The sequence below is a fragment of the Enhydra lutris genome, unplaced genomic scaffold (genome assembly GCF_002288905.1).
Source record: "Enhydra lutris kenyoni isolate GAN:26980312 unplaced genomic scaffold, ASM228890v2 scaffoldscaffold71, whole genome shotgun sequence".
Classification (NCBI taxonomy): Eukaryota; Metazoa; Chordata; class Mammalia; order Carnivora; family Mustelidae; genus Enhydra; species Enhydra lutris.
In genome coordinates, this window is record NW_019154155.1 from 828,753 (window position 1) to 967,583 (window position 138,831).

At 36.9% G+C, this 138,831-nt stretch overlaps 1 protein-coding gene across 3 annotated transcripts; it reads right to left on the bottom strand.

The window, feature by feature from the left end:
• Positions 1-6,403: 6,403 nt before the first annotated feature.
• LOC111159923 (cyclin dependent kinase 8) lies at positions 6,404-120,645 on the bottom strand. 3 transcript variants are annotated; one of them, XM_022522608.1, is made up of 13 exons: positions 120,487-120,645; positions 66,224-66,299; positions 54,368-54,478; positions 49,791-49,931; positions 26,577-26,634; positions 24,254-24,385; positions 17,142-17,285; positions 14,670-14,739; positions 13,820-13,892; positions 11,018-11,115; positions 10,227-10,305; positions 9,949-10,104; positions 6,404-6,957 (listed from the first exon to the last, which is right to left on the bottom strand). In XM_022522608.1, the coding sequence occupies exons 1-13, from the start codon at positions 120,612-120,614 to the stop codon at positions 6,832-6,834; spliced, it is 1,392 nt and encodes a 463-aa protein (XP_022378316.1). In that variant the 5' UTR covers positions 120,615-120,645; the 3' UTR covers positions 6,404-6,831. The 3 variants fall into 3 exon arrangements, with proteins under 3 accessions (XP_022378316.1, XP_022378315.1, XP_022378314.1); XM_022522607.1 differs by having other exon boundaries at positions 9,949-10,107; XM_022522606.1 differs by having other exon boundaries at positions 10,215-10,305.
• Between the last annotated feature and the right edge of the window lie 18,186 nt (positions 120,646-138,831).

Consider the following 138,831-nt stretch of genomic DNA (forward strand, 5'->3'; position numbering starts at 1 on the left):
CCAGGTAATGCATCCTCTAGGTTCTAGTTCTTTTGCTTCGCCATATAAATTTGAGAAAAAGTTTATTGATATCTACCAAATATTCTCTTGGAAAAACATATAACCTCCTAGAACTGAATCAGGAAAAAATAGAAAATTTGAGGGATTGCCAGCAATGAAACTGAATCAGTAGTTAAAAAACTCAAGAAAAAAAATGCGGAACCAAGATGGTTTCACAGGTGAATTCTACAAAACATTTAAAGAAGAATTAATACCTATTTTTCTCAAACTATTCCAAAATATTAGGAAATTGAATCCAATAATACATTTAAAAAAATCATTCACCACAATCAAGTGGGATTTATTCCTGGTATGAGTGAGTGCTTCAATACTTACAAGTCAATCAGTGTGATACATTACATTAATGAGAGAAAGGATAAAAACTGAATGATCATTTTAACAGATGGAGAAAAAGCATCTGACAAAGTATAACACCCATTCATGGTAAAAACCCTCAACAGAGTAGGTTTAGTGGGAACATACCTCAACAGAATAAAGTCCATGTATGAAAAACCCACAGTTAAAATCATACTAAATGGAGACCTTTTCCCCTATGATCCCACAAGACAAGGAAGTCTACTCTCACCACTTGTATTCCACCTAGCCACAGCAATCAGACAAAAAGAAATAAAAGACATTCAAATTGGTAAGGAAGAAGTAAACTTTCATTGTTTGCAGGTGACATGATACAATATGTATTAAAAAAAAAACCTTAAAACTCTATCAAAAAACTACTAGAACTGATAAATGAATTCAGTAAGGTTGTAGCTAGCATACAAAATCCACTGCATTTCTATACAGTAATAATGAAGTAGCAGGGAGAGAAATTAAGAAAACAATTCCATTTTCATTTATATCAAAAAGAATAAAATACCTAGGACTAAACTTAACCAATGAGGTGAAAGACCTGTATTCCAAAAACTGTAAAACACCGATAAAAGAAACTGAAGACACAAACATATGGAACAATACTCCCTCATGGACTGAAAGAACCACTATAGTTAAAATGTGCACACTAGCCAAAGCAATCTACAGATTTAATGCAAGCCTTTTAAAACACCAAGAGTATTTTTCACAGAACTAGAATAATCCTAAAGTTTGTACGGAACCACAAAAGAACCCAAATAGCCAAAGCAGTCTTGAAAAAGAAGAACAAAGCTGGAGGCATCACAATCCCAGATTTCAAGATTTACTACAAAACTACACTAATCAAGACACTACGGTACTAGCACTAAAAACAGACACATAGTTCAATGGATCAGAATAGAGACCCCAGAAATAGACCCATGCTTATATGGTCAATCTTTGACAAAGGAGGCAAGAATATGCAATGAGAGGGGCGCCTGGGTGGCTCAGTGGGTTAAAGCCTCTGCCTTCAGCTCAGGTCATGATCCCAGGGTCCTGGGATCGAGCCCCACATCGGGCTCTCTGCTCAGCAGGGAGCCTGCTTCCTTCTCTCTCTGACTGCCTCTCTGCCTACTTGTGATCTCTGTCAAATAAATAAATAAAATCTTAAAAAAAAAAGAATATGCAATGAGAAAAGGCAGTCTCTTTAATAAATGATGTTGAAAACTGGACAGCCACATGGAAAAGAATGAAACTGGAGCAATTTCTTATTCTATATACAAAAAATAAACTCAAAAATGGATTAAAGACCTAAATGAGAGACCTGAAACCATAAAAGTCCTAGAAGAGAACACAGGCAGCAATTTCTCTGACATCAGCTATAGCAACATTTTTCTAGATATGTCTCCAGATGCAAGGAATACAAAAACATAAATGAACAATTGGGACTACGTCAAAATAAGAAGGAAACAATCAGCAAAACTAAGGGCGACCTACAGAATGGGAAAAATATACTTGCAAATGACATATCCAAAAAAGGGCTAGTGTCCAAAATATATAAAGAATAACTACAACTCAATACCCCCAAAACAAATAACCCAATTAAAAAATGGGCTGAAGAGATGAACAGACATGTTTCCAAAGAAGACATCCAGATGGCCAAAAGACATATGAAAAGGTATTCAACATCACTCATCATCACGGAAATGCAAAACAAAACCACAATGGGATATCGCCTTACACCTGTCAGAATGGCTGAATCAAAAATACAAGAAACAAGTGTTGGCAAGGATGTGGAGGGAAAGAAACCCTCCTGCACTGTTGGTGGGAATGCAAATTGGCGCAGCCACTGAGGAAAACAGTATGGAGATTCCTCAAAAAGTTAAAAATACAATTACCATATGATTCAGCAATTCCACTACTGGGTATTTACCCGAAGAATATGAGAACACTAATTTGAAAAGACACATACACTTTTACTGCAGCATTATTTACAACAGCCAAACTATGGAAGCAGCCCACGTGCCCATGGATAGATGAATGGATAAAGATGTGATACACACACACACAGGAATATTACTCAGCCATAAAAAAGAATGAAATCTTGCCATTTCAACAACATGGGGGTGTAATGCCAAGGCACAGCAAGGAAAACAAAGGAGTCTAAAGTAATTGGAGTAGCGTCATCGATGGGGAGGGAGAGAGTAAATGAGAACGGAGAGGAACCCAACAAACCAGAGTATTTAGACAATGTTGAGAAACTGACTTGATTCTAAGTATGATGGGAAGCCACTGAAGGATTAAGAGCATGTACAATGACCATTCTAGTTTATCTTTAAAAGGATAACAAAGTCTTCACCTCCACAGGGGAGACAGACAATAAACAAATAAAAAAACATATATGTATAAAAATGCCAAGTAGTAAGCACTGTTCTGAGGGGAAAGGATCACTGCTATGTGGAAGGCAGGCTACAGAAAGGTGTGGGGGGAAGCATGAGCAGGAGCCAGGCACCAGTTCAGAAGATAGATGGTAGCTAGGGAGAGAAAATGAAAAGTTCTCTTTTAGATATGCTGCGTTTGAGATGCTATTTGACATCCAAATACAAAGTCACTTATGCACTCGTTCATTCACTCAGTAAATATTTATAAGACTATTGTGTGCCAGACGCTCTTGCAGTTGCTGGGATTATTGTAGTACATAAAAAGCCTGCCTAGAGGTGCCAGCTAACTGTGGAGGAGATCACGTTGCAATACTGGAGTATATCCAATCAACACCTCTCACCCCCCAAACGAACACCATGTTACGTGTCAGTGACATCTCAGTGAAAAAAGGCTGCCTTTGTGGAGTTTATCTTCTGGTAGGGTGGGGAGAAACAATAAACAAGTATAAATTAGTGGGGTCAGTGCTGGGCGGGGAAGATGAAGTTGGGTGAAGGAGATAGGGAATGGGAAAGTAGAGAGCAGGCTGCTATTTCAGAATGGAAAGGATAAGCCTCCCTAAGATAAGACCTAAAGAGGCCTGAAGAAGTGAGGGAGGGAGCCCAGAACTGGTGGGGGAGAGCAGGGGGCAGATGCAGACAGAATAGAGCCTAAGAGCCGTGAGACAAGACGTGCTTGACAGGCTCGAGGAACAGTAAAGGACAGCACAGAAGACAGTCATAAGAAATAGGAGGCCACCATGTGCAGGGACTTGCCTGGCTTTCACTGAGCCAGAAGCACTGGAGGGATGAGAGCAGGGGAGGGCCATGAGCTGTGTTAAAATCGTCACTTAGACTGCTCTGCGTGGGGGTGGGGTGGGGTGGGTGCGGGGGCGCTGAGGGAGTTTAGGGCGGAAACAGGCAGGAAGCTTGTGTAAGAGTTCAGGGAAGAGGGGCACCTGGGTGGCTCAGTCATTAAATGTCTGCCTTTGGCCTGAGTCGTGATCCCGGGGACCTGGGATTGAGCCCTGAATTGGGTTCCCTGCTTGGCGGGAAGCCTGCTTCTCCCTCTCTCTCTGCTTGTGTTCCTTCTCTCGCTGTGTCTCTCTCTGTCAAATAAATAAACAAAATCTTTAAAAAAAAAAAAAAAAAGAGTCCAGGGAAGAGATGGATAGCTGTGGTTTGGCACAGGGTGACAGTAAAGGTGGTGAGGGCAGTTCGATTGGGGATAGAAAGGGAAAGCACCCAAGATTTGTATGTAGAATGGATTTGGTGTGTGTGAGAGGGGATGGTGCCAAGGTTTCTGTGTGGCTTGGATGACTGGGAGGGAGGGGGTTCCTAGTCACTGAGTCACTGGGACGGTTAAGTCTGTAAAAGGAGCAGGGGGGGTGGCAGAGCCAGGAGTCCTCTTTGGATGTCTTCAGTCTAGAGCCCATCTTCAATAATGAGTCAGATACAGCAGGTAGGTCAGGATGGGAAATCTGGCAACCATCAGCCTACACAAGTCCTGAGCCTGGGTGAGACCACCTGGGAGCAAATGGAAAGAGGAGAGGCTGAGATGGAACAGGGATCCTTCCACGGAGCTTCCATTCTATAGGGAAGAGACAGAAAATGGTCAAAAATAGGTGATGGGTGCAATGTAGAGAAAAAGGCCAAGGAATGCACTGGAGGATGGTGGTTGGTCTGGGTATGTTATTTGTCTATGTGTCACAGATGCAATTAAATATATGAATCAGGAACTATATATGAAATAGTCTGGAAATATAAATTTGATAGTCCTCAACATGTTGAACTCAAGACTGGACAGAGCACGCCAAGAAAGGAGGCTGATAAATTTAAAAATCAGAGAACTGAGCCCCAGGAGTTTCCAACATTTACAGTGGAACTTGCGGTAATGGGTTTTGCTTTCTGAAATTTATGCAGGAGAAAGTGGGTTGTCAACAGGGCAGCCCTCTCTCCAAGCCACTGACTGAAATGTTGCTGTTTGCTCAACCTTCAGACCAGCTTGGAGGTGTTCTCCCCGTGTATTCCTCAGACTCCTACATCAGAACCAACTGAGGAGCTTGTTAAAAATGAAGATTCCATGTCCCTCCCCACTCCCCCAAACTGTCCTCTGGGACTAGATCCAGAGAAAACAAATTGCAGATGATCTGCATGCCCATGAAGGCTGGAAGCCACTGTATCAAAGGCAGGGAGGCAAAACAGAAGACAATCCAAGTGGCGGGAAACAAGAAGACATAGTTAGGTAAGACCCACTCAGTCCGTGGCCAGAGGGGAGCTCCTGAAGGTGCTGAGGACAGAGCTCTAGGATCAGATCCTTATACCGTGTGGAGGAGCTGGGGGAGGGGGGGAGAACGCGGAAATGCAGATTTGGCTCCTGAATTGTTCTTACTGCCAATAGGGCTATCGGGATTGGAATTCCTCAGTTCTTCAAATGTTTTAGAATTTTTTTATAGGAATGAGCTGACTTTTTAAGAAAAAAACTATGTTAGCTTTTTAAATCTGCTCTGTTTTGTGCTGAAGGAGGGAGGAAAAATAATTATTTGGGCTAAAACAAATTGTTCCCAGCATACTGAATTAGACTTTATTCTAGAAATGGAAGGCTCATCATAATTCTTTCAATTAGAAAGGTAGTCTAGTTGACATCTTCTATTATAGTGCTAAGTGCAACACAGCAAAGAATCCATATCTAAATCATAAGTCATTACTCCACTCCACTCTGGAGGCAGAATATATAGACATTACTAAGGAAAACAACTGAAGAGATTTAGTTAGAGGCCACTTGTTAAGGAGTACTTTAAAACACCTATGTGTATATAAAAATAGAGCCGACTTCATATTTTGATTTATGAAAAATAAATTTATTACATAACACCTTGTTTTTAACAATGTTCAATTTTTTTTAAAATTCAGAATACTTGTGTCATTCATGTAAAATAGTTTGATACAGTACATTGTATGTTATAGGTTTTTTTTTCCTCAAAAATTCTAAGGCTCTCCTACTCCTTCTCCTTTGCTGAAGTAAGGGCACCCTAAACAACGTGCGAACAAGTTTTAAAAAGGAAAATTAACTGAACAAAATTTTAATAGCACTACACCAACCAGCTTTAAAATCAGGACAAAATATCTGAATGGGATGCCGCACCTTTCAGAGGAAGTTATCATTCATGCTTTTTTCATCTTAAAGCATGCTCACTAATCAGCAACACCAACAGGAAAAATAAAACACTGTCTATGACAATCATTTCAGTTTGTTTGCCGAACCAAACAGGTTTATATCAATGACAACATATTTAATTACTATCAAATAGCAGCTTTAATACCAGTCAAGTCATAGATTGAAAATAAAAACAAACTTATAAGTTGGAAATTAATCTTTGGGAGTTTTGAAACCTTTCTGGAAAAACTATGTGGCTTTTGTACTTTCAAAAAAACCCAAGCAATAGCCTTGGTCGAAAAACACTGATTAATGTAGAAAATGAATCAACCCACTGATAAGACACTAAAATGAAAGGTGTACCAAAATAATCTCACTTTGAGTCTTTGTTATTTTGTTGAGTTAACATATACTGTATGTTTCAAGTACCAGTTAAACTTTTGTGTGTGTGTGTGTGTGTGTGTGTGTGTGTGTGTGTGTGTGTACTATTGGTCAGATAATGTTGTTACACTGAAAGAATTCACCACATACAACGACAAATGCTCGCCCCTAGCACATTTCACAGCTTCAACTGCTACAGACTGTCACTGAAAAAAATGCATTGGTCAGTCTGAACCATGTCAAGTAAACTATGGAAGTAGCAAATCCACAACACAAACTGTGCTAGCACTTTCTTTCAAGTCTAACTCCAAAACAGGTACAACTTGGAAGCCACTACCCCGGTCTGTGAAAAGTGGTGGAACTTGGCTACCGGACAGTTTGAGGATGTGGGTGTACAGTACATTCCCATGGCCCATACCAGGTTCCCGCAGAGAGCTGCACCGTCAGTCCTGCAGCGCTAGCAACAGTGCATCGACAACATTCCAGTGCAGCTCAGTACCGGTGTGTCTGATGTGAGTACTGTGGAGGCTGCTGGGAGGTAGCTGAGTATCCCATGCTGCTCTGTGGCTGTGATGTGCTTGGTCCGGGGTTGGGATAGGCAGCATGTGGATTGGAACGCTGCAAAAGAACGAGCGAGGAAGCAGAGTCAGGTGTTTCTAAGAGTTGGCTCTATCCCAAGCTGGCAAGGCTTAGGTTTGCAAGGTCATTTATTTAGACGCAGTAAGAATTTAAAAGTCTTGTGCCATGTACTAGCTTTAGAATGAAAATGACAAAAACCCCCAATCTTTTAATGTCAGCTAAGGTCCGAAGTATTGCCAGGAAATAATACTAAGCTGAGTCTCATGACTCTGCTGTGCAGTTCATTGTTTTTCTATAGCAGTAATCCCCTTTTTAAGCTGTTTTGTAACCACCTGATAAGTAATAATTAATTTGCTTGAGATGTTTATACGTGAACTTAATGATATATACACGAAGACATTCAAAGCTAATTTACATGCTGGTTTCTTCAACAGAAGAAGCCTCCCAGCACATGTGTGACTAAAGAATAAAAATGAACAGGACAAGAAAAGGTACTGCAGAGTCATTTTCTTAGGCATTTAAATATTTTTATTCCCTTTAATGAATCTTATTTTCTGCAACAAGTTATATACAAAATTAAGCTTATAATTATAGAAACGTAAGAACAATGTTATTCTCAATTCTAAAAACTGCACAAAGGGAAAGAACAGAGATAGAGTTGAGAGTCCTGTGATTTTGATCTGTTATATTGCTATTCCCTTCCTGCACCTCTCTCTCTTATTATTAGCTCCCAAGACAAACATAATAACTGATTAACCATAATTTACTACCTCCTTCTTTCAAAGCATATTCAATAAATCATATAATTCTAAATTCTACCAACTCTAGCAAGATAACATTTTTTTTTTTTTTTTTTAGAGAGAGAGAGAGAGAGAGAGATATCACAAGTAGGCATAGAGGCAGGCAGAGAGAGAGGGGAGGAAGCAGGCTCCCTGCGGAGCAGAGAGCCCGATGCGGGGCTCGATCCCAGGACCCTGAGATCATGACCCGAGCCGAAGGCAGAGGCTTTAACCCACTGAGCCACCCAGGCGCCCCGCAAGATAACATTTTTAAAAGAGTAGACACATGAAATGACAGTCACTACAAAAACCACCCATCAGATGATGACGTCAAGAAACAAGGAAGTACAGCAGTTTTCTTGGTTTCAATAGCAAAGGTCTGAGCACTGCCCTGCTTCATTGCAAGGATGCCATCACCTTAGCAAGCAAACACATTCTTGAGCCAAGAGGGATGCACTCTTCCCACCCGGAGAGGGACAAAAAGATGCTGGAACAAACAATAGCCCCCAGAGATGTCTGTCCTTGATTTCGTTGTTTAGTTTCCCGGAAAAGAGTTACTTACTGCCCAGGCAGACAAGAATTTCTATGGTTTGGTAGACTGGACCTTTCCTTAACCAAAGCAAAGAGTTAAGATCTCATTTCTGAAGGGTCATAGCAGGCTCTGGGAACCTTATTAGTTTAGTAAGATCTCCTTTTCTCTTTCAGTAGGTAAATAACTTTACTTGGTCCAGTTTCCAGTTTCCTCCCCACACTGAGACCCAGGTGAGCTGGCAATATTAGAATAAGCAGGGAGGTGGTAAATGATTTTCCAAGCGGTCTTCCTGCAAAGAAACTGACAATGCCACGTGAGGGGATCCACAAGCAGGCAACGGAGCAGCCTTGGTTGTCAGATCTAAGCCTGTGTCCTGGGTCTACCCCCAGCTTGGCAGGTGAACACGTGGAAGTTACCTCACCTCTCTGAGCATCTCTGGAATGACAATGATCACTCTTACCTCACAGGGTTACCACAATGATCAAAGGAAATATGTAGGTTTCATGCTTGGTATAAAAGCTGGCATAGTAAGCACCCAACAAGCTCTTATTATTACAGTCATCACTAGCACCACCACCACCACTTAAAGAAGTGCTTACTGTGGGGGCGCCTGGGTGGCTCAGTGGGTTAAAGCCTCTGCCTTCAGCTCAGGTCATGATCCCAGAGTCCTGGGATTGAGCCCCGCATCGGGGCATCGGGCTCTCTGCTAGGCAGGGAGCCTGCTTCCTCCTCTCTCTCTCTCTGCCTGCCTCTCCGCCTACTTGCGAAATCTCTCTCTGTCAAATAAATAAATAAAATCTTTAAAAACAAAAAAAAGTGCTTACTGTGTACTATGAATGCTACTAAGAATTTTAATGATGGTAATGGTAATAAAAGCAGACAAAAAAGCAGTAACCTCTGTTAAGCACTACAGCAGGCTAGCCACTGTGCCTTAGCATATGTCCTCTCATTTAATCCTTAGCTCCACCTCACACTTGCCATCAACCACTTCTGCAAATAAGGAAACAGAACATCTGAATTACTTACTTAAGGTTACCCAAAGCCAGCGGCTGGGATCTGAAAGCCTGTGTTTTTTTTGTTTTTTTTTTTTTTAAGATATTATTTATTTACTTAAGAGAGAGCAAGCAAGAGAGGCCACAGGCTGGGGTGGGGGTTGGGGGGTGCTACAGAGGGAGAGGGAGAAGCAGACTCTCTGTTGAGTAGGGAGCCCAACTTGGGGCTTTATCCCAGGACCCCGGGATCGTGACCTGAGCCAAAGGCAGACACTGAACTGACTGAACCACCCAGGAACCCCTGAAAGCCTGTGTTCTTAATCATTCCTGGTATACTATACACAGCCTTGATTAAACTCCTACCACAAATCAGGGGCTAGGATTTATTACATCTACTCCTATTACAACTATAAATAAGGCTTGGCCAGGCTCATTTACAGATGAAAAACTAAAGCCAGGAAATGTTATATTATTTGTCCAAGGTCACACAGTTAATAAATGGCATAACTTAAGTTTGATCATTCCAGGTCTGTCTAATTCAAAAGTCAGTAAGTACCCTGTTCTGTACCATAGTCAGTACTTTTCCATGTCAGTAACACTCACGTCAACATATTTCCCCAGGTACATAAAGGTCAGCATTTTCTTAGTTATACTGCATTTTCCAAAGGTCAGAAACCCATATACAAATACTGATATGTCAAGTAAGTACAAAATAAACTGGAAATACCTGATAGTCTGAGGTCATGATTAGTCCACCTGAGGTAGTGGTAGGAGGAACAACTCTCACTTTTTTCAACGGGGGTCCCTGTGTATGACTGCTGTCTTGATTCCCTGGGTGACCAGTTCCATTAGTATGGTTATTGCCCTGCTGCTGCTGCTGGTTCTTCTCAATTGGTTAAACAGAAAAATAAAGTTCAACTCAGAAGGAGAACCAAATACAAACAAGAAAATGTTACCGTAGCATTGAATAAAACAAGAAGCAGCCAAACGTACTTTAATACTTACTTTGTCTCCTTTGTCATCAGGTTCTTCTTCTGTTAAAAATTCTCGTTTTGGGTAAGGGATTTGACAACCGGCAAAAACACTGCTCAGGAGAAAAAAGAAAAATGATTTCTGGTATGCCAATCAATATTTCAGATTCTTCATTTTATTCTTTCAAGACAGATTTTGTTTCCATATTTGTAAAATAAGTACCTTTCAACTGTGCAACTGTGACAAGATGAATCTTTTCTTCTAATCAGTGACATTACAGCAGGCCATGGGAGGGATTTCATTGTATAAAAATAATCAATAATCATCAAATATGACTCAACTTTCTTTTATTCCGGCCTCACTCATTTAGTATTACAACCCAAATATAGACTCCAGCGGAAATGTCACTATTTGAACACAATTTTTTTTTAACTCTCCCTTCTACATATAAAAGATGACACAGGAAACAAATTTATTTGGGAACAGAATTTGCTACTGGAACATAAAACTGTAATTGCAAGCAGCGGACAATCTCCGTGAGTCTGAGTGAGCCACAGCACACATAATCAACCCGCCACTGTGTACCTGGAGCCCCTCTGAAGCCCAAGCTGGCCATGTTTCATCAAGGAACACAGGAACAGGAGTGCCTCTTACCTCTAAAAGCCTGAAATGATACCTCAGTCATCAGAACTGAGTTTTTGCTTATCATTGGGATTTCCCTGGGTCCCCAGGTAGGAGGAGTGGCAACTTGGGAGATGACAACTCAAACAATCGTGCTCCAAAAAATTCTACCATGGTGGTGAGTTAATACATTGATCACTTACTCTGATGTAGGAAGTGGATCTTCTAAGAAATAGGGATCCTGCATAGCCTGTTCTGAGGTAATTCGCTTTATTGGGTCCATGGTAAGTAACTTCTGAAGCTGAAACCATAAATCATAAAAACATTACTGTGTTACTTCTCATAGTTTTATATCCTTGGGCATATGTGGGACATATATGCTTTTTGATGAAAACAGCACAATCTGAAGGGAATTTATTCCCCCAAATTAACAAAAGGAAAAACTTAACTATTACATTTGATGTAGTAATTCACATTTAGTTGTTCTAATAATCAGGATCTTACTTGGTTCTCCTATAAGAGGCTACTAAACTTACTTCTTACTCTAACTATCTACATTATGCAAAGTGCTTTGTACAATTTAAAACAGGACTAAAATCTTGTATTTTCTATTCCTTTTCTATTAAGGGGAAAATTATTATAGCACAAATAATACACTAGTCACATGTGGCTATTTAGATTTAAAACCTAATTAACTAAAACCAAATTAAGCTTAAAAAATCAATTTCTCATTCATATCAGGTACAACTGCAGAGCTCAAGAGCCACAGGTGGCTAATGTGCTCCCTACTAGACAGTGCAGATCATCAGAGAAAGTTTTCCGGGCCAGTGCTATCCTAGTCTAAATAAATACGATGCTTGATACAGAACTTGTTTAGTACAGAGGGATTATGAATGGAGACTTGAAGGTACTGCTTGGGTTCAAGACTTCACCTGACATTTATTAGGTGAATGACTTCGGACAAGTTGCCTAATCTCTCTGTAACCTCATTTGTCAAACGGAGATTAGAAATAGCGCCTACTACCATAGGTTTGCTTTCAAAATTAAATGAGGAAATACATGGAAAGCAATTCTAGTGGTACCCAACACAAAGAAAGCACTATGTGTTAGCTGCCATTATTAGTATTATTTTAATTATTTTGTTACCTATAGAAATGTCACGCTAATGTGGAAATTCAGTATTTTTTCATTAAAACATAGTTCACTTAAGACTTTATGAACTAGAATATTTGATTTATTTTTATTTATTTTAGAACATTTGATTTTAGTAGGTGATTTAAGAGCTTATCTAAATAGTGGTCTCTCAGCTTATCCTCTTTGATCTAATGTCGTGGTTTTCAGACCTCAGGGTACATCAGAAGTACCCCGGGAGCACCTCTCAAAGCAGAGTGCTAGGCCTCACTCCCAGAGCTCTGACTGGGATATCTGTGCAGGAGTCTGAAGAGCGGCCTTTCTACCAAGTTCCCTGGGGATTCTACTGCTAAGGACCAGGATCACACTTGAAAACCAACAGATGCATTGAGACTTGATGGGAGATGACACAATCAGAGGACAGACATAAAATATTTAAAAATACAGAGGAAACGCTGGGATGGGAAGATTTAAATTTAATTATGATGATCTGATATTTCAGTGGAAGCACAACTTTAATTTTAGAGGTGAAAGGAAAAGCATGGGTTTGCCATTTAAAATGCTCAACAGTTTTAATGGAGTTACGTTAGAGCTTTCAGATGGGCCCACACAAGATAGGTCACCGTGGTAAAAACAAGCAACTAAGCTGCAAGGGAAATATATCTCTAGGATTTCAGTGGTGATGGTTGTGAGAGTCACTGCAGACTACACCAAATAGCAGCAAGTTGGGGGTAAGTAAGAGCAAGTCCCCTGAATTGTGACTCTGGGCCTACCACTATTATTATTTTATTAGAATAAATAACTGCGTAACTTTGAAGGCTCTAACTTACCTTCCTGTTTGGGTCCTGTTATAAGTACATTATAAGAAACCATTATTTGGATAATAATATATTGTGTGGCAATAAGATAGGTTAGGCCTTGCTTTTAAAGTTGCTGGTAAGATATGAAATATATGATATATGACATGAAATAAAAATAAACAGAAGGTGTAGAAGCAGAAGCAGAAGACAGAGAAGAAACAACCAAAATAGACGAAATGTTTGCAAGTGGCCTGCTATTATAACAAGGAAAATACAATACTTTTAAGACAAAGAAAATTCCCACTTAATGAACTCATTTAAAAATATTGAGAATAAAGGATGAAAAGAATTTTAAGCCAAATACAATACAACCTACTCCCTGAAATTTCCCCTTTGTATGTTATATAACTTTAAAAAACCCCCAGAATCATTTTTAATTGTTATGATGTAAAAATGGAAATTTTATTGTAAACAAATTTAAGGTGGCAAAGTTGACTATAATGTCATAAATTACAATAGTGCATGGATTCATTTAGATTCTAAAATAAACTATTTTTCCATTATACAGTAATAAATTCTGCATCTCTCATATTCTTCCAGAAAAAGCAAGTAATACACACCATCACCGAAGGACTTCTAATACCCAAGTTTGTAAGAGTATCTTGGGAGTTAAAAATTTTTAAAAATAATCTTTCAAAAAGTTGAAATACAAAATAATTTGTAAAAGCTACTTCTGAGTACTGGGATGGTTTTCTTTTAGATTCTTCTCTCAAATTGTTGAAATTTAAAAAAAAATCGATGAAAACCAATAAATGTAATTTTAAAAATGTTCTTGACAGACTTGGTACAAGCACTATCTTTAAAAAACCTAGTGTAACCATACATTAGTCTGTTAAACCATGTTATGGGTTTGGAAAAACAAGTTTTCATGCCTTTACTAATACGCAGCAACAAGATGTCTGGATTTATCATTAAAGTACTCTAAGAGTGTTAAATAACCGTTTAAACTGACCCCAAAACACCTCTGGTTAGCTAACCAGGGAAAAATTTTTATTATTGTTCTCTAAAGCTTACCAAGTGGAATGCTTTACTATCTGGTTTAACTTTATGTTTTTCCATATACTTGATAAGGCTGCAGTTGGTATACCTGAAAGAGAAATACTATGAAATATCTATATGAGATTTTGAGGTTAATTTTACATTGGCTGAAGTTTTTCCAAACAATCATTTTAATCACAGCCGATAAAGAGTATTTATTGAAAATGGCATAATTGGCATAGCATTAGCTCAATTTCATATTTTATTCAATATTCACACTAGTCACTTATGAATGGATACCACTGAGAAAACACAAGATAATTTCATAAATAATATATACCGAATAGCATTTTTTATAAGACTGTTATCTCAACAATTCTCTTAAATAACATATGGGTCAAATATTTAATTCAGCCTTACTAGTAGGTTTAAAACATATTTAAAATTTTTTAAAAAACTTGTTACAGGCCTTTAAACTGTCCTCTCCCAATGCTCCGATCTTACATTATAAATAAATGAAATATTCCTTCTTCTCTATGAAAACTTGATTAAAATGACTATATAATACAGGTGGGTGGGCAAGTGATGGCTAGCAAGGTTGCTTATTTCAGTCTCTGTCTGCTTCAGCTGTGATCCTTTCCACTGATGCTTGCTTCCAGAGAGTAATATGGAGTTTTTTTCTCATATCCAAATCAGCTGCTAAAACTAGCTGTTTACCTTCTTTATATGACTTAAATATCTTAAAAGATAAAATATTTATTAAGTAAAGAAGTAAAAGTATTTATTAGAATAAGCTTATGTTTAGTATTCCATTGAGTATTCAATCTTTGATAGAGGATTCTGGAAAAGCAGAAATCAACAAAGGTCTATTTTCTTTCCAACTTACGTATTTCTTCTGAAATCTTTCATTAATGTTGAATGTTCAGGCATCTTTTTTATATCTTCCCAATCTTTATCTGTGAAATATATTGATAAAATTTTATGTTGTCTAGGTTCCTATTCTCAAGAATTTCAATAAAAGTTACCTCAATTTTCATCACATGTCTTATATACTTTGACCCTCCATGAAAGCACAGACCTCAAATAAATGACTAGCTACAGTAAATATCTTATCTTGACCTATAAATACAATTCTCATCCCTTGTATAGCATTAGATCTCTATAAGTTTATCTTTTTAGGGCTTACTTTCTATGTAATTTACTATAATTTACCTCAATTTCTATAAGGAGAGAGGAATAAGTTATTAATAAATATTTCTATTTCTGTTTGTAGGACCACTTTTCCCCCCGTTCTACCCAATGTCTTGGTTACATCAGCAACCAGTCTCTTCAATGACAAATCTCCCCACTCTGTAGCTGTAAGATGCATTTTTTTAAACATGGACCTCCTTACGTTCACTTTATTAAATACACTGTTTTCCAGCAGCGATTGATGTAAGCAGCGACAACTGTCTGGAACAGAACAGGGTAGGACATAACTAGTATGCAAATAAGTCTGCTGGTGGCTTGGCAAGTTTCAGTAACATTAACAACCCCAGCTTACTTATATGAGGAAGAAAATGTTCCAGTTGGCTTGCTGGCCTTAGAGTTGCCTCAACAACATGTGCTACTAGATGGCTAGTTTTCTTCATCTCCATCAACGGACTTGTCCTGAAAGACCATCAGCTGTAGTACTACAGCAGGTAGCTTCACCGCACCGTTAGCTTTTCAATGACCTTTAGACATCTGCCTTCAATCTCCTTCCACGGAGATGTGCAACTTGCCTCTAAAGACACCACACTGTAAAGTCAACTAAATACATATGGGATTTTCTCAATTATTTCCTTGCTCTAACTTCTCTATTTTGTTAATTTCTCAAGCTAGACATCCTGGGATAATCTTTTACTTTTCCTTCAATTACATATAAAAAATTCTGTATTTGTCCTTTATTCTCCATCCTTTTTAACACTTTCCACCTGGAGTACTGCTATATAGGCAAACAGCTGGCTTTCCTGTCTTCAGTTACCTCTCTCTAATTGATTTTTACCTACCACAACCATACTAATCTTTCTAAAATATAACATAAACCATGTCCCTAGTTCTCAAGAACTTATCATGGATTCTCATTCTTTTGTGCATTAAATCTAAACCCTACTGCCTGCTTTTCAACTATCTTATAATCTGAGCTTCCCCTAACTGTTGAACTATACATTAAGAATCATCTCTTGCAGAGGCCACCCCCCTCTTCCAATGCCTTGTAAACCACATTCCTTTCTCTCAGGCCTTAGAAATGGTGGACACATTCAGAAGTGGGAAGAAAAGGCCATTCTTCTCCATCTACTCAAACCATAGCTATTATTTAAACATTCTACTTCAAGTAGTACAATACAAATTCCAAGTAAGCAAGAATCATGCCAGTTATATCAACATTATTTTATGCATAACACAAGGCCTGGCACATGGCAAGTATTCAAATATTTAGTGAATAAATAAACTTCTCATCACAAAAAGGCAGTATTCACAGACCCATTGACCAATTCTGCAGAAAGTATCTGTGTTAACACTCTTACAAGGAAATGTGAAATTAGAACTCCCAGATATTTCTGTATTAGTCTTGAGCTACCCTGACCTGATAGAAATTCCTAGTAAGAAATAATTTCTAATAAATACCTGACTAGCCAATATTATGTAGGTTTTTAAAGCAAAATGTCATTATTCTAGACCTCTGGGCAGAGTTTTTAGATACTGAGGAACTACCACGCCATGGCGTAACAAGGGATGGGGATGTCGCTGAAAAACTAAGGGGTCTGGCGCCTGAGATGAGACACCTCAACAACTGTCTCCCTGCTACCAATCAGCGTAGGCACAGTTGCTGTTCTAACAGAACACTTAAAAGAATGTTCTCACTGACGAGGGTTATAGGGTAAAAAATTCTATTATTTAATATAATGTGATTCTGTATAGTGCCCTAAATATAAATAATGTTCAAAATTTGTATTTAAATACCAAGTAATGGCATATGTGCTGCCAGACAAAAATACATACTACTGAATTTTATTTGTAAGAACTAAAGGTACCTTTTAATACAGATATTGCAAATATTTTATCATTTTGAATATTAAACAACAAAACAAAACAAAAGAATAAAATGAAACAAAAATATACTCCTCAAATTCAGAAAACCCACAAATATCTTTATGCTAATTTGTGAACTCTATAAATTTTGCTATTTCTAAGGATCTTTGATTAATGCAACCCATAAATATAAAGAATTGAGTAAGAGCAGCTTTCATCGGCTAAAGATATACACCTTTCCAATGAAGATATCTAAGTTCAAACAACAGTGATTTAAAAACAAAAACAAAAACATAATGTGTACCTGCAGGAAATCCCATTACATTGAATATTCTGTCCAGCTGGTCATGGTGATAAGGATTACTAGTTTTGATGTCCTCTTGTCGACAGTGAAATATTGGTTCTGACGTTAGTAGTTCTGCAAATATACACCCTATAGCCCAAATATCTTTAAAACAAAAAGAAAAAAAAAGAAAAGAAAAAAAAAGGAAAGGAAAAAAGAAAAAGAAAGGAGGAAAATAAAGTGGTTCTTTCCAAAAGAAAATGCATTTTTATCTTGGTGGGGACTGTTTTTTCTATCTTTTCTTTTCCTAATAAGTCATATTAATTCCTAAAGCAATTATCATTAAAAATATCATGGAATATTGCTTGTAAATATATACTCCCACCCGACACATTCCAATTTTTTCATTCCCTATTATACCTTCATTCCACCCAGGGGCTTCATTCCAAGTTCAAATCAAGTAAGCTAAAATTTTGGCAATTTTTAAATGGATCAAACATTACCTTATCTGTGAAATACATACAAAGCTGCATATGGAGCACAGGAGCCACAAACAAACAAAATCAAACAGAAAATAAAACAAAAACAGAAAACCCAAATAGCTTTTGAAATTGGGCATACTTGCCAAAAACAATCAGCATAATTTTTTGAGGTAAAAATATTTTTTCTTTATCTAGTCTATGTATTTGCTAATTTGTAAAGTCTAATAATTATCCTTTCATGCTAGCACGAGTTAGCAAGGTGTGATTACAGCAGGAGAAAGATAATGCCTGATCTCAAATATTCTAATGAAACTGCATTTCTACTTGAACAGTTTTTTGTTCAAAGTATTTCTTTATGCTACAGTGGAGTCAGATTTTGCAATTTAATAAGGATAAGAAAATAGGGAGCAAAATACTACCTTTACGATAGGTATAAATTCACTAGAATTACTCATAAAAGCCAGGCAAAATGGATTCCTCGAGTACAACAAATTCTTCTCATTCACTTTAAGATATAAGCTAACTTTCATTTATATTAAACTTTTACTCAATAGAACTGTTATTAATAGAGGAAAGATCTACATGCCACTTCAGAATTTAAAACTGAAATTATTCAGTTCCTACTTTAACAAAGCCCTAAACCAGCAAAGTTAACTTCTCTATGCTAAGTACAATGGTGTGAACACAGCAGACACTCAATCAGTCGTTTCTGATTGATCTAACCAATACCTGTGGTAAATATAAACAACTATAGAGGGAAAAATAAAAACCACTATTTTATTAAAGCCAATTGTTCAGGTATGTTAATAATTGTCACATAAATAGAAAATGTGAAGCAGATCTTAATTTATAAAATAACTCAGAATTCCTAAAATCTAAAATTAGAATATAGATAATTAAGGTAAAATTATCACATTTATAGATTTCAGAATAACAAGTTAATCATCTATTTATTAAGATTATACACCATAACTACAAGCAAGTGATTTTTAAAAAGGACACGGTTCACATATCCGTTTTCTCCCACATCATGAGAACCAAGTTAGCCAATACCAGCATATAGAAAAGTATGAAGACATACTAGCCAAGCTATTTTGTTTTTAGTATCAGAAAGTAAATGGAGAAATTATTTTGTGATTATTCTTTTGATGTATGTACCCCATGTGATAACTTGACTTATGATCATCTTAATCAAAGGAAAAGATATGCAAGCTAAGGAGCATCACAAAAAGGGCCAATGGGTTAATTTGCATGTTTAAAACTCTACTCATAGCATCCAGAAGACACCATAACAACTCATTCTGGTTAGCTATGAAAAATACTAAAGAAAACTAACATGTAAGGAAGATGAGAGGTAAGTAAGTAGTGTAGCTATATCCTTAAAGTGACGAACTGCTTCTAAAATATAAGGTCAGAAAGTAGGAAGAAATAGTTTATTCGACTTTGTTTACTCTTACCCTTATAACCTTCTTCTCTTTATCTTTTCTATTCTCTCTTACCTTTTGGCAATCTCATCACCATCCTTCCTTTCTTCAAAATCCTGATCCAGACATTAATCATGAAGTTAGCTAAACAGGTTATTATTTTAGAAAAATTTCTAAATCTATGTACATAAGTCTCTCCTAACTATCTTAACTGCCCCCCCCCCCCCCCCCCCAGAATGTGCCAAGTTCATGGAAAAGTCCTTTCCTGGTCACCTACCTGCCTACTTTACTTCCTTCTAGCACTTTCCAAAGTAAAAACATATAAATCTCATCTACTTCTCAAACTCTGCGATGCTTTGTGCAGCTATTGAGCTAACTAGACAAAGTAGATAGCAATTAGCAGACTAATTGGACCCAAATTGGGGGGGAGCTTGTTAAATAATGTATTAATCAATAGATGTATTAACAGCAAGTTTCTACCTTAATAAAAGAGTAAATTCTCATTCTCCCTATCTTATTTCTCACTTAATAGAATGCCACGTAATTAGTGGGCATTCAGTTATTTGAGAACAAACATCTGAGTTTAAAAGTCCACACTTTAGTAAAACTTTAAGACTGCTTCAGTGATGATTAATTAAAGACTGAAACTCCCTTTTCAGGTTTCTCCATGAAGTCAACCAAACAAAACCCCCAAATACTCAAAACTGAATTAAACTTTGTCATTGGGAGTACAATGTTTACTGACCTATTATTTACTCTCTTTGGCTTAATGATTCAGCTTGTAGTTTTGTACAAGTGAATAAAAGACTGCAGCACTAAAGTCTGTTTGGAATAGAGGATGGGAACATTTTTTCCCGGTGCTCTTTGGCTGCTTCTTAGTAGCCTTCAGTTTAACATAATCCACCAAACTGCACTAGCAGATTTTGCCCTTCTAAATGATGCCCTTAAAATGAACTAGTGAATAAGTAATCTGTGCACTGAACTACAAAAGTTCTTCTATTAGCTGCTCAAACTACAACCATCTGACAGGGAAGTAAAAATGCTAGGCAAGTTCTTGGTAAGTAGCTTTCACTGTGGTGTGGGGAATTTGTACTTTAATGGACCCTCAGGCTACTTACATAAGTAACAGGTAGAATGGGATTGTGTGGGAAAGACTGGAATCATGGAAGAGGTTTTCATTTTTATTCCTTTATTCTATTCTTTAAAATTTATATTAAAAATGGTTTACATATACTTTCTCTCTCTCAGAAAAAGAAGTAATTGGAAAGATACCCATATTCAACATTTTTGAGCCAATGTCTTCATAAAGGAAAAGTGTTTTAAAGATTGCTCTTGGCCAAGTGAGGTGTTCATAGGGCAGGGATCACCACCGCAGAGGGTCTGGCCTGACTTGGTTTCAGTCATCTGCACCCCAGTTTGTTCCCTCTATATTCTTCCTGTCTCAGAAGCGACTGTTTTATCCAGGGTCACAGAACTTTTGGAGTTGAAGAGGACCTAAGAGATGATTCAGTCTAAATTCTCACTTTCAAACAATGAGGCTGAAGAACTAAATGTTTTACATGGGGGTGAGCATGTGTGCGAACGTGAGCAAGCACACACACACATCCCACCCTGAGTGACAACGCTAAGGCTATAAGTCGGATTAATTTGCATACATTTTGGTTTCTCTTAAGTTTTCAAAGTTTAGCTAATAGTTATCCAATAAATTTGGATGATGAGAAGGAGGAAGAGAGGAAAAATAGGAAGAAAGGCCTTCTCTTTTGCAAACTATAAAGCCATTTGAACAAGGGAATCTACCTAACTGCTAGTAGTTTAGCTTTGTGATAAATAGTCCTGCATCAAAACTGCCGACTGCAGCTTGTCCTAGTGAATAACAGGTTATACAAAGTGCAATGTTCACAACAAAATATAAGTTTCTTGAGAAAAAGATAATAGAGTCAGAGTCTCTAGCTTCTGTGATGGCATACTTTTTACTTAATTTAAATCAATTCAAAGTTTTCAGTGGATAACAGCTAAGATTAGGCAATCTTTTTTTTTTTTTTAATATTTTAGTTGTTTGTCAGGGAGAAAGAGAGAGAGAGCATAAGCAAGGGAAGTAGCAGGCAGAGGGAGAAGCAGACTCCCCACTGAACAGGGAGCCTGATGTGGGGCTCGATCCCTGGACCCTAGGATCATGACCTGAGCCAAAGGCAGAGGCTTAACTAACTGAGCCACCCAGGCGTCCCAGGCAATCACTACCTTATCTGTGTAGTCTGTTAATATGTCTTATCAAAAATAACAATGCTTTTGAATATTCATTTCCTAGGTGGAAAAAATAGTTATGCATCATATTAGTTTATATTCTAAGCACTCAGAATATACTTATAAAAAAGATAACCAAATGTATGTGTAGGTAATAACATAGCTTCAGTAATTTTTACTTTTCCTTCTAATTGATTTTTTAAAAAATAAGCATTTTATTTTGGAGTAATTTTAGACTTAAAGAAAAGTTGCAAAGATAGTATAGAGAAGTCTTCTATCTAACTGACTTAACTTTATCTGCCTTTACTTTTTTATAAAATGAAATATGATCTCAAAGCAGTTATGAACATTAGTGAACATAAAGATTTTCTGAAGAAAGACATGTTGGGTTAAGGATTAATATGGGGGAATGATCACAAGCATTTCTTCTTTCCCTTCTTGAGTATACACTGAAATGGCAGCAAAGTAAGAAAGGTTAATAGTAATCCACAGTAATAAAAAGAACAGGAGGAGATCACTGGGGATAAGACTGACTGATTCATTCATTCATTCACTCATTCAACAAAGAGTACTGAGTTCTCACTGCATACAGTGCCTACTAGGGTGACCAGCTAGGCAAGGTCTATCTATTTTAGTGGATTTTAGATACTATACAATGCTAACAAGACAGTAAGATGGAAGTGGGTTGGGGAAGGCTGAATGACTACTTTAGACTGCGTGATCATTGAGGTTCTCTCTGAAGAAGTAGTGTTTTGACTAAGAACTGAATAAAAAAAAAGAGAGAGAGAGAGAGAGAGAGACTGGCCATATGAAGACCTGATCTAGGCAGAGATACATAAGAACACTTTACTTCGGGAAGACGGAAGGCAGATGGAACAGCTCAGAGAAGGCCCCAGGCCACAATATTATTGCTGAGTGTGAAGCAGAATTGTCCTGTACAATTCTGGAAGATTCTGTCCTTAGAGGACTAGCTACAAAGTCTGTATTATTTTTTCTTCCTAACGTCTGTGTTTTGAATAGTTGATTCTCCTTCTCCTGCTCTCCTCCACTGCCCTGAAGCTACCAGGTACAAAACTAGGACCTAAAGTTGGAAGACTCTTCCCTTAAAGAATCTGAATGGCCTCAGGACAAAGGCTTGTGCATGCTAGCACTTGGGGATCCCCCTCTTAACGGTAGTTCTCTGCTAGATCACTCTGAAATCTGCCACTCAACGAGCCCTATGATCTATGTCCACAAAGTTCCCAAGCACTTTTCTGTAAGCTGATTCTTAAATATGAAGAGATAATCGAGGGTCAACAAATAGTGGACGAACACTTGCCACATGGAAGGGAGAAACCGAGACATATAAATAAAAAGAGAGCCTATAAAGAAAACACCTAATTATTTCAGGAAAACAGCAAATTACAAACAATTAAAAAGCACTGTTATCACCATCCTCACAGATAGCTGAGATGCTTTTTTTCCCCCATAAAATAATACAAAAAACTAATAGAGAATAAGAAGGGGTTCTTAGAGAAAAAAAGACAAAGGCAGAAAAACATAGGAAAAGTGATATCAAGTAGTCCAGTAAGTAGTCCAACATATGCCCACACTCAGTTTAGGAAAGACAGGCACAGAAAACAGAGAGGAAGAAATCAAAGACTAGTTTAAGAGTTTTCCACAGACATGGGCTGTGCAATACGAATTTCAGACTGAATGTGCCTACCAAGTGGTCAGCACATTACTGTGAAACAGAAGGATAAGAAATCCTATTTGTTTTCAGAAAGAAAAAATTTGTTTTCAGGTAAGCCACCAAGGAATGAGTACAAGACTGGCATGAATCTTCATTAGCAACACTGATGCTATAAGCCAATGGAAGAGCATCATCAAATACTGAAGGAAAGTTATTTTGTACTTAGAATTTTAAACCTGGCCAAACTGCATGATATAGTTAGACACAGACATCTTTCAGAAATACAAGAACAAGAAAATTTACCTCCAAGACACCTTTCCAAAGCAAGCTGAGAATATGCTACTGCAAAATAATAAAGCACAGAAGGAAATACGTCCAACTCAGAGGAATTAAAAAAAAAAAAAAAAGAAAAGAAAAGAAAAGAAAAGCCAGGATGAAAATCAGTCCAGAATACAGCATAGCATAGAAGACTTGTGGATGGAATCAACCAAGAAAAACAAAAGCAGGCTTAATGCTATTCTGGAGAACACAGCAAGTTAGGTAAACAGTAAAGACATATAACAACGGGAAAAAGAAAAGAAAAGCACATAAGAAAAGAACACGAAAAAATTCAATGAAATAAAATAAGGCACAATAAAGATGTCAGTAATGGGAAAGGTGTGGAAAAAGGACTGTGGTAGTTTAGCACTGAATCTGTTACAATATATAATCTGAGTATAAACTGTGGGAATTATGGTTTGTAAATAGAAAATAAATGTTGTAAACATCAACAAAGTAGTAATAATAATAACGACAACAATATTTCTAACACAGCTTATAAATTGGGAGGTTGAAGAAGTAAAAGAGCACTAATTTCCCAATTCTTAATAGTACGGAGGTAATGAACATAATCAAAAACTGAAAAGTGAATTAAGATATCCTAAACTATTTTTTCCATAATTTTTCTCCTTAACTCCAAGGGGATCTTTTAGAAGTATTTCTTCTGGTGAAAAAAACATTTGTCTGAAGTTTAATGGTTTAGAAATTTTACTGTGCTTATTTCTCTTCTCAAGTAAAATTTAAAATATATTTTTACTTAGAATGCACAGTATGATCCCATATATTTAAGAAGTTTTAAAATATCTATAAGAGAGAGATGTTTAGAATAATACATTACTAATGCTCATAATGGTGTTTCTAAGTAGTGGAATTTTAGGACACTTTTTGTTCTTATTTTTATAGTTTTCTGTATTATTTAATACACAGAAATATGTATATTTTACAATAACAAAGCCACTTTTAAAATGCCATGGAATTTTAATTAGTTATACTCACCAATAGCTTTGGTATAATGTCTCGCTCCAAGAAGTAATTCTGGGGCTCGGTACCAGAATGTTACAACTACTGGATCCAAATCTGCTAAAGGCTTCAAAGGTGAATTAAATAATCGGGCAAAGCCCATATCAGCTGTAAATAAAGATAATAATAATGTTAAGTCAATATATTTTTACAAATTTAACTGATTAATTTTACCACTGCTAAGATAGGGAAAATGTGCGGAATTCTTCACCTGGGTTATAGATATGCTTGCTGCAGAGGTCAAGGGTGACCCTATACTCCGGGCAGATTTCTTTCTGCCTGTCACGCTACCACTGGGGACAGGGTTGTTAAACTTCATGTCCATTCTTTGTATTGGTTATAAGCACTGAGAAACTAGTTGAGTTATAGTAAGGCTTTCCATTATTTGCATCAATAAGCCTGGTCACTGGGATAATCATGACTATACAGTATGTTAATACCACTATCTCCCCCCATTTATTTAGGTTGAATTTTATTAACTGAAAGAATCATAGTAATTTTTTCAAGCTGGAAAAGACCTTCTAAAAGGTCATATAGTTCAATCACCTCCTTTTTCAGGAGGAAAAAAGAAAAAATTTTCAAAAGAAGAAATTAAATGATTTGACAAATGTCATAAACTCCTACCTCAGAACTGGAGCTGTGGCATTTGACACAGTTTAATATGTTGTGTAGTTATTCAGGCATGACTGTTTACCCTATTAAACTGTAATCCTAAAGGCAAAAACTGTCTTTTTTCATCTCTTTTAGTATCTATCTAGTGTCATTACACATAGCTTTTATCAAATACACATTGAATGATCACCTATTCATACCACCTATCAAAAATTTCAAGATTCATCCACCATTTGTTTGGTTTTGCTCTCCTAATATACATTTTTAATGAAGGAGGCTCTCATCTAACCTTCTTAATTACGGAGGTTAAAAAAAACCAACACAGAAATTTGGTAAAGAATTAAAACCATGACTCAGATTACTAAATACTGGCTTATAGAAGAACTAATATTTCTTCTTAAATGTGAATGCTTTAAGCCTTTAGTATCCCCCAAACCTGCTCACATCATATGCATTACATATAATTCCAAACTAGATTATTTTGTTATATAAAATTTCTCCAAATCTTAGTAAAAAAATATGTCTGTAACTACTGTTTGGCTGGGTCTTATTTTGCACACTTTGAACTTATATTTGAAGAACTTGATACAACCAAATTGGGCTTTTTAAAACACAAGTCAGGACTCACAAGGCATTTGGTGACCCTATAGAGTTAAGTACTGACAGGGTCTGGCTGTCAAAGGGAGTCAATGCCTAGGAGTACTCCGAGGTACATCAAACGTTTGTGATACTAAAAAACCTTGTGAGGTTTGCATGATAAAAGAGTATTCTGAGGGTCTAATTAAAAGTGGAAAGTGAGATCTGGGGAATTTATAGGGGAGGATGGGGAAGAGGGGTTAGGAACATCTAGGTTTTTCTTTGTTAAATGGTACAAATTAGCTGATAATTTGAATTTATATTAAATGTTGCAATCAGAAAGTACTCTTTTTTTATATACTCCCACAACCCTGTTGCCTTTAAATTAACATAATTTAGTTACAACACTTCTTCTACCCACACACAAAACAAACTAAATAAATGTGACAAAGACAACTTAGAAATGACAATGAAAAAAAAAAAAAAAAACAGAATTTAAAAATTCAGTTTTATCCTTATAGGTACCAGACCAGAACTGGGTAAAATTTTGCTCTGATATATAAGAAAACAGAGCTATTGGAAAACATGCCAAGGTACAGAATGCTTGTTACTTTCTTTTCCCTTTAGGCAGAGGCCTTCTAGAACTTAAGGTTCTGTACCTCTCCAGCCTCCGCAGTTTTCCTAGTTTGTAATTCCTAATGTTGAAAGGTCAACAGAGGCATATGTTCTGATCTCAACTGGCTCAGGTGAACAGAACTGATGCTGTTAATTACTAGTTTGCTTTATGCCTTTGTGACTAAAGGTGAGGCTGGCTTCTAACATGGAAAGAAGCCACTCACCTCCATAGGCTATTTTTAACGAAAGCAAAGGTTTCTAAGAAACTTCCCTGGCTTAATTTATAATTAGAACATTTCAACTCTAAAGATTGTCTGACACCTTTCAAGAATGTGAAACATTTTTCACTTTTAATGTAAACTCTTTAGAAATGGCTTTGATCAGAAGGAACTACATGAATATAGCATATCATTACAGCAAAAGTTAGAAGTGATATTGCTGTCTGCAAAAGTTTTAAAAGAGTGCTACACTGTGACTTATCAAAAATAAAACATACCAATTTTTACTCTTCCTCGCTCAGGACCTTCACCCATAACTAAAATATTAGCAGGTTTCTGTGGAAACAAAATAGTGTTTTTTTTTTCAGTAGACAGTAGTGGTTTCTTTTAAATAGACATTATGCCAATATAACATATCCACCTTTACAAAATCTCATTTACTCAAAAATTAAAATCAAACACAGGAAGTCACCAAAGAAACATTATGTGTATATATGCAAAGCAATGTGCAAACATTAGGAAGGCCCAAATATGACAGTGCTTTTCTCCAGGCAGAGCTAATAAAGCTATTCTTGGCTTATTTAGCCGAGTCTTTGTTCATTACTGTGGAGCATCTGACGGGAAGTTACAATGTTGAGGTTCCTTCCAACTCTTTCAATTGTAAAAAATGTCTTGCAACTTTAAGGGAAATGTGTCTTCAAAGATGACTTAATTCTAAATAGCAAAGGAAGGAGCCACCGGATATCTTTTTTCTTTTTTTTTGAAATGCCAAAGTGTGCATCTATGCTTTAACAAATAAATTTTAGAGAATCCGTTTATTAAAGTATTTTCTAAATGAGTTAGTGAAGAGGAATTTTTTATGACATGAACAGTTGTGAGATTTTTATGTTTAAATAAAGAGAATCTAAAACTTAAAGTGAGATTTTATAGAAGTAAAATTCTAGTGTTAAAGTCTCTAAAAATATACAGGATTAACTATCATCTACAATCTGCTACAGTGGTATGTACAATATTGACATGTGAGACTTATGCCCTCATCAGCAAGAAGGAAGAGAGGAAGAAGGAAGATAAGGGGGTTGGATGAACAGAGAGGAAAGGGTTGGGGAGAGCAACCCCCAAACTTTCTTATCCTACTAGGCTGTCTACTTGGTGTTTAATTTTGCCAGTCTGCTAAATAACAGTGAAACTAGATTAGAATACCCTTCAAATACAGATCAAACAACCTTAAAATTAAGGATTTTAATGAAGGCTGTTTACAGGGCTAACTAGTTCACAAGCTTCCCTAACCACATCTACTAATAGCCCCCATGCTCTTACTGACAAAATATAACTTACAGTATATTATTCTCTCAGCTACTACAGATCAAAAACATTTTTTATCCCTAGCCAAAAGAAAAAAGAATTGCTGAAATGGTGGCATACACATAATCAGAGGTTACAAGTTCTAGACTTTTAGGAAACTAGGCACCAGAGAGATTAAATGACTTGCCCTGTGAGCATAATCTACAAGACTGGGCAGCAGCAGCAGAATTTACCCCACGGCTTAAGTCTAGTGCTCCCTTCCTAATACATCATCTTGGAAAATAACTTTATGTAGCAAGTTTTTCAATTAATGTATACTAACATAATAAAAATAATAATAGTTTCATTCAAGAAAATTTTTTCAGAACCCCTATCATTCACACATACACGCATTGCTGACCCCTGGAAAAACCGCCCCGCGAAGTAGCTGAAGAAGTACATAACACGATTCCCCGTGCGCTTCCTGCAAGAGCTGCCTAACACAAGTAAAACTGCTTTCACACACTATGCTAACCCATCACTGGGTTAGACTCTGCAGAGACTCTCAGAGCTCAGCCTACTTCAAAATGAAATCAGATCTCTGAAACTAGCATAAAATATTGAAGGCAGAGGAGGGTTTCCAAAAGGAATCAGGCAGCATTTCTATCTGGCTGAGGAATAAGGCTTGCTCTCAACTACCAACGTGGGCTCAGGAAGAAACGTCCATGTCTGTGCTAGAACTCTCTTCTTATGGACCATTGGGGAAGAACTCCCTAAACATCTCTTGAACACATTCCCTATTCTTTAAGCCCATTATGATTCTTTTTCCATCCAATCCATCTCTGTAGTGTTGCCAGGGTAACCTTTCTGAAAGACAAAGCTGATCATATCACTCCTTTGCTTAAAATCTTCCATAGTAGTATCATGGAAAATTCTTGTAAGATTGGGTGAAAACAGAACACAAAATGATATACAGACTGCGATTACAAACAGGTTAAAAAAAAAAAAAGTATGATGGGTAAAGACTAGAAGAACAAAGAGTTAGTGACAGTGGTACAGATGAATCTTTTCAAAGGTAACTTTGAATGCTTTTGCTATGCTTTATTATTAGGCATATGTAGAGAAATATAATTTCTACTTTAATTAGTCTCTCATCACCTATGAATAAGATCCAAAGTCCTTAAGAGGGGATGCAAGGCACCTGCAAGCTCATTCCCATCAATCTGTCCTGCCCCACCTGCCACTGTCCACACTGCTCCTGCCATACTGGTTTTCAGTGTCCTGTGACACTTTCAAATCTGTTATCCCATTATTACTGCCCCAAAGACCCTTCCCCTGTTATTTGACAAAATCTGATTCTTTGCGCCCCCCCACTTGATGACATAAATAATACATGACTATATTCTGATTACAAACAATTCAACTATAAAGTCACATACAATTAAAACTTAAAGAGCCTTTCACCACCCATTGTCCTCCACCATGTCCCAAACCCCATTCCCTTCTCCAGAGGTGCAAAGTGATTAACTGGTTTGCTGTGATGGACTTTTCAAGCACTTAAGTGCTCAATCCTAAAATATCATCTCTGTATCTGGCAAGTGCAGAGCACAACATTGACATCTCTCTCCTCCTTTTATTTTACATGAAGTAGAAAAATCTGTCTCCTTTTTTGCTTTCTTACTCATTCAGCAGCTGGGCCCACATCTTAGAAAGTAAGGGTAAGTGGTACTGGTCTACCTGCTATGGAGTAACGAAAGAGAAACTCCCTCTTGTTTGTTTTGTTCGAGACATATCAGACTGTCAAGTTCTAAACCAGGGTTTTAGCACTGGTTGGGGGAATAAACAGTTTCTCTGTCAAAGATTTGGGGACAAAGCTCTAGTTAATAGTTAAAAATTGCTCTTCTAGGCAACTTGCTGCCTATTGTATGATCTGAAGCAGGTCTTGGGGCTAAAAGCCGTTACCAACACTACTTTTATAAGTGAACTTAAAATTCGGTTTGGGCATGCCATACAGTCACAAACAAGAATGGTGCTGTGTTGTTTCAGTACACTACTTATGAATGATGGGTCCTTCCTCATGTTATTTTTATGATGGCATTCTATATGCCTCAATATGCGATATTCTGATTTTAGTAGAGAAATCTAACACTAAATTTATTTTATGGATGCAATCTAATGGAAGTTTCAAAAGAAAAAGATAGAAAGGCTCTAACGATTGTGAATACTGTTTTGTCTCGTTGCTTAACCAGTATTAACTAAGGGAGGCTTCAGACTTAGTAATTTTTGTTTTAGTATTTAAGGCCATGCTGAAACAATATTCTCCAAAAAAGCTCATTGGGTAGTTTTTAGCTCTAGAGCCAAAACTTCCATTTTTTAATGACAATACACGAATCAATTGGTAATAACCATAACTATGGTAAACAGTCTGTGATCTTTTATATGCTATCCAAGATAATCACTTTGAAAGAACATATAAAAGTTTACATTTTAATGAGGCATACACTCCATTAACCATATTTCTGCTTATGGAGATCAGAGGTCCAACATGATTAGAAGTAGTATTACATCATAGCAACATCTTCAAATATGGCTATACTATGCAGACATGATTATAGAACACCTTTCACTGCCTGCTGAATGATGAAATAAATCAATGACACACTTGTCTGAAGTATACTTGTTGTTTGAAACTATGATGCCCTTCTCTTACTGCTGTTTTGTTTCTCCCAGGGCGGGGGGAGGGGGGAATGTGTTTGTAATTAAAAGAACACATCCTTGTTTTATATTACAGGCTCATGGTTTTTTTTGCTTTCTATTGTTATGCTCCCCCCAAAATTCACTGGTATTTCCTAAAGCAAGATGTTTGTATTGCAGAGAAAACCATTCATGTAGAGGCTTTCTGTCCTCTAGAATTTGTCATGCTGTGGAATAGTACACTGATGCCTTTGGTATATAGCAGAAATGGCGAACTGGTTTCATCTGAGGGGTCAGTCCTGATTTAAAAAAAAAAAAAAAAGGTAAGGACTATAGGCAGATCTGTCTTGAGAAAGACAGGAATTGGGCTGACTAGGAAACCACCATTATCAATCAGAGGCATCTGACATATGTGCAGATGTGAATGATGGCTCATCTGCCCAGGTAACTGCCAAGACCTTTTTACTCCAGGGGTAAAAATGGGGCCTTCATATGTGCACTAAGGTGTCAAGGCAAAATGAGAACTTGAGGCAACGCGAAAATTTCATTCTTGATAGATCTATGGAAAAAAAATAGCAGTCCATAAGAAACCACTATTAGGGGTGCCCCCAGTCAGTTAAGTGTCTGCCTTCAGCTCAGGTCATAATCCTAGGGTCCTGGGATCGGGCTCCCTGCTCAGTGGGGAGCCTGCTTCTCCTATTAACTCTGCTCCTCTGCTCCTGCTCTATCTCAAACAAATAAATAAAATCTTAAAAAAAAAAAAAAAAGAAAAAAAGAAACCACTGTTAGTGCTGTACTCTAAGATTTATTCAGAATTTAACTTTCACAAACACTATAAACAACACAACCCAGTAGCACATTTTCTAGATACTCCAAACTTTCAGTTTGGTTGTTAATCATTATGTTCTACAATACATGCTGAAAAATTAACGAATTCTATATATACATATGAGATTCAAACCTGGGTGGCAAAGTCTTAAATAGATATAGATTCAGTAATTTAAAAAATTGTTTTAATGAAATCTTCTAAGGAGTTGGGTTAGAAATTTGGAAATCCAGGGGCACCTTGGTGGCTCAGTGGTTTAAAGCCTCTGCTTTCGGCTCGGGTATGGTCCCGGGGTCCTGCGATCGAGCCCCGCATCGGGTTCTCTGAGCCTGCCTCCCCCTCTTTCTCTGCCTGCCTCTCTGCCTACTTGTGATCTCTGTCAAATAAATAAATAAAATCTTAAAAGAAAAAAAAAGAAATTTGGAAATCCAATGAATGAGATCTGGAAGATGTCTTTACATTACAGTTTTCAATTTTTCTTCCAAGCTACAAATTACATTTTTTACCTCTAATACTGAATTTTACCCAGCTGCTGCTAAATGAACACCTTTAAGCTAAAGAAGAAATTACCAACTTTTATTCTAGGAAAGTTGTTTTTTGTTCTTTGTATAGATCTAAAAAAATGCAAAATTTCTTAACAAATTCTGCTTCATGATTAGAAAGTAAATGTGACTTGTAACACGGAACTCCATCCCCTACAGTCAACAGTTCAAGTACTATACATTTACCCCTGTATATACTGAATTAAGAGGCACTGAAGCCTAGAGACCAACAAAGCAACAAGTCAACAGTTGCTGCCTCCAGAGAGGTCAGTTAGGTTAGACTAACGGGTGGGGTAAATTCAGGCAAGGAAAAACTTGGCAGAGGTGATGATCCCCAACCTGCCTGAAATGTGAAATCTCAGGAGCTGGTCTGGAAGATAAACAAGAGACAGTGCTTCAAGAATTCACTATCGTCTTTTACTAAACCTCCGCAGGGGTCTGTACCTCTCAAAGGATGGAGACAGTGCTCACTGGAGTATCAAAACACATGGGATGCTGACTCATCTTTCACTTACCTAAGAACTCCTCTCTTCTAGGGAGAATAGGAATTAGGTTCTCACAGTCAATGCAAATCGAGGTATTTTATGAGACAAGCATTTAACTACATGATAGTAATCACGTTAATAATAGATGACAATTCCTTTCATTAAGTCCCTCCCACTTTCCTCCAGTCCAGACTACTAGCTCTACTTCTTGCTTTTCCTCTAGTATCTCCTAGGTAATACAAAATCACATAAAATACCACGTGGTGAATATCATCATGAAAAGTGTTTCAAATAATAAACATGATCCACATTATTAGTTTAAAACTGGTAACTTTTAAAACTACAAATGTTGAGTTTTTAAAATTAAAAAATTCTTAACCTGCCCACTTAAGGCAGTTGGGATATAAAATACCAGTTTAAGTGCAATAAGATCAATTTAGAATTGATTGGAATTTGTTTCACTGAAACAAAGGTCATTTTCTTACTGTCATAGAGTACCAGAGGCAATATTCATTTCATCAACAATGAGACATGGGTGCACAGAACAGAAACATGGCAACAGAAATAAACTTTTAAATTTACAGGTGCAACTATATCTTTATTCCTAAGAATGTGTGTGCACATATTAATATATATGTGTATATTTTCTTGTAGATGGAAATGTATTTTCCAAGTTAGATTTGCTTAATTGTATTTTTGTAAAGCTGTAAGATGTGTTATAACAAAACAGTTCCAGTTAACCAAATTTTACAAAAAAAAAAAGCATAGTTTGTATTCAAATCTGAAAATCACTCTAATTCCAAATACTATTCTAAACAATATTAATTTATATAATTGTTAGTACAACAGTGATCAGTGGGTAGTATTGCTTTGTGCTCTATCTTCCCAAAATATTATCTTCTGGACACATCTGGATGTTTGTACATTACTTTTACTAATTACATTGTATTCCTCTATTAATAGACAGCTGGCTATATTTCCCCCACACCCCCACTTCTGGCACCAACCCTGATGATGCTCCCACTGACAATGTTTGTATAAATTATACTTGCCTCCCCACTATCCCCCGAAAACCCTGACACATTCAATAGGTAATTTCATTGGGATGAAATTTCCGTAGAATTATCAGATCAAATATCAATAGCTCTACTGTCCTAAAATTAGAAGTTTGCTTTGCTTAAGTCTCAAAGGTGGATACGTGTTCAATGGACATAACTTGGGAAATGAAGACAAGAACAATGTGCTTGATAATAGATGACTTTTATATCTATAAACTTTAAACTAATAGATGGACCACTATAAACATTTCAGGTTACCTTTTGTTTTTTCCCTCTTTATAAAACTAAAAAATGGCATCATACAACTATATTGTTTGTAACCTTTCCTCACTAGTATATCATGAAGATTTTTTTTTTAATTTGGAAATTACTTTTCTGATATAAACCTTAGGAATCCTATGGATTCATCAAAATTTTAGATCAATTACCTCCTATTAATTGTTTAGGTTGTTCCTAGTTCCTTAATTAAAGAAAAATGATGCTATAACAAACATTTCTGAAAGTGCCCGAGAAATTCCAAGAAAGTCAAATTGTTGGGTAAACGTTATAAACATTTTTAAGGTTTTTTGATAAACATTAACAGATTTGGCCCTTAAAACAGGTTCAAGTATCAATTTTATAAATTCAACATCCTTTTATAAAAAATACCATTAAGTATGATAAAACCAATCTGGAAAACAATGTATATATGCAATGTATATAACATTTTCTAATTTTTATTAGCTTCAATGATTATATAATAGGAACTTAAAACTTTGAGTATCTTTTACTGATAATCAAGTTCTGATTTGTTCTGTAGATTTGTTTTATTGAGGAGGCTCAGATGATTAAATTTACATATTCACCTCAATTCTCTATATTCTTTATAGAAAAGATATATTATTTTTATCATTTTTCTAGTGTGTTATTTTCCTCTTGCTAAAAACTTTACATTTTATATTCTCTAAGGGTATTTTTACTAGTGTTTTTACATTTCAGCTTGTCTACTATATCTTTAGTAATAGTTAGGAATTAACTTAGTTGGAAATTTATCTCCAGCTAAAGCTAGAATAAATATCCCAATTTTTAAAAATATATTTTGCTACTAAGATCCACGTGGGTTTCAGTGTAATTTTAAGAAATAAGTAACAAAAAATTTTATTAGAGACAAGAAAATACTTCTCCCTAATGATACTAAAGAGTGATGCTCTACTGTAAATAACTTATAGTTAATTACATAGTAAGTTCTTATAATAGTGCGAGTGTATTCATTCAATTTTTGTTAATCTCTGTGTCTTAAATGGCATAATTTTTCAATTGATGATGTCTAATAGTTAATTCTTTTATTTCTAGCTTTATTTTATGAATTTGTGACTTTGTGAGGTCTTACCACGAATCTAGTCTCTAGCACACACTGAACTTTTGTAGTATAATTTTGTGGGTGAATGTTTATTTAAAAAATACATTCTTGGGGCACCTGGGTGGCTCAGTGGGTTAAGCCTCTGCATTCTCCCCCACCCCGCCTGCCCCTCTGCCTACTGTGATCTCTGTCAAATAAATAAAAAAAATCTTTTAAAAAATAAAATAAAAATACATTCTTTTAGAAAGCTCTAAATGCCAAGCAACTATATTACATCACATTGCTTTATTCTACAATTTTTGTTCTTTATTTTAAAATTTTTGTCATAATCTGAGAGAAAAATGGCAAGGTATATAATTATATATATTTTTAAAAGATTTTATTTATTTATTTGACAGAAATCACAAGCAGAGAGGCAGGCAGAGAGAAAGAGAGAGGAGGAAGCAGGCTCCCTGCTGAGCAGAGAGCCCGATGTGGGGCTTGATCCCAGGACCCCGGGATCATGACCTGGGCCAAAGGCAGAGGCTTTAACCCACTGAGCCACCCAGGCACCCCTACAATTATATATTTCTACTTGTTTTGGTACAAACCACAAATTCTTTGTTGTACAGCAAAGAATTAATCATTAATTATTCATTAATCATTCTGCTATTATAAAATGTGTTTCAATCTTCTGAATTAAAAAATACTTTATCTGATACTATAAATTTGTTCTCTATTTGAAAAGATACAGACTTGAGACCAATGGTTCTCAACTATTTTCCTCCCCTAAACATCTGAGGAATATGATATGTTTATTTAAAAAATGAAGAAGTGGTTAAGAATAAGGCTGAAAACACTCAGGGGTGGCACCAGCTATTAAGTTGTGTGACTTTAATCTCCATTTCATCATTTATAAAATACAAATAAAAATAACAACCAAGTGTCGCTGCAGATATTAAATGTGACGAATGCTCATAAAAGAATTACAGCAAGATACTTGATATGTAAGATCCTAAATATATTATAATGGTAATTATGATGGCAGCTAGCACTATAATCTGTTAATGATGATTCACTGCTGTAGTCATTCTTAAGTAAATGCTTCCTGGGGGGTTGGTGCCCATGCTTAAGTGGACAGTGCCCCTAAGATCATTTTTCTATACCGCCCTATGAGACACCCCTAGTTGCTTTTGATTATCTTCTAGCTTTTAGTCATTTATACCTTTTAGAGATTAAAAAAACTGCCTATTCTTAGCATTAGCTGTTTAAAAAAATAAAAATACATTCTTGTAGAAAATTAAAATATATGAATATAGAAAGTAAAATTTACCTGAAATCTCATCTCACAGAGTTAAACCATTACAAACATTCTGATGGATAAAATTCTAGTTATCTCTAAATCTGTATTATTTATATTTAATACAAATGTCTTATAAAGGCTCTTTTGCTTTAACAGAGCTGCCCCTATCATAACTATTTAGGTTATTTCTGTACCAGAACACTGGTAGAGACAGAAGGTCAGAAGGTTAGTGGCTGTTGATTTTATATATATACTTTTCATGCTTGGAAGTTTCCTTCTTTTATTTTTAACAGGAATTTCAATCAGAAATGAATATTAAATTTTGTCAAATAATACTGCACATTGAATTTTGCTAAAGTTTTACATTTACAAATACTGAGATAACCACAGTGTTATTCTCTTAGCACCAGTAATATTGTGAAACCTGTTAATTGGCTTCCAAATACTAAATCATGCATTCTTAAATGAGCTTCATTTACTTAGAACACAGTATTCTTTCAGTGTCACTCTGGATCTTTTTTGTTAACATTTTTACTTAAGAAATATGCACAAATATTTACATGTGACACTGGTCCAGGCCTGTGTACATTATCTTCACCAGCTTTGTGTGACTGTTATGCTTTCTTCCTACAAAGTTACTAAGGAAACTTTCTTTTGCTCTAATATAGTTTATACAGTGTAGAATTAGCTGTTGCTTGAGAGGTGAAGCAACTGTGAAACCATTTGCTATTGCTACATATTGTGGAGGAAGACCTGTGACAAATGTCTTTATTTCTCTCATAGTTACTGGTCTCTTGAGTTTTTCTACCTCTTCTACCTCTTCCAGGGCAATTATGGTAAATTTTATTTATTTATTTATTTATTTATTTATTTATTTTAAAATGCTTGTTTATTCTTGGGTTTTATAGAACACCAGAATAGTTCATCAACCACTAAGCGGAATTTCACAGATGACTTTTACCAACCTTTCAAGAATAATTTCTATATTGTACACGCTATTTAAGAGACTAAAATAATTTTCTGAAACTGATGATCACAAAAACAAAACAAAGACAGTATACAAACAGATGATTACTGACCAAACTCACTTGTCAATAAAGATGAAATAAAATATTAGAAGGGAATCCAATAGTGACTGAAAAAAAAAGTCAAGACCAAGTAGAGTTGCTCCCATGAATGCAAGGATGGTTCAACTTCAAAAACAAAACAAAACCTTATAAATGTAAGTTTCCACATTAACAGATTAAAGGAAATAGCTATATGACCATCTCAAAAGATGCAGAACAAGCACTAAATAAAATCCACTTTTGATGTAGGAACAAACAACTTAACTAGATATAGAAGTAAGCACCTTTAACCTAATAAAAGGTATTTTTACCAAAACCCCAGAACAAACATATTTAATGGTGAAACTTGAGTTTTCATTAAAGCCAGAAAAAAACTGTCACCTCAATCACTTGCCACTGCACTAGTAAACAGGTCCTTGCCACTTATCATTACCACATAACAAGGGAAAAAATGCATTTCATACATTCCAATTTTTACTTTCCTTTAAAATTCTGTAATTCTGTAACTGGGTTCTATCTTATACCTACTGTGGGACAGTCAAATTAGCAAAATGTTTTTTTTCTTAGTAATATATAAAACAATGCTGCAGGCTTTCTGCTTCCCAGTCTGCAGTACAAAGAGGTAATATGGTATGTTTGGGATAGATTCTGTGTACCAGTCTCAGAGGTGGGAAGCTATAGAGGTACTTCAGGTAGTGGAATACAACATGGTTTACTTTTAAGAGGGCTCATTCTCAAGGCTATGTCGATATTAGACCATATAAACCGCAAGACTAAAATGTTAGATCGCTTGGGGAGTTTTTGCAGTAATCCAGGTGTCCTGGATTTGAACAGCAGTAATAGAAATGATAAGTAAAGCCACAAAGCAATAAGTGGAGTCCAAAAAATTCACCTGGAAGGTCAGGTTACTCTGGGGTAAATGAACAGAGATTAATGAGACAAATAAAGTCAGCCTAAAGAACTAGCAGTCCTGGAAGTCCACCTGGAAAATCCAAATCCATGTCCTGCCAGCAAAGAATTTTAGAATCTCCTTATTTGTGGCTCCTGATTTACTGCACTGATCTAGATACTGAACTACAAGAATGCAGACTCTCTGCCAAATTTGCCCTTCCCTTCACAATTCACTCTCCCCACAGCTTCTTCTCCCTGACAATAAGCACCGCAGTTTATTCTTCTTTGGGAAATGACACTAGTCAGATGAGTAGAACCAATGGCCAATGTGTTATATTCAAATCTGAGTTACTGGAGGGTCTTACTGTAGTCTGATCTGAGATATGTTTTGAAGATAGAGTTGACAAGAATCCATTTATTCATTCAATAAAAATTTGTTGTGCAACCAGTGTGTGTTATTCTGGGTACTAATGATATAGCAGTAAAAGAAATGGATAAAGTTCCTGCCCTTAAGTTATATTTATATTCCTAGGGCAACCTGACAATAAATTGGTAGTAAAATGTATTAAATGAACATTATTATGTGCCAATCATAGTCCTAATACTTTAAATGAAAACTCAGTAAAAAAGATAAAAATAGGGGCGCCTGAGTGGCTCAGTGGGTTAAAGCATCTCTCTCTCTCTCTCTCTCTCTCTCTCTCTGCCTTCGGCTCAGGTCATGGTCCCAGGGTCCTGGGATTGAGCCCCACATCGGGCTCTCTGCTCAGCGGGGAGCCTGTCTCCCTGTCTCTGCCTGCTTGTGGCCTCTTTCTCTCTCTCTGTCAAATAAATAAATAAAATCTTAAAAAAAAAAAAAAGATAAAAATAAAGGTTTGGTCTCATTTATAAATGAGGAAAGTAACACTTAGAGAAGTTAATCCTACCAAAAGTTATGTAATTAAATGGTAGACCAAGATTCGAACAAATCTTAGGCCCACTATAGTAGGGGCTTAATTTTTCAAGATGCATAACCTAAGATCCCTTATTGGTCCTTACCACATGCAACCATTTCTTGTTTTTTTTTCTTAATTATTCCTGTTGTTATTCTTTACTTCTTCCTACCTTTCAACTACTTCTTTTTTTTATTCTTGGATTCTCCTCTTCCTCCTTACCATAAAGGCCCAGAAAACATCTGATTTTACCAGTTGGTGTTAATCAGACAGAAAAAAAAATAAAATAAAAGAGAAGATCAATCAAAAGAAGAAAGGGGGCAAAGAATGAGTGTTATACATTCTGAAATTTTGACTCTACCTTCTAAGGAATACATCTGTGAAATAACAAGTCTAGTATAATAAGACAGAACACTAGTCACTATTGGAAACATTGAATGATGATGGGATGGTTATCTGCTGCACATATTATCAAGAATTACCACACCATGTAAGGGATGGGATTGGTCACTTCCAAGATGCCTTCCAACTTCATGGTCTATTAGTCTATGAAATTAAGGAAATAAAAAAATGGCCTTCATTTCAAATGGTACATGGTATTTATATAAACACATTTTTAAACTAAAAGATTAAAAAATTAGCAGTCTTTCTCCCATCATTTATGGTTTTATTAAACAGGCATCTTAAAGGCACTGACCTAAATTATGAGCCCTCTATAATCTGAAAAGACTATATATTCTAGAGAATTGAAACTAATCTCAGAAATTCAGACACCTATTATTTTTTAGAGAGACTATTTACTTTAGAGAGAGAATGTGCACGTGCAAGTTGGGGGAAGGGACAGAGGGAGAGAATCTTCCAGCAGACTCCCTGCTACGCCCAGAGCCTGCCACAGGGCTCAATCTCAGGACCCATGAGATCAAAATCTGAGCCTTAAAACAAGAGTCTGGATGCTTAACTGACAACTCACACAGGCACTCCTCACACATCTTAGTACGAGTTAGAAATCCTCACATTATATATCTACTTAAGAGTATTATATCTATGGCATGATATATGTCTGAAGGCAAATTATACATAAATTAAATAATAAAAACAGACCTTGGTGATTACAACAAAGTAATACTCTGAAGAAAAAGTAAAATTCCAGCTATATTGAGGGTAGGAAACTTTAATAAAGAAATATTTTTTCAATAGTTAATAACTATTACCAACTTAATATCTAATTGTACCTGAGGAAACTTTCATTTTTACTAAGTCTCAAAAAAAAAAAAAATTCCTATGTGTTGATTAGAATAGCATTTACAAGCATTTACACAAAATCTTGAGCTTTTATGTTGAACTGACTTTGAAATATGGCTAAATTGCATATGTTTGTTTCTTTAGGAAGACTTACTTTTCTCCTCCTATATGATCACTTCTCATTTGCTTTTATCTGGTAAAGACATATAGGAGTCAAACTGAAAAAGACTTACTGAAAGATATATATTGCCATGGGAGCCGGTGACAATTTTAGCTGAAATAAGACAAAACCTTATCTAATATATTCTATCTTTAAAGATTAAATTACTTTGACAAATATTCCTAAGTCTGGAAAAAAATATAATACTCTAATACTCTAAGGCCTGACTCTACTATTAGAAAGTGACTGGAATATTAATTTTTATATGGTCTTTCAGAGTATAATTCAGATCATTCTGAAATTTTTTTTAGAAAAACCTGTTCTCTGTATTTTGACTACAGATAGTGTATTTCTCCTTTCCTGATATAAAAGTCTAAAGGCCAAAAGAGAAAAAGTAGGGATTCACCACTAACACTATGTCCAGCAGTAATAACTTATATCAGATGCAGGCAGAGATCTGGGAAATTGTCTTTAATATGATTCAAAAGTCCTTTAAACAAAACCTTCCCAAATCTGTCCTGTTTTTAGAAACACACTGCTCTAGATGGTAGTATTTTGTTTATAAAATTTTATTTATAAAAATGGAAGCAGTTACATAAATGATAGAATGATGGATCACATCAATTATGTCAAAAGTAGAGAAAAGATAAACTCTTGATAGTCATCTATTTCTACGAAATTTTCAGGATCACTCAAAAATATTGTCTACACTCTTTAAAAAAACTCTTGATGAGATTATTTAGAATAACCCTTCTTGATTGGTGAGAAATTTGACTAAAAATATTCTAGTACTGCACTTATAAGTATCTGAAAAGATTCATTCAGAATGCAAGAAAAAGTGGCCTAAAAGCAATATACAAACCAAATGACAATATTTTTATTACCAACTTGTAACCTGCCCATATGAACTTGTATATTTGCAATTGTGCCGCTTAGTAAAATTAAATGGGCTACCTTTCATTATTTACAAGTAACAGAACATGGTCCATTGGGTATGTTCAATATTAATATCAAAATTAAGCAAAAGTAGCATTTGTCAATAAACCAAACAGACTGTTTACAAACAATCAAATATTTTCAAGGAAAATTGCCCAATTGGTCACTTAAGTAAACACACTTTAGAATAATATTCATAATATTAATTAAAATGAATGCAAACCTCATTTAAGTTTGCCTTAATCAGCTATCACCAGTAAAAACCATGTTTTATCCTCAAGCCTAAATTTCATGGATGCAATCTTAATGCTACACAATTAAACAACCGAGAAAACTTGAGTAAATATTTGGAGTTCCCAATAAATGAAGTAAATCTCAAGCAATAAGCATGATTAATTTCCCAAGCACGATATTTCCCAAAGCACTTTTCTTCCCAAAAGCTCTGGGTTTTTTGTTTGTTTGTTTTTTGGTTTGGGGGTTTTGTTTTGTTGTTCTTTAGATTTTATTTATTTATTTGAGAGAGGCCATGAGCACGGTGAGGGTAAGAGTGAGAAGCGGACTCCCCGCTGAGCAGGGAGCCCAATGCAGGACTGGATCCCAGAACACTGGGATCATGACCTGAGCCAAAGGCAGAGCTTATAGAGCTTAACAGAGTGGGCCACCCAGGCAGCCCTTTGTTTTTGTGAGATAGCAGGCAGCGGTGGCGGCAGGGGTGGCGGGTAATGGGGTGGGCAGAGGGAGAGGGAGAATCCTAAGCATGCTGCAGACGGGCTCCATCTCAGGACCCTGAAATCATGATCTGAGCAGAAATCAAGAGTCATACCCTTAACCAACTGAGCCACCTATACACACCACATCCTAAAGTTCTGTTTTAAAGAAACATGCTTAACATGTTCCCCACACTCATGGAGCTAAAGCACAGAGAAGGGGCAAAAAACCGAACGGAGGCTGCGAATGCAGGCTTCTTTCTTCCCAACTGTTCAATTATTTTGTTGTTCTTCCTGTTCCAGCATATGAGTATTCTCAAGTTTTTTTTTTTTTTTTTTTTAACCCCTAAAGAATTTACCGGCCCAGGACGCCTAGGTGGCTCAGTTGGTTAAGCCGCTGCCTTCGGCTCAGGTCAGGATCCCAGGGTCCTGGGATCGAGTGCCGCATCAGGCTCCTTGCTCAGCAGGGAGCCTGCTTCTCTCTCTGCCTTTGTCTGCCACGCTGCCTGCTTCTGCTTGTGTGCGCCCTCTCTCTCTCTCTCTCTCTCTCTAATAAGTAAATTAAATCTAAAAAAAAAAAAAAGAATTTACTGGCCCTTCTTTTTAGACAGAAAGAAATGTATGGACATATTTTCTTCCTTTCTTTCTTTCTTTTTTTAACAGCATCATCTTTAACAACATAAAAACACCCTAAGCCACACAGTAACAGCCTAACTATACATTTTCCTCAGTTTCTAGTCTAGATAAAACACTTTTTTCTGATTATATCAATAATATATGTTAACTGCAAACTATTCAGACAATTTAGAAGTTATTAAAGGAAGAAAGTGAAAATTGCCTAGAATTCTCCCACCCGTAAATAAACCCTACTTAGAAAAATGTATTCCCTAAAGGCAGCTGTTATTCAAAATAATTTAAACATCACTGTCAAGAAGTTTGTGTAAAACATTTAAGTACTTACAATTTGGGACCAAGTATTTTCTAAAGATTTGAGTAAGTTTTTTCTTATCTTCCTAACCATATCAAATACCTTTCAAGAAATAGTAAAGTGCAGTGGCTTTCAAACCTTTCTGAAGACAATCCACAGGAAGAAAATCATTTAATATTAAATGACAATATTCACATATAAACATATATAAGTGAAACAAGTAACTGCCCTTAATACATAATGTACTGATTTCTTAAAAATTCTGTCCCATTAAAAAAATAAAAAATGAAAAGGCTGGTTGTGTTGTGTGCTCTCTTAATTCACTTACGGCTTACAACCAGCAATTTAAAAATCACTGACCTAGAAGAAAAATTTCTACATTTAGTGATCCATCCAGCTGTTTCATAGTTCTCCAAGTAACCAGAATCAAGTCATTTAACCTCTTTGCCTCTCAGTTTTTTCACTTATTAGTGACAGAATTCAAGAGACAATAAAACATGCACCTAAAAACAAACCATATCACCATGAGCAAACATTAGTATTGGTAAGCAAAACCAATAAACCAGGCGATCTTTCACTCAAATAAAGAGAATCAGACCCAGAATACCCCATAATTCATCATGCTACCATCAATACATGACAAGATGCCTCGATAAAGAAGGCCCTCTGAAACTGAGTTTCAGTGCTTGGCTCACTCAGAGATTTTGATCTTATTTGATGGTTGCTAGGAAACCAACCCATCCTTCACTAAGGACAGCTGAAGCCCCACCAAGTGATTCCAAGTTATTGGAGATAATTAGAATTAACTGCAGGGCAACAGCACTATCAGATTTTTTAAAGTCAGATTAAAGCTTTGAAATGGCTTAAGCCTCTTTTAAATATGTATATAGAGTGGCCCACTGAACTATTTCTCACATGATACACTTCTCACAGTAGCACATCTCTACTGGCATAGCCCTAAAGGAAATCTCTGTAGAGATTTTTTTTTTTTTAATTTATTTATTTGAGAAAGAGTGAGTTAGACAGACAGAATGAGCTGGAGAGAGTGAGGGCCCAAGGGAGAGGGAGAAGCAAACTTCCTGCTGAGCAGGGAACCTGATGCGGGCCTCGATCCTAGGACCCTGGGATCATGACCCGAGGCAAAGGCAGACGCTTAACCCACTGTGCCACCCAGGCACCCCGAGATTTATTTTCTAAGAAAATTTACTGTGGCATAAAAAACTGTTTTGAATTAGTTTCGGGCAAGAGAAATTACAGCTGATAGATGCAATACTCCAACAAAACAAATTTCATATATAGCCTTGTAATTCAGCTTGAATTAAAAAAAAAAAAAGCTATGATGAAAAGTTACAATATCTCTCACTTAATATTACACTCCACTTAGTGCAACATTATGTGTCTGGTAGTTCCAAGTTAAATACCACTATGATAAAACCATTAAGCTAATAATTAAAATGAACTTTTGATTATCAGTTTAAAAAAAAAAAGTGGAACACATTAATGACCACATGAGAACTTGTTATATATTTAACAAAAATTAATGGTTCATTGGCCAATCATAATAACTACTTTCCTATGTTCCCTAGCAAATGTATTGAAAGCCCAAGTCTTTAATATTTAGAGTCTGATTTAAGTGTTAATCATTTCTGTGGTCTGATATGGCTGGATGAATATTTTCAGCCAAAAGCATAAAATTCAACCAACACTGAATGCACTAGAAAACTAAAAGTGAATAAATATTAGCTAGAAATTAAAGTATTTACATTGTGACTAGTAATGAACTGGTCACTTATGGTAAAACAGTGAAATATGAGAGTTTCAAGTTCAGAAGATAGGTACTGCTGCCTTATCTACAATTAAAGTATAATTCGCACAGAAGGGACTTTTAAGATGTGTTTGAAAAAAGTAAGGGACTTATGGTGGAGATTTTCTTATGTTAAGATTAAAGGAAAACATTGGAAAAAATACATTACATCAAAACATGAAAAAATAGTTAAAACAGGTTTCATGTGGTGCATAAACAATGAATTTTGGAACACTGAAAAAAATTTTAGTTAAAAAAAAAAAGAAATCAACAGATCAATACCATTGGCTGAATGGTCTTTGGACTGACAGCTAAGAGTCTAGTTCTTTTAGGTAGAAAGAGGGAGGCCACTGAAAAGAACTAAAAATATAGTATTAAGAGATCTTTTGCACTGCTCCACTGCAGTAAACCATAGCAGAGCTAAGAGGGTAGGTCAAAAGAAGAAATGTAACAGAGTAGTAGTAGGAGAAACATCAGGTAGCAGAAATAACCTATGGAGAATCACCTTGGAAGCCACTTTGTTTCTGTTACAAATGAGCTAGTTTATTCATTCAACAAATATAAGTAGTATCGTATACTCTGATTGTGTATTTTGCTAGGCACTGGGAGGGATACAAATACAAATTAAGCCAGTCTTTGTCCTCAAGAACTTATAATCAAATAAAGAACTTATTACCAAAACTAGTTTAAGTGCCCTTGATAGTTCAAAGTAGCTGCTATAGGACTTTAGATGTACACATTCTCACTTCCACTCACTTCCAGTGATTAGGGGGAGCTGTTTTGCTGAGGTAGCAGGAACAGAGCTTCAAAGGATGAACAGAATTTTAAACACCAGAGATGAAGAGAAGAAAGGATTCAGGTAGGCAGGGCAACCTTTGAGTTAGCTGGAAGTAGGTATACAGAGTGAGAAGAAGGAAAAAAAAAAAAAAAAAAGATTATAACTAGCTTTCACTTCAATTCACAAATACCGACATGCAGAGATTTTTAAATTTTAATCTACTCATGGACTTTTTCTTATTTAAAACAAACAAACAAACAAACAAAAATCACAGCCTGACTTTGAAATTTATTCCCAACTGCACAAGAAAACCAATCCTAAAATTAGAAGGTTATACCAAAAATATTCATTTCTACTGAAAGAGGGCAGAAAGAGAGTGAACTGGCCGGGTAGCTGGTGTCCTAAAATGGTCATAGTAGAGGCACTAGTAGTGACAGCTTCTCATGGCCTTGCCAAAGGGCTTTAACTCAGTCAGAGAGGACTATCATTTCAGAAGAAAGACTTCAGACACCATTGCCAAATCAAACTTTGGCTTCTACACAAAAAGTATCAAATATGATTTTGGTGCTTACTATCTTTTTATTTGTGCTCAGAAAAACCACCAAACTCAACCCAATCAGACTAATAAGACTTCAAACCTTTCCTTATTTTGAGTCATTTAAATAGTATCTTTATTTGAAGTTTTCATTAAGACTTAGTAGCAGGTAAAATATCTTAATATTCCTTAACCCAACACTCCTATTTTATATAAGCAGATAATTGAGGGTTAAAAAAACATGGTCCCATATTGTTTCAACTTTGTGCCTCTGTTTATTCATTTGTATAGGATGGTTATTTTCTGTGTCAGCTTGGCTGGGTCATGGTGCCCACATATTTGGCCAAACATTTTTCTGAATGTTTCTGTGAAGGCATTTTTCGATGAGATTAACATTTAAATTTGTAGACTTTGAGAAAAGCAGCTCACCCTCCATAACATTGATGGGCCTTATTCAATCAGTTGAAGACATTAATAGAACAGAGACTGATCTCCCCTGAACGAGAGGAAAAATTGTGACAGCATACTGCCATGGACTTAATGGCAACTGTTCCCTTTAGTCTCCAGCCTTCTCGCCTATCTTGCACTTTCTGGATTTACCAAGCCTCCACAATTTGCCTGAGGGAACTCCTTAAATTAAACTTTTCTTTTTCTCTTTCTGTGTGTATATGTGTGTGTGTGTGTGTGTGTGTGTGTGTGTGTGTGTACACACACTCTTACTGTTTCTCTGGAGAATCCTAATACGATGGTAATGCCAGAACAAGGAACAGAGCCTGTTGGTCAGACTATTCATTTCCCAAGGAGAGAACAAAGGAAGAAAGGGAAAGAAAGAGCAGTCAAAGGGAAGAACAAAGCATGCACCTTTGTTTTTATTTATCTCTACTTACAGCAAACAGATTAAGTGTAAAAGCAAACCAACTTATACATACATATTTTAATGTTCTAAAACTAAAAAATTTTGGCTTAGATCATAAATTATCTCACAAAAATAAATATTGCATGTGTTTTCTTTCAGGCCCATTCTTCTTAAAAATGCCACACACTTATGCATTTATTACCAACTTCAGTCCAACCAGAGTTTGAATTACTAAATCTCTATTTCCCACCATGGATGATAACCCCAGTTACAGATCTACTATGTGATAGTTAACAGTGACAAATTAATCTTTACTAAATAGGATTATTAATTGTTAAAGTTCAGCTTCATGTATCAAAGAACTTCGTAACTCTATCACCTCAAACCAGTAGGTCTATTAATAATGAAGACAATTTTTTAAGCAAAAGCTTCAGTAACATTCTGGGGCATTATTAAAATGATGTTTTTAGGGAGTCTGTGCCTATTATCCATCTTAGTATGATGTTTTTCATGGCAAGTTAGTAACTCAACCAACTAGTTCAATTCGTAAATTAGAAATCTATATAGGTCTTCTAAGGTCAATATATATTGCCACATTTCATCTAAATCTGAATGAAAAGAAGCAAGGAATGAAATGAACTATTAATTATATTTATTCTTATAGGGTAAATATTTCATCTGCAAATAATAACAAAGAGTTTAAAAAGCATACAGCTTCTGAAGAACATCTTGAAAGTAAATACTTTTTTACACTGGAGATTCATATATTAAAAAAAGTAGAATTCATATATGAATTTCTAATGTAACTATAGTTGAACATCATGACCTCAAAACTCCAAAATCTATTTTTCAGTTAGCAGAAGGTTGGTACATTAAAAAAAAAACCCACAAAATAAAACTCGATAACGAGTATTTCTTTAAAAATTGAGAACAAATTCAAGCGGTAAGCACCTGACCCAGTAAGATCCAGACTGGGGGCAGAGTTGACCACTTTAATGACACAACGGTTCAGTGCGCCCTTGTGGGCCTGTGATGCACAGAAGAGTTAGGTGTAAGGAGTCATACACAGATGATACAGGAACTCTCACTCCAAATGGAGAAATCAAAAAGGAAGCGTGACACAAATAATATATTACAGTTTAGAAAATATTTTGGATAAACTGACTACTAAACAGATAACAGTGGCATATAAAGGGGGTAGAGGAGTGGGAGTGGTTTGCTCTGTGTATGGGGATATTTTATCACTGATATTGTTCACAACTGCCAGCATATGGTGATAATACGCTGAAAATAACTACTTTTCATCTGTTTCATTATTATTTTTAAATCATCTCCAGAGAGTGTATCCCTCTGTTACTGCCATCTAGAATGCACTGCTTCCCCTGCCCCCACCTCCTGGCACACCACTAATAGACAGAGAACTTTGAAATAACATGTCCTACACCATCCCTGCCTGAGTCAAAGAGAACTCATTTAGGCTGCACCAATAGAAAGAGCTATCCCAAAAGAGAAATTTTAAAAAATTAAACTTTATAATTATTTTCACTACTGTAGTTAATATTACTGTAAGTGGTTTAAGTATATTATACATTAACAATTTAAATACTGGTTTATTTGTATTCATCTAATAAACATATTTTAATGATGAAAAAGAACTTACTGTGAAAAGCAAATGTTGTGTCATCTCAGCATAATTAGGGGAAAATGCCCTTTTGCCAGATTTTATTCTTTTAGAGATCATGAAAAAAGGTCAGTAGCTCAAAAGTAGTAATAATTTTTCCCTAAGTTGACTCCACCCATAAAGGTTGAATTTTTTTTTTTTTTTTATTTGTTTGACACAGAGGCGATAGAGCGTGTGCACATGCACAAGCAGGCAGAATAGCGGGGAGAGGGAGAGGGAGAAGTAGTCTCCCTGCTGAACAGGGAACCCAATGTGGGGCTCAATCCCCGGACCCTGAGATTATGACCTTAGTCGAAGGCAGATGCTTAATGACTGAGCCATCCAGAAGCCCCTTATTTTCATATTCATAAAGAGTCAATGGATTTGTCCTACTTCTGTTACATATATCAACTATGAGTTTTCCAGTAGTATTAAAAATAAAGAAGTTCTTTCAACCAAATTTCTGATGTTATTGGTCCCAGTCTAAATGCTTTCTAGGTATGAGAACTACAGATAAAATAAATACCATTAAACATATTGAAAGGAGATTTATTGAAGACAGAAGAAAGAACCAGAAATTATGACACTGGAACATCTGATCTGAAGGTATTGAATACACAGCAGCTTGGAAAGAATATGTACAAGGGGCAGATCAGCTCTGCCTCAAAGTCTACAGGGTTTTTTCCAATGTAACACATGTAAGTAGAGACCAAATCACCAGTTCCAGCATTGTGTTTATAATTGTTTGGAATGAAGGCATTGTTATAAATTTTACTATAGTTACCACCTTTACAAAGAAAAGAACAACAAAAGCACAATGTAATTATGCAATAAGGGGAATTTGAGATTTAAATTTACATCCATGAAGATTAATGAACAATGCACAATTTAATGAACATCTTTATCCTAGATGGGTTTTAAAAAGGTATAAATTATTCTGTCATGTAAAATAAAAATAAGTAAGCCAATTTCTGAAGCTTCCAAATTCTTAAAAATTCAATGTACCTTAACATGGCAAGGCTTCTGAATAAGGTACTCGATTACGATTAATAAATGTGCTACTAATATAGTGAGGCTTAAAAAAATCAGCAGATTGAATTAATATCTCCTCTTCTAATATGTAACTTAGTATATAGTAGGCTCCAAAAGTTTCATTTCCAAGTTATTCATAAATATATCAATTTCTAGAGTTTGCCTAGCACCTAATAAGCAAGCAAGCCAATACTTCATTTACAGTCTTAAAAGCAAACAAAAGCTTAGGAAAATAAATGTGCCCTCTTTCATTTCTTCAGTAAGTGTCGGCCAGGGTATGTCCGAGAAGTAGGATGTATCATATAAACAGCACAATGCTAGACTATATTATGAGACTATAGCACCCTCACTCCCTCTGTAAGGTGTGGAGGTCTACGCAGCACTAATATCTAGAAACAACTAGAAAATCGCCCAACTAGAAAGGCATCTTGCTAGCTTAGACCTAACTACATCAACTTACCAAATCCCTGTGCAACACCCAGTTAGCATGCAGGTAGTGAATCCCATCTAGGATCTGATATAATAGTGACTTCACCATTCCCCGAGGTAACTGAACTGGCTTCTTGTTTGCTTTAGAAGCTCTGTGAAACTTGATTATATGCTGAAAGAAAGAAAAATATCACCAGAAGCTTAAAAAAGAAAAGAGGGAAAGATAATTTGATGTATAATATAATCCTGCCAGAAAAAGAAACACTCAGGGATTCCCAAAGATATTGAAAATATAACCTTAGATTCTGCTGGGTAACATAAAATTTAGAGCTAAAGTTTCATTTCCTAAGCATGTAATCATGTCTCAGAAAATAAATGACTGCAACAGAGAAGCAAAGAATAATGTGATTTTATTTTGAAAGCATAATTAAAAATTATTTTCAGAGTATACTCAATCCCTGTTTACCTGGTGGAAATTTTCAAGAACAGAATCTTTTTTATCTGTAGTGATTAAATGAAAAGAAAAAAAAAAAAATAGAACAAATTTCAAGAGAGACTTCTGGGTTGGCTGACACAGCATAGATATGGTACCTAGTTATAATACATGAGTTATAAACAAAGCAAATAGGAAAATTATTTCAGTAAAATACACAGAAGCATAAAGAAATAACATGTAAATGACCAGTTCACACTGAAAATATTTAGAAACATGAAAGATTCAGAAAAAAAACAGCCTGTACTAACCATTGAAAGTGTTCCAGGAATAGTATCAGTGGACATCTGGTAAAACACAATACCACTTTATAAACAGAAAAATCACTTAAAAATTAAGGTACCCCAACAGAAACAAGATCCAATGTTTCAAACTCTCTTGACAGGTTTCTCCGTTTTAATTAAAGCACATTTAAACTGTAAGAACACCTACAATTCAGCTGAAGTCAATTTTGCTGTATGTAAAACATAGGTATATGCCTGGCACCTCATGTGAACGTGAAAAGACTCTTGAGCAGTAATTCTGAGTGAATATTAAGCATATTCTTGAAATTAATAAACATAACTAAGAGTGACTTATTTTATATTAGAGGTCAACATTTTCGCTTCCTATTTTCTGATGATATAAAAAGTGGAACATGGATAAGAAATAACTAGTAACTAATGAGTGAAGGAGTTTTACTTTCCAAAGAAAAAATATATAGCAAAGACTACCTGGTGGGAAGATAAATTATATCAGTTGGCATGCATATAGTATGATTAATCTATACTTTAACAGCAGCATTAACTATTTTAATTTTCTTCTCAGTTATTTTTCCAAAGTATTTAAAAACAGTCAAACAAAACAGAGCTACAACTCAATAATCTAGAATGTTCTGTCACCTATCCCAAGAAATGGTGTGACAATAAAGTCTGTTCACCTTAATAAGGGCTAGTGGTTCTCTGGAGCTTAATAAAAATATATTAAAATACATATTTTTAAAAATTAAAATTTGCCAGAGTAAGAATAATATGTAGGGGAGGTTAAAAAAATGATGCCATAGCATAGGCATTTCTTCAGTTAACACTTTCATTAAATTTTAACAAAATACTTTTTTTTTCTTAACCAATATTTTATAACTACAAAAAACTACACTGGGGAAATCTCTTACCTTCATTTTTATTTCAGGGCTATATAATAAATATGTGGTGTGATTATCATGAAATTTCACCAACATCTGAGTGATTTTTTTTTTTTAATGACTCTTTTTATTGGGACTGTTTTGTTACACTCTGCCACCTTACCCCAGCTAATTCACTTCAATATTCCAATTAAAATAAGAAAATCAAATGGATAAAGGAGGTTTTAGTAAAGTGAATTATTTGATTTTTATTAAAATGAACATTAAAAGTACTTACTTGACTTCAATGAATATTATTAATAAGATGACAACAAAGCCAATGATGACTATATATACACATATCTGGCAACACTGCATGCAGCATAATTTGTAAAAGTATAATTATTTATACCTACATGTAAAATTAGATATCACATACTAGCCTGTTAGGAATTATATTGAATATAATACTATCTCCTATGTTCAATTATTACAAATCACATTGTATTACAAATCATGATTATAAACCAGCCTAGAAATTTCTCATAAATTTGGGTCATATAATTTGATTTCATGTTAGGCTTGAGTATGAGTATTCAATTCAATACTGGCCACCCTAATTTAACAAATTTTTATTAACAGAATCCCACTTTGATTTGATTAGATTTATTTTAAAAGAACAGAAGCTACAACAACAAAAATATTTACAACCAGCATTGACTTTGGACAATAGTTTCGTAAAACAGAAAATTTGATGTCTACTTTCAGTTCAAAAGCAATTCCTTCCAGATAACATAAAAACAATTTGAATCAAACTGCATTTACTCATGGGAAACAGGAATCCACAGAGCAAATATATTTCTTATAAATCTGAAACTATATGAAACCCATGTAAGTTTCAATTTCTGAAATCTGTTGAAGCTGAAATTATGAAAATGAGGCTAGTTCTAGAAATTAGCAAAAGAGTTTAAAACTATTGTACTATTTTTAGAAGGCAAACTTATTTTTGAGCATTTTACTAGAATTTTTACTAGTTTTATTTCAAAATTTTGTATTTATATTTACAAACTACAGCTGAATGAAAAAATGTAAATTTTAAAGATATTTAAAATTGAGCCAGAAGATTATAATCCCTTGCATAGCAGTATCAGTGGTCCCGATTTACAATGGTTCAACTTACGATTTTTTGACTTTATGACAGAGTAAAAGCAATAAGCATTCAGCAGAAACCATACTTGGAATTTTGAAATTTGATCATTTCCCAGGCTGGTGGCATGCAGTGTAATGCTCGTTTGTGACTCCGGGCAAGGGCAGCTACTATACCCAGTCAGTAAGGGTAAACAGCCCATACATTTACAACCATTCCATACTCATACAGCCATTCTGTTTTTCATTTTCAGTACAGAATTCAATTACTAACATGAGATATTCAACACTTTATGGTAAAATAGGCTTGGTGTTAGATGATTTTGTCCAACTGGAGGTTGATATAAGCGTTCTCAGCATGTTTAAGGTAGGCTAGGCTATGCTGTGATGTTCCAGATTCTCAATTTGTGATGGGTTTACTAGGAATGTAACCCCATGTCAGTCAAGGAAGATCTGTATATATGTTTTCTCTGGTATTTACTTCAATAAATGCACAACCAATATATAAATATAAATATAGAACAGTATACAAAACACAGTGAAACACTTAAAGATCTTATTAAATTACTTATTAAATACTAGAAAAAATACAGGTCACAGAAATGAAGTACTTATTAACTTAATGTAATATTGCGTTTTTGTTCACTTGCTTTATTTTCTAAACTGTAGTCTGTGTTAACATGCTCTTTACACAAGACTGAACAGGATATAAGTTTTGTGAGTATATTTCAAAATTATTTTGGCTATACTGCTATTTTCTTTAGATATATCATAAACTCTTATCCCCAAGATGGCATTTCAGACTTCCAAAGAACATAAAGGAGTAAATTTTATAGTTACCCAAAACTTCTGTAAATACCAATTTAAAAAATGATCTAATGAGTAAATGCAAAATACTGAGTTAGCTGTTTGTAATTCAGCTATTTAGCTAAGATAAATTTAAATTCTCAGTTTAGTAATAATTTTTATCAATATAACATCATTTTTGTCATTGTATTAGCTAACCTAATAAAACTAATCTAATAGACTGTAATTACTTGACTTTGAGAATCTTCAAGGATTTAACTGGGAGCTCTCTTCCACAAACAATTCTTCCTATACAAGAACATGCCCAATTCAAGTAAGTACAACATTGAACTTCTGCTGATGGAAATAAGAAATGCATTAGAACATGGAGTATTAAATATGAAAAATATTCAATAAATGATTAATAGTATGTTACACTTGTATAGTACACTTAGTTTATAAAGTTTTTCAAATACAAAATTGCTCTTCAGAAAAATCCTGTAAAAAAGTAGGAAAAGTACCACATTTTACAAATGGGTTTGGGGGAACTGCAACTTCAGAGCCATTAAGAGACTTGCTTAATGTCATATGACAAAAAACAAATAGACAAAATGTCATATGACAAAAAACAGACAAAAAACCGTTAAGTCTCAGTCTAGTCTTCCAAATATAACATATTTATCTTCCTATATAAGGATAACACTTTCTCATTTTATATTCCTTTATAGAGTAAAAGGAAACATGCTGCCTTTAAAATTCTCTAACAAAATAGTTATTACAGTTACTTTTTAAAATTTTATCAAAAATCTACAGTTAGGAAACAATACTAAATAACTCTTATTCTTATACTCTTCAGATTGTACTATTTTTCTGTAGCATGTTACAAAGTTTACTCTGATAAGATCAAAATGTAGTAATACAAAGTAAAATACCCTAGACTTGGTAATTCATCAATCACATTCTATGAGGTCACTTTTATTTTTAAAATGTAAATCTCATAGTAAGATAAATTAAAATTGTTTCTAGTCACTCTTAATCCCTGACTGAAACCAATGGCTCGATGTCTACCAGCAATTCACCTTACCCAGAGGTCATGTTCAGCGTAGTCAAACAGAAGCCATACTTTCCTATCAGCATGAGACAGAAAAACCTTTTGAAGAGAGATGACATTTGGATGCTTAAGCTCTCGAAGTAACTGCAAAACAAGGAAGAGCAATTAAAAATCTTTGCCATGAAAATAATGTTAAATCATACATTTGTAATTCACAGAAATATAAACCCAATGGTAATCAATCCTAAAAATCTAGTAAGTACCCACACTATTTTGAAAGTGTCCAGATATGTGCTTCAGTAACAAATGCAGAAAAACTCTGGAGAAAAGATACTGAGACGATATAACTGAGTAAATCTGTTTTGTTGTTATTGCTTAGTTGGTTTTTACTTTTGTTTTGGTTTTTAATTGTGATAAAATATACAACATTAAAATCACCGTTTAAACAATTTTAAGTGTACAGTTCAATCAACAGCTTTTAAAAAACTGCAACATTAGAAAATATAACATTTGTCGATATCAAATATCAGATGAAAATTAAAATCTGTAATTCTGTGAGATATAGCATCTATTTTTTTAGGCACTAAATTATGCAGTTGATTAAGATTTTATAAATTTTAATAAAATAATAAAGAACTTATACAGACATAGGCATCTAAGCAGAACACATTTTTATGGCTTAACCTTTCTCATTTCCTAAAAGGACATTCTATTTAAAATCTTTTATTGCGGGGCGCCTGGGTGGCTGAGTGGGTTGGGCCTCTGCCTTCGGCTCAGGTCATGGTCCCAGGGTCCTGGGATAGAGCCCCTCATAGGGCTCCTTGCTCAGCAGGGAGCCTGCTTCCCTTCCTCTCTCTCTGCCTGCTGCTCTGCCTACTTGTGATCTCTCTCTCTGTGTCAAATGAATAAATAAAATCTTTAAAAAAAAAAACTTTTATTGCCTTATTTCATTCTCATTTATTAACCAAAGTGGGCCTAATAATCCATCAGTTAAAAACTATTCCTACTCTGCCAGGAAAAAAAAAAAAAAAAAAAAGGAACAACAGCAGTAACAATGTCAAGAAAAAATTTCTCAAGAAGCCTGATACTATGTCTTTATCAGTTAAAACCGAGTTACACAGTGCCTTCCAAATGTTTTCCAAATACATGACAGCCATGTGAGAAAGTCAAGGTTTTAGAACTTATGACTTTAGTACCTTTTATAAGAACACTGCTTCCAAAACAAGAATATAAATGCAATGTTAACAATATATTAGGGATTCTGAAATGAATTCAGCCAAGGAAAGACTATGAATGGACTATTATTAAATACTCATTTATATTAATCATTATTCTCTGGAAAGTGATAATTACTTTATTCAGGAGGAAGATTAAATTCAAGTTATAGATTTCTGCTTTTAGAATATAATTTCAAACTTACAAGACTTCAGAGATTGTACACAAAGCTTCAGAAACCTAAAGGTCAGTATCTAAGATTAACCATTTCCTAATTAATAAAGAAGGCAAAGAATCTGATAGGGAAAGTCTAGACTTCGGGATTACCCAGGATCATCCAGCTGGCTCCAGAACTAAACCCAGTGCTAAGTTCATCTTAGTTCTGGGTCAGTGTTTTCTCCATTACCTCATGATTGGAACACACTTCTCAGGCACTATTTCAAATCCTTTCTGGAAACTGGCAGGGTAGAAATTATAACAAACTCCAAAGCTCTGGCAAAAGTTCTCTCCAATTATTAGAAACCTACATAAAAAGCTATTCTTAGTATCTCCTCAATTTCACCTCCAAGATAAGGCTTAGCTCCTGTACTGGAAAACAAACAAACAAACAAACAAACAAAAAACAAAACAAAACCAGCAGCAACCATTTTATTAAGTTCTTCGTAAGTGCCAAGTATGGTGCTAAACATATGACATGCATTATGTCACTGAATCATGAATTACCCTATGAAATATTTATATTACTTCTAATTTAATAAATGAGGAAATAGTGGTTTGAGGGGATTAAATAACTTGCTCATGATCACAGTCCTAGGTAGTGGTTCAAATCAGGATTTTAATGCTTTTAAAATTAATTAATTGGGTTTTAAAGTACAAAGTCAGCACTCTAAGGTCTAATACCAACACTTTTTTTTAAAGATTTTATTTATTTGACAAGAGAGATAGAGAGCATAAGCAGGCACAGAGGCAGGCACGGGGAGAGTGAGAAGCAGGCTCTCAGCTGAGCTGGGAGACTGGTGCAGGGCTCGATCCCACGACCGAAGTCATGACCTGAGCTTAAGGCAGAGACTGAGCCACCTAGGTGCCCCAAATACCAACACTTTCTTAAGACCTAATACACTGGGGAACTATTTCTCCTTACATTCCAGAGGCACAGGTATTTTAAGTATATACTAGGTTGTGAACTGGCCAATGGCAGCTACATGTTTTGCTCACGATTGCTACCTTCTAGCACCCTGCCTAGGCACCTGGTAGGCACTCATTAAGTTTTTGGTGAATAATGAATTTGTGAATAAACAATACATACAAATTAAAAGGCATATACAACACACGCTTTGCTTCTGATCTGTGGACTAAGATCACTGCTTTTATCATAAAACCTTATTCCATTTCTTCAAAAAATCTACGTCTTAAAAAAGCTAATCCTCTTCTATTTTTAAACCATCCAGCTGACTAGTCAGACAACAAATCTTCCAGGGTAATGATTTAATAATATATTAACAATAAGAACTATCATTATTATAAGTAATTATAATCGTAAGTAAGTAAGTAAGTAACAGTGTTATGGACTGAATCTCCCCAAATTCTTGTTGAAGCCCTAACCCCCAGTACCTCAGAATGTGATTGTATTTGAGAACAAGGCCTTTATAGAGGCAACTGAGTTAAAATAAGGTCAGTAGGGTGGCCCTAATCCAATCTGAATGGTGACCTTCTAAGAGGAGGAGGTCAGGACACACAGAGAGACACCAGGGCAGCTTGTACAGATAGACAGCCACTGAAGAGGCCACAAGAGGGTGGTTGTCTGCAAGCCCAGGAGAAGCCGCAGAAGAAACCAACTCTGCAGACTCTGAGAAAGTAAGTTTCTGTTGTTTAAGTCACCCAGTTCATAGTATTTTGTTCTGGCAGCCTTGGCAAACTAATATAGTAAATAACTACTATTACTAAGTAAAACACTCTAATATTGGGTAGGGGAGATTTATCAGGAGATGGGTCGGTATGGGGTTAGAGATGGAAACTGAGTTTCGGTGGGGAATTACGTCTAAGTCAATATTTTTATTGAAGTACTTCCAAAAAATCAGGGAGCTGGGCTACATTTGGCAGGACTACCATTAAGCAAATGCCTCCTTCACGCCAGCCACTGTGGAGATGTACTAAGTCCTGGCATATAAAATGTGCTAAGACTTGCTGAAGTCCTCGAGTGGGAGACAAATGCAAGTAAGCACACAATCCTAATGCTGTGGCTGCAGCAGTGGTAACTGATGATTTATTGAGAGTAGCTAATATTTACCAAGAGTTTATCGGGCCCAAAGAAGTATGCTAAGTTCCTCACAATAAACCCCATGAGACACTATTATCATTTTACAAATGAGAGAACGAGAACACAAGGAAATTAAGTAACTTGTCTTGAGTCCTAAAAGCTGGTAAGTGGCAAAGCTAGGTAAAGCACCGGTAATCTGGCCAGGACTTTAAGTGCTACAGGCAGTACTTTAAGTCTGGTACTCTGACGCTGTGGAAACATCCCAAAGTTCTCCCAGCTGATGAAAAGCACTTCAGCATTTCATCACCACATAGAGCCAGCCCATAGCATGTAGATACCTTTTCTTTTTTTTTTTTTTTGGTCTTTCTGAGGATTTTATGTTAAAAAAAAATTTAAAGAAAAGGTTTGAATAAATTTAAGCAACGGTTTCTATCACAGAAATCACCTAAATTCTTTTAATTCTACTGGAAATAAAATCTTAAAATTTCCTGTACTAAGAGTACTACTAAAAATACAAATGTCTTAATACATCATTCTTTATCAACTTAATTCATTCCAGTTGTACCATACAATATCATACTTAATTTCAACCCTTAAAGTACAAATAAATAAAAAATAAATTAATAACATTTAAAACTGTATCTTGTCAATAAATAACACCTAGACCAGTGAGAAAATAGGATATAAAACTTCTGATATTCTCAAAATAACACCGGTTTCTAATATTAAAATGTTACAACATGGCAAAAATAATAAATTCTACATTTATGCCATGGGTATGATGATAGGTAAGTTGAAATTACTACAACAGTATACAGAATAATATTTCAAAATTATTTCAATTATTTTGTTAAAGCTGTGGAAAGTTTATTCAATCAAATTCTTGCGAGTTGTTAAGAATAAAACCAAAAGCAAACCCTGAGATGCCTAGATTAAAACAGATGTGAACTTTAAAAGTAGAGTCTGCAGTTTTACTTCTGCTTCCCTCGCTACCTTATTCCAGCTACAAGGCTGCCTCTTGGAATACTACTGATCGTCCACTGAAGCACAGTTTGAAAACCAATAAGCTTAAGGGATTCTACCTAGCAAGAAATTCTGGAAATACAAAACAAACCACAAACAATACAATGAGGATGAAGACATGCAATGCTCTTAACTTTAGAAGTGCTTGGAGTTCTTCCCACTCCCATTTACAGGTACTTACTGAACAAAGACTGTGTCACACCTAGCACACGCTGGTGAAGAAATATATTACAGTGTAGTGAAAATAGAAACCAACAAAAAGCAGTGTCTTGTAATTTATTATAAGTGCTATGAAAGAAAACAAACTGGGGGCAGACTGTAAGAGAATAGAGGAGATGGCTGGTGGGTAAAAAGGACTTCTCAGAGGAAGACTTAACGAAGGGAAGAGGACTGATAAGATGCACCAAGAGACGGGATATTTTTTTCTTTTGGATTTTTTATTATAGAATTTTTTAAACGTAAATAAAATAGAATAGTAAGGGGCGCCTGGGTGGCTTGGTGGGTTAAAGCCTCTGCCTTAGGCTCAGGTCATGATCCCAGGATCCCCGCATCAGGCTCTCTGCTCAGAGGGGAGCCTGCTTCCTCCTTTCTCTTTCTCTGCCTGTCTCTCTACTTGTGATCTCTGTCAACTAAATAAATAAAATCTTTAAAAAAAAATAGAGTAGTAAAACAGACTCCTGTGTTGATACAGCCTATCTCATTTTATCAACATTCATACCCCATCCTCCCACCTTAGCCTGAATTATTTTGAAATAAATCCTAGATCTGACATGATTTCACCTGTAAATATTTCAGTATATGTCTCTAAAATATAGGATCTCTTTGCTCTGGCCACATGGAAATAAATTAGCAATCAGCAATAAATTATCCCAAAAGACTCACATGTTTAAAAAAAATTTTATTAAGTTTTCTAATTATAATTCCAGCAGTTAACATAACAGCGTTATATTAGTTTCAGGTGCACAATACAGTGATTCAACAATTCTATATGTTACTCAGTGCTCATCATGGTAGTAAGTGTACTCTTTAATCCCCAACCCCTATTTCATCCATCTCCCACCCACTCCCCTCTAGTAATAGTTTGTTCTCTATAGTTACAGAGTCTATTTCTTGGTTTGACTCTTTCCCCTTTCGCTTGTTTTGTTTAATTCTAAATAGTAATATAATATGGTATTTGTCTTTCTCTAACTGACTTACTTCACTTAGTATTATATTCTCTAGCTCCATCCATATTGTTGCAAATGGCAAGATTCCATTCTTTTTTTATGGCTGAATATTTTTGTGTGCGTATGTGTGCACATGTGTGCACGTGCACGCACACACACACACACACACACACACACACACACACACTTTTCTCTATTCACTCATCTAGCAGTGGACACTTGGGCTGCTTCCATAATTTGGATATCAAAAGTGATATTGCAATAAACAGAGCGGTGCATGTATCCCTGTGAATTTCTGTGGTAAATATCCAGTAGTGTGATTACTGAACTGTAGAGTAGTTCTGTTTGGGACTTTTTGAGGAAAATCCATACTGTTTTCCACAGTAGCTGCACCAGTTTGTATTCTCACCAACAGTGCTCCAGGGTTCCTTCTTCTCCACAACCTCACCAACAGTTGTTATTTCTTGTATTTTTTATTTTAGCCATTCTGACAGGTATAAGGTAATATCTCATTGTAGTTTTGATTTGCATTTCCTGATGATGAGTGATGTTGGGCATCTTTTTTGTGTCTGTTGGCTATCTGGATGTCCTCTTTGGAAAAATGTTCATATTTTCTGTGCATTTTTTAATTGGGTTGTTTTTTGGGTGTTGAGCTGTATCAGTTCTTAATATATTTTGGATACTAGCCCTTTATCAGATATGTGATTTGCAAATACCTTTTTCTGTTAAGTTGATTGCCTTTTTAATTTTGTTAACTGTTTCTTTTGCTGTGCAAAAACCTTTTATTTTGATGTCGTCCCAATAGATTACTTTGGATTTCATATTTCTTGCTTCCAGAGACAGATCTGGAAAAATTATTCTATAGCCGATGACAGAGAAATCACTGCTGTACTCTCTTCAAGGATTTTTATGGTTTCAGATCTCACATTTAGGTCTTTAATTCATTTTGAGTTTATTTTTGTTTATAGTGAAAGTAGGTGGTCCAGTTTCATTCTTTTGCAAGTCCAGTTTAGCTGTCCAGTTTCCCTAACACCATTTGCTGAAGAGACTTTTTTCAATGGTATATTCATTCCTCCTTTGTCAAAAATCAACTGACCATATAATTATGGATTCATTTCTGGGTTTTCCATTCCATTCCATACATGTTTAAAAATTAACTATATATATGTTTTAAAATTTAATTAATTTATTCGAGAGACTGTGAGAAACAAAGAGTGTGTTGTGATAAGAGGAGCAGAGGAAGAGGGACAAGCAGAATCCACGGTGAGCATGGAGCCCAATGCAGGGCTCAATCTCACAACCTTGAGATCATGACCTTAGGCCAAATCAAGAGTCAGACACTTAGCCAACTGAGCCACCCAGGCACCCCTAAAATTAGACAACATATATATGTTTTAAAGATTTTATTTATTTGACACAGAGAGAGAGATGACAAGTAGGCAGAGAGAGAGGGGGCCCACTGAGCAGAGAGCCTGACGTGGGGCTCGATCCCACAACCCTAAGATCATGACCTGAGCAGAAGGCAGAGGCTTACCCCACTGAGACACCCAGGTGCCCCTAAACAATGTATTTCTAAATAATCCACAAATAAAAGACAAAAATCACAAAGAAAACTAAAAATATTCTGTACTAAATGACAATGAAAATACAACATAACAAAACTTATGGAATACAAGTAGAACACAGCTTAGTGGAAGATTTATAGTTTTAATTGCTTATTGAAAAGAATAATTTAAAATCACTTATCTAAGGTTCCATCTTAAGAAGATAAAAGAGATGTGTAAGCCCAAAGTAGAAGGAAAAACAGAATAAAGATAAGAACAGAGATCAATGATATAAACAGAAAACACAAATTACAACCTGCAATGAAATAGGAGATCACCACAGAAACTATAGATGTGAAATCTACAGAATATTATGAACAACTTTGTGCTAATAAATTCAACAACAAAATAGACAAATTAGAGATAGACAAATTACAGAGGTGCCTGGGTGGCTGAGTCAGTTAAGCGTCTGCCTTCGGCTCAGGTCATAATCCGAAGGTCCTGGAACTGAGCCCCGTATTGGGCTCTCTTCTCAGTGGGGAGTCGGCTTCTCCCTCTCCCTCTCCCTGCCACTCCCCCTGCTTGTGCTCACGTGCCCTCTCCCTATCTCTCTGTCAATTAAATAAAATCTTTAAAAAAAAAAAAAAAGAAAGAAATTGGGGCGCCTGGGTGGCTCAGTGAGTTAAAGCCTCTGCCTTCGGCTCATGTCATGATCTCAGGGTCCTGGGATTGAGCCCCACATTGGGCTCTCTGTTCCTCAGGGAGCCTGCCTCCTCCTCTCTCTCTCTGCCTGCCTCTCTGCCTACTTGTGATCTCTATCAAATAAATAAATAAATAAATAAAATCTTAAAAAAAAAAAAAGGCAATAGACAAATTATAGAAAAAATACAATATATCAAACACAAGATGAAAAAATCTGAAGAGCTCTTTATCTACTAAGTAAATAATATTGGTTGGTGAATTCTATCAAACATTTAAGGAAGAAAAACTATCAATCTTACGGAAACTGTCAGAATATGGAAGATGAAAAAAGGCTGCCTAATGTGTTTCATGAGGGCAGCACAATCTTGATACCAAAGACAAAGACATTACAGGAAACATAATTATAGACCAACATCCTTCAAATTCATACACTTAAAGCTTTTTAACAACATATTACTAAATCAAACCTAGCAATATATAACCAAGCAAGAATTATTTCAAGAATGCAAAACTAGATAAACATTACAAATCAATGCAGTCTACCAATGTATCAGAATAAAAGAGAACTACAAGGTCATTTTGGTACATGTAGAAAAATTTGATACCACTTATAAAAAAAATAGAAGGAAGTTCCTTAGTCTAACTGATAGCATTTATTAAAAAAAACCCTATGGTTAGCATTTTACCTAATGGTGAAACACTGAAAACACTTTCACCAAGATTGGGAACAAGTCAAAGACATCCATCCTGATTACTCTTCAACATTATATGAAAGTCCCGAGCCAGTGCAAAAAGAAAAGAAATAAAAATAAAAAGATGGAAAGAAGGAAAACTATCCTAAATTGCATACATAATTATTTATGCAGAAAATCTGCATGTATCATCAAAACCTGCCAGTGAATTTACATATGTATCTAAAATGTACAATATTTTAAAAGTTCTATTTTTTCTTTTTAAAGTTCTAAGTATAGAAGCAAACAAATGAGAAATAAAATTTTAAGTTAAAATTTTAAAAATAATCCCATATACAATAGTGCCAGAAAACATGAAGCTCTTTAGAAATGAATTTAACAGAAGGTGTACAAAACCTCTACAACTAAAAAACTATAAAATGCTGTAGAGAAAATTAAAGAAAACCTTAAAAACTGAAACTATATCTTTTTAGATTCATGGTTTGGATGTGTCAATATTCCCTGAATTGATCCAAACCATAATCCCAGCAGGCATATTACTGAAATAAAAACTGACAAGCTGATTCAAAAGTTTATATGATAATGCAAAGGACCTAAAATAGTACAATCCTGAAACAGAAAAATAAGGCTGGTGGCCATATACAATCTTACTTTAAATCTTGCTGTAAAGCTAGAGTGACCTGATAATGGCGTAAGTATAGACAAAGATGGAACAAAATAGAGCCCAGAAATAGTCCATACTTACACAGTCACTTAAATTTTTACAAAGGTGCCAAACAAAGTCAATGCGGGAAGAATCTTTTTTAAAAAGTGATGTTACAACAACTGTACATTCATAGGGGGTAAGGTGAGAAAGAAGCTCAAACCTTACATCACACCTATACAAAGAAAAATGACTTAAGTATACATAAACAAAAAAACAAAAGCTTTTAGAAGAAAACAAAAGAAAATTTCTTCACAACCATAAGTAAAGATTTATTCAGCCAGATACAGAAATCAATAGTCATAAAAAGGAAAAATTAGTAAATTTCATCAAAAATAAAAATTTCTGCTCACTTTAGATTGAAGAACCACAATCAGACACATTAAAAGTAAGTTTTTGTATTTCTTTCTATGCCAAACTGAATTTACAGTTAACATATACATGAAGAATGCCTGTTCCTAAAATGAATGAGTTTTTTTTTAAAACATTTTGCTCAAGTTTAATAAAGAGAGAAGCACAAAAACCATAAATGCACAGTGCAGTGAGTTCTCACACAGTAAACCCACATAACCAGACCCAGATCAAGATCAAGAAACAGAATCCTGAAGGTCCCTTGTCTCCCCCTTCTGTCACTCCCTGGCCCTCCCCAAAGGTAATCTCCATCATGACATCTAACATCACTAACCACAGTTTAATGGATTTTAATTCTTCAAAGCTAACTAGAATATGTAGAAGTGTAGATATTGAAGAACTGATAGTTAAGGTACAGATATCCTTCCTTTAGATTCAAGAACATTAAAAATCTACCAATTACTTGAAATATAACTTCCAACATGGCATACCTTTGGTTATGAAAGAATGCCCTCCACCTCACCTCTACTCTTCCCTCATGGAGGTAATTCTTTTTTTTTTTTTTTTTTTGTTTTTTTTTTGTTAAGATTTTATTTATTTATTTGACAGAGAGAGATCACAAGTAGGCAGAGTGGTAGGCAGAAAGAAAGGAAAGCAGGCTCCCTGCTGAGCAGAGAGCTTGATGAGGGGCTCGATCCCAGGACCCTGAAACCATGACCTGAGCCAAAGGCAGAGGCTTAACCCACTGAGCCACCCAGGCACCCCTCATGGAGGTAATTCTTACATGTCTTCCAAAACCTGCAACCTTCCTTGATTCTCTTGGTTTGAGATGTGGGTAATTTTCTCACTCTCCAAATACTTCTATCATTGCTCTTCATACACTTTTTTTTTTTTTTCAGATTTTATTTACTTATTTGAGAGAGAGAGTGAGAGAAAACGCGAGAGGGGAGAAGGTCAGAGAGAGATGCAGACTCCCCATGGAGCTGGGAGCCCAATGCGGGACTCGATCCCCAGACTCCAGGATCATGACCTGAGCCGAAGGCAGTTGCTTAACCAACTGAGCCATACAGGTGCCCTTTTTTTTCTTCCCGTACACTATTATTATAAGATTTATGAGTGCCTTACCTCATCGGTGTGTAAATATTTAAGGCCAGGGATTCTCACTTGCTCTGTTTCTTTACTTTTACCTACTCTAGTTCTCATCAACATAATACACAACAAATGGCTGTTAACAGAAACCCCAGTGGTATAGAATCTGTTAAATGGGTAAAATTATTTAAATTAATATATCCAGGTTACAACAGCCTATTATCTGTAGACAGATACAAGGTCTAAAAGTGACAAAAACAAAGATTTTAATACATATTCTAGAATATTTTGATTATAGTCAGAAAAGACAAATTTGGGGGCGCCTGGGTGGCTCAGTGGGTTAAAGCCTCTGCTTTCGGCTCGGGTCATGATTCCAGGGTCATGGGATCAAACCCCGCATGGGGCTCTCCGCTCAGCGGGGAGCCTGCTTCCTCTTCTCTCTCTGCCTGCTTCTCTGCCTACTTGTGATCTATAAAATCTTTAAAAAAAAAAAAAGAAGACAAATTTGGATCCACAGTGTTACAATAGTAACAACTGAAGTAAAATCTCATGGAAGTAATTCTCAGTTTAAATGTGTGAATAATTGTTTAGTAATGCATTAACATGAATGTTTTCCTTTGGAATCAAAATGAGATTCTAACACCATATGGAAAGCTATGCTTCCAAAAGAAAACAGCACATATTTTTACATATTCAAATGAACAGACAAAATGAAAATCAAATAATACAATCTCATTTTAAGTTCATGTAAGTAATGACATCAATCTCATTTTATTAAAATAGAAATATTAATTTTAATGAACTAACATATAGATTCATACACATTTATTTTTATTGCACCCAATGAAATAATATGAATAACTGGACCCTTAATATTTAGTGACATTTATTGGAAAAATACACATTTATATAAACAACTAATACTGACTTACTCCCAAACAAATGGATTTACATAGTTATTCCTGCTAGAACTACATGCCTTTACTTCTCTTAGGAAACAAACGTATTTTTCTATAGATTGTCAATAAGAAAAATATTTACCAACTTTCAATTAATGTGTATATGTGACAAACACAATTCAGAGACCTACATAGTTGACACTCATCAGTCAATTGATAATAATGATTATAAAAAGAACTTCACTTACTGCTATTTCTCTACATGCCGACATAGAGATCCCAGTTCCTTCTATTTGTTTTAAAGCATAGTCTTTATCATCTTTCCTGTAAAAACAAAGTTATTTTAATATTTGGATAAAACTAAATGTATGTGCATTTTTAATAAAATATAAATATAAATCACATAATACATTTTTGACACCTTTCACATGTAATCACAGAATATCATATAGGAAAAAGGTTTTGGATAATCTAGTTCAATCCCACTATTTGATGAGGAAAGTCAGATTCAAAGTAATAAAAAGATTTGTCCAAGGCTCCATGGTTTGGGAAGGCAAAGACTTAGAAATAGGTTCTTCCTGCTCTAATATATATACATTTCCTTTCTATATATGTATGTGTACGTGTGTGTATACGTGTGTGTACTGTAACACTCGACAAACACACATACACAACTTGTTTTCTAAAACCCTTTCAGATATTGGTGGGTCAAAAAATTAAGAAATGAATGTATCACTAAAGTACAAAATGGTGATAATTTCAAACAAGTTATAGTCCTCATATCCCCCAATACCTTCGAAGAGAGTCACTCAACATGGTTTATTGAGCACTTACTACGTATTCAGAACTGTGCTCAGTACTGGGGATACAGCAGAGTTCCTTGTTCTATAGAGCTTTCTGCGTCTACTGGTCTAGACAGATAAACAACACACCACAGTATAGTATGATAAGTGCTATGATAGGGCAAGTGCAAACCACAGAGGTTACTCAATGGTTACTCTGGTAGAGGACCTAAGCAAAAACTTCCCAAAAGAAACACCACTGAAATGAAGCCTAAACAGCAATTCTTGAACTCTTTTGACCCAGGACCCCTTTACTCTCTTGGATATTACTGAAGACTCTCAAGAGTTTTTGTTATATCTATCATTATTTACCCTATTAGATTTTTTTAAATGGGAACTTTTAAAAACAGAGAATGCAAAAGCATATACCTATTAGCCACCAGAGCAATGACATCATCATGTTATGACACCTTTGCAAAAAACCCACTGTACATTCATGAGACAATAAGAAAAGGAAATACCAATGACCCTTGAACAACATGGGTTTGAGCTGCGTGGTCCACTTATATGCAGATTTTTTTTGATAAATATAATACAGTACTATAAGTATATTTTATGATTTTCTTAACATTTTCTTTTTCCAAGTTTACTTTATTGTAAGAATACACTATGTATCACATGTAATATACAAAATATGTATTAATCTACTGTTTATCTGTAAGGTTATTAGTAGTGAAGTTCTTGGGGAAGTAAAAATTATATATGAATTTTATTTATTTATTTTTAAAGATTTTATTTATTTGACAGACAAAGATCACAAGTAGGCAGAGAGCACAGCCAAAGAGAGAGAGAGGAGGAAGCAGGCTCCCCGCTGAGCAGAGAGCCCGATGCAGGGCTGGATCCTAAGACCCTCATGACCTGAGCTGAAGGCAGAGGCTTTAACCCACTGAGCAACCCAGGCGTCCTTATATATGAATTTTACATAGTGGTGGGCTATCGGAGCCCAACCCCAACCCCCATGTTATTCAAGGGTCAACTGCAGTATCATAGCACTACAATGAAAACAGTGCCAACCACATGGACCCTCTGAAAGGACTGTGTGTGAGGGGTAACTAGCAGTTCCCAGATCAGACTTCAGAAACTGCTGGGGGGTGTGTGTGTGTGTGTGTGTGTGTGTGTGTGTGTGTGTGTGTTATGAGTTAAGGGGAAAACACAATGTGAAGACAAATGAAATGAAAGAAAACCATCTGAGGGAGAATAGACACCATAAACAACGGGGGATAAGGCTGATGGCATTAATCAAGAACCACAACATAAGTCTTTTTACTCCAAGAATAACAGGAAGCACTCCATTTAAGATTTCTTTAATAAGAGGGGCACCTGGGTGGCTCAGTTGTTAAGCATCTGCCTTTGGCTCAGGTCATGATCCCAGGGTCCTGAGATCGAGCCCCCACATCGGGCTCCCTGCTCTACGGGAAGCCTGCTTCTCTCCCTCTCCCACTCCCTCTGCTTGTGCTCTCTCTCTGTCAAACTAATAAATAAAATTGTAAGAAAAAAAAAAGTTTAAAAAAAATTTCTTTAATAAGAAAATACCAATTAGGGATGCCTGGGTGGGGGTGCCTGAGTGGCTCAGTGGGTTAAAGCCTCTGCCTTCAGCTTGGGTCATGATCCCGGGGTCCTGGGATCGAGCCCCACGTCGGGCTCTCTGCTCAGTGGGGAGCCTGCTTCCCTTCTTCTCTCTTTGCCTGCCTCTCTGCACAAGTAGTTGTGATCTCTGTCTGTCAAATAAATAAATAAAATCTTTAAAAAAAAAAAATAAAGAAAAGGGATGCCTGGGTGGCTCAATCAGTTAAGCGTCTGCCTTCAGCTCAGGGTGGTGTGATGCACGTCAGGCTCCCTGCTCAGTGGTGGGAGTTTGCTTTTCCCTTCCCCCCCTCCCTGCTTGTGCGCACTCTCTCTCTCTCAAATAAATAAATAAAACCTTTAAAAAAAAAAAAAAGAAAATATCAATTATATTTTATTTGAAAAAAATATCTCTGGCTGCCATTTGAATGCTTAGGGAGAGTAAATAAGAACAGAAGGCAGAGAAGCCAGTTAAAAGTAAACAGTGTTAAAATTACTCAGGTGAAAGATGATGGTGGTGGCCACAGAATGGCGGCTGCCATACAGGGTAGACTGGAGCGATGTAAGGCAGAACCAATAGCACCTGGTGACTGAACTCTGGGCAGAAGGAAGAGGTGTCAAAGAAAATGATTTCTGCTCTGGCAATAGGTTAACGGCATATTACTGACTGAAATAAAAAAAAAAAAACGGCAGGAGGAAAAGATCTGAGGGAACAAGAAGATGGCAGTTCTGTCTTGTGCAGGTTGAGTCTACAGTACATATGAGACACCTAAGTGAAAATGCCAAGCTGAATAAACACGTCTAAAGCTCTAGAGAAAGCTGAAGACACCAATTTACTATAATCAGCATATCCACAGTAATTAAAGCTATGAGAGTAAAGTGACACCAAAGAGAAGCACTGTCCAAAAAAAAAAAAAAAAAAAAAAAAAAAAGATTTTGAAAAAGGGCAGAATAGTAAATAGTATCAGAAGCTGCAAAGAAGGCTAGTAAGGTAAGGATGGGGAAGTGTCCCCTGAATTTAGCAATGATGAAGTCACCAGACAGTAGATTAGGCAAAAATAGCTGGAGTGATGTAGCGGCAGGGTGTGTACTGTGGAAGGTTGAGGAATGAATGGGGCATAAGCAAACTAAGACAGTAAGTATAGGTATCTGAAGGGGAAAAAGATGTCAGTAGCTGGAGTAATACACAGGTTAAAGAATTATTATTTTTTTCAAGACGGAAAAGACCTAAATAGAATAAGTACTGACAGGAAAAACCCAGAGAAAAGGAGTTGCTGATATCAGAGAGAGAGGTAAAAATTTAGAGAGCAAAGACTGAAATGCTGGGGGGGGGGGGGGGGGGAGTTATACGGGGCTAGAAGGAGGAATACTTTAAGGGAGAGTTCTCATCTTGATGGCTTTCATATTTTCCTGATGTTGGGAATTAGGTCATAAACTAAAAGTAAGGGCAAAGGTGGCAGAGTTCAAGATACAATGAAAGAAGTTTTGGTTGAAAAAATGAGTAACTCCTTATAAAATCAATTCCTTTAAGCTCATTTAATACTTTATTATCTTAAATTATTATTAAAACTTACATAGCTTTATCTTTGTTTTTGCAACACACTTACACCAAATCCTTAGTTGTGGGGAAAAAAATCCCAATTCCAACATTATTTTTCAGAAAAAAGATTTGTTCTACAACATTCAGCTTTATAATGTATTTTCTAGTAAAGCACCACAGGTACTCATTATTTTAAAAATACATTAAGTGTATCTATAGTTAATGTTCACGAAGTCTGAATGATTTCTGAAAGACTTAAAAAAAAGAAGTTAAGGAGAGTGACACACACAAAAAAATGAAGTCGAGGGACGCCGGGATGGCTCAGTCAGTTGAGCAACTGACTCTTGGTTTTGGCTCCAGTCCTGATTTCAGGGTCATGAAAAATAGCCCCGCACAGGGCTCCACACTCTGGGGGAGTAAATACTTAGCAGGTAGTCCGCTTGAGATTCTCTCTCTTTCCTTCTCCCTCTGCTCGCTCTCCCAAAATAAATAAATAAATCTTTAAAATAAATAAATAGATAGGAAGAAAGAAAGAATGAAGTCAGGGTCAGAATAAGTCTATTACACACTTTCACATATATGGTACTGATTTAACCAGAAGATTAACCCAGGAGTGTAAGAAATTGCTCTATGTCCTATTTGAGGATAGCATCTTAGATCTGAGCACTGTAAGGAGAAAGTGATGAGAAAGAAAATAAATTAAATCAAAGGCTTATCCCTTCACCTCCTTAATAATGACCCCAAATTTCTCTTATTTATAAATAGCCAAGTTGCTAGATGTAAATGTCTTCTCAATGAACTGAAAAATTCTCATCTGTACAGTCCTCACCCCCATCCCAAGTAATCATATGTCTTATATTTTATAAAAGTAAATGATGAGAAAGGTGAAATTGTATAATAAAAAAACTGAAGATGTTTAATTATCAAAAAGGCAACTTCCTCTTGAAAATCACTGAACACAATTAACATCATAATGTAATAGTGCTTTGTGGTTTACAGAGCACATTTATTTATATATCCATCTACACAGTCATAGTAAAATGGCACAATGGAGAGGGAAAGTATCTGTTCCCTAGTTTCAGTCATGATCCAGTTGAAGTAGTCAGACTATATAAATAAATAATGGTACTAAGGTATTCTACGTGCTATAAATAGAGGGGATAAGACTATAGCTTGAAGGATTGAAGCAAGACGAAAGAAAGCTTCAGAAAGAGACTACTTAGGCAGAGATTCTTAAGACTTCAGAAGTCTATCAGGAAAGGAGGGAGGGGCTGGGGAGAGAAATCAGTAGCTGGAGCCAACATCCCAAAAAGTAGGAATAGCCATGTACAAAAATACAGAAGCACAGGGGAGGTGTGACATGCTCAGAGAACACAGAGAGAAGCAGCAGCAGTTTAATAGCATCAAACATGCTGACAGCGCTGAGAATGGATGATTTCAGGAATAGGCAGAGGTAAGATGGGAGAGGGTCTTCTATGTCAGCTGTCTCCTAAGAGGGGTATAGAGTTTATGTGATGTGCTTTACTTCAGGGAGAGAAAAAAACATGTAAGTATGTGAAGAAAATATTACATTAAAAAATAATAAATAAAGCTGAGGAAAAAGTATGTTATGTGAGAAGACCAAAAAGAGGAGGATGAAACCATAATGAACACTTGCCTTTAATAGACAGGAGAATTAAGTCAATAATATAAAACGGTTGTAAAAGAGTAGTTTAAAAAAAATGAGCAGCGTTTTGGTAAAATAGCGTAGTGAAGGGGTGCCTGGGTGGCTCAGTGGGTTAAAGCCTCTGCCTTCGGCTCAGGTCATGATCCCAGGGTCCTGGGATGGAGGCCCGTGTAGGGCTCTCTGCTCGGCAGGGAGCCTGCTTCCTCCTCTCTCTGCCTGCCTCTCTGTCTACTTGTGATCTGTCAAATAAATAAATAAAATCTTAAAAAAAAAATAGCGTAGTGAATACACATGAAATTTCACTTCCCTCCTACAACCCTACTAAACCTATGGTAAAGAAATGTTTAAAAGATATAAACTCATATAGATGAAAAATGGAGAGAAGGCAGCAAAAAACTTTGGAAACTAAAAAGTAAGTGGACAAATACTGACTGAGAGGATCCAGGAAAACTAACTCAGAAGCTGACAGTGAAGAAAGCTGAGAACCAATTAGATGTACATAGCAAATTCCTCCAAAAGCAGAAAACAGAGAGTATGAGATATCTCTGGAGGTAGAACTGGTTGGATGGAAAATAAAGTTGAAGAGATATTCTAGGAAATTGAACACTAAAATAAAGAAGAACAGAAAAATCAGACAACCAGCCCATGGAATCCAGTATACAAATAATTAAGAGTTCTAGAAAGAAAGAACAGAGAACAGAAAGAAAGAAAATTAATGAAGTGATTCAAGGAAACTTCCTAAACTGAATGACAGGGTTTATAAAACTCAAAGGGTCCAATGAGTTCCCATCACAAATAGTTGAAAATAGATCCACATCAAGACACAATATTTAGACATTTCAGAAAAATGGAGACGAGCAGATTTAACATGCTTGCAGGGGAGAGAGGTAATGGGTCACTCAGAAAGGATCAATATTACTCAGCCATGAGAAAGAATGAAATCCTGCCATCTATGACAACATGGATGAACCTGAGGACATTAAGCTAAGTGAGATAAATCAGAGAAAGACAAATACTGTACAATATCACTTACATGTGGAATCGGGGAACTCATAAAAACAGAAAGTACAATGGTGGTTACCAGGGGCTGGGCACACTGGGGAGACACTGTAAGGGTACAAACTTGCAACCAGAAGATAAAAACGTCCCGGAGACTCAACGAACAACATAGTAATTATAGACAACACCGTATTATAAACTTCAAAGTTAGTTACTAAGAGACTAGATCTTAAATTTTCCCACCAAAAAAGGAAATGATAATTATGTGACATGATATAAGTGTTCGTTACACTACAGTGGTAATCATATTGCAATATATAAATTTATCAGTCAACAAGTCGTATACCTTAAATTTACACAATCCTATATGTGAATTATAACTCAATACAATTAAATTTTAAAAATGATTATGAATCGGGATACCTGTGGACTTCTCAATAGCAGTTTTAGAAGCTAGAAGTTCTAGAGCAAGTGCATGCCGTAAAATCGTGAAGTATTGATTACAGTGTCAGTAGATGTGGTTTGGAGTTTAAGACTCTGTTCTGGAGAATTACACTGTCAGTAGCAATGACAGGAAAACATTATGGAGGAGTTGGCCAGATCAAGGAACTTGAGCCAGAATGTAAAATCAGTGCACTGCTTCCTTCATGCTTTAGGGGGAAAAAAGTCATGCTTTGGGGGGGGGGGGGGGGGGAGAAGGAAATAAACAGCTGAACTAATCACTGTGTTTAGTTATGTAGTAAAAATTGTGAATTACACAAAGTCTAATGTGTTAAACTGAAGATGTAATTATCTTTCTTATGCAGTAATTTGGAAGCACATCATAAGCAACTGCTATTGTGTGCTGCAGTTTGATGCTTACTGCAGGGACAAGGCCTGGGAGGGTGCTAGACTACAGTATGGAATCTTAGTGATGGTACAAGACAAGCTGGGCTGACCGAATGCTACAAAGATGTGAACTCAACCACCTAACTTGCTGTAGTGTGATATACCTTAGGTATTTCTAATGATCTTAACATTTCCATTTTGGGAAAGAATGCTCTTAATATGTATCACTGGGCCTAAGCCATTTTTAAAATCATTTTTAATAAAATCTCCTTATTTAAAAAGATTAAAGGTCCTAATAATTATTATTCCTATTGCTATAGTATTTTCAAATATTGCATGGAACTACTTTTTACCTTTGGATACCACGACTAAGGCTCATGTATTATTATAATTTAAAATTCTTTTTGATTTTGTCTTTTGTAACTTAGGTCCCCAAATCAAAATAATAAACTTTTAGACTTAAAGTATCTTTGGATTTCCTATTTTGAAAACTCTGTTCTCTCCAAATTGATTTATTTGACCAATCAAAAGAGAAGTTCAGTCTTTATAGATTAAATGCAAATAAAATGTATTCAAGCAGATATATATGCTTAACGTTTTATATATTTCAAGTTGAGAAGAGGCAGACTCATGTTCTTATAGAAAAACTGGTACAATAACTGTTTCAATTTGATTTTTGTTTCTAGGTTTTAATATCCCTGTCAATCAGAAACAAGCATAGCACACTTGATGGTAGAAATCAAGGAGTCCTCACTGTTCACAATACCTTCTAATTCTACGGGTAATCACTGACTGAATCTTTAGAAATTGTGCAATATATGGTTAATACAGGAGCCTTTCTCTCCCATAAAAAATTCTAGTTAACATAATAATTTTCCAGAGCTGTTCAATCTTATCTTCCCTTGCTAGATATTTAATCAGCTCAACATGCTCTCAGATTAGGTGACCGGCTATTTTTGCAGCATTGTTAGGGAAAGACTGCACTTGAACCCCCATGGAAATGACCTTGGCATATTTTGTTGACAACTGAAATAGCAGTAAAACTCCTTGGATGCACAGCTCTCAATTACAGTGACATAACACATCCTCAAATTACTGGAAGACTATCCCAGCCAGAGACCTCAAATTGAGGATTCCTAAGAATCTTCCAGAAGATGATCCTGGAGAATGAGACAGCTTCCACCCAGGATCCACAGAACAAGATCTAAATGGGCTGAACCAAAGACTGTTGGGCTAAATCTGCATGCTCTCACCAACCCCCAACCTCTTTTCTATCTTCTATGCTGGTTTAAATTTCTGAATTGTTAATAGACACCTATTACATCTAATAAAAATACTCATAATAGGGGCGCCTGGGTGGCTCAGTGGGTTAAGGCCTCTGCCTTCGGCTCAGGTCGTGATCCCGGGGTCCTGGGATCGAGCCCCGCATCGGGGTGTCTGCTCGGCGGGAAGCCTGCTTCCTCCTCTCTCTGCCTGCCTCTCTGCCTACTTGTGATCTCTATGTGCCAAATAAATAAATAAAATCTTTAAAAAAAAATACTCATAATATTGCTCTTTGTATCCCTAGTCATTCCTTGTATGAGTCCAATTCCTGGCTACAATTTGCTCATGATTTCACTAAAATATGCAAACAAACTAATTACTGAGATTGTAGCCTTCTTTTGGGTCCAACTCAGCTTACTCTAACTCTTGGGCAATCATACTCAAATACGAAGCAACTTCTGAAATAGTAAACTCAAAACAGTAAACAGGACAGGCAGCCCCTGTGATGTCAAACCTAGGAAAGTTTCTGTCTACACCAAAACCACACTTGAACTTGGCTTTTTGCTTAGAAACAGATTACTACTTATCAATCTCTCTTAAGTCCTCTGCCCACAGTGTCATTTTTCTGAACACAACTCTTACAAAAAGTAAAGTTATTATAGTCATTGCATCTTGACTTCAAGAACTATTATCTTGACATTAGTCACCTTTGGTCATTTTTCTTCTCCTTAATATTCATGGTCAAAGAAATAAGCAACGCTAAAACCATAAATTAATGCATAGTATTTTTCTCCCAAATGGTTGGTCTTTCCTCCTATTTCACATATACACTTATTTCTATTTGACCCCAAATATTTTTTTTCTTAAAAGTAGTATTACAGGGGCGCCTGGGTGGCTCAGTGGGTTAAGCCGCTGCCTTTGGCTCAGGTCATGATTCCAGGTCCTGGGTTCGAGCCCCACGTCGGGCTTTCTGCTCAGCAGGGAGCCTGCTTCCTCCTCTCTCTCTGCCTGCCTCTCTGCCTACTTGTGATTTCTCTCTGTCAAATAAATAAATAAAAAATCTAAAAAAAAAAAAAAAAGTAGTATTACATCAGGCATGTGAATATACCCAAACATTTCTTAAATGCTCACATATTATATTCCAAGTATTACTATCAATAAGTATTCAAGATTGAGGTTATTAAAATACCCTAAAAATGTCTTCATCTCCCTTAACCTACATTCTACCCTGTCACCAATACTCTATAATTGAAAAGAATGTTATGAATGCTCCTTGTTGAACAAATAAACTGGATGGGATCTGAAGTCTTTATATTACAGCTTCTTACATGCAATCTTTATTCTATCATTAACAACAAAGTGTTAAACCTGAATTTATAAAGAAAAATCAGGCCACAAAAGTTTTTCTACTTAAATGAATATACACCTTTCCTCTCACTCTTGCATTCTATTTTTGTTTCTAGTATCTTTACAGACTAATATTTAACATTATTTAATGGTTCTCATTTAAACTGGTGAAAATATAAAGGAAGGGTATCCCTCATTTCCTATTATTACTAAGAGTATAAACTAGCACAAACATTTTAGAAAGCAATCTAGAATAGTGATATTAAGTATGTGTATTTCCTATACCAACAATATCTCTTCTGATTTTACGTACCACAGGAAAGGTTTCATATAGCTGCAAAAAGTGACAGTTGTAGATGCAAACAGAGGTATACTGTGTGTGCATCACTGGGAGCAGATAAGTGACACATGGTATATGCATATACTGAGAATACTTACAACCCTACACAAACAATATTTTCAGGAATACAAGTATGTTCTAAAGATATTTAGATTGGAATAGGGGCTGAAAGGATATATACTGAAAAAAGAAGACTGGAAGCTGGTTATAATGGGATAAGAGAATTGGGCAAAGATGAGAGAATGAAAAATAAAGAAAAATAGAGGGCCTTACACGTTTGACAATGATAGTATGCCATGTACTAAAATACTAAGCAGTATTTTCAATTCATTCTATGTACAAAAACCAAGAAGCAACCAGTTAAATGGAACACCCCTACTCAGGTACAAAAACAGGATTTCGTAAAAGTCTAGGGAAAAAATTACAGCGGGAGAAGAGTTAAATTTGGTCTATGTCAAAGATATATAAAATTTATGAAAGTTTCAACAGAATTACATAGATATTTGACAGTGTTAAGCAAGAAAATTTAAGATCTGACTAGACTAAACTGACAGAAAAATCACACATTAGCACACACTGGAAGGATCAAGACTGGAGGCCAAAAGGGTAATTAGGAAGCTATTGTCAAAAATCTAAAAATCAAGTAACAAGTGCCCAAACTAAGATTTTGCTATTTTCAACATATAATAAACAGGAGTGGAATTAGGGAGTGATAAACTCACCTCGCCTAAGCACAGTCCTTCCAAGTACAGGCTCAGAACTTCACAGGAGTTAAAAACTGGCAAGAAGAAACCTGCCTCTTCTTCCATTTCCTTCCACCCACTGCTCCAACACCGATTACACATAAGGTAGACTTGGACAGAGTCTCATTGTAATTAGGTGAATATGTAACATCTGACCAGAAACAGAGGGCCACACAGAGGAATGAAATATGCAGTCTATTTCAGAATGGATGAAGGACGAAGGGGATGGCATCAGCTGCCGGCAAATCTCTCCTCACAAGGCAGGGTCATGCCAAATTAGAGAAGCTTAAGTCCTATAGCAATATTAACACTAACCTGTTACATCTGACACTTTCACACTGTTCTGTAGAAAATTACTCTATTAGTAGACTTATATAAGTCCTGTGTTTTCCTAGTTCTTGAAGCAAGTTCAATGTTTTCTGAGGGGAGGAAGCCGAGTCATGTCCCAGGAGCGGGAACTATATACTTTGCCTCCAACTTTCCAAAATACCAGAAAGCCCATTTCTCCAAAAGTGAATATTCAATAAATGCAACTTCCTGGCAGGCAGAGAATGAATCAGATTCCTAGAAGAATATAGTATGAACCAAGCATTTTCCATAGCCAAGTACTAAACATTAAGCATTTAAGATAAATTACAATGTAAAAGTCCATGCCATACATACACTGGAATTATTTATACGAAATGTGTATTTTACACAGATGTAGTTATGTATAGACAGCATTGGCCACATGCTTTTTCTGCAGAAATATTTATGTGCATATACATAAGCACATTTCAAAATATGTATGTAAATATGTGTACATAAATACATATACATACATATGCACTTATATACCCACATATATACATAAAGATATACATCTAAATATATGTGTGAGGTTATTGCAAATCTTTCCAGTTTCTTAATGTAGGCATTTATCACTATAAACTTCCTCACAGAACTTCATCACAAAGTTTTGAGATGCTGTTTCCAATTTTCAATTCAAGATTATTTCTTTATTTCCCTTTGATCTGCTGGTTGTTCAGTAGTGTGTTAATTTCCACATAATTGTGAGTCTTCCACATTTCTTCCTGTTGCTGATTTCCAGTTTCATACCACTGTGGTCTAGAAAGATACTGGGTGTGATTTTAATCTTCTTAAATTTGCTAAGACTTGTTTTATGACCTAACATATGATCTATCCTGGAGAATGATCCACATGGGCTTGAGAAGAATGTATATTCAGCTGCTGTTAGATGGAATGCTATATATACAACATTGTTATATATAGATATATACATGCATAACACATATGTATGTTACATATATTATATACATATAACATTGGTACAAATCCAATGTTTCCTAATTGATTTTGCCTAGGTGATATCACATTCACTGTTGAAAGGAGAACACTGAAGTTCCCTACTCTATTATTGTCTATTTCTCCCATCATATGTTAGCATATACTTAACACATTTAGGTGCTCCAATGTTGGGATCATATATATTTACAATTGTTATAACCCCTTAAAGACATAATCCCTTTATCATTATACAGTGTATACATTCCTTATCTCATGTTATAACTTTTGAGTTAAAGTCTACTTTGTCTGACATTAAGTACAGCTACTTCTGCTCTCCTTTGGTTTCCACTTGCATGGAATATCTTTTTCCCTCCACTTGCTTGGAGTCTACGTATATCCTTGAAGCTAAAGTGAGTCACTTGTAGGCAAAATACATTTGGGTTTTGTTTTCTTAGCCAATCAGTCATTCAATGTTTTTGAGTGGCAAATTTAATCCCTATTTTCAAAAATACGTTTGTGGAACAAAAGGAAGGGCAAAGAGGTAAGAAGGGTTAGAGGAAAAGAATGCAGAGAAGAGAATAGAAAGGGTAAAGAAAAAAAGAGTGAGGATATTTAACAGGGTAGGCTACCAAGAATTAAGATGAAAACCTATGTATGGTTCATAACTACTGTGATTACACTTCTATTAGATACCTGAAACAATTCAATTCATAGAGATAGAAAGTAGAATGGTGGTTGCCACAGGCTGGTGGAAGGGGATGGGGAGTTGCTCTTTAATAGGTACAGAGTTTTAGTTGTGCAGGATAAAAAGAGTTTGGTGGTGATGGCAGCACATGTGAATGTACCTAATACTACTGAATGGTACACTTGAAAATGGTATACAGTAGAGTAATTAAATTTTATGTTATCTATATTTTACCACAATTTAAAAAAACTCCTATGTCTATTTTCTAGCTAAGAGATGATAGTGGCTTGGTCTAGATTAATAGCAGAGAAGCTGCAACTGACTGGATAGTAAAAGGTGGACAGATTGGAATTATATTTTGAACGCAAGGATCAACAGGTCTTAGTGACTGACTGAAAGAAAGATATCCAAGATAATTTCCAAATTACTGACATAAGTAATTCAGTTAATAATGCTGCCAAGTGCAAAGGAGAAAAAAGAGAAACAATTCAAATTTGAACATGTTCAGTTTGAGAAACTTGTCATACATCAAAATGGAAGTGAGTAGACGAGTGTATAAATGGGTCTTGAGCTCAAAAGATATGTCTGGCCCAGAGAGGCAAATCACACAATCTTCAGTATTTCAAAGGTATCTGACACCTGCAAGTTGATGATATTACCTAGGAAGAGAGTGTAAGGGAAAAAGAAAAGAAGGCCTGAAAACCAGGCTTTGAAGAACCTATTTATGAGGAACTCTCACTTTTACATTGGAAAAAAGACAAGAAATTCCCACAGCCGAATGAGAAAGAGAAGCCATAAGTACAAAATATAAGTAAAACATAATAAATCAAGAGCTTCTTATTTCCAGAAGAAAATATTTCAGGAAAGGAAATGTGTTAAAATATAGAATGCTGATGATAATAATAGGAGGCATTCATTAAATGACTATAACATTCCTAGGACTAGTGTAAGCACTATAAAGGTACTGATTCATTCATTTCTCACAACACCCTATCAGAAAGCTTCTTTAACACCTGTTTACAGATGAACTAATTAAGGCCTAGAGAAAGCAAGTAGCTTGTACAGGGCCATAACTAGCAAACTATGCAGAACCCAGCACCTGAATTCTTAGCCATTATGTGATACTGGCTCTGTAAGTGTCCACTGGATTTAGCAACAGACAGAATGGTGATGTTAACAAGGGGAGTTAAATGGAATGGTGGAGGCAGAAGCCAGACTGGAGTGCATTTAAGAGTAAATGGAAAGTGAGGAACTAAAGGTAATATGAACAAATAGGTCCTAAGAAGTATGGCTATAATAAGCTCAGTCAGTTAAGTGTCTGACTCCTGATTTTGGCTCAGGTCATGATCTCAGGGTCGTGACACTGAGCCCCACTTTGGGCTCTGCGCTGGACGTGGAGTCTACTTAAGAGACTCTCTCTCCCTCTCCCCCTGTGCCCCTCCCTTTAAAAAAAAAAAGAAAGAAAGAAATATGCCTATAATAAAGGTGAAAGATAGGGTGGTAGAGGAAAGAGGAGTCAGTGTCTAGAAAGTTTCATTGTTGCTTAACTTGCTACTAAAAGCAGGGCAGCATACTCAAGTATGCAGAGATATCAGGGAGATAATTTACACAATAAGGACAATCAGCACTTACAAACATTTACAATGCACCAGATACTCTTAGTTACATATTAACAAATGTAATGCCAAGAACAGCTAATTAGTTAGCCCCATTTTACAGATGAGAAAACAGACACACCAAAACGTCTGGTAGTTGGCCAAAGTCAAAAAGTTGGCTGGGATTCAAACCTTCCTGAGCAATTATCTTCTATCAGAGAAAGGGCCAAAAATGTGCCTGTAATATGGGAGCTTTGGTGAACTGAAGAGCACAAGTACACTAAAGAGGGTATTTATGACTCCAGTAGCCAAGCACAGTTCAACAGAGCATTCTATTAGACAGAAAATGTTCTATGCTCTGTCCAAGGTAGTGGCCATCAGCATTGTATGTGTACTGAGCACTTGAAATAAAGGTGGTATGACTGAGAAACTGAACTTTAAATTTCATTTCATTTAATTAATTTAAATTTAAACAGCCACATGTAGCCAGTGGCTATTATACTAGATAGCACAACTCCAGAAAATTGTTTATGAATGTTCTAATTTTTTTTAAAGGTAAGCCAGAAATATTTTTTAAAGATTTATTTTATTTTAGACAGATGGGATGTGGGGGGTGGTTGGTGGGGAGGGCAGGGAGAAGGAGAGAAATCCTCCAGCAAATTCCCCACTGAGTGTGGAGTCTGATGCAGGGCTCATCCCAGGATCCTGAAATTATGACCTGGGCTAAAATCAAGAGCTGAGGCCTAATTGACTCTGTCACCCAGGTGCCCCAACAATAGACTTTAATGTGAAATCTTTTAATTTTAAAATGTTGATTCCTTTAAAACAAAATAAAGACAAAAACAAAAGTGCTTATCAAACAATCCAAATGTACATTAAGAGAATACCTATAATTTTCACAAGTTACAATGAAACTTACAGCAATAAAATGAATAAGGTATAACGACTTGTTTTAATATGTGTATCTCAAAAACAATATTTACCACAAAGCCACAGAATGGGAAGTACCATTCAATACCATTTATATTAAGTTTAAACACATGCACAGCATTACTTAACGTACATACAATATAAAAAAAATACATGTGGTATAGAAGTACAAAGCCATTCATAGGAATTATCAACACCAGTGTGTTGGTTACTTTTAGGGTAAGAAATGTAAATCTGATCAGAGAGGGTGTATTAGTTTCTTATGCTGCTGTAACAAATTACCACAAACTTGGCTGAACAACACAAATTTATTATAATATACACCTGCAGGTTAAAAGTCCAACATGGGTCTTGGTAAGCTAAATTCCAGGTGCCAGCACAATTATATATTTTTTTAGAGGCCCTAAGAAAGAATCAGTTTCCCTGCCTTTTCCAGTTTATAGAGGCAAGCACATTTCTTTGTTCACAGACCTCTTCTTTCATCTTCAAAACAAGAAATACAGGTGAAGAAGTCCTTGTCATATCACATCACTCCAACCTTGCTTCTTGTGTCACATCTCTTTCTCTAACATTTGTACCTCCCTCTTCCACTTTTAGTAGTACTGTGATTACTTTGGGCCAACCAAATTATCCAGAATGATCTTCCTATTTTAAGGTCACTGGATGAGAAACTTTAATTCCATCTGCAACTTAAATCTCCCTTTGCCATGTAACTTAACATATCCAAAGGTTCCAGGGGTTAGGACATGGATATCTTTGGGGGGACTATTCTTCTCCCTTCCACAGAAAGGTACACAAGAAGCTTTAATTTTGAAATGTTTTATTCCTTAAGCAGAAGGTAAAGGTATGTTTTTTATTATATGTCTTTATATGCCTCAAATACACTTAAAATCTTTGATGTGAAATTTTCTTGCAAGGTAAATTTTTCAAACTTGCATGGAGCCTTAAAATTTTAATGAGATGACTCAGGACAGTAAGGGGTAAAGGGAGAAAAATATGGAAGAATTAAGACAATGGCCCTGTCTCCACCTAAGCAGATCCTCTTTTTATTGCCTTTTACTTGTCTACAAACATTTCATTTGAAAAGAAAAAAAAGGATTCCAATTATTCAAACAAACAAAAAATGGAAAATATAACTGGCATGTGACTCCAAGAGAAACTATAATAAAATAAATTTATATGGTATAGGGGGGCACCTGGGTGGCTCAGTGGGTTAAGCCACTGCCTTCAGCTCAGGTCGTGATCTCGGGGTCCTGGGATCGAGTCCCACATCGGGCTCTCTGCTCAGCAGGGAGCCTGCTTCCCTCTCTCTCTCTCTGCCTGCCTCTCTGTCTACTTGTGATCTCTCTCTGTCAAATAAATAAATAAAAATCTTAAAAAAATAAAACAATAAAACAATAAATTTATATGGTATAAGAAATAAATAATTAACAAGCTAACTCGGGATTTAATGATAGTCAAAGAGATATGTTTAGTCCTACAATAGAGCTGAATGATGTTTTGGACAACCCTGCAGTGTTAAGGAGATAAAACTTCCAGTCTGTGCAAGGACCACTGAAACCAGGGAAAAAGAAGGAAAGGATGCAAGGAAATGCCCAGGCATTTTTGGTTAAGACCATAAAAAGAAGTACTCTAAGAGTAATATGAATAAGAAGTATACTTACTCTCATGAGGACTACAGCTGGCTTCAAATATCAAAGCCTGAAAATTGATCAATACAGTCCTAGATTGCTAGCTCCTTCAGGCACCACTGAAGTGCTCGTTGTTGGAAGATTGCACCTCCTAGGTATAACTAAGTTATTTTTAAAGAAAAATTTCAAATACAATGTCTAAACCTAATTTAAAAAAAAAAATAATAACCAGGCACATGAAGTGACAAGACAACTAGCAGAAACCACAAACAACAGAAACAGACTTGGAAGGGCTCCAGATAGGCTCTGCAGTTCTAACTGTGCATACAATGCTTAAGGTAACAAAAGACTGGGGTGCTCAGTGGGTTAAGTGTCAGACTTTGGCTCTGGTCATGATTTCAGGGTCCTAAAATCCAGCCCCACGTTGGGCTCCCTGCTCAGTGGGGAGTCTGCTTCTCCCTCACCCTCTCTCCCTCCCCCACTCCTGTGTGCTCTCTCTCAAATAAATAAATAAAATCTTAAAAATGAAAAACAAAGAACAAAAGACTGGAAATTCTGAAAGTCTCAAAAGCTCAAGAATAGGACACAACAGATTTCTGAGCAGAAAACAAATTATAAAACTGAAAAAATAACTTCATTTAGTAACACAATGGATAGGTTTAAAAGCACAGGAAGTACAGCAGAAGGAATTAATGAACTGGAAGAGATATCATAGGAAAATATTCAAAATAAACACTGGAATGATAAAATGATAAAAACCATGAAGGACAGGATAAGAGACATAAATAATAGAGATGAGAAGGTCTAACATACATGTAACTGGATCCCATCAGAAGAGAAAGAGAGAAACAAGGAAGAGAGAGGGGGAACAAACAAATTTAAAGAGACAATGGCTGAGCATTTTCTAAAACTAATGACAGCAAATTATAGATTCAAGAAGCATTATGAATCATAGAGACATAAGTAAAAAGGCTATTTTTCAGGTAGAACAAAAATGATCTACAAAGGAAGCCCAATAATGCAGGAAGGAATAAGAAATGGTAATGGTGGTAGTAATTCTAAATGAATATTGACTGTATATAACAATGATAGTATCTTGTAGGGTATTAAACATACAGCATTAAAACATACAACAACATGGTCATATTAAGTCAGAGATAGAGGGTAAATGGATTTCAGACATTTTAATATTCTTTCATTGTTTGGGGAAAGAGTAAGTGCACCAATTAATATTACTTAATGAGTCAAAAATGCATGTTTTAATCTCTAGTGTAACTACTAAAGGAATAATAGAAGTGTGGAACTTGTGAATTAATAAAGTGAGTCTTCTGATAAAGATATCTGTAGATAATATAACCAGAAAGGACAATGGAAAAACAATAGTTCTGCCACTGATAAGAAAGCGAAGGGAAAAAATAAAGTAGGTGATCAAGGAAGGTGATATGATGGAGAATATCCTATTTTATCCTTGTGAGTTCACAAGAAGAAATTTCTCTAAATATTAAAAGGCAATCTTGCAATATCTGTGTTAACACTGATGCTATATCTTAAACTCTACCACTATTACAGAACCTGTGTCTCTCTTGGAGCTGACAAACCACTTCAGTGATGGCATCTATAACCCTTCACTACCCTCAACTTACTGGCAGGTCTTTAACAAAGGAACATTTCCCCCCTTCCTTTTGTGATGTCACTCCAGGTAATTTAATAGGGAAAGATCTACTGTGCAAAAGGAATTACCATATTTAGTGTTCTCCTAATGGTCCTTTCCTTGAAATCATGATGTCTTCCTATTCAATAATCAGGTCATAGCTAATTTGAACATTGATTTATGGTGTCCCTTTATTTAAATCAAACCCAAGTTCAACATCTTTAGGAAGTAGCCCTTCTGTGGAAAAACAAAAATTTGCTGACATTGGCAGATTTATTGAGGCTGAACCCATCAAAGCTCAACTGACCCATCCAAATACCTACCCACATTTGGAGATACTCTCTAAAAGCAACAGCTCCAAGAAGGGCTAAAAACAACAGCTGAAAGCCTATAGGGAAAAGGACTCACTGTACTTCACATTATATTCCCATCTTCATGACTTGAAAGAAAAAATGCAATGGAAAAGAATATAGATTTATTCAGGCTATCAGGCCATAAATAGAATATTTCATCTCCCCTCTCACTTCACTTTCATACAGACCAAATGAAAATAATATTTTATCTTCTCTGCCTCCTAAAGCTACATATTTCACACTTAGAGATCTGTGTCTTTCTGTAGTGCTTCTTTAGATCAAAAGAGTCAATACTTGTTTGTCTCAGGAAAATAATTATATCTGGACAGTTATGCCTTAGGGGTTCCCTGGGGCACCCCCATTTTTCAACAGGTCCTCAACCTGTATCTTAAGGATCTTAAATTTCCCTGGGTTTCTACTCTAGTCTACTATGGATGATCTTTTGTTGTGTTTGGAAGATGAGGTAAGACCTCAGGCTGATTACATTTTTTTGTTTTAGCTCAGAAAGGAAGTAAAATTTCCAAAGAAAGTTATATTAAATTATACTAACTGGCATATGATTTTCCTAAGGAGATAAATCCCTTACTCTTTACAGATTACAAATCATTCAAAACTTTCCAAGACAAATAACTAAGAGACAATTACAAGGATTCCTAGATCTCACTGACCACTGCAGGTAATGGGTTCCAACTTTTCCATAATGGCATGATTATTAAATAATTTAACCAAGACCTCCTCAATAACCAAAGCTATTCCATGAAAACCTAAATACAAATAGATCTTTTGCAATATAAAGTGAGCACCTCAGCCACTTCCCACTGAGTTAATTATTATAAGATATTCTACCTAGTCATCCATGAGAGATCTGAACAAGCCGTTAGTGTTCTGACTTAACCTCATGAGAATCATCAAAGATCAAGAGATTACCGAAGTTCCTCTCGACCCAGTGGCAAAAGACTACCCATTTTATCTAAAAATAGCCACAGTAGTTAAAGGCTCTGTCCACTTCATTTAAGGATCTTCTTCCAACCCCAAGGTCCTTCATACTGTACAATCTTTGTTCCTCACTGCAAAGACAGAACATGTCTCAGCAACGAGGCTTACCTCATATAAAATCCCATTACTTTACCTCTCACATATTTCCATTCTCTGTAATACTTAAGGGGTCAGCAAAATATGGCTCACAGGCCAAATTCCACCCACAGGATGGCCTATGAGCTAAGAATGATTTTTATAATGTTAAATGATTATTAAAAACAAGAAGAAAAGAATATACAACAGAGATTGTTTTACAGCCCACAAAGCCCAAACATTTACTATCTGACTTTTCACAGAAAAAGTTTGCTGATCTTTGCTACTCATCTCTTCTCTAAAAAGAGGAGAAACTAGTCTATATTGGCAAACCATGCCCTAAGCAGACTTATCAGAAACTCCTCAAAAAAATTCACACTCGATCGTCATGGTTGATGGGTTGTATCTTGAGAATCAAACAAGAAAAACAATATGCTGGAACAGATCTCAACTCCCCTAGAATGTGACTCCTTTGCTAGAGGCAAGAGATGCCCAGATGATGGAACTCACCATGAATTCACCAGAGTTTGCCAGCTGGTGAACTGGTTAGCTAGAGTTAAAAGGGTTAAAACATATAAATTCAAAGTGGATCTACTTTGGGGGTAGTACGTAATTTTGAAATGCTTTGGAAACAACGAGGGTTCTTGATTCCAGCATTAATGCTTCCTTTCTAAAAAGGTAACTATTATAAAGATAGAAGCCCATTTTAAAAAAGGGAGATAAAGATTAAAGAAAATGCCCTGGCTGACCATTATGGCAAACAGGCATCCCTTACTAAGATCTTAGCCTTCATGGTAGGAAAAGTTCAAATCTTTAAAGAGGCTCAAAGAGGCTATTACACAATGCTAGCAATTGTCTCCAGAGTTGGAAAAGGAAGGGTTTGGGGGAGAAATCTGGGTGATTACCCAAGTTAGCTTCTGGTACTCTCAGGGCAGTTTCTTTGGGGCATCAGAGGTCCTCAAAAGAAACCCGGAGAAAATTTTACATAAAACTATATACTCTGGTAAGGACAAACTGGTTAGTGAACTCACTCAGTAGGAAAACTTTACTAAACTCTGAGCATGTTGTGATTTATTTCTCACCTCTCACCAGCATAATCCTTGGTTAAAACAGCAAAAGTGGAGCAGGGGCGAAGAGTCCAAACCTCAAGATCTCTTTGAATACCTCCAAATGATTTTCATACAAGGGTTCCATATATGTCCTGGTCATCATTTGCTTATTCTTGGGACAAACATAAACCCTTCCTTGTTGGAAATCTACATCTCAAATAGTAGCAATCCTTATTTGATGTGTGTTCCCAACCTCAGAAATTCCAGCTTCTCTCTCTGATGAGGGGTACCCATCTGAAGCTACTATTAAAGAGTTCCCAAAGCCCTTCCACTTACTCAGAAACTTTACTGTCCAATCTTCAAGAAAGGTAGAAAGAACAAAGGGAATTCTGAAACTAGTATCAGCAAATGCCTAAGAGTCTCTCAAACTTCCATGGCCTAAGATACTACCATTGGCTTTAATGACAATGAAATCAATTCCTTCTGGGGCTCAACCACTCTCCAATTGTGAGTTATTACAGACTAGCCCATTTATTTAGGAGTGTTATCTCTGATAATAGACTCTACAAAACTCGAAGCAGACATAGCCAAATACTGTCTGCCAGGAGGTCATGCAATATACCCAGTCTTACCATTAATAAGTACAAGCAGCCTTTCCTCAACATTTTCCTAAATGATTCCTATCTAACTTAAAACCTGAAGACATGGTCTTTTGGAAAACACAGAGAAAAACAGTCCTTGACTCTGACGGAAAGAACTATCTACTGTTTGCAACCAGTACAGCAGTGAAACTCTTTGGAATCATGTCTCTCAATTCAATAGGCATAAATCAGCCTTGAATCGCTGGAAGACTATTGCATCCAGAAACCTCAAACTGAGGATTCTTAGGAGTCTCCTAGAACTAGATAAATCCCTCAAGAAAGGGTTCAATCCTTCCAGAAGCAGAAGGTCTTTAGGAGAGGGCTTCAGTCAAAGACCTTTAGACCAAGATCCATAGAACAAGACTAGTGACTGTCATGCTTTAATCTCTAGTATTCTGCTCTTTATTTTCTTAGCTATCTTCTTTTCCTCTTTTGCTGTTAAGGTTACCTTTAACTATGTTAACCCTAAAGGACCCTATTCTTAAAACTGGTTTTTCCATTTTTAGTCACTCCCTCTTATAAACCCAAAACCTGGTTAAAATTTACTCATGATTTGACTAAAGCATATAATCAAACTGACCATCTTAGTCCATTCCAGTTGCTATAACAAAAATACCATCACCCAGGGGGCCTGTTAAGCATCTGATTCCTGATTTCGGCTCAGGTTATGATCTCAGGGTCATAAGACTGAGCCCCACACCCAGCACCAATCTGGGCATGGAACCCACTTAAGATTTTCGATCTCCTTCTGCCTCTTCCCCTCCCCATTGCCCCAACCCCCCACTCCTGCCAGCACACATGTTCTCTCTACAAAAAACAAGAAACAAAAAAACTAGGATTGCTAAAGGGGAGGGGATGGGGAATGGGATAACTGGGTGATGGGCAATAAGGAGGGCACCTGATGCAATGGGTACTGGATATTATATAAAACTGATGAATCACTGAACTCTACTTCTGAAACTAATAATACACTATATGTTAACTAAATTTACAAAAATTTTTTTAAAATGCCCTGGGTGGTTTATAAGCAACACAAATTTATTTCTCACAGTACTGGAAGCTGGAAAGTCCAAGATCAAGATGCTGGCAGAGTCAGTGTCTGCTGGGGGGCCTGCTTCCTGGTTCATAAATGGCTGTCTTCTAACGAGTTCTGGGGTCTCTTTTATGAGGACACTAATCCCATTCATGAGGGCTTGCCCCCATGTCCTAATTATCTTCCAAAGGACCCCCTTCCAAATGCAAACACATTTGGGATTTAAGTTTCAACGTATGAATTTGGGGAGGGCACAAACATTCAGTCTGTAGCACTGACTATTGGGTTTATACAGTTTCTTTTGGTATTCATTGCAGCTTCACTTGGTACAAGTTTCTTGCTAATGAATCAATTTGCATTCTGGATAAAGGTAACTGGACTCAACTTTTAACTAATTTTTTAAATGGCAGGTTCCACAAAAGACGATCCGTCATATTATTCATAGTATAAGAGAGTCCTATCTTCATGAAAACATTACTAAGGGATCTTTCAGGGGAGCTAGCTCCTGTAACTTAATAACTTTCACAGGAGTAGGCCTCGGAAAAAGACAAGGGAATAGAGGGTGTACATGTGGAAGCTCTCTTGTTTTCACAGACCTCACAGTGAAGACACACTACTTAAATTCAACCCCAAGTTCCTCAGCTTTAGAGCTACCTAATGATATTGACATTATAAATTTCATTACCTGGTACTGGATCATTCTTGGTAAGTGACATCAAAATGTTACAGTATTCTTAGACAATTCCCACAAATCATCAGGTATTTCCTAAAGACTACCATTAAATCTATGACATTAAAGTCTATTGGTTACAAGCTACCAACTAATCAGCGATTTGTGACTTGGTAAACTGATGCTTCCCTTCAGCTCTCACCCAAAGCCCATTTTGGTTCATCAGCTTCCCCTCATGGTAACAATCTGAGAATCTAATTCTCTAACCACTCAAAGGGATTCTGAATTACTTCCTTCTCACATCAAGCTTCTTCACTTCTAGCTTCAGAAGAAGCCTATTAAGTAATGAAGAATTCTACACACCAAGGTTCAGAGCAAAAGAACGAGACAATGCAAGTAAGACCAAAGAATTCTTTGTCCCAAAGGCTCATAAAACAAGAAACATAGGAGCCCAGAAAAGAGCTACTTTAGATGTAATATTAGTTTGTCTTAAGGGGAATGTGGTGTGCTTACAAACCTTCAGTCCTCTCTTGGATCTTTACAATTTGTATTATTTTTTAAAGATTTATTTATTTTAGAGATAGAGAAAGAGAGAGGGAAAGAATCTAAAGCAGATTCCTTGCAGAATGCAGATCCCAACACAGGGACTCTATCTCATGACCCATGAGATCAAGACCTCAGCCGAAATCACAAGTTGGACACTCAATCACAGCTGAGCCACCTAGGCACCCCTTGGATCTTCACTATTATTAAGGATACTGGAAGAGCAAAGATAATAATCATAAAATTGGTAATTCTGCCAATAACCCCACATATGGTTTTGTGGGCTCTTTGGATAAAGTGGGATCTATTTTCTAGGCTTAATTTTGGCACTCCTGGCTCCTACAGACTGCAGACTCTAATCATAATCCTTTTCTAAGTATTTGTGTTGCAGTGCTTAAGTGTGACCTCCAGAGTATTACATGCTGCTGCACAAACACTATCCAGTCAAATGGCCCCCAAATGACCATGTAACAGGAGGAAACTCTAATTCTTAAAAAGCTGAAGTGACCGTCTTCCCCTTTCACACCCCTGCCCCAGCTTGTTATTTCATCCCAAGATCTCATACAGTGAGATAAAGATCTGGACTGACCATATTGTCGGATGTTAATGGGGGGGGGGGGGTTGAGTGCCAAAAACCACGTAAAACCACACCCTGTCTACTTTAACATGGATTTACTATTTGACTTGATATACTTTGCTACTCCAGGAACTCTTACCCAGGAAGATAGTTACAAATAACCTTGTTTGTTTCAGGAATATCCCCAAGATACATTTATCCAAAAATAATTAAATAAATAAACCCCCTTCCCAAGACAATGAATCACTCAACTAAGTTTATCAAAGACTTGATTTAACTCCTGCTTATTGCCATTATCATCGCCTTATCCCAATCATGCTTCTGCAGTGAATGATGTGCATTAAACCAGACCCCAATATCCTCATAAATATCCTTCCCCTCTCTGAGACACTACTAAAATTCCATAAAATTCCTTACTACAGTAGCAATAAACTAGATTTTGCTCTATTAGTGAGATATTTTGTTCATCTTTTGGGGAAGCCCATGAGAAAAGATGTACAGAAATTGAAATCTAGGGGGGGGGTCCATAAAAAATGGCCTATTCCTTCCTGATTTTTTTATAAGCAAGGATCTGTTTCCACAAGCAAATATTTTAATGTTTTAGTGCCTTATGCTTAAGTATAAATGGGTTGCTGAGAATCACCATATTTAAGGAAAGGGCTCTAATAAGGAGCGACTAAAATAATTCAGAGGAAACAGAGACAATGCACAAAGGAGGAGAGAGTATTAAAACATCATATTATCACAAAGAGATGTTATTGTACCCATAAAACATAAACAAATTTATATAAAACAATATTCAGATGATAAAAATACATATGAAAGCAGAATAAAAAATTAACTAGAAAGGTTGAAAGATAAAGTTGAAAATTAAAGTCCAGAAGAAGATAACAAAGAAAAAGCAAAGAGAAATTATCAAATATAGTAACATTTTATACAACTGAAAGGTGTTTTCTAACTGAAAGCCCCCTTTCCCACATCTCAAAACTCAGCACAATAAGGAAAACCCAGAAATAATCCAGCAATCAAAACAGTTAAAGAAAACAGATGTTTAAAAAAAATCTTAAATGCTTTCAGAAATAAAAAGAAGTTATATACACAAACAAGACATTGGAGTTTTCAGCCACACTCAAGTTAGAAGACAGGATAACAATATGTTCAAAATTCTGGGGTTTTCTTTTTCTTTTCTTTCTTTTTTTTTTTTTTTCAATTTCCAACCTAGAATTCCATATTCAGCCAAAGTATCACTCTTAGTTTCTTACCATATCCACTCTTTTCTCCCTTTTGGTATCACAGCCCCACCACGTATAGCTGAACACATTCCTAGCCAACTAAATATACTAGATTTTCCTGCTTCCCTTGTTAACTACTAACAGGTGTGACTATATGACAAACTTTTGGCCAATGAGATATAGCCAAAAGTACCGTGGGCAGCTTCCAGTTTATGCCTTAAAACAAATCTGCATGCCCTCCAGTTCATGTCCTCCTTCCCCTTTCTCAGTAGATGGAGTAAGAATACAGGGTGATAAGCCATCTTTGAGCATAGAGATAAAGATAAACCATAGAGCAGTTCTTAATGTATACATGAATCACCCAGGAATCTCGTTAAAATGGAGATTCTGATTCAGTAGGTCTGGGCTAGGTCTGAGATTCTGCATTGTTAACAAGTTCCCATATGTTGCTGCTGCTGTTTCCAGGAATCATACTTACAGTTCCAAGGCTCAAGAGTAGAGAATGACATAACAACTAGAAAGAAAGCACCTGGGTCCCTGAAAAATCCACTCTACCTTCACTCAACTGTTGACCAGCTCAGTAATGAAAGAGAAATAAACATCTTTATTGTTTAAACCATTAATACACTACTAAAGAACAAAACAAAACCAAAAACTGATAATGGTGTACTTAGTTGTCTAATAATATTTCTGCCAAAAAATCAGTGATTTACAACTTGCATTAAAATAAACATATGGAGGCACACCTGGGTGGCTCAGTTGGTTAAGCATCTCAGGCATTCATTTATTCATTAATAAATACAATCTTTTTAAAAAATAAAATAAAAATATGGAATCTTGTCAAGGAGTATTTGTAAAGCTTAAGATCAGACTATATCACAACTTAAATCTTCTAAAGTAGAAAGTCTATTAATTACTTTATATCCCCATGCCTAAATAGGAAATAACACAGCCTCGCTGCAGAAATTTTGGAATGTTACATCATTTGTTTGTCTACCACTCAGAAAGAACTAATCGCTTGGCATGTTCACTTCCAGTATGAATTTGTTTGTCCTTCTACATGTGTGTTCATTTAAACACTTTCTATGATTTCTTTTATTTTCCAGAATGTCAACAAACATATATTACATGATATGAAAAAATGGGGAAAAAAGAGCAAGAGAGAGGCGAACCAGGAAACAGACTTAACTATAAAGGACAAAGACAGGTTGCTGGAGCAGAGGTGGTCAGGGGAATGGGGATTAAGGAGGGCCAATTTGTACTGAGCACTGCGTGTTGAATACAAGTGATGAATCACTAAATTCTACACCCGAAATTAATATTACACTATATATTAACTGGAATTTAAATAAAAACTTGAAAAAAATATAAAAAATAATAAAATAAAAAATTCCCACAAAGAAAAAAAGAATGTTATTTTCTTTTAAAACCCAAACAAATACCAACATACTAAATGAATACAAATATACTGCAATCCATATATCTTGATTTAATGAGATATCAACTCACATGTGTGCTAACTAATCAGTGAAAAGAAGCAAAAAAACAACAACAAAAAAAAACCAGGGGGGCAGATTTAAAGTAACCTTCAAGAAATCTCACAGGGACCTGGGAGAGGAGAAAAAGTTTATATAGAGTGCATAAGGGCTTCCTCCACTACAAGTTAGATAACCCTTCTCTTTGCTCCTATAACATCGAGAGGATACTACAATTACATTAATATCACTTTATTGCAACTACTTTTCTGCCTCCCAACCCCTACTTCTACTCTTGTTGAATTCTCAACTCTGAGCAGTTAAGTGCCTTATACAACAGGTAATTTATAAATGCTTGATAAACCCATAATAAATGAAAGAAAAACAAGGAGTATTTCCAAAAAGTGTGAACTAGCAAAATTTGCATAAATCAGATAATGGTTTTTCAAGTTGTTTTAATTAACACATTTTATTTTTTAATTTTTTAAAGATTTTATTTATTTGAGAGAGAGAAAGAGCAGGAGCTGGGGGAGAGGGACAGGGAGAAGGAGACTCCCCACTGAGCAGAGAGCCAGATGCCAGGCATGACCCGAGGGTCCTGGGATCATGACCTGAGCTGAAGGCGAGGCTTAACCAACTGAGCCACCCAGGAGCTCCTTTATTAACACATTTTAACACATGGTTATGCTAAAGTTATTTCTAGAAGAAAGCTCAAGGTAAGAACTAGCATCTTCCAGGGTCTGGTTTCTCTAATTTTGTTAGAAATGAGAAATCATGTTTAATAAAATATTTGTACTACAACTGGTATATACTAATGTCAAACTTTATAACACATTATTTTAATGTCAATTGTTTGTGAGTTCCAATCTAAATGTAATACAGTACTCAAGAAAAGCTAATAGATTACAATAGCATTGGTAGATTTGACTGTGGTAGGATGATCTTAGAAACAAAACCAAGAAGAACTGGAAGAACTTTTGACAAATCATTAAAATTAGAAGCAAATTTAAAGGTTGCTGGAATCACTTTCCACATACCAAAACCAACTATATTCCTAAATGACAGCAAAAACAGAAAATAAAATTAATAATAAATACAATTTACAATAGGATTAAAAAAAAAGTTCAATGCCTAGGTATAAATCTAACAAAAGATGTGTAAGAAATCTCATATCATCTCATATCAGTCACAATGGCTAGTATCAAAAAAGACAAGAAATAACAAGTATTGATTGGTAAGAATGTGCAGAAAAGGGACCCCTCATGCACTGTATCTGTATACACAGTGGAATATTATTCAGCCATCCAAATACTAAGGTCTTGTCATTTTTCAACAACATGGATGAACCTAGAGGGTATTATGCTAATTGAAATATGTCAAAGAGAAAGGCAAATACCTCATGATTTCATTTATATGTGGAATCTAAAAAACAAGATATGTGAACAAATAAACAAAGCAGAGACAGAGAACAAACTGGTGGTTGCCAGAGGGGAGGCGGGCAGAGGGATGGGTGAAATAGATAAAGGGGATTAAGAAGTAAAATAAGTCACAGAGCTGAAAAGTACAGCATAAGGAATATAGTCAATAATATTGTAATAACATGGTGACAGACAGTGACTAAACTTACATGATGAGTATAGAGTAAGGCACAGAATTGTCAAATCAATATTTATACACTTAAAACTAACAGTGTACATCAACTATACTTCAATAAATTTGTAATTGAATTAAATTTAAAATAATTTTAAGATGTGTAAGAATTTCTCCATATGAAATACAGAAAAATTACAGACCTACATAAATGGAGGGTATACCATGTGCATGGATTGGAAGTTTCAGTGTCATAAAAATGTTAATTTTCCCCCAGACTGATCTACAGAGTCAAAGCAATCACAATTAAAACCCCAGTAGGGTTTGTGGTGTGTATCCATACTTGGTAGATGCTGACAAGCTAATTCTAAAATGTGTAAAGAAATAAAAAAGTGCTTGAATAGCCAAGATCATCTTAAAAAACAAATTAGAAGACTTATATTATCTGACTTATTACACTTATTACAAAGACTTATTAAGAAGATACAGTAATTATTACTGTGTAAAATAAATCTTGATCCTAACATACAAAAATCAATCTCAAATGAACTATAAATCTAAATGCGAAAAAAAGCAACCTTGTGGTAGGCAACAATTTCTTAAACAGGACACAAAAACTGTTGCTCACCAAAAAATTAATTAATTAATTAAACTGTGTTAAAATTAATAACTTCTTTTAATCAAGAGACATTGTTATGAAGGTAAAAATGCAAATCACAGAATGAGAGAAATTTTCTGTAATACATATATATTCAACAAAGCACAGGAATTCCTACAAATCAATAAAGATACACAACCCAGTAGAAAAAAAGGCAAAAGATTAGAACAATATCTCACAAAAGAAGATATTCAAATGGCCATCAATCATATGAGAGGAGATTCACATTCACTAGTTATCAGTGAAAGAAAACTAAAATTATACTGAGGTATCACTACAGATCACCAGTGGCTTAATGGCTTAATTTATAGACAGCTAACACAAAGTTCCCATGGGGGTCACTTTGAGCTACTTACTATCATAGAACTGTGGGACCGTAATGGTGCCAATCCCTCCATCTCAGTATTCCATATCCTTCCTTATCAATTCAGTCTTCTGGGAGGCTCTTAATGAAGAGTCTCCAATGAAGGCTCCAAGGAGGAAAAGGTGAAATGTTCAAAGTTATGGAGTCATTCAAGATTACTATTAGCACTATTTTTGTTACAGATTTAAATGAATATTTGAGAGTTTAAGGCCTAAACCACCATTTATAAAAATCATCCCTAAGTAATCTCATTGAAAGATTTACATTTAACTATTTAACAAATCTTCATACAGTATGTATTATGGTCATTAAAAATCATGCCTTCAAAAAATTTATTATTTGAAAATTTTTAAACCTAATGAAAAATTGAAGGGACAGTATAATAAACACCTATAGATTTAAGTTAAACATTTTGGGCAAGAATAATTCAAAGGTGATTTTTTCAATCTTCTAATTGCATCACAACAGATAGTGATGGGCTCTCCCACTATTTGTGACACTAAGATTGACCATTTTGTTAAGCTGGTGACTACCAGATCTCTCCAGATGTAAAGATCTATTTTCTTCTTTGCAATTAGTAAATTATTCATGAGATGATACTTGGAGGTAAAAGGAATATTCTATATTCCAACAAACTTTCACCAAATGACTTTAGTATCCATAGATGATTCTTGCCTGAATCAATTATTATACTGGAAGTCTCAAAATGCTTTTTTCCAATTCTATCATTCCTTCTGCATTTATCAATTGGCATTCTTCTGTAAAGAATTCCCTCTCCTTCCCTTTTTTACTGTCAATAGGGATTCATGGATTCTTCATTTGACATATTATTATTCCTTTTGTTGTTCAAATTGCCCCAAATTTGTCCAGTAAAAATCTCAAGTCTGCTCCTATTCCTTTTGAAATAAGTTGACATCTTTGAAGATAAAATGTTGCTAGAAGGCAAACAAAATTTGAGGCCTAAATAATTAAATAAGACAAACAATATTAAGACAATCCCATACAGCTTCCTGTTTTTCCAAGAGTTACTCCACTCTCCCCTAATGGCACCACCACCAACTCAATTATTCAAGCCAGGAATCTCAGAATAATTTCGACCCTCCCTTTCCCTCAACAGTAGTTGGAGAAGGAAATAGAGCAGTTGGAGGAATGGAGCACCATTGCCTTCCAGTTCAGCTCTTCAATGTATTAAGTGTATACACTGTTTATACTTCTTTCTATGACCACCTCATTATTTAAAAAAAAAATTTAAATATTGTTTTAAAAATGCAAAGTGTAGGGTGCCTGTGTGGCACGTCAGTTAAGCATCTGACTCTGCTTTGACTCAGGCTGTGATCTCAGCTCCACACTCAGCATGGAGTCTGCTTAAAAGACTCTTCTTCCCAGGGTGCCTGGGTGGCTCAATGGGTTAAGCCTCTGCCTTCGGCTCAGGTCCTGGGATCAAGTCATGATCTCAGGGTCCTGGGATAGAGTCCCGCATCAGGCTCTCTGTTCAGCAGGGAGCCTGCTTCCTCCTCTCTCTCTGCCTGCCTCTCTGCCTACTTGTGATTTCTGTCTGTCAAATAAATAAATAATAAAAAATTAAAAAAAAAAAAAAAAACTCTTCTTCCCTCTACCCTCCACCATGCACTCGTGTGCGTGCTCTCTTTTTTCTAATAAATAAATCTTTTTTAAAAAATGTAAGTGTGGGGGCGCCTGGGTGGCTCAGTGGGTTAAAGCCTCTGCCTTTGGCTCAGGTCATGATCCCAGGGTCCTGGGATCGAGCCCCACATCGGGCTCTCTGCTCTGCAGGAGCCTGCTTCCTCCTCTCTCTCTCTGCCTGCCTCTCTGCCTACTTGTGATCTCGGTCTGTCAAATAAATAAATTAAAAAAAAATCTAAAAAAAAAAAAAATGTAAGTGTGAAGCTCATCAACTTTGAAAGGCAAACCAGCCATCTCCAGGTTTCAGCATAACTTACTGTACTTCTTCCAGATCTAGCCCATTCAGTCCAATGTTCTCTGATAATGGTTCCTTGTATTTTATTATAAAATCTCAGATCTGGTAGGACCGCAGAAGTTATCTAGTCCAAACACCCATCCAATACTTGAGTTTCCTATAAAAAACTCCATCAACTTGTCATTTAGGATATGCTGAAACCCTGTATATAAGGAAAGAATCCTCTGCCTCCTACCTCATGTTTGGACAACTCCGTCTATTACAAAATTGCTCCTTATGTTACTGTGCCAAAGTGTGTCTTCTTTAGTTTGTTATCAGTCACAATTCCATATCTTGGGTCACAAAGAAGTTTTGTTAGTCTTCCACATATTTAAGGTAGCACCCATACGGTATGCTACCCCTTCATCATTAAAAGACTGAGAACAAAACCTCAAGTTTCATTTAGTAACTAATTGTAGATTTATCATTCATAAATACACCTAAACTTTTCTAGAAATTCATTATGTTTTTGACAGTGAAATATAGTATTATAAAGATTCTATCCAACTGTCCTATTTCAAGATTGGAAAAGAAAGAAATAAGAGCTCTTAAGCCTGAGATTAAGAAACGAGGCCATATTCAACTTACCTGAGTTTCTATACTTTAAATCCATCCCTTCAAATTTCTAAGCAGAAAGACACAAACCCTCTTAGTTTATATAAAAACCTTCTCCCGGGGCGCCTGGGTGGCTCAGTGGGTTAAGCCTCTGCCTTCGGCTCAGGTTATGATCTCAGCGTCCTGGGATCAAGCCCCACATCAGGCTCTCTGCTCAGTGGGGAGCCTGCTTCCCTCTCTCTCTGCCTACCTCTCTGCCTACTTGTGCTCTCTCTGTCAAATAAATAAATAAAATAAAATAAAAACCCTTCTCCCAATCATTTTACTTGCCTTCCTCTAAACCTGTTCTAGTTTGTCTCCCTACAAAGTGACAACACTTGTAAAAAGTAAAAAGGTACTAAGATTTTATACAATAGTAGGATTACATTTTTTGTTTTTAATACATGGTCTAATGATAACAGCAAATACCTGCTTCATCTGCCCAACTCCTACCCCCACACATGTTTTCTAAAGATACTCTCCCCTACAATTTTCTGGAACCCATTCAAAAGTTTATAATAAGAAGAACCATATTTATACACCCAGATCCTATTCAATAGGAACAGTTTACTGCGCCAAGCTTGAACACCTGCACTGAGCCAGAGCAACAATAGTGTGTCTCAATATATGAAATGGGTCATCTGGCTATTTGTAATCAAGGAGTACTTACAACACTTAATTATTTACTCTATACTAGGAAATAGGCAAGTCTCTTATAGCATGAGTTTTTAATAACACAATGTGGTTATAACACTACCAATTAATTAGGGGTAAAAATCAGTACACAAAGCCATTGCTATTACAATGCAAAATAGAATCAGCATAGAGTAAGTAGGAAAAATAATAGTTGCATGCAAACAACAGGCATGCATAGATGCATTGTTTGAGTGTATGGACATTCTTCTGTAACAGAATTGTTCTATTTACCCAAGCACAATTTTATTCTTTTGTTTACCACTGCCAGAAGTAAACAAAAGAATGCAAGGTCAAGGACAAAGGTGATAGGGGTATCTAAGAACCCTCTATGTGAGTGAACTAAATGGTAAAGGAGTAAATACATGGCTTGTTTCTATAAAATTTAGTCAAAAGATGTAGTACTTTTAGATTACAGCTATAATATAGATAGATCATAGAAAGTCAACAGAAACCCTGCAGTCCTCTCTCCCCAATGAAACAGCTGTTTTTATAAGAGATTTTTCATAATAAAACATTTCTCAAGAACACAACTGTGACATTATAGCAGAAGCACTATAGGTTACTATCTACAAACAGACATTTAGGAAAATCATCTATTAATAAACATCTCAAATTCTTCTTGACAAACACGAATTACCATAATTGGGCACTGGAGAAATAGAGAATCACGAATGACTGAACTAGTGAGATTAATTTAATAAATATATTAAAGTACATGAAACTTAGATGGCCTTACAAGAGCTTGAAAACTTCATTTACATGCTTTATCTTATCATATTACACAAAAGATCTCCCCGGGATGAATTCATCTTACAGATGAGAAATCTGAAGTGCTCCAACAGATTAAATTGCTCAAGCTCACAAAGCTAGTATATTGCACATAAGATATCAATCTCATATCTAATAATGTTATGAAAATAAAAACTAATAAGAGGTCTTACCTAACAAAGAAAAAATTAGTAACATTACCATTTAAAATTAAAAGACAAAACTATCCCACCCCAACGCTGCCATTATTAAAAAGTTACAGCCAATGCAATAACATCAGCTTTTCTAAAGTTGAAGTACTAGAAAAAAAATTAATAATAAAACTAAAAATGTAAAAGGAAAGAGTCACAAATGCAATAAGAATTTTTAACTAGAGAGGAAGAGAAAGTTTATGGCTCTTTTAGCATCATGGTAAGGTTAATGGGGATTCAATGAACTACCCTTATTTTGGGTATTTTTTTAAAATTCTGTAACAAATAGTTAATGAAAAATTGTTAGTGTATCATAAATATCGCATGAGACAAGTAACACATAAAGCTACACATAATACTAATAAATAAAATACCCAGTAATAAACAATATACCTAGTAATAAACAATATGTAGGATCTATATGAATAAATTATAAGGTTTTATCAAGATTCATAAAATTTGAACAAATTAAAAAAAAAAAAAACACAACCATACTGCTGAATATGGGAAGTAATTAATCAACACACTTAACACATTTAAACCCAAGTCAAAAAATACTTTTTAGGAAAAAAAAAAAAATTAGAGGCTTAACCGAAAAAAATACTTTTTAGAACTTCAATTGCTGATTTTATATTTTTAAAAATTTATTTATTTAGAGAGAGAGTGTGCATGTGTACAAGCATGAGGGGTAGGGGCAGGGAGAGAGAGAGAGACTATCAAGGAAACCGGCCCCCCCCAGGATGGAACCCCAGGTAGGGCTCATGGGGCTTGATTTCAGGACCCTGAGATCATAACCTGAGCTGAAACCAGGAACTGGATGTTTAACAAACTGAGCCACCCAGGAGCCTCTTGAACTGTTGATTTTAAAGTTTACTTGGAATAAATGGACAAAAACAACTACAATTTTTTTAAAGAGTAATGAAAGGGTATCTTACCAGTTATTATAATCTATGACTTAAAAACAATAGGGGAGTAACACAAGAATAGATAAATCAGTGGACTAGCAGAGAAACTTAAGTATACATGGGAACTAGGGAAATGATAAAGGTAGCATTTCAAATCAATTGTGAAAGAATTACCCAGCAGTATTAAAAGGACTAGAAAACTTAGAGTTAGAACCCTATATAACATACTATTAAAATAAATTAATGATTAAATATAAATTTAACTGTAAAAATTTTAAAGACCTTAAAAATTTTAGAAGATCTAAGAAAAATGTATGTAATGGAGAAAAGTCAGAAGCAATAAGACAATGATGAATTTTATTACACATTAAAATTTCATAAATGTAGAAACAAATAAAAATTAGAAATATTTGCAATATGAATAAAAAGAGCTGATATCCCATTAAACAAAACACTTTACAAAAAAATTTTAAAGAAGAATATTATAGGAAAACAGATAAAATATAGACAATTACAAGACACTAATAATGTAATGTAATAATAATTACAAGACACTAAATAATGAATAAAAATGAAGCTATAAATTTAAGTATTAATGAAACAAATGTAAATAAAACCATGATTCCATGTTTCCAATCAAATTTGCAAAGATTAAAATAAAATTATTTTTTAAATTAAACAATAAAGATATTGATCAAGAAAGTGGCAAATATTACTCCCGTTCATTATGTATGAGATTACAAACAAGTTTGGTAAATAAAAAGTGAACCAGTTACCTAGAAAGAAAACTTAGTAACCTAGAGCCATTCACACACATTCCACTCTATTAGAAAAGTAAAATATGGGGTGCCTGGGTGGCTCAGTGGGTCTTCAGCTCAGGTCATGATCCCAGGGTCCTGGGATTGAGCCCCACATCAGTCTCTCTGCTCGGCAGGGAGCCTGCTTCCCTTCCCCTCTCTCTGCCTGCCTCTCTGCCTACTTGTGATCTCTTGTCTGTCAAATAAATAAATAAAATCTTAAAAAAAAAAAAAAGAAAAGTAAAATATAAGACCAAATACAATCAGAGTTTAAACTTTATGAGCCACAGAATAGCATAAACAATCTTGAAAAAGAAGAATAAGGCTAGAGAGAACTCACATTCCTGATTTCAAAACTTACTACAAAGCTACAGTAATCAAAACAACTCTGGTAGAGACATAAAGACAAATATATACACCAAAAGAATAGAATAAAGAGCCCAGAAATAAACTCTTGCATATATGGTCAAATGATTTTTGGTAAGTGTGCTAAGTCCACTTGATGGAGGAAAAGATCTTTATGACAAGTGGTTGAAAAGTGGATATCCACATGCCAAAGAATGAAGCTGGACCACTACCTAACACCACATACAAAAATTACCCAAAATAGATTCATGTCTTCAATATAAGACCTAAAACTATAAAACTCTTAGAAGAAAACAGGGTGAAGGCTTCAAAACATTGGATTTAGCAATGATTTCTTGGATATATAACACCAAAGGCACAGGGGACAAAACAGAACAAAATAGAAAATAGACAAAATAGCTACTGGACTTCTTACAGATTGTTTAATTGTATATCAAAAGACAATATCCATAGAGAAAAAAGGCAGCCTGCAAAATGGCAGGAAATATTTATAATTCATATATAAGGAATTAATATTCAGAATATAAAGAGAATTACTAAAACTCAACAACAAAAAATAAACCACTAATTCAAAAATGAGCAAAGCAGGGATGCCTGGGTGGCTCAGTCGGTTAAGCGGCTGCCTTCAGCTCAGGTCATGATCTCAGGGTCCTGGGATCGAGTCCCGCATCAGGCTCCTTGCTCCGCAGGGAGCCTGCTTCTCCCTCTGCCTCTGCCTGCCACTCTGCCTGCCTGTACTCTATCTTTCTGACAAATAAATAAATAAAATCTTTGAAAAAAAAAAATGAGCAAAGCATCTGAATAGACATTTCTCCAAAGAACTTACACAATGGTCAATAAGAACACGAAAATATACTCAGTATCACCAATCATCAGAGAAATGCAAATCAAAACTACAAGATACCACCTGATACCCATTAGGATAGCTACAATAAAAGCAAACAAAACCCAGAAAATAATATATGTTGGCAAAGATGTGGAGAAATTGGAACCCCTATGCACTGTTGGTGGAAATGTAAAATGGTATAGCCATTGAGGAAAACGGCATGCCAATTCCTCAAAAATTTAAAAATAAAATTACCATATGATCCAGCAATTTCACTTCTGGTTATACACCCAAGAAAACTGAAAGGAGGGTCTTGAGGAAATATCTGTGTACCCATGTTCACAGCAGCATTATTCACAGTAGCTAATATGTGGAAGCTACCCAAATGTCCATCAGTTGATGAATGGATAAGCAAAATGTGGTCTATACATTTAATGAGATATTACTTAGCCTTAGAAAAGAAGTTCTGACATTTGCTAAAAATATGGATGAATTTTGAGAATACTCTGCTAAGTGAAATAAGCCAGTTACAAAAAAGAAAATATTGTATGATTCCACTTACATTAGGTACTTAAAGCAGTAATCACAGACAAAAAAGAGACTTACATGAGGTACTTTAAGTGACTTACATTAGGTACTTAAAGCAGTAATCACAGACACAAAAAGTAGAATGGGGGTTTTCAGGGGCTGGGATGGGAGTAGAAGGGGGTGTTATTACTGACCAGATACAGAGTTTCTGTATTGCAAGATGAAAACAGTTCTGGAGATGGATGGTGGGATATGGCTGAACAACAGTAAGAAAGTACTTAGTACCCATAAATTGTATACTTAAAAATGGGTAAGCAGTATTTATATTATGGATATTTTACTGCAATTAAAAAAATGAAAAATGAAATCTTGAAAACAGAGCACTTACATTTCCCAATTTCACTCACAAAACTGGAGCACTCACATTTCCCAATTTCAAAATGGACTTATAAAACTACAGTAATCAATACAAAGTAGTACTGGCTTAAGAACAACATATAGATCAGTAAAACCGATCAGAGGGTGCAGGAAAAAATCCTACATTTAGGACCAACTGATTTCTTAAGAAAGATACCCAGAAAGTTCTAAGATGCTGGGACAACTGGATATCCACAAGCAGCAAAAGAACAAAGTTGGACCCCAACTCACACAACATTCAAAATTTATCACAGACCTAAATCTAGGATTAAAATTATAAAACTCTTAGGAAAAAACACAGGAGTAAGTCTGTGTGACCTTGGGTTGGATGGCAGTTTTTAGATACAACACCAAAAGCGCAAGTGGCAAAAGGAAAAATAAACACTGGATTGCATAAAAATTAAAAAGTTCCGTGCTATAAAGAACACCAATAAGTAAAAAGACAACCCAGAGTGGGAAAAATATTTGCAAATCATGCATTTGATAAGGGGCTAGTATCCAGATTTTAAAAACAACTCCTACAACTCAATAATAAAAAGATAACCCTATCTTAAAATGAGCAAAAGATGTGATTATGTTTTCCTAAAGATATACAAATGGTCAGTAAGTATAAGACAAGATGCTCAACATCATTGTCATTAGGGAAATACAAATCAAAACCACAATGAAAAAAAAAAAACCCACAACGAGATACCATTAATACCCATAAGGATGGCTATATTAAAAAAAAGAAAAGAAAAGAAAAAGAAAATATGTGTTGGCAAGGATGTGAAGAAACTGGAACCCAAATTGTTCGGAATGTAGAATGGTGCAGCCGCTGTGGAAATTGTCTGTCAGTTACTCAAAAATTAAACAGAGTTACCGTATGATCTGGCAACTCCACTCCTAGGTATATACATAAGGCAGGAACTGAAGGTAGGAACTCAAAATAGTTGTACACCAATGTTCATAGCAGCATTATTTATGATAACCAAAAAGTGGTAACAACTCAAATATCTATCAACTGATAAATAACTAAACAAAATGTGATACATCCTAAATCATTGATGAACCTTGAAAACATTATGTAAAGTGAAAGAGGCCAGTCACAAAAGACCACATACTGTATGATTTCATTTAAATGAAATGTCCACTGTAGGCAAATCAAGACGCAGAAAGCAGATTTGTGGTTGCTTAGGGCTAGAGGATTGAAGGGAAAGGGTAATGGCTGCTAGTGGGTACAGGGTTTCTTTTAGGAGGGCCAAAAACATTCTAAAATTAGATTGTGGTGACAACTGCACAAACAACCCTCTTAAATATACTAAAAAACAGTGAACTGTACACTTTAAATAAGTAACTATAGTATGTAATTTTATCTTGATAAAGCTACAAAGAACTTTCATGGAGCGCCTGGGTGGTTCATTAGGTTTATCAGACTCTTGACCTCAGCTCAGGTCTTGGTCTCAGGGTTGTGGGTTCAAACCCCACAATGGGCTCTGCGCTGGGCATGGAGCCTATTTAAAAAAAAATTTTTATAAACTATAAATCTGTAACTTCTTGGAAGGTAATGCTAATATTTTCTCCATGAAGACAACTGGGATTTAATTTCCCGACTTAGTACAATACGACTAGATCAAAAGTACTTTTAAACACTTTTAAAATAAATAACTAGTGGCAAATGTTATCTTACATTCCAAAATGTTCTGGGATAATTATAGTACAGAATTTCACTAAGGCAAAATGTAATTGTACCACATTCTGATCTGAGAACCAGCAAGCAAACTTACACTCAGTGAGTCCAGTTACACAAAGTGCAAAAGAAATAGAGCAAAGACTCTGCATGATCAAAGTCAAAATAATAAGGTTTAAAAGTATTAAGAGTTTTTGATTGTACTGAATACTTCAAGTACTTAAAGAACATCACGCTGAATCACCTTTTAGAACTGAATGGTCCAATCCAAAAAACAAACAAAAAACAGAAGAGAAAGAGATAAGTATGAGAAGTATATGCTACTTTAATAGATTTCCTTATTTTTTTTCACTTATGCACCTCCAAGTCTAGCTCATGTCACAAACCTAAAGAGGATATACTAGTCTTGGCTAAAACAGGATAATAGTAACTTTCAACTTCAGGATATCGGGTTTAAATTTTCAAGTAGAGATGGACTTATTTGTACTAACAGATTTTAAGATAAAAAGATACAGGTGCCTGGGTGGCTCAGTCCATTAAGCATCTGCTTTTGGTTCAGGTCATGGTTCCAGGGTCCTGGGATCAAACCCTGCATCAGGCTCCCTGCTCAGCAGGGAGTCTACTTCTCCCTCTCCCTCTGCTACTCCCCCTATTTGTGCTCTCTCTCTCTCAGATAACTAAATCAAATCTTTTTTAAAAAAAGATAAGAAGAGAAAATGCTTGTGAATTTCTTCAGCTTTGTATCTCTCTACGCAGAGTAAATACCTTCCCAAATTTTGTCCAGCAGAAATTATGTCTATGAAGAAAGAATTATTTATAACAGTACCTAAAACTTTTTGTAAGTTTCTTCAAAATTGAAATGTATCAAAATTATCTTAATAATCGCCTGCCTGCTTATCTACCATGGATGATTATCTCTGCTGAACACACAGTCAAGCAATTTCATTGACAGCAGGAGCTCCAGTTTCCCAGTCTGTGGAGGTAAGCCCAGAGGTCACCTGAGACAGGTGACAAAGCACAACGCCAAAACCAAAATCAGTGCAAAACAGAAAAAGCAAATTGGGACTTCATCAAGAAAATAAATTTTTTCACAGCTAAGGAAATAGTCGACAAAACCCAAAGACAACCTACAGAATGGGAGAAGATATTTGCAAATGTTTTATCAGATAAAGGGCTAGTATTCAAAATCTATAAAGAACTTATCAAACTCAATACCCAAAGAACAAATAATCTGGCCAAGAAATGGGCAGAAAACATGAACAGACATTTCACCAAAGAAGACATACAAATGGCCAAGGACACAAAAAAATGTTCAACATCACTTTTCATCGGGGAAATACAAATCAAAACCACAATGAGATAACCACCTCACCCCAGTCAGAATGGTTAAATTAACAAGTCAGGAAAAACAAATGTTGGTGGGGATATAGAGAAAGGGGAACACTCTTACACTGCTGGTAGGAATGCAAGCTGGTGCAGCCACTCTGGAAAACAGTATGGAGGTTCCTGAAAAAGTTAAAAACAGAGCTATCCTCCAACCCAATAATTGCACTACTAGGTATTTATTTACCCAAAAGATACGTAGTGATCCAAAGGGGCACCTACACCCCAATGTTTACAGCAGCAATGTCCACAACAGCCAAACTATGGAAAAAGTCCACATGTCCATTGATAGATAAATGGATAAAGAAGATTTGGTGTATGCATATATATATATATATACACACACACACACATACACACATATATATGTATATGTATACACACACACACACACACAATGGACTATTAGTCAGCAGATGATGAATAGTTAACCATTTACATCGATACTGATGGAACTGGAGGGTATTGCGATAAGTGAAATTAGTCAATCAGAGAAAGACAACTGTTGCGTGATTTCACTCATATGTGGAATTTAAGAAACAAAACAGAGGAGCACAGAGGAAGGCAGGGAAAAATAAAACAAGCTGTAATCAGAAAGGGAGACAAACCACAGAGATTCTTAACCATCAGAAACAAACTGAGGGTTGCTGGAGGGGAGGGCAGTGAGGGAATGGGGTAAACAGGGTAATGGGTATTAAGGAGGGCATGTGATATAATGAGCACTGGGTGTTACATGCAACTGACAAATCACCGAACTCTACCTCTGAAACTAATAATACACTATATGTTAATTAACTGAATTTACGCAAAAATAAACTAAATGTAAAAAAAATAACATAAAAAATAAAAAGCAAGCCAAAAACGGGGAGACAGTAAAAGATGGGTGAAGACCAAAGCTGGGCAAGAGAATGAAAGGATGACCAAAGCCAAGCAATAGGAAAGAGAAGGAATCATCTAAGTAAGAGTCAATATGTTAAGCAGCTGGAGGTAGAACACATCTAGAGCATTAGTTATTTGTAATAGGAACAAAGTGTACCAGCAATATTAAGTGGGAATAGAGAAATCTGATGAAATGAACATAAGATGTAAACATAATATTGACTATAACTTTAAACATCCACATGGCTCTTAATTTTTTCTATCCCAACAAGTAATCTAAAATACAAAGAACTATGTGGAGAAAGAAAACTCAAAGCAAAAGTTCCAAAAGAATAATCTAAACAATTCCAACTTTACAATATATTTACCCCCATGATTCATTCAAACATATCATTACTATATCTATTCCCACTTCTTCCTTTCAGATAAGTTTTGTTTTTGGAGTGGAGATGTGTAATTGGTGCAACCTTTTTATAGGACATAACACTGACCCACAGAAGAGCCTTAATCCAGGCCTATTAGGACTTATTCCTAAGAAACTGACCTGCACTTCACCAGTCCTGCAGTGAGGTACCAGGGTTATTAACAATAACTTGTTCTTGGGCATAAAGACCAGTTTCTAGGACCACTGAAAGCCAACAGGGATAAAACTCCCTGTAAATAGAACAAGGGAGCTTCTCTTGCTACAGGAAAACTTTACTCTTTGCCAGTGGTATCAGCAAATAACTCTGTGGGGAATTTTGGGGCCCTGGGAAGTTCTGCTCCCACCTGAGAGAATGCCGTGTGCAAAGATAGATGTAAAGGACACTTATTGCAGTGCTTTTAAGGAGCACGAAAAAGTGAAGGAATCAAAATGCCCTTCAACTGGATCAGTATATTATATTACACCCATAAAACAGGATGATGAGCTGATGAAATAAATTGTGTTATATGCACAGATACTGATCACCAAAACATATGAACTGAAAAAAGCAAGGCACAGAATTATATACACATTATCATACAGTTTGTGTTTAAAGATAATGACATACAGACCTTTCTAATTCAGACATATAACCCAGCAGCCATTAAAGAAATGAATGATAAATGTGACTTCATAAAAATAAGAGTTGCATGTGAAAAACAATAACATAGTCAAAAGATGCTTGTTCCCACAAACCAGAAAGCATACCCAAGAAAGCTATCAGTGGAAAGCTCTGGGAAGAGGACCTGAATGGCTGGAGGAGACAGGTTGACAACACTTCAGTTTATACTCAGTAGATTTATGTTCTTTTTCATATGCATGTGTGGTATGCTCAAAATGAATAAAGTATTACAATGAATTTTAAAATCTATCCATACATATAACTGCTTCCTTATGTATACACACGAGGAGCTGCTGACAATGATTATTCTAAAGAGGAAGACTTAGATTTTCCTAGTTATCCTTATGTACTGTCTGAATTTTTTATTAAGAGGATATATGAATTTCATATCCTAATCTTATTTGATAATAAAAAGACAGTTGTTTAAAGTACATAACTTCTGACACTGAAATTCCACTTCAAGGACATGCTACAGTTGGAGCACTGCATACATATTTTCTAAGAGGTCCTTTGATAACTGTAATGGTTAAAATTTGGAGACTACTTAAATTTTTTCTATCACTAGAGAACTGGTTCACTAGATACGTATTTATATTCATATATATGTAATGCCCACAATAATTAAAACTTAATTATAGCTATATTTACTGATGGGAAAAATGCATAATATTCTTGAAGGAAAAAAAAGTAAGATCATACTAGATTTCATTAATCTCTACTTATATTCACAGCATTATCTGTGAAGATGATAAAGAAAATAGTAACTGTCTTTAGGGCTTTTAGTTTCTGTATACATTTCTGGACTACAAATTTTCTACAATGAACCTGTATCACTCTTATAATCAGAGGGGAAAAAAAAAGCTATTTTATTTAAAAAAAAAATAAGACCTTGAATAGCATGGAATGAATGAACAAATAAAGAAAAAGCAAGCTAGTATCTACAGGTTTAGCTTCAATAATACAGCCAATGTGGAATCAAAGATGGAAGTAAAGTTTCTCATTGCTTGGCCTTGAATGATAAAGCTACCCATAAAAGTACTACAAAACATTTTGGATAAAACCTACAAAGTGACTTATAATTTCAGCTCTAGGGTCCAAAAATCTTTCACTGAATTTTCCTTTTGTTTAGCATACATTACTTAACCCAAACATTTCATCATCTCCCTTCCCTTTGTGTGACATACAGTACGCCTATCACTCCTGAAAACACTCTCTAATTGGTTGTTATACTTTTACCTACAAAGTCCTGGTTTTTCTCCAAGTTGTTGTGTACAGTCAATAAGCTATATACTGCGTAAATCCTGTTGCACGATGGGGCTGATCCTGAGTTTTCTCTTCCTTCTCAGGACTCAACTTATTGGCCTGGGTGGACATATTTTTTTCTACATTCTATCCTAGGACCTCTTCTCATTCTACACTTTCCCTAGACAATTTTAAGATCGCTCGAAGCTTCAAGTACCTGGTAACTCCCAAGTTTACCTCTACCCAGATCTCTCTCTCTCAAGCACTAGATTCATGTATCTGCCTAATGAATATTTCTTCTTAGATGTTTAACAGGTACACAAAATTCAATACAATAAAACTCAAACTTGCCCCTCTTCCTGTTTTGGCTATCTGTGTGAATGGCAATATCCTGCTGCTCACACCAGAAACCTAAGCCTTATCCATGGTTCTTCTTTTCCTCCTCTCTCACTTCCAAGAAATTAACAAGTCCTTTCAATTGTTCCATTCTCTCCGTCATTTCCTAATTCCAGCCTCTCTCACCTAGAATACTGTTACATTCTCCTTACCCCATGTTCCCTGTAGTTATTCTGAATGTGTTGCCAAGCAATCTTTTAAAAATTATTAATCTGAACTTGTTACTATCTGCTTAAAATCCTACCAATCGTCCTCATTGTCTTCGGAATAAAGTACGAAGTCCATGACATGATTTCCAAGACTCCACTTACTTCTCCAACTTAATTTTTTATATTTCTCACCTCACCTGTTACTACTCTCTAAGATCTGGCACTGAAATCCTTTCAATTCCCTCACTATACTATCTTTCCTTCGTATCTCTATAAATGCTACTCAGTGGTGGTTCCAAAGGGTCCTGAAGAGAGCATTAGCCTTCCCACCTACAACATGATACAAAGTTTCTGAGATCAATTCAAATAAATAATTTAAGTTAAAATTTGTTTATTACACACCATACAACCCCTACCACACTCCCTTTTCAACGAAATAGAAGCCCTTCCTTTATAAAGAATTTCCAGAACCAGATGCTACCCCTCTAGCCTACACAGTAACTCCCCAACACTCACTCACGCTTATGTACTGCCCAATCACTTGTGTAACTTCTAATTATCTTTCAAGTTGCAACTGAAATATCATCCTTAAACCCCCAGAGCAGATCAGGTACCCATATAGCAACCTATATATTTTTCCCTATCTCAGCCCTATCCCACTATGCCTTAATTACCTTTTTACTTGTCTGTATCCCTCAAAAGTCTATAAGTTCCCTAAGGACTTAGACCATGGCCTATTGACTGCTGAATCACCCATATCTGGCACAGAACCTGGCATATTACAGATGTTCAACAAATAGTCACCAAATAAATTAAAAACATTTTAAAAAATTTTACCAAAAAGAAAACAAAACAAACGACGACAGCTAAGAGAAACTATAATGAAATGTCAGATATCTGAATGATCTGATTTTACATTTAAAAGAATCTTCAATGTTAAGTTAGCATTAGAAAACAAATTATAAGCTTGACATTTTTTTAAAAATTGCATATGAACTGAATTTTTTGCAAACTGAGTCATGTGATACACTAGGAGAGCTCATGTACTTAAAGAAAATGAAAAAAAAAAAAACTCCACATAAATTTATTCTATATGAACTTAAATTTTCACAATTGGCTTTCCTTAAAACGGAAGCCTTATAAAAATCATTTTTTCAATACTTAACTCTGCTTTCCCCAGAAATATGACTTGTTTAACATAAAATATAATATCACTGATGGGCAGTTTTTAGTTTTTCTTAATCCTTTTAGTTCTCTGGACAGCCTCTAAATACAGGTGTCTAGAAACACACAGACTGAGCCCTGCATCATGATGTAAAGAATTCCTCTCCTTGGAATGATTATTTGTTACAATTCATGAGCTATAATAAAACTATAGATTTTAAAGAACTGTCTAGGGAGAGGAGTAACTGAGTTACCTTGAGTAGTAGTAGCCTAAATAATTTTGTATTCATACAACAAAAGTAAACTTCAAATATCAAATAACCATGGAATTTAAACAAAAATGTCAACTCTGGTCCCAAGACTAATTATATTTTCCTTAAATTTAGAAATATAGGTTTGATCCCCCCTTAAACTGATTTACAAGGTATATTTCAGAATATACCTTTATCCTTTGTAGTGGTTCAATTTTTCAAATACCTGGGACTTATATTTGGTTCAGCTGATTAACAAAGTTTGCCCTGCCTCTGGCTTTTGGTTTTCTTCAATTCTGTTCCTGGTTTCAAACTTTGCTTGTCTGAGTATTTTCATAAGATGCTCTTCTTTTAGTGTCCTATAATATGCTCAAGTTTTTAATTTCAGCGAACTTAAAAGGAAGACTTTCAACTATGAATTTCATGTACACCAAATATAAAAAAGCATTCAATACCTGTCAACATTTGGCAAAGTGCCAGGAACTGAGGGGAACACAATTACTGCCCTAGAGGAAATCTATAATATCTAACCCATAAACATTCACCAGAAAGACCCAAAGGACATATAAACATTAACCACATATACACTGAAGTAGTTACATAATACCTCTATGAAGGACTAAATATGTTGTGTGGAGTGATGAGTGAAGAGGGAATTATTGGAGTTGTATGTTAAGATAAAGCAGTTAGGGTTTCTGAACCTAAATGTTAGAACCTACTCCAGTTGGGAGGAAAAATTTTCAGCACAAGTAGAAATAACACAAATGTCCACCAACTGATGAATGAGTAAACAAAATGTGTTATACCCATACAATGCAAAATTATTCAACCATAAAGGCAATGAAATACTGATACATGCACAACACAGATGAACCTTAAAGACATTATGCTAAGTAAAAAACAAAATAAAGCCACACACTGTATAATTCCATTTATATGAAATGTCCACAATAGCCAAATCCATAGAAAAAGTATATTAGTGGTTGCCAGAAGCTGGAAAGACAAGGATGTGCAGTGATGGCTAACTGATAGGGGGTTTCTTTTTGGAGTAATAAAAATGTTCTGGTATTAGATAGGGGAAATACGTGCATAGCCTTGAAAACATACTAAAAAGCAGTGGATTGTATACTTTAAAAAGGGTGAATGTGGGGCACCTGGGCGGCTCAGTCATTAAGGGTCATCAGGTCATGATCCCAGAGTCCTGGGATAGAGCCCTGTGTCGGATTCCTGGCTCTGTGGGGACCCTGCTTCTTTCTCCCTCTGCCTGCCGCTCTCTCTCTCACTCTCTCTGTCAAGTAAATAAATAAAATCTTTAAAAAAAAGTAAAAGGGTGACTGTTATGGTATGTAACATATCTCAATTTTATTTATTTTTTTTAACATATCTCAATTTTAAAAAGCAGTTCTCAACCTTTTTTTCCTGCCATAACACATCTGAAGGACATGACATTAATTCCGTCAGTAAAGGCAGCTTACTACAAATGGATGGTTTTGTGACTTTGACAACAACTGTACTTAAGAACCTTGAGAATCATGACACTAGTGGGTCTTCAAGCATCAAGATCAAAATAATAGCTGAAGGTCACTTTTTAGTAACAACATCAAGAACTTCCTTGAAGTAACAAGAGATACCTAAAGACAAAAAATATCTTAGTAGTTTCTAAGTAACAAAGAGATGACCCAAGGCCTACCTAAGCTGGTGTGAAGGAAAGGATTTACAAATTGTTCTGAAGGAAGAAAGGACAGTAGGATTTTCATTCTCTAGCAGCAGCTAAGAACAGAAAAAGAATTAAAAAAAAGAATAGACAATGAGGATTGGATTCAACAACAAAAGGCACTACAAGAAAGATGACACCAGCCACAGGGAGAATATCTGTTTCTCAACACTGATTTAGTACATACAGTTGCAACTTACGTATGCGTCATATTTCAAATGTTTATAAATCATAATTCTGACCACATTTGCTAAAAGAAATAATTTTTGAAAAAGCAGGTAAGTTTGCAAATGCCTACAGTAATTTATCATAATCTGTCATTATTTCTATTTTCCTAGCTGAAATCCAGCCTGCTGGAAGCCATCTCCCCACCTCCCTCCCATCTCTTCATACATCAGATTCCAACAACAGAAATTACCCCTCCAATTTGTTGTCACCACCATCTTGCAGCATAGAAAATTCTGGCTCCCTACTCCTCATGGAGGTGAGACCAAGATAAAATCACCTGCTATCTAGAGTTGTAATCAAAATGGAGTTTTGCCATGGGAGCTTTACCTATGAGAGATCACTCTTAAATCAGACAGCTGAATTTCAGAGGCTGCCCATACTCTGATTCAGCAACATTCTTGTGATGGAAAATGGCCACATAGAGAATTAAGGTGTTTGCTGTTAAGTAACAGAAACGTCATAATGTCCGGTGGGTACAATGGACCATCTGTAGTGTGTGTACCTAATACAACACACACAGCAGGAGCTCAAAGGCAAAAAGGTGTGGGGAGGTAATGTGTGAGAAGAAAAATTCAAACACGCAAAATCTGCTGGGGTCTGTAAGCAGACAATCAGAAAGCACCCTTCTTTATCCCAGTCATCTTAAAACACCCTTTCTGATGAGATCTTCCCCATCTTTTAAAAGTCAAACAAAATGTTGCCATCTTTGAGAGGCTTTCCTTGAAAACCGTAAACAGTTGGGACTTTCCATTTCTGTGTTCCAATCGCACCTTGTATTAATTATTATAGTGCTTATTACATTGCTGCAGTTTATTTACATTGGTTTCCCCAGTAGATTCCTCCTCAAATAATGGAATATTTTACTCATCTTTGTATTCCCAATACTTTGGGCAGTGCTCAGCATATAAAGGGGTCCAATAAATATTGGTTAATGAATGACTGAACGGATTTCTTCAAATGTTCAAAGAAAGAGCAACACTAAAAATCAAATAAACAAATTCCAGATTAATTAATTTGCCAGTCTTGCTACTAACAAAATGGAATTTAAACATGAAACCTCAAAGTGGTTCCAACCAGTGGATGTGAATGCACTGAATACCCAAGGCAGATAAAGTCAACAGTAAGCAGACATAAAGTGCATAGTAAATATTTTGCTAGTCCCTTTCTATCACATTTTTAAAAAGTCATAAGGAATACTCCTTATTGGGCATGCAAAATCCGCAACAATGGGTATACATTTTGTATCTGGCATTTCTGACATCTAAAGAAATATTTAAAATAAATTGAACACGGATACAGAATTCAGTACTATCTGGAAGAAAAACTATTAGATTCCTTCAGGGGAAACAAAAGGTTCCACCAAGTTCTGATCATAATTAAGGAATTAAAACTGAATTAAAGCTCCCATGCAGACTAGATCAGAAGAGTCCCTTGTGCTAGCCACCCAATGAATGGTTCACAGAAGTGGAAGCAAGCACTAGCCTGTAAATCCCGACATGTGCAGAGATAAAGATGATGGAATGCTATAGCAGTATAAGGCAGGTAAAGTAGCTGGTAAGTCTTTGGAAGTCGACCTAACTTCTTTTAGTCAGTTGGCGAGAACCCACATTAAGACGTGACACTAAGAAACATAAAAATGTGGGTGCCTGAGTGGCTCAGTGGGTTAAAGCCTCTGCCTTCGGCTCAGGTCATGATCTCAGGGTCCTGGGATTGAACCCCACATCGGGCTCTCTGCTCAGCAAGGTGCCTGCTTCCCCCTCTCTCTCTCTGCCTGCCTCTCTGCCTACTTGTATCTCTGTCTGTCAAATAAATAAATAAAATCTTAAAAAAAAAATGTATCACTGTCTAAAGTAAAATTTTAGTGGCTGTTTACCTCATCTTGCAGAAGTATTATATTTTATATTCATAATTTTTACTTTTTGAAATCATAATACTAAAAAAGACCTTAAAATTTTCAACTCAAATCCTCTACTCTTATAAATAAGTAAACCAAGGGCTACAAAAGGCAAGTCATACTGGTAATCAGGGGCAGAATCCAAACTCAAAGTCAGTTTTCTAGTCTCCCCAACTAGAAAACTGACCTTGAGTTTGGATTCAAGAGTTTTTCCCACTAGATTAAGAACTGTCTTATTGGGGCACCTGGGTGGCTCAGTGGGTTAAAGCCTCTGCCTTCAGCTCAGGTCGTGATCTCAGGGTCCTGGGATCGAGCCCCGCATCGGGCTCTCTGCTCAGCGGGGAGCCTGCTTCCCCCTCTCTCTCTGCCTGCTTCTCTGACTCCTTGTGATCTCTGTCTCTGTCAAATAAATAAATAAAATCTTTAAAAAAAAAAAAAAAGAACTGTCTTATCATAACATGCCTTATTAGAGTTAGGTTCTCCCTCCACACATGTATATGTATGTGTGTGTATATTTGTACACATACAATGTATGTGTGTATGTATAGATACACCCACATACCTACATACACACTCGTGGCACTGGAAAAAACCAGGGCTGTTCAGAAATATATTTAAAAAGTGTACCAGTTAATTGAAAAGCCTAGTCCTATGATAAGGTATTCATGTTTTCTGAATGACCCATTAAAACACCAAATCCCCATGTCTAGGTTTATATTTACCTTAATATATTAATTATATAAAGCATAATGGTTAAGCGCATGGGCTCTGGAGCAAGAGACCTCTTTGTAACCCCTAACTGCAGCTCTGACATTTAATAAGTTGTATAACCTGACAAATTTAACCTTTCTAACAGTTTAAACTTTCTTACAGTTTCCTCACCTGTAAAACTGAAAAACAGAACTGACCTGATATGGTACTCATGAGGGTTAAATAGATGATAAACGTAAAGGACTTTGCCAAGAACTTAGCTCTCATTCAATAATTTAGTTATTATCAATATTACTGCCTACTAATCTGCGGGTTGCCTACAAAAGTGCCCCAACAAAAGTTTTCTTTATATTTCTCACTCTCTCTCACACAAATACACACAATCCCAATTATATATTATCTGTTCTTCTGAACATAGAGTGTAGCAAACTGACAACACTGTTCAAGAGAATTCCTTTTGCTTTTCTTTTTTAGAGCTCAAACTCTTATCTCAAATTGCTTTTTAAATTCTAGATATGTCCATTCCCTATAATGAGAGTTTAGAATTTAAAAATACAAATTGTTTTCTGTCTTCTTGCACTTTTCCATTTTTTGGACAAAATGAGTTTGGCTGCCTAAATTCTGCGAAAGGAAATGCAATTGACTCAGAAAGAAAATGAATCTCCTTGCTTCCTACTGAGTACCCTCTTGGTGTTCAGACACAAAGGACACTCTCTATCTCATTTATGGTGACAGTGAGAGCAAATTATTTCCAAGATTTATTGTGCACTTATGTTTTAACTCTATTAGAATCTGAAATTAACACAATTATAAAAAGACCTTTATCGATACATATATTCATGCCTCAAATAAAGTATTTCCTCCTTCCCCACATTCCCTATAATGCGGAGTTTATCATAAGTATAGGATACTAGCAGGACAATATTAATTAAGTTAAAGCAACAACCTTTTGAGCTGTTTTGTTTCCTAAAAATAATTTAAGAAGCTAACTCATCTGGTTTAAATTCTTTTACTATGTATTCATGTTCTGTGATGCTTGCTGAAAGGATATAACATTTACATATGTTAATTTTAATAGTCAAATATGTCTAAACAAAACCTATTTTATTGTAAATCTCTGGATTCTCTTTGAAGGTGTTATTGTCTGGGTTCCTAGAGTAAACTGTAATTTCAGTTACAGAATGTATAATTTAATTTGAAAGTAAATCAATACTAGAAACAAATTATTTCATCATCATCTTCTTACAAAAGATTAAACAGCTACAAATTTTATTTTACCAGGACTAAAATGCATTAAATTACATTTCACTGACATAAGATCAAAAGAACCTCATAAATACAAAGCTGTATTTTACCAGAGTGAGGTTATAAGAAGCCAAACCAAAAATATTCCCTCTGGAAAACAAAAACTGTCTTAAGTAATTTTAAAACTCTCTTGACATTTGATCCTTTTTTATTTTTTTAAAGTTCATCTTATAAACAGAATCATTAAAGGTTGCTAGAAAACAAGCCTAAAGAATTAAAAATAAAGTTATTTTTTCCAATACGCAATGCTACTTTTTAGCTATCAAAAATGACTAAGAAATGTTCACATACTATACATTTGGCTATTTTTAAGTTGTTTAATTCTTCTAAAATTATTCTTGGTCTAAAATAAACCTAAGATTTATGAGATATAAAATGTGGTTAGAAGTAAATTGCCAATAAAAAATACCATAGTTTTAAAAGAAAATACAAAATCAAAATTAATAAATGTATGTTTTATTAGCTTAAACTGGTAATTTATGAAAATAGAACTGGCTTCTCTCAGAGATTAAAAATAATTTCAAGTCACCAGAATTTTATAAAACAGATGACACACTAGTCAAATATACTACTATGCCTAATCTCATGGGATTGGGGATTTTCTGAATATGCCCCAAATTACATAATATTGGGGGAAAGGGAGATGGTTTAAGGCTTTTGGAAAAATATTATATGAGGATCATTTTAAAAATATGCTGGAATTCTTCAATGAAAAGTATAAACAACAGAGTCAACGGTAGGTATCTCCAGACGCTGATTTCTTAAATGTCACCAGATTATCCATTCCACTAAGAAGTACTTTTAAATATCTGCAGCACACAGAGTATCAAGTTTTCAAATCCGTAGCTTTTACAGATATCTGTCCTGCTTTAACTGCTGCATATTAACACTGAAATACACATACCCAATTTATTAGAATCACTATCTTCCTCTAAAAGTCCCTTTTTATTTTAAAAAGATCTCACTAAATCTAAGAAAAATGTTGAATTAAAATATACACTTCTTTTTCCAGTATCCAGAATATTAAAATATTTATAAATATGGCTCCCCCAACTTACTTCGGCTTTATGAATGGTTTCATTTTTTCAGTGCTAATATAGTTCTGAACATACCCTCCTACCTAATGTGGGGAAAAAAAGCAATTATTTTAAACCTTGAACAGCAGCTAACAAATTAACAGTGATATTCAAGTAAACCTACTTTGTTTACACTGAAATCTAAAGATTATATAATAAGCTCTGACATTATCTTTCGAGCAATTTTCTATACTGTCAAAGGCAACAGAGACAACATACGTTTTAACAAGAGGAAAACAAGGAGTTAATAAAATGTATTTTCCCCTCAACTAAGAATTGCCTTCTCTTTTGTCAATATTACACGACATTCATCTACTGACAAAGGAAAAAATGAACACTTCACTTGCCTGCTTAAGAAACTAAATTGGGAGCATTACCAGTCATAGACTTAATTAAGTTATTTCTAGGGGAAAATATTTAAAGCAAAGAGGCTATTTACAGTTCATTGCCAACTGCTAAATTTTGGGGGAACAGGCCTGAACAAAATAGTCCCTATTTGTCCCTTGCCTTTTTCCCCACCACCCACCCTGCACCAAACCCCCATTGTTCTATCAAAAACTCACAGGTTAATGATATCTAAATAGCAACTGCTGCATTTATGTTACAGATCATCACTACGAAGAACTCTTCAGCATCACATTTACTTGCTTCTTTCTTTCCCCCAAATAAAATCCAAATTTGGTAATAAATCAATTACAAACTGGTAGGGGAAAGGATCACAGCTTCCCTTCCAGACTGATGGATGTCACTCCAGAGGCGTGAGGAAATCTCCTAGAAGGTTACCATAATAAATCGAACCCCCCCCCCCGAAAATCATTTAAACTGACGTTTTACTACAAATTTTTTTTAAAAACCTATAACCGAAACCCTTGAAAAGTATACAGCCCATGGAGTAGAAGCTTCTTTTCCCTATTCGCCACCAAAGTAGAACACAGAAGCAGCAGCACGCAGGATTTCGAGTGGGTTTGGATCCCTCGTACACCACTTCCTCCCCAAACCTGGCTAGCAGGGCCAGATGCTGGTGTCGAGGAAGTGGGAGACCGGCACGCCGGCACCCCGCTCTCCCTCCCGGCTACCTGCCTCGGCCTGCGGGAACGCCGCCCAGCGCGGACACCCGCAAAGACACAAACACTCACCCATCTTTCCTCTTGGCTTTGTAGACGTGACCATAAGTGCCTCGGCCAACTTTGCAGCCCTCGTATTCAAACAGGTCCTCGACCCGCTCCCGCTCGCTGCTCAGCTTCACTTTAAAGTCATAGTCCATTGTCACAGCCTCCGGGGCCGGGGAGCTGGGTCGGGGGGCCGGGGGGCAGGGGTGGGGACCGGGGAAGCACCGGCAGCCGCAGCCCCCGGGAACCCGCCCGCTCTACACCCGGCGGCCGAAGAACCAGCCCGACTGATGCGGCAAGAGCAGGAGGAGGCCCCGCGAGAGCGCCGGGGACATCCAGGGGGACGGCGGGGCAGAGGCCGGCCGAGAGCGTGGGGGGACGGGGAGGTTCCCCCGGGCGAAGGAGAGCAGAGGGACGAGGGCTGGGGGTGGGGAGCGGCGTCTCTGCCCTTGTCCCCGCGGGTTCCCGGGGCGCCGGCTCTCCTGCTCGCTCTTGCCGCGCGTTCTGCTCCCGCTGCGGGGAGCGGCGGGGCGGCCGCGGCCGGCTCTCCTTCTCTTACACTCGCACTCACGCCTCACCCTCTCACACACACGCTCACACTCACTCACTCACTCTCTCTCCCATACACTCAAACAGAAAGGCAGCGCCGCACAACAGCCGGTACCTCCTCAGAGAGAGGAGGGAGGGAGGGGACTCGTGGAACACGGCCACGGCTGTCGCAAAAACGTCGCGAAGGCTCGGGTTGCCTCCGGGCTTCCCTGCAGCTTGGTCCGCGGCTCCGGTCGGGTCTCGCCGGGGCCCGCACCTCGAGGACCCGGTGCAAGAAGCAGGGTAGCCACTGCCCAAAGCTGCCGCCAGACACACCACGTGGACTGTCCCGACGCCGGCCAGGGCCCTAGACTACAATGCCCAGAATGCACAGGCCACCGCCGTTGCCGCCCCTTCTATGACTCCACCCCACACAGTGGTAATACGGGAGCGTTGCATGCTGGGATCAGTAGTCCAAGGGGAGCTGAGTTTCAATAGCTTGGAGGAAAAATAATTTTTATTTTATTGCAATATCGCTAGAGTGTTATTTGGGCCATAAAATTAAACAGAGAAATTTACGTGCGAGGGAGGCTAGTTTGCATTAGAACCACATTTTGTTCCCCTGCCGAACTCCAGATGTGAAAGGGCATCATCATTATCAAAAAGTCTGTATGTTTGTAAACACCTCGCGGAATATTATTTGGTGTATTCTTGTCGTTCACAATCTGATAAGGGCTGCACAATGACACTAACATATTGACACATATTACAAACATGAGTGAAAGTGAGGCTCTGGATTTCAGCTCAGGTCATGATCTCAGGGTCATGAGATCAAGCCCCAGGTTGAGCTCTGCATTGGGTGTGGAGCCTGCTTAAGATTCTCTCTCTCTTTGCGGGACGCCTGGGTGGCTCAGTTGGTTAAGCGGCTGCTTTCGGATCTGGTCGTGATACCAGCGTCCTGAGATTGAGTCCCACATCAGACTCCTTGCTCGGCTGGCAGCCTGCTTCACTGTCTGCCTGTTTGCTTTCTCTCTCTCTTTGACAAATAAAGAAATAAATCTTAAAAAAAAAAAAATTCCCTCTCCCTTTCCCCGCTCTTTAAAAAATTCTATAGTTTTAAGATGTACAATGTGATGTGTGTGTATATATGTCTGTATACACACACACACACATATATGTATATATACAGACATAAATAGTATTATCGTAGTCAAGCTAATTAACAGCGTTATTTCTATCAGTAATCCTGGGGCAGGAAAGGAAGCCAGCCTTGGACTAGGGCAGAGAAAGGCCTGCTTCCCTCTCTGAAGCTAGGGTGGAGATGAGGAGCTGAACTCCAGGTTGGGATAATATGGTGGTTTGAGGTAAGCAAAACACAGCATCAGGATGGAGAGCTAAGGAAGAGATAGACATTAGGACTTTTGAGGGAGGTTGGCCAATGTCTTAGGAGAAGTAACATCTAATATCCAATTTTAGGTTTTTCTTTTCTGTGTGGTAATGCCCTCCTGTCATCTCCAGGTTATCAGCCTGGTCTTACCTGTGTCCATGCTTGGAGGAAAAGAAAGGGCAAAAGCCCGAGATTCAATTATGAAATATAAAGAGTGGCCTGCAGAGCCAAAGCCATGAGCTAGGAAAGGCTAGGCACATGTTATATTTCCAGAAACTTGAGGAATGGAATCTTTTTAGAATGGGCTTCCTATAGATCACAGAATGAAGTTCATACTTAACTGTTACTTCAATGAATTGAACATATCAGGAACATGGAGCTGTCATTTCAATTTGATTTTCAATTTCAGGTTATACTGATATCACATGGCTTTACACGGTCACTGGAGGTCATGATGGTGCAGAGTCTCTGACCCTCATTGGTTCACGTTCCAAACAATGTGCAAATAATGCTCACGCTTTTCATAAATGTGGTTTTTATTTACATTCTAAATTTAACATCTCCGGTCTTAACATGCCTCCCAAACACCAGCCCCACATTTCAGCTACCTCCTGTTCAGCCTAAGGGAATATTCTGCTGCCATTTCAAACTTAAAATTTCTGAAAATGATCATACTGTGCCCCAAGCCTCGCAAATCCAGTGAATAGCAATGCCAAGAGACAGATATTCTGTCGTTTTACTCTCAGTCCTAGGAGTTCATTAGCTGCACATTGTTCTTCATGCTCCTGCCAAATATGCCTTTGTCTGGCCTGTCCTCAAAGGCTGGATGCTTCCTCATACCATCTCTGACCTTTACAGTCCTACCCATCCTCCAAGGTACAGCTCAAATGCCTAACTTAGTCATGAAGCTTTTCCTGGTTCTTACAACTGAATATAATCCCCCTCCTTTTTTTTTTTTTTTTTTACACCCAGGGCTCCTACTCCAGCCCTAGCGCCATTATACTTTATTTGTAACTCATGTAGAAACATCACAGCTTTTATGTACTTTAAAAAAAAAGTCCTTTAATGAACACCTTAATGACTGAGTCTCTGACTTACTCATCTCTGTATCTCTTAAAGTGCCCAGAACTTGGTTGCATAATTATATTTGATTAGTATGTGTTGAATTGGATTGATTTCTATAAAGGCTGAAATAGACTTTAATGGGGGGTGGGGAACAGTCATTTTAAAATATTTAACAGTTTACCTCTGTTTTGCCTCTGAATGTGTATTTTTTGCAGTGTGCTCAAAAAGAATTTGATGCTGTGTATAACATGATGTACTGAAGTGGGTACAAGCCCAAGTGGGTCTTCTCAGAGTTGATCACCTCTCATCTCTACCACTTTTGTTTTCTCGATTGATATTAGAGTGTGCTTTAAGCAGAAAGTTAGTAACCTTCCATTCTGCAGGTGGAATGTTCAGCATCTTCATCATCAAAAAGCACATATTAAACATCTACATTTGAGTAGCATTGTACACAAGAAAGAACAAGTTAGGTCAATCAACACTCTACCCTTTTAAATTTTTACAAAGAAAATATTAATGCAAAATTGCTCAATTGACTCCATATGCACCCAGAATATAATTTAATTTAAAACTTAGAAACGACCAAAACTGAAAAGCACTTCCAAAAATAACTTTCTTTCTCTCCTTCATCATGTGAATGTGATTTGTTCTTATAGACTCATTTTCACATGACTGGAAAGATGACCACTAACAGTCGCCGAATTTGTCATCAGGCGCCTATCATTAGAGAAGAACTGACTCTGTTTCTCAACTCCGGTTCTAAAAATCACAGGAAGGACTCCAGCCCAGCTAGGTTGGGGGCCATTCCTGGACCCACCAAGTGCACCCACGGGGCAGGGTCATATAAAAATATGAAAGCTCCTTCATTCAGAGGGATGAGGAAGATGGGGTGGGGAGCTCACAGGAGAAGGGAGAAGGCTCTAGGTACGGTGAAGTTTCTGAAACAAAGCAATGTGATGGAAAGTGAGCCCGAAGGAGATTACTTCAGATTGCCTGGATGGTCAAGGATTCGCTGAAGTAATACTTAAGTGAGACCTGAATGATGAGGAGAAAAACCTGCTAAGGTGGGAGATCAGGGTAATCCACGTGGATGGATGGTGTACAGTGAGTGCAAAGGCTTTAAGCTGGGGGCATCTGGGTGGCTCGGAGGGTTGAGCCTCTGCCTTCGGCCCAGGTCATGATCTCAGGGTCCTGGGATCGAGTTCCATATCAGGCTCTCTGCTCAGTGGGAAGCCTGCTTTCCCCTCCTCCTCTGTCTGTCTCTCTACCTACTTGTGAGCTCTCTCTCTGTGTCAAATAAATAAATAAAATCTTTTTTTTTTTTCAAGGCTTTAAGCTGGGAAAGGAGTCTTTTTTTTTTTTAAGATTTTATTTATTTGAGGAGAGTGAGCAAGAGAGAGAGCATGAGCAGGGTGGAGGGACAAGGGGGAGAGAGAGAAGCAGACTCCCTGCTGAGCAGGGAGCCTGATGCAGGGCTTGATCCCAGGACCCCAGGATCATGACCTGAGCCAAAGGCAGGTGCTCAACCAACTGAGTCATCCAGGCACCCTGGGAAAGGAGTCTCGTGTGATAGGAGTGTCACGAGTGAGGGGGGAGGTTGTGTGAGAGAAATACAAAGAGGTAGGCAGAGACCAGATTATACAGGGCCTTTTAGACCATAATAAGGGGCTTGGATTTTATTTTTAGGGCAATAGGAAGTCATTGGAAGGTTGTACACAAGGGAGCCACCAGATGTGATCTATACTTTAAAAAGCATATCCCAGCTGCTATGTTAACAATGGATTGCAGGAGACAAGATTGAAAGAGAGACTGACAGACAGATGGACAAGTAGGTACAGCACTTGATGCTCAGTTGGTTGTGAGGAGAAGGAAGGAATCAAGAGGACTCCTGAAGATGCTGCCACTTATTGAGATGGGAACGACTTTACAAGGAATAAGTTTAGGTCGAAGCAAGATACAAGACCAGCCCAGATTCAAAGAGGGGCAAGCATACTCCCCTCTTGGTTATAGGAAGGGTACAATACCGTCGGTTTTTTGGTTTCTTTCATGGGTACATATAAATCTGTGGACTTGGTAGAAGTTGAACAAGTTCCTTTGCAAATGGCTTTGGTTTTCTCTATAAGCTACAAGAAAAGTTTACCTTTGTGAGTGAGGAGACAGGAGTGGAAGGAGAAATCGGTGAGATCTTTTCATGTCTGAAAAGACTACAGGTTTAAAACACGCTTTGGGTAGAATGAAAGAGAGCTGGCAGGATAGCATCGTGGGACTTCCAGTCAAAGTCTCGGGTCCATTTGCAGGTGCAGCCATGCATTTTTATCAATATCCATCTGCCTTGTTGTAAGACTTTCATCACCAGCACTCAGCAGCCCAGGTGGAGGCCTGGCAAAGACAGATATTAGATTCATCCAGGGTTAGAGCCTTGCCAGCTGGGTTTAATGAAAAGAAGATGAGGCGACAGAGGTTAGAATTATTGGCGATAGAGTAGTTAAAATGACAGACCATGACATTTAAGCTGGGGAAATGAGGAAAATGAGAACAGGATCCCTTTTATAGCATAATGGTAGCTTGAAATTTTTTCACTTAACTTTTTTGTAGGATAATTTCAAAAATAATTACCCTCATTCCTGGCTTCTTTCATATCTATGTTTGGTAAGAAGACCCCATCAAATACATACTAAGTAAAACAGACAGCTGAAGAAATAATATAAATAACAGGTTAAAAATGATTTCTTCTAAATTGGAAGGGGAGGTGAACCATGAGAGACTATGGACTCTGAAAAACAATCTGAGGGTTTTAAAGGGGTGGGGGGTGGGAGGTTGGGGGAACCAGGTGGTGGGTATTAGAGAGGGCACGGATTGCATGGAGCACTGGGTGTGGTGCAAAAACAATGAATACTGTTACCCTGAAAAGAAATAACAAAATTTTTAAAAAATGATTTCTTCTTTTCTTAGCTAACAGATTCCCATTACAGAGACTGATAAGGGCATCCCAAACTGAAAATGTTGCATATTTGTCAATGAAATTCTGCTCTTGGGTTCTCTAAGAATTAAGGAAAATTTACCTCTTTAAATTATAAACAATATTGTAATCTTGTCCTTTTTTCTTCTATTGGATGTCTTTTTTCTTGGAGTAAGCATGGTACTTTCTGTTTTTCAGTGCAAAGTATATTTTGCTACACAACAGTGTAGCAAGTGATCTATAGGAACACAGTTTAGTTTTGTGTTCAGTATTTCAAGGCTTCAAATATTATTCTCGCTCCTCATTCCAATATCTTTCACCCTATAGCTAGCTGCACTGTTATTCAAGTCCATTCACCAGAAAAGCCAAGTTTTTTCTGGCTGGTTCCTGTACAAACATGGCTCTCCTGTGAACCACATAGCTCCCTTTTCACACATAAACATGGTTAGGTCACCTCTGCAACCACCTGATACTTGATACCCGAGGCTATTTGTTTCCATGCAACTTCATGCTCAGAACTTCTGGAACTTTTTCTCCTTTAGTAGCCCTTCCCCCTACCAGCCAAGGTCAAGTTCCATCAAATATTGTCCTTGCTCCAAAACTCTGCATCCTGTTTAAATTTTAAAACAGTTGTTTTATTTACATCATTCTTGGGCTCAAAAATTTTCAAGGACCCTGTGTGACCTTTCACTGCAGACAGCATGAAGTTCAAACTCCTTCATCTAATGTTCCAAGCTCTGTATTTACTTTCTCCTGACTTAGGAAAAATGCGTTAAGGCAGCTTGCAATAGAAACGTTAGAGTGAGATTAAAGTAATTAGCTCCGCATAGCCAAAATTTCCACAATCTGAGCTCATCTGTATCTCTAGTGTAACTCCTAGCCAGTTTCTCATAAGCTGTTTCCTGGTCAATTTAAAACAGTGGTCCTCAGCCTTGGGTGTCCTTTGGAAATACCTGGGCAAATCACCCCGGCAATTCACATGTAATTGATCTGGGTTACAGCTGGGCAGTGGGACTTTTAAAGCTCCCTGGTGATTGTAATGAGCATTCAAGGCTGAGAACCACCACATTAGAAAAGTTTATTGATTCTCCCTAAAACATTCATCATTCCACTCCTTTCTTCATCAACACCCCCAACTTTTTTTTTCTTTACTTGTCTACACCCTACCCACTCTTTGAGATTCAACTCGGGTTCTACTAGCGTCTTTCCTTGTCACCCAAAGCTGATATACTCATAGCCAGTACCTTGTTTACACTTACCTGGCATTTGGCACATACTTCTTATACCTTTGTGTATTTATCCTGTGTCTTCAGAAGAATTCTAATGGGTAGAGGAACAGGATTTTTTTTTAAATCCCCAGAACATGACTCAGTGCCTTTTATACTATATACCATTGTGTGTCTGATGGGAGGTAGTGGTGATGATAACGATGATGATGTTGTAGCAGATGCCGAGTCAAGCAGACGACCATATCCTTTCAGAGCACTGACCTGGGGCTACATGTGGGGCTACTCTTAGGCTATTGGAACCCACCTTACTTTTCATCTGCAAAACTAAAGTACCTGCGAATTAAGCCACCCCCACCTTAACTTAATAACTATAGGTACAAGTATGACTACTCCAGCTCTCATAGCCTCTGACTGGGACAATGCAGGGGTGACCTACATTATCTCCTGTGTCTATGAATTTAGGTCAAAGTTGGCATAGCATTCCTTACTTAAGCTCCTTTCATTTCCAGTTCCATTCCCCTATACCCTTACTGGTTTTTCCCAGGAAACACTTCCGAAATAAAGTATTTTTACACGCATCCTTGTCTAAGGTTTTGCCTTGAGATAGCCCACCATAAACAGACAATAATATGATAATGATGTAACAGCTATTATTTCTTGAATATTTTCTATGTGCAAGGCATGAAGTCATTTAATCCTCAGAATTAAGTAGGCCCTGTGGTCATCCTCATTTTACAGTTTAGAACATGGAGGCATATACAGATTAAGTAATTGGCCCAAGATTGTAGATGTCCTTACAGGGCAAGGACAGTAGGGGAGTCAAATCAAATTTAAAAAAATTTAATTTCAACCAATTTACCAGTTAAGCTTTGTAGTGAGAAACTGAACCACCATGTATACTTCTCTTTTTAATGAAATGAGTTCTGAGTTCTGATAAACAATTTACACATTCTCAAACACAATCTATTTTTAGGTTAGAAACTTCATTTCTGGGGTGCCTAGGTGACTCAGTCAGTTAAGTGTCTGCCTTTGGCTCAGGTCATGATCCCAGGGTCCTGGGATCAAGCCCCACATCAGGCTCCCTGCTCAGCAAGGAGTCTGCTTCTCTCTCTCCTCCTGCTCCTCCACCTTGCTCATGATGTCTCTCTTGCTCACTCTCTCTCAAATAAATAAATAAAATCTTAAAAAGAAACCTCATTTCTAAGTGACTGTCAGAATATCCCCTTCTTCTCCCCACTTCTCTCCCTGCAGTATTTTTATAGTAGGCACATCTGATCACAGGAAGTAAAACCCATATTTGGACAATTAATAATTTAGATCCACTACAGATTAAATGTGAATTTTGGGACTAGGCTGGGAATTATATGCATGCTTTCTCTAGAATATGCATTCTGAATCATAAACAATGCTTATTGAAATGAATTTCCAGCACTTCCAGATTTAAATTCTTGTCTCCTATTCGCCTCATTCCCAGTCCTGTTCACTGTAGTTCTTTCCAGATATGATGTCCTTCATATTTTAAAGATTTTCTTATTTTAAAGAGGGAGGGAGGTGCAGAGGGACTGAGAGAATTTTGAGCAGACTCCCTGTTGAGCTCAGAGCCTGCCTTAGGGCTTGATCTCACAGCCCTTAGATCCTGACCTGCACCAAAATCGAGTCCGATTCTCAACCAACTGAGCCACCCAGGGGCTCCCTTGATATTTTAAAAAGACAGTTCTCAACAGGGCATGGGTAGACTATTTCTTACACAGGAGTCATTCCCCCTCCCATCCACCCTCTGCTCCATCCCACCCCATTATTCCTGTGACAATATTTACTGAGCTCCTATTGTATGCTGTGCCCTTCTGGATGCTATGAAAACAGCTGGTATGTTGTCTGGAACATGGAGGGTATTCCTAAATGTTTAATTTCCTTTCCCACTGACCTTATCTCCTTATGAACTTGTCCATCCCTGTTCTCTTGCCTCTTCCAGCAACACAAATATGCTTTAATCTTCCACTGATTTACCAGAGCTATCTTTTTATAAGTCTGAGTAGAATTTGGTAACTTTACCTCTTCTGGGGATATTTGTGATCACAGGAATGGAAAGTTTGCTTAGGTCAACTTCATTTATAAATGTGATTTAACACTGTTAAACATCAGTTTGCATCATAAGTAGGGAAGAAATTGCACTTATTGCTCTTCTTTTTTCAATCATTCATTCATCTATTCAATATTATTGTATGGCTTCCACAGATACTGAGGTAGACCCTGGAAATATCAAGAGGAATAGGACCAGAAGCCTGCTCCATGCACATCATAGTCTAGTTCAGTCTCCTGAACTAGACTATGATGTGCACACTGAATTGCACACTAGACTTGTGGATTTCCCATGTTATATCCCAATTTTCCCATGTAATATCCCAATTAAGGCATATTAAGATCCTCAGAGAGTGGAGTACCACAGGTGTTTTGGAAAATTCTTTTCTCTTCCTCAAACAAGTTGGAAGACAATTAATTATGTGATAAGTGAAAGACACTGGTTACTATGGGTTCCTATAAGATCATAGAGAAGGAAAACGTAACCAAGGTCAAAGAGTTAGCGAATCTTCTGAGGGAGATGTCAGAGCTCATGAGTGCTAAAAGAGTTAGCTTGGCAGAGAGAGACAGGATTGATTTTTCCCAAATAAAAGAATCGAGCTAAGCTAGGCATTAGCCCATCATTGCTCAACTTTGCTCCCTTTCCTGTCTGTCTTCCCTCGCTAGTGAAAGGTTTTCCTGAAGAACACTCCATCAATAAATCACTGACCCTGCTCTGTTTCTGGGGAATCCAACCTAAGATAGTTGCTAGCTGGAGGAATCCCGGCAAGTAAGGATGACCTTTTGGAGCTGTGTCACCTGCTGTGGGAATGGCCAGGGGAAAATTCACAAAACTTGGTGGAGTTTGGACAGTCCTGGTACATGAAACAGTGCAGTGGCTGCATGAAACAGTGCAGTGGCTGAGGTTTTGGCCTGTGGGAAGCTGGTGTGTTTTGCAGGTGGAAGCAAATGGCCTGGCTGTTTGTCTGGCATTCGAGAGGTATGGAGGAAGCAGTTATTATGAGGGCGGTGGAATTGGATGGCTACTGCTGGGCACCACTGATGTACCGAGGAAAGAAAATGGCAGGCTCAAGAAACTTAATCATGAATTAAAAGTGAACTGTGAAAGTCAGAGGGCATTCCTGACAGCAGATCTGTCTAGGTCCAACTTGCAGGAGCAGCAGAACTGTGGAGAAGGCTCATTACTCAGTCAAGGCAGATCTGCTCAGAGAGGGAGGGCATGGGACCCTGAGATATGCAGATGGCATTGCTGGGTAAACACAGTGTGAACCCCCACCCTCCCCTGAATTAATGGGCCTGCCGAAGTGGTTCTCGCCCCTTGCTAGGAAGGTTCTGTCTCCTACCTTCCTTCCCTTGCTGAGCAGGAATCTCAGATGAAGGCAAAGATTTCTCAGCGCCCACTTCTGGATACCAGACCAAAAACTTGGGGACTCATTTCACCGTGATTCAATTAGGGACATGCTTGTTGTGCTATAAGCAGAGAGGGGTTATAAGCTAAAGAGTAATTGGACCTAAATAATTTTCATCAGGAACAACAGGGAGAAAACATCTGGGAGGGGCCCATGATTGTGCTGGAGCAAGGCAGGTAGGCCAAAAAGCTGGAGAAAAGAGAATTTGTCAGTATCGGGGCATTTCCCCCATGAAACAGGATTTAATTCCCTGTAAAGCCCCTCGAGAATATTTCTGTTATGCTGCTGAATGGCTCTTGGAAGCTTGGAAGAAACCGTGGCTTACATTAAATGCAGTAGAAATGCCAGAATTGCCATGACAGGCTGTGGAGGAAGAGAGCAAAAGGCTCAGAGAAGGGGCGCCTGGGTGGCTCAGTGGGTTAAAGTTTCTGTCTTCAGCTCAGGGTCCTGGGACCGAGACCCGCATCGAGCTCTCTGCTCAGCAGGGAGCCTGCTTCCTCCTCTCTCTGCCTGCCTGCCTGTCTGCCTACTTGTGATCTCTCTGTCTCTCTGTGTCAAAAAAATAAATAAAATATTTTTTAAAAAGGGCTCAGAGAAGTGGACGTGTGTCTTGGTCAGCTTGGCGGCTATAGCAAAATGCCATAGTTTGGGTGTTTTATAAACAACAGATACTTATTTCTTACAGTTCTGGAGGCTGGAAGTCTGAGATCAGGGTGCTGGCACAGTCAGGTTCTAGTGAGGATCTTCTTGTGGGTTGCAGAATGCTGACTTCTTGTATCTTACACATGGGCAGAAAGATGGTGAACTAGCTCTCTAGCCTTTTCTTGTTAGGGTACTAATCCCATTCATAAGGGCTCCACCCTTGTGACTTAATCATCTTCCAAAGGTCCCACCTGCTAATACTCCCACAAGGGGGTTTTGATTTCAACATATGAATTTTGGAGGAACACAAATAGTCCATAGCATCATGATAGAACGGATCTACTGTAGAAGATCAGAAAGCCCACCAGCTGATTATTTTTCTCAATTGTTTCCAGGGAAAACTAAGGCAATAAGAGATTCCCAAGTAAAAGGGCTACCAGCATCACTGAGAGACCATTCCCTGTAGGCTGAGGCTGATAATAAGAGATGGCGTTACAGAACTGGGCTTCCTGGTAGCAAAGGGGATCAGAGAATTCCAGAACAGCAGAGGCAGGTGACAGCACTTAGCCCTCAGAAGCACTTAAACGTTAGATCCTTTTAAGGCCTGTAATGGGTGACCAAGTCAGAACGTCAGCCGAAGGGCCTGACCTTTGAAGATTCATGGAGAGGACTCCACAGAGTGCTTGTAGGAGCATGAGAGATGGGCAGTCAGGAAGAAAAGTACTAAAAATATGTAAATAGAATATGACCCCTAATTAATAATAGGCTAGCAGAAGGTTGAGATCAGGCTCCGCAATGGAAAGTCATGATCTCGTGCAGTTTCCAGACTGGAGTCATTTCTTAGATGGAGAGCCAACCAGAGGAAAGGGAAGTTGCATTCTTACAAGGAGGGACCAACAGGGAGTCAGGTAATAACTGGAGTTCTGGCTGCGGGTCTGCCTAAAGCGGGTCCACTGATTCCATGGCCTCAGTTATTTCCCTGGTTCCCAGATGTACGATCAGAATTAGAATGCTCAGGTGTTGGCAGAAACCTCACATTGGTTTCTTGAGCTACTATGGTAGGAAACCAAAAAGTAGTACCTAAAACCACCCCTCTTCCACCAAGATAGTAAGTAAAAAACTGTACTGCAGGCCAGGGGCAATGACAAAGATGAGTACCATCCAGGAAGCCTTGAAAAATGAGGATATGTTGCTCCTTGTCATAGCGCTATTTAATTTGTGAATCTGAACTTGGCTAAAAGTTGATGGGTCATGACATAGGAGAGTGGAGTACCACAAACTTAAACAAGTGTTGGCCCCACTGTTGCTGCTTTTTAAACATATATAACTTGGGGCGCCTGGGTGGCTCAGTGGGTTAAAGCCTCTGCCTTCTGCTCAGGTCATGATCCTGGGGTCCTGGGATCGAGCCCCACATCAGGCTCCCTGCTCAGCGGGGAGCCTGCTTCCCCAGCTCTCTCTGCCTGCTGTCAAATAAATAAATAAAATCTTAAAAAATATATATAACTTTACTATAGTCTATTAACACAGCCTGGGTACATGCATTCCACTATTAATCTGTAGATATGTTCTCTTCTGAACTCATCAGGAAGAAGGATCCGAGGCAGCTGGCATCCACGCAGCATGAACACAGTAGACCCTTGCCCCAGGGCAATGTTAATTATCCTGCTCTCTGGCATAATAGAGTTCAAAGGGACCCGGACAACCTGGACATCCAGAAGAACATTATGTTGATCTGCTACATTGATGAAACATTGATATGTTAATTACAATTTAGAAGCAAGAAATGCCAAGTACTCTGCATGCCTTGGTAACCCATACTTGCCACAGAAGGTGGGAGATAAAGCCTACTAAGGGTCAGGGGCCTGCCATGTCAGTCAAGGTTTTAGGGATCCAGTGGTCTGGGCATGCTAGAACATTTCTTAAGTATAAGGTAAGTTATTGGACTGTGCGTTCTTGCTGCTGGGAGGACAGCATAGGGCTCAGAGGGCTCTTTGGGTTTGGGAGGCAGCATATTCATTGCACTTGGAAATATATTTATTATATTATATAAGTGACTTAAAATGTGGCTATCTTTTAGTAAGGTCCAGGCAATAAAGGGTTCTACAGTAGGTACATCCCATGGCCCAAGCAGCCGTCCCACTGGGGCCATTTGACTCAGCAGACCCTGTGGTGCTAGAGGTGTCTGTTGCAGAGGAAAATGCCGTTTGGTGCTCCTGGCAAGCCCCAATAAGCAAATCACAGCATAAGCCCCGGGGTTCTGGAGCAAGGCCATGGCATCTGCAGCATGGAACTATTCAGCATTTGAAAAGCAGCCCCTGTCATGCTGCTGGGCTCTGACAGAAACTAAGCATCTAACATGGGACACCAAGTGCCCATGAGACACCAAGTGATCCTAAGTTGGGTTCTGCCAGACTTACTGGGTCAGAGGGTGGTCAGATGGTTGTAGCAGCAATGTGCTATAAAGCCATTTCACATCTGAGGTTAGGCTCAAGCAAGTCCAGAGAGCACAAGTGAGCTGCGTAACAGGTGGCTGGGACACCTCCCCCCCCTGCCCCCGTCACCAGCCACAGTTGTACCAAGGCTTCTCCCTCAAGCCATAGCTGTGGCCTCAGGGTGGGTGGCGGGGAGCCAGGTGGGGGCAGGTGTCTGTGACCAGCTGACACAGAAGGAAAAACCTAAGCTTGGTTCACGGATGGGTCACCTTTGCATGGCGACAAGCTGAAAATATCTGCTCCTGTGATTAAGCCCTGCTCGGAGGTGGTTCTGAAAGAGAGTGGTGAAGGGGAATCTTCCCAGTTGGCGGAGTATTTAGTCATCAACTTCATTTGGAGACAGAAGGGGCCAGGGGAAGGGTGTACTCTATAGTGACAAATGTTAGCTCAGCTTACTGGTCAGGAGTTGGAAGAAGAATGGGGGAAGGTTGGAGAAGAGACAGGTGGCTGGATCTATGGGAGGGACAGGACGTGAAGACATTTTATGGCACCTAATGCCCACTAGAGAGTGTCCATTGCTGAAGAGGCCACTAACCAACCAAGCAGGTAGGATGACTAGGCTGGCAGGTGTCAGTCAGCCTGTGTCATTGGCCACCCAAGTTCTCCCACAGCAGGCTAATGGAGGGAACAGCCATAGTGGCAGAGATGGAGGGATGTACGGACACAATAACTTGTACTCTCTCCAATTCAGCATAACTACTGCTACTACTAAATATTTGACTATCAACAGCGGAGCCCAATGTTGTGCTTTCAAGGAGGTCAGTGGCTGTGTGGCAAGTTGACACATCAGGCCCTCCTGATGCAGAGTACTATGTCATCATGACTGGATTTGACCTGTATTCCAAGAATGGGTCTGCTTTTTCTGCCCACAGCACCTCAACCAGCACCACTATCCGAGGACTCTGACACAGGCTCTCCCATAATACAGCATCAAAGTCTGATATTCTGACATGGGATCTCACATAATGCTGCCTCCACCCTAGGGGCTCACTTTACAGCAAGAGGATGTAGTGGCAGGCACTTGACCCAAGGCTCCACTGGTCATAACACACACCATACACACTGAGGGAGCTGTTGGATAGATGGAGCACACCTACAGCTGGTGAGGACACAGCTGAGGCTCCAGGTTCAAAATGAGCTCATGAGGCTGGTACCTTACCTTTACTTCTTAAAGAAATGGCCATAATATGTGTTGGTGTCCCTAGTAGGTAGAATTTATGGGGCCAGAGATCCATGGATAGAAGTAGGAGTGGCCTGCTTGCCATCACTCCCAGGGATCCATTTGGAGACTTTGTGTTTCCCTTCTACAACCTTGGGCCCTGCCAGCCTGGAGATCAGACGTGGGAGGCTTCCTCCTGCAAGAATCCCTCTATACTTAAAGCCATGGTTGCTCCTGGATCACTTGGGGCTCCTAATGCCGGAAGACTGACAAATCATCAGGAGTTGGGGCCACTGCTACGTAACGGAGATGGAGAGGAATGTGCTTGGCATTCAGGAAGTCCACTGGGGGCATTTCTTGGTATTCCCAAGCCTGGTTTTAACTATAAACAGATAAGTACAGCCAAACTGCAGCCTGATAAGAACATGATAACCAGGGTATGAAACCCCTTAGGGAGCAGTGCCTGGGTTAATCCATCAGTCAAACCACCTATGCTAACAGAAGTGATAGCCCAAGTGGAGGGGATTTGGAAGGGGTGGTGGAGGAGGGAGATAATGGCTAACAGTTGTGGCTGTGAGATCAACTGCAGCAGTAGGGACCATGGTTTTTCCCATTACCCTCCTCTTGTAAAATTTCCCAGAAATTGTTACTAATAAGAATTCTGAAAAAATTGTGCTTGGATGGAGTAACTTAATGTGAAAAGTAAGTGATCTATGCATTACAAAGAGCAGACTAGAGTAAATTCTGTGTGTGCTCTGTCCAATTCCACTTTATAAGCTATTTCATCTATATTTCAGCTGCTCTGAATGTTGGATAACAATTCAGGATGCCACCTTCCCTAGAGAATTGTCCTTCTGTCCCTGCAAACCTTATCCAATGGATGGAGACACAAAAAAATTGGTCTTTTTGCTGATGAATTTTGTGGGATCAGCTGAAGTTCCTTCTTATTTCTTTGTCTTCCTGGCCAATCCTGTTTTCTTCACTTGCCTTCTCTGGAGAATACTTCACTTATAAATCACTTGAACAAGAATCCTTGTCTCAGGCTCTGTTTCTAGAGAACCTGACCCAAGACACAATCTCTGGCCTAACTGGGTAGGTGAAATTGATGAGACTAGTCTTGGATACTTTGGATTTCCTCACTCAACCTCCATTCTTTCCTTCTTCTAGTGTGCCATCTTGTACAAAGGCTGGCATATTAAAAGTGACCTTACCCAGACTTTTCTGCAACTATAGTTCTAATGCAAATTAGATTCTGCCAGTTAAAACATATTCACCAAGATGTGGGAAATGGAGCCAAAGCAGAGGCCATATTTCTATCCACTTGGGGCTGTTTCTCTGATGGTAAGCAAGGTTATAGAGAAGGGAGGACTTTCTGCAGTAGGATTCAGCACCCAATCCCCAGCTTTGATGGTGTTAAGAGACAACTAATGGATGTGGTGGCAGATGTTTTTGGATGTTGGCTTCTAGATCACTCTATGGCAGCAGCTGATGCAGTAGCTTCTTGACTCAGGACTTCCACAGGCAACCTAAGAGGGGGTAGCTCTCCTCTTCGGTCCGTTCTGTAAGAGATGTTCCTTCCATAAGTACTTCAAGTGTTGGATTTGATGCCTTCAATGAATCCTTAAATAATAATATTAAAATTAACTGTAAAAATTCATACAATGAACCTGAACTTCTCTTAGTTGTTCCCATACTGTCTACAAACTCAGTAAGATTTCAACCGATATGGATTCTAAAGCAACTATTCATTTCGCATTTTGCATTTTAATTAAGGTTGCCATTGTAAGATGCCAAATCATTTAAAGAAGATAAGAACATCAAATATACAGAGGATCATTTTAATGTCATGGTTTACATTCTCTTAACACCTTTTTATTCTTTTTTAAAAAGATTTTATTTATTTATTTGTGTGAGAGAGAAAGAGATGGAGCAAGAGAGCACAAGCAGGGGGAGCAGCAGGCAGAGGGAGAAGCAGACTCCCTGCTGGGAAAGGAACCCGACTGGACTCAATCCCAGGACTCTGGGATCATGATCTGAGCCAAAGGCAGAAGCTTAACTGACTGAGCCACCCAGGCATGCCTACACCTTTTTATTCTTAATTGTTAAAAGCCCTGGAGCTAAAAGATGTATACACACTAAAAAGGCCAAATGTCATTCCAGTTAACTCAGACTCATTAGAACAGAGATTTGGGCAGGTTATGAAACCTGGAATACAGATGTCCAGAATGATTTGTTTCTCACAATTACCATCTCTCCTGCTCCTTTATAGTCACTTTGTCTTGGGCTATAAAAACTGAAGCAGAGTGTTGGATTCAAGTTACATACATTATTCATTCACTCACAAAAATCTGCAGCTTCCCACCAGCTAAAATCACTTGACTGGATTTTACATTTTTTGACTCTTAGGATATATACATGTCTTTCACTTTAATATTTAAAGGTATTTGCACTTGATGGACTAGTATGCTCTTTAAAAATTCTCGTGTAGATATTTCAAATGATTTCTGCTTGAAATTTAGATAGCTCACCTGGGGCTTTCTCTGATTTGTACTCACAATTTCTGAGGTCATTGTACTAACATGCATTAATCCTGTTTGCAGAAAGTTTGTATTTTTCTCTGCTCCTCCATGCGGTAAGCTGAGGACAAAGTGTCAGAAGATGTGCTAAATTTTGGGACTATAAAAATGAATAAAACTATTTGTTCAAATTTACGGATTTTAGAGTCTTAGATGGAGGAGATATATAAATTAACAGAAAATCATTGCGAGCGCTTGCTCACTGGCTGTCTTTTTTCCATTGAAAAGGAGGGCAAGGACCTCGTTTGTTTTATCCTCTGCTGTTATCACTAGCACTTAGTACATATGGCACCCCATATTTGTCAAGTAAATGAATATATGCTAGAGTTATACAGAGGATGCTCTGGGAGACCCCAAAGGGACATCTGCATAGTTTTATGTGTGAATGTTGGGCTGGAGGGTGGAGTGAGGGTTTCACTTCAGAGATGTCAGAAAAAGTTCCTTGAAGATGAGGAATGAGCTGGGTCTTGGGAGATAAAGGAAACTAGGTAGAAGTGGGGTTGGGGATTGCTTAGGAGTTCCCATATGATTGTTGGGGGACTTAAAGTAGTTCAAGAAAAGATCAGTCTATAGGGCCTTCGTCCCTCCTTCGGAGCCGCCCCGCCAGCTGGACGACTCCAGCACGGAGTGCTGCAGCACGGGCAGGAGAGATATCCCAAAGGGCCATTTTAGCAGCTATAACGATATGATTTTTTTTTTTTAACTTGTCTATCTACCTCTACTTAAGTCCATGCTTAAGACTACCTCTTCTACCCAAGCTGTCGCTTAATGGTGGCGATAGACTAGCTCTTCAAAAATTAAGGCAGGAATGAATGAATGAGTTAATGAACGAACGAATGAAGAATAA

Bases quoted from the DNA above. Each gene is read 5' to 3' on its own strand.
- LOC111159923 (XM_022522606.1), bottom strand. From the start codon at position 120,614: ATGGACTATGACTTTAAAGTGAAGCTGAGCAGCGAGCGGGAGCGGGTC. The intron at 54,479-66,223 runs GTAAGTGAAGTT...CTTGTTTTGCAG, and splicing joins CGGCATGTAGAGAAATAGCA to TTACTTCGAGAGCTTAAGCA. The intron at 14,740-17,141 runs GTACACATTATG...TATATTTCACAG, and splicing joins TGTAATGGGATTTCCTGCAG to ATAAAGATTGGGAAGATATA.